This window comes from Acanthochromis polyacanthus, chromosome 11 (genome assembly GCF_021347895.1).
Source record: "Acanthochromis polyacanthus isolate Apoly-LR-REF ecotype Palm Island chromosome 11, KAUST_Apoly_ChrSc, whole genome shotgun sequence".
NCBI classification, from domain to species: Eukaryota; Metazoa; Chordata; class Actinopteri; family Pomacentridae; genus Acanthochromis; species Acanthochromis polyacanthus.
The window spans coordinates 13,507,598-13,623,511 of NC_067123.1; the positions used below are offsets into that span (position 1 = coordinate 13,507,598).

At 41.5% G+C, this 115,914-nt stretch overlaps 3 protein-coding genes across 7 annotated transcripts; all 3 read right to left on the reverse strand.

Moving 5' to 3' along the window:
* Positions 1 to 5,404: 5,404 nt before the first annotated feature.
* LOC110969254 (ATPase family AAA domain-containing protein 2-like) lies at positions 5,405 to 86,232 on the reverse strand. 5 transcript variants are annotated; one of them, XM_051955121.1, is made up of 24 exons: positions 85,978 to 86,232; positions 72,780 to 73,049; positions 72,307 to 72,598; positions 70,785 to 71,069; positions 66,965 to 67,066; positions 32,424 to 32,724; positions 31,520 to 31,592; positions 25,790 to 25,865; positions 25,571 to 25,696; positions 22,831 to 22,897; positions 21,871 to 21,936; positions 18,092 to 18,200; positions 17,887 to 18,002; positions 17,398 to 17,572; positions 16,299 to 16,387; positions 15,961 to 16,120; positions 15,442 to 15,532; positions 10,825 to 11,139; positions 10,618 to 10,735; positions 9,034 to 9,220; positions 7,857 to 8,090; positions 7,558 to 7,693; positions 6,733 to 6,929; positions 5,421 to 6,364 (listed from the first exon to the last, which is right to left on the reverse strand). In XM_051955121.1, exons 2-24 carry the CDS (start codon positions 72,786 to 72,788, stop codon positions 5,582 to 5,584), a joined length of 4,107 nt encoding a protein of 1,368 aa, XP_051811081.1. In that variant the 5' UTR covers positions 72,789 to 73,049; positions 85,978 to 86,232; the 3' UTR covers positions 5,421 to 5,581. The 5 variants fall into 5 exon arrangements, with proteins under 5 accessions (XP_051811082.1, XP_051811084.1, XP_051811083.1 ...); XM_051955122.1 differs by lacking the exons at positions 66,965 to 67,066; positions 70,785 to 71,069; positions 72,307 to 72,598; positions 72,780 to 73,049; positions 85,978 to 86,232 and adding exons at positions 37,817 to 37,845; positions 38,369 to 38,457; positions 56,575 to 57,048 and having other exon boundaries at positions 5,405 to 6,364; XM_051955124.1 differs by lacking the exons at positions 66,965 to 67,066; positions 70,785 to 71,069; positions 72,307 to 72,598; positions 72,780 to 73,049; positions 85,978 to 86,232 and adding exons at positions 37,817 to 37,845; positions 56,575 to 56,688 and having other exon boundaries at positions 5,406 to 6,364.
* LOC127536004 (zinc finger BED domain-containing protein 4-like) lies at positions 73,056 to 79,223 on the reverse strand. Its single transcript, XM_051955132.1, has 2 exons — positions 77,147 to 79,223; positions 73,056 to 76,820 (listed from the first exon to the last, which is right to left on the reverse strand). Exons 1-2 carry the CDS (start codon positions 78,733 to 78,735, stop codon positions 76,817 to 76,819), a joined length of 1,593 nt encoding a protein of 530 aa, XP_051811092.1. The 5' UTR covers positions 78,736 to 79,223; the 3' UTR covers positions 73,056 to 76,816.
* A 26,602-nt stretch (positions 86,233 to 112,834) lies between the features above and the next one.
* On the reverse strand, positions 112,835 to 114,865 carry qrfp (pyroglutamylated RFamide peptide). Its single transcript, XM_051955139.1, has 2 exons — positions 114,818 to 114,865; positions 112,835 to 113,681 (listed from the first exon to the last, which is right to left on the reverse strand). The coding sequence occupies exon 2, from the start codon at positions 113,679 to 113,681 to the stop codon at positions 113,247 to 113,249; it is 435 nt and encodes a 144-aa protein (XP_051811099.1). The 5' UTR covers positions 114,818 to 114,865; the 3' UTR covers positions 112,835 to 113,246.
* Between the last annotated feature and the right edge of the window lie 1,049 nt (positions 114,866 to 115,914).

Consider the following 115,914-nt stretch of genomic DNA (forward strand, 5'->3'; position numbering starts at 1 on the left):
ATAAACCGTAGGGTTCCAATAGGGTCCTACGGCACCGTTGGTGCCTTGGACAGCCGGTGTCCTTGCACCGCCTGTCCTCGGCACCTCGGTGCTCGGACCCTAATAATAATAAACCGTAGGGTTTCAATAGGGTCCTACGGCACCGTTGGTGCGTTGGACAGCCGGTGCCCTTGCACCGCCTGTCCTCGGCACCTCGGTGCTCGGACCCTAATAATAATAATAATAATAAACCGTAGGGTTTCAATAGGGTCCTACGGCACCGTTGGTGCCTTGGACAGCCGGTGCCCTTGCACCGCCTGTCCTCGGCACCTCGGTGCTCGGACCCTAATAATAATAATAATAAACCGTAGGGTTTCAATAGGGTCCTACGGCACCGTTGGTGCCTTGGACAGCCGGTGCCCTTGCACCGCCTGTCCTCGGCACCTCGGTGCTCGGACCCTAATAAACCGTAGGGTTTCAATAGGGTCCTACGGCACCGTTGGTGCGTTGGACAGCCGGTGCCCTTGCACCGCCTGTCCTCGGCACCTCGGTTCTCGGACCCTAATAAACCGTAGGGTTTCAATAGGGTCCTACGGCACCGTTGGTGCCTTGGACAGCCGGTGCCCTTGCACCGCCTGTCCTCGGCACCTCGGTGCTCGGACCCTAATAAACCGTAGGGTTTCAATAGGGTCCTACGGCACCGTTGGTGCGTTGGACAGCCGGTGCCCTTGCACCGCCTGTCCTCGGCACCTCGGTTCTCGGACCCTAATAAACCGTAGGGTTTCAATAGGGTCCTACGGCACTGTTGGTGCCTTGGACAGCCGGTGCCCTTGCACCGCCTGTCCTCGGCACCTCGGTGCTCGGACCCTAATAAACCGTAGGGTTTCAATAGGGTCCTACGGCACCGTTGGTGCGTTGGACAGCCGGTGCCCTTGCACCGCCTGTCCTCGGCACCTCGGTTCTCGGACCCTAATAAACCGTAGGGTTTCAATAGGGTCCTACGGCACTGTTGGTGCCTTGGACAGCCGGTGCCCTTGCACCGCCTGTCCTCGGCACCTCGGTGCTCGGACCCTAATAATAATAAGAAGAAGAAGAAACGAAGCAAATACAATAGGGTCTGGCCAGCTCCGCTGGCCAGCAGAGCTGGCCAGCTTCGCTAGCTCGGTCCCTAATAATAATAATAATAAGAAGAAGAAACCGAGCAAATACAATAGGGTCTCGCCAGCTCCGCTGGCCAGCTCCGCTGGCCTGCTTCGCTGGCTCAGTCCCTAATAATAAGAAACCGAGCAAATACAATAGGGTCTCGCCAGCTCCGCTGGCCAGCTCCGCTGGCCTGCTTCGCTGGCTCGGTCCCTTATTAAAGCTGCAAGCAGCATTGGGCGGGACCTCGCCCCGCCCCCCCACGCGGTCAGCAAGCAAGTGTTGTCACTGACCGATGATGAAACCCAGAGGAGTTCCTCTGCCGGAATATTGCACGGTTTCAGAGGAGATAATATTTAAAGGGTTTGCATATTTAAGGTTATAGCTCCCCCTAGATTGAAAATAACTCAAAGTCGTCGACAGGTTTCCGTAGAGCTCGAGTAGATGAATGCGTGAGTGGTGGTTGCATGTCTCTATGACATTCCTGTGCAAAGAGCTGAGGCCATTTTTTATCGTTTCAGTATTTGTGTCCCTAGGTGGCGCTACAGAGTTTTTCAAGATATTTCTTGCAGGATATTGAAATTTTCAGGGGACTGCACCTGTGTCCCAAATTTCAGCAAAATCCATGAACGTTTAGGGGTTGAAATTGAAGCGAAACATGGTTTCAGGTGAAGACAAACTTTGACAGCTTATAAAGGAAAAACTAGACAAGTTAGCATTTTTCTTTTGATAACTTTTGTTTTGCTGGATATTCACTATAATCTGTCCAAATATGAAGCCAGAATATTGTACGGTTTCGGAGGAGATAATGTTTAAAGGGTTTTCATATTTTGGGTTATAGCGCCCCCTAGATTGAAGATGGCTCAAATCGGGCAGACAGTTTTTCATAGAGTTCGAGCCGACGAACGCGTGAGTGGTGGTTGTGTGTCTCTACGACATTCCTGTGCTGAGAGCTGAGGTTATTTGTGATTTTTGAAATTTTCGTGTCCCGAGGTGGCGCTATAGAGTTTTTTCAGAATTTGTTTTCAGAATATTGAAATTTTCGCATGACCCGACGTGTGTGCCAAATTTCATAAAAAGTTATGCACGTTTAGGGGGTCAAATTAAGGGAAACGTGCGGGGAAGAATAATAAGAAGAAGAAGAAACGAAGCAAATACAACAGGGTCTCGCCAGCTCCGCTGGCCAGCTTCGCTGGCCTGCTTCGCTGGCTCGGTCCCTAATAATAATAATAAGAAACCGAGCAAATACAATAGGGTCTGGCCTGCTGGCCTGCTCTGCTGGCCTGCTCCGCTGGCCTGCTCCGCTGGCTCCGTCCCTAATAATAATAATAAGAAACCGAGCAAATACAACAGGGTCTCTAGCTCCGCTGGGTCAGTCCCTAAGTAAAGCTGCAAGCAGCGTTGAACGGGTCCTCGCATCCTTGCTGGTCAGCGACCCCAAGCATTTCCACCAGGCAATGCTGTGACTGAGAGTGTATTTAGGCCCATGAATGTGACAAAAGCTGGATTCTGAGCACACAGGTCAAATTTCAGGCAGATTTGAGCATGTACAGGCTATTTATGCAGCACTTTCTGTCCATCCACCAGATGGCACTATCTCTGTGACTGTATATTGGTCTACGAAACTCATCAGGACCAGTCTCTGATCAAACATGTAAAGTTTGAGGCAGATTGCAGCATGTACAGGGGATTTACATAAGACGTCCTGCTTTATGGCGTAACATTAAAGTTCAATTGGTCGCCATGGCCACGCCCTTTGAGTTTTGTGAACAATTTTCACAAATATCCAACCTGAAGGCGTGTTTTATATATTGTCCCAAATTCACGTGTTTTGGAGTTATTGCCTGTGAGAAATGAATTGTTGAAAGTGACCAAAACTACCAAAAATCTGACATTTAATTCAATATGGCGGACTTCCTGTTGGTTTTAGAGAATGATTCCAAGAGACTTTTTTGTTTGTACTGACGTGCTACATATGCATGCCAAATTTCATAGTCATAGGTGAAAGTCTGTGTGGAGGCTATTTTTTAAATGCTTTAGGGGGCGCTATGGTACATGCTTTGAATGTATTTTGGCCTACAAATGTGATCAGGACAGGACTGTGTTTAATCATGTGTGGTCTGAGGTAGATTGGAGCATGCAGATGATAGTTAGGTAGCACTTATGTTTCATGGCGAACCATGAAAATTCGGGACACACTCTTTGACTCTGGAAGAATCTTTTAGTAACTTTTGATCAGGAGATCGTGTTGTATACCCTGGTCAAATTTGAGGTCTCTCGAAGTTAACCCCTAGGAGGAGTTCGCTCTCAAAAATTAAAAAATTAGAGAAATTTTTTTGACTTAATTCAAAATGGCGGACGTCCTGTGGGTTTTAGGGGATGGCTCCAGGAGGCTTTTTTGTGTGTCCTGGTGTGGTCTATATGCCTTTCAAATTTGGTGGATGTAGGTGAAATGTGCTGCGGGGGCTGCTTATTAAAAATACTGTAGGGGGCGCTCTAGCACATGCAGTGCTGAGAAGCATACAGTGTCCTTCCTTGGGCCGACTGTGATGTGTGTGTAAATTTTGGTGAGCTGTTGAACATTCTAAGCCTGTCAAAAAGTACTTTGTCACAACAACAACACGTTGCCACGGCAACAGCATTTTATCAAATGCTAAAATCTTCACACTTTGGCATTGTCAGGGGGTGAAGACTGAGCTGACCAGTTTCCAGAAGGATATGACAAAGTTTGGAGCAACAATGCACGCAAATGTAATTTCTAAACTGCTTGTTACCAATAGGTGGCGCTATGACTTTTTCTAAATTTTTCAGTGTGAATGTCCTCAGAGTGGGCCTGGTGTCCAGCACATGAAGTTTGGGGCAGATAGGATCCTTTGCAGCTGAGATATGAACACTTCAATTTTCATGGCGAAACATCAAACTTTGCCGTCCCGCCACAGACATGCCTTTTTATCACACGTCACCATTTTTTCTGGGATTCATCATCAATGTGTTCAGGCTCATGTCACCACATCTGAGGTGAATCTGAGCAACAGGCTAAGAATAGTACATGAAAGTGTAAAAAATGTCAAATTCTTGATACCACAAGGTGGCGCTGTGACTGTTAATGAATGTTGCTATATGGATGTCTACGACTTACCCCCTAGGAGGAGTTCATCATAGATTTTGTACAGTTAACGCATGATGGCGCACTTCCTGTTGGGTTTAGAGCATGATCGTGATTGACTTTTTTGTGTTTCCTAATGTGCTGCATGTGCCTCCGTAGTTTTGTAGCTCGAGACCAAATGTCCTCTGAGTTGGCCTAATACCACTTTTTAAATTTTTGTAGGGGTCGCTATGGAGCCATTTTGTCAGACACCTCCATATGCCCTAAAAAATATGAAATTTTTCGCCAGTTCTGATGTGTGTGCAAGTTTTCATGACTTTTCGAGCATGTTCAGGCCCTGAAAAATGCAGTTGTAATGGCGGAATAATAATAAAGAAAAAAAAACCCTAAGGTTCCAATAGGGTCCTTCGGCACCGTTGGTGCCTTGGACAGTCGGTACCCTTGCACCGCCTGTCCTCGGCACCTTGGTGCTCGGACCATAACAAACCGTAGGGTTTCAATAGGGTCCTTCGGCACCTCGGTGCTTGGACCATAACAAACCGTAGGGTTTCAATAGGGTCCTTCGGCACAGCTGGTGCCTTGGACAGTCGGTGCCCTTGCACCGCCTGTCCTTGGCACCCTTGGTGCTTGGACCCTAATAAAGCAAAAAAAGCAACAAAACTGAGAAGCCATGAACAACTTCAGTTACATAACAAAACAGGTATAAAACAAAAATTCAGCGAGTTTTTGGGTTAACTGCATGCTGTGGTATACAGAGCAGAAAAGAGACAAAAACAGATACTGAGAGGAAAATAAAAACTATGATAAGAGCAAAAAATGCTCAGAGTTTGAAAAGATAGGGGATTTCTGTAATACAGCCCCAGGTTCCTCCCTCTGTAGATCTGTACGACTCTCTGTAATGAAATCCCCAAAATTCTGAACTATATCACTGAACTGTTGGCCTTTTAGATTACATTAGACAGATACATTTTGGTGCATATCAACGACAGATAGAAATATAAACAGTGCACCCTTTGGACGGGTGGCAACTTTTCACCCATCCAAGATTTGCATGGTCATTTACTTCCAGAACTTTTAGTTGTTAATGCGCAGTTCTGTGCGTTATCTAGAATAGAATAGAATAGAATAGAATAGAATAGAATAGAATAGAATAGAATAGAACAGAAGAACTTTATTGATCCCCGAAGTGAAATTCAATTGTCTGGTCTCATCTTTTTGCTTTTGAATTAAACAGTCTGATTGCTGATGGCAAGAAAGATTTCCTGAATCTTTCAGTCCTGCAGCGCAGGGATAGGAGCCATCCACCGATGTTTTGTTGTTCACTGAGGCAGATGTGAAGTGGATGATCCATGTTCGTCAGAATGGCCTCCATCTTTCTAAGTGCCTCTCTCTCTCCACCTCATCCTCCAATGTGGTCAATCTGATTCCAAACACAGAGCCAGCTTTTTTAATCAGTTTGTTCAGATGGCTTGCATCCTTGTTCTTTATACTGCCTCCCCAGCAGACTGCAGCATAAAACAGGACACTTGCTACCACAGATTGATAAAACATCTGCAGCATCTTACTGCAGATGTCTAAAGATCGAAGTCTTCTGAGGCAAAAAAGTCGGCTCTGGCCCTTTTTGTAGATGAAATCTACATTTTTAGACCAGTCTAATTTATTGTCAAGATGGACACCTAAATATTTATATGATGTCACCACCTCGATGTCCTCACCACAAGTGTTCACCGGCTGAAGAGGGGTTTTGGATCTGTGGAAATCTATGATCATTTCCTTTGTCTTTGAGGTGTTGAGTAGCAGGCAGTTTTTGTGACTCCAGTCACTGAAGGCACTTATCAGATCCCTGTATTCAGCTTCATGTCCATTTCTGATACATGCCATGATAGCAGTGTCAGAGTATTTCTGGATGTGGCAGGACTCAGTGCTGTATTTGAAGTCAGATGTATGTGAACAGGAAGGATCCACTCCCATCTCTGTGAGCTTGTCTTTGAGGATGGTGGGTTGGATGGAGTTGAATGCGTTTGAAAAATCAAAGAACATGATTCTTACATAAACTCCAGGTTCCTCCAGATGAGACGGGACACGGTGAAGCATGAAGAGGATGGCATCATCCACTCCAATGTGTTCTTTGTATGCAAACTGCAGGGAATCGAGTTTATCTTTGACCTCAAGCCTCAGTAGACGAAAAACCAGCCTCTCCAGATTTTTCTGATGTATTTCCTAAATCAAAGACTATGAATCTGTGCAAGATCAGGTTTTAGCTCAGTTTCAGGTGTTTACCAAGATGTACAAAGCAAACTGTTTTAGATTTGTAGATGTGTAAATGTGTCTGAGCACTTAGCATCCATGAAAATGAAAAGCAAATTCTTGACCTCATGAATAGCTAAAAGTAAATCATCATCAGTTTGCTCAGTGGTCATGGGATTATATAGCCTTCTGTGTTTTAACTACTTTACAGACGCCACACACACCACTCTGTTTAAGTTCACTAAATTTAATCCACTCACCTCCTCGATGTCGACTGGTTTGGTGAAGGCCTTGAAGCGACGGTCCAGACTCAGGCGCTCGGTGATGTTACGCAGAAAGAGGCGGAGCTCTCGCAGCACGTCTTCTTCCTGCTGCTCCACACGGAAACGCTCTTGCACTGACAGCTCACGGGAGGTAGGCAGCGGAGCAACAGGAAGGATCTCCATGTCCTGAGTCACTGACAGAAGAGGAGCAAAATATAATTGCTTAACTATTTGAGTTAGGGGCCTTCTGCTCCACCATCTCTAATTTGTTTGAAATCATTTCTGTGACTAAATATTTCATAATAAAAGTATTGTATATGTTTTGTTTTGTATTATTGTGATATGCAGCTACATGTGGTTCAGAAAATATCCATGGCTGACTTCAGCAATTTTTTTTGTTAATGTGTGCCCAAAGGTGGGACTTTTTAGGACGGCTTAAATTTTTTTCATATATCATCTCACCCATAGACAAATCAACTTTGAATCACTGTCATTATGAGAAAAAAACTGAAAACTTTAGGTGTTTATCTTTAATAGTTCGTGAGATTCTCAAATTTAGTGCAAAATCGTGCTGAAAATGTGTTGATGGGCAATGTTTAAATAAAAAAGATCTCAAACAGTATTTGATGTATGAAGATAAAATTAACAAATATCTGAAGACAAATCAGATCTGGTCAAGCAGAAAATGTCCGAAAAATGTGATAATTTGAGATGAAACAATCTCAAATTCAGATCAATCCATAAAATTTGCTGTTGCATTGCGCTCCACAGCTAACAAAAACACCCTGAACCGAAGCATCTGAACAACCCAGAATCACATACATGCGTTTTTCTTGGAGGGTGGAGCTTCGACCGCCTGATTAAGAATAAGGTCCTGGAAGAAGTTGACCCTCTCCTGCTTAGTGGGAGTACTGATAGTGTAAACCTCCCCGTACTCCTCCCGAAACAGACACTGGATCTGATGTTGGAACATGAAAGACATCAGAGTACTTGTTAAATGGTAAGGGGCTAAAAATTGCTGAACTATTTGGCCTATTGTGGAGAAACACAGCGAAAACATGGCAGTAAATTTATTTCAAATACATTCTGTATTTCTGACTCTGGATAACTTTGTGCCTCACCTCCGGGTCGAGCTCCTGATGAGGGACACTGCAGGTGGCGAGGAGGAGGATGGGGGAAAAGGAGGGGATGCTGCCCAGCAGACTGAGGAAAGAGGCTCTGAGTGCCTGCCCTGCTGTGTCCCACCACTGTTGGATGTGGGGGATGTAGAGGATACTGGGAGACGTCCGTTTGGCCTCACAGAACACCTGATCAGAGAAGAGATCGACGTTGTCCTGTACAGACAAGCTGTTTTTCTGCATTTAAAGGCAGTAAAATACTGTTTTAACATAAAACAAATCCCATCATGTGTGTCGTAGATGCCTGTCATCACCACCAGATGACACTGAAGGACTGCTCTTGTTTCAAGTATGTCCACATGTTCAAGAAAGCAAAGTCAATCCTCTCTGCTCATAAATGCAATTTTACTTTCATTTCAATAAGACAGCAAGACAGGAAGCCACAACAACTTCACCACAAGTGTTCTTAAACTTTACAAAACTTTCTGCAGATTTTCATTTCATTATTTGTCTGAGAACAATTCTTCCACTCACCACAGCTGGAAAAAATAACTGAAAAAAAAATGCGGGTCCCTACTGTCTCCTGTTTGAAAGGTCAGTTTCATTATTTCTCAATTATACCAACTGATTGTTTAAGCCATTGCTTGGGCAAAAATGAAAAAAAAAATCTAGTTCCCAAATTAGGATTTTTGCTTTTCTGCAGATTGTGAATATGCTTCCTTGGGCTTCAGAAAATAAACATAAGAATATTCCTCTTTATCGGTTAGCAACTCACTGTACCCCAAAATCACCTGGTAAGTTTGAAAGGCATCTTCTCTTTAAAAAAAAAAAATCTGAAACTGAAATATTAAATTGAATTTAAAATTGAAGTCACACCATTTGCTAGTCAGAAAATGTAAAAAGGTACACAATTGAACAGATTTTGAACTTTCCAGCAGTCCGTGAACTACTCATCAGTGACATGCCGTTCAAGACAGAATCAAAATGTAACTACTCTAAATGTAAAATTGTGGTATTTTATTCTACATGTATCTTCTGAAAGTTTGCCAACAGCTTTACTGTTGATAAAACACATAAGAAATGCAATAAATCAGCTTAGTATAAACTACAACAATTATAAGGTGGATTTTAAAGACTAGTTCAGTCCACATGCTGGATGCAGTGTTTGCTGAGGAGTCACCTGTGCACAAGCCTCCTCCGGGGAGGTGCTGCTGACTCCAAACAGCACAGCAGAGTCCAGACTGTGAACGGTGAACAGCTCCATAGCATGTAGAACAGCAGGAGCCATGTGGGAGGTCTGACCGGCACAGGGGCGACCTGCCAGGAGCATTCTGGGCCGATATGAGGTTGGTTGTTTGACGGCACTCCTGTAAGAGGCATCAGAGAAAAGAGCAGTAAGAAAAGAGTAAATCTGCAATTTGTTACCACAGACATATGAAATAATTTGTGACAAACATTCATTATGTATCTGAAATTAAACAGATCAAGTTTAATCAGGAAAAAAAACACTTTTCACTTAGTAGTGCTAATTAAGTGACATTTCATTTAATTCTCCTTACTTTGCACTTCTAACTAGTATGTAAATAATGTTTTAAATGTAAGGTTTTTAATCATTTGTTAATGTATTTTAGTTAAGTTGTAATTCTTCATCTAAAATTTAGTTTGAATGAGGGCTGTGAGACATTTGCTCATGTGTAAAAGCTGTTGAAATCTAAACTACTACTGTAAAGATTTGTTTATATGTTCACTCAAACAAAAATCTGCTATTTTATATTCAAATTTCAGTCTATGTTTATACTGCAGTCAAGTATGCTCCATGTGAAGATGCTATAATTAATGTCAAATACATTAATAGAATCTTGTCCTTATATTTGCTTACTACAACATTATGTTTTGTTTGAACCTCTTAACCCTCCTGTTGTCTTTATTTATGGGCACTGAAAAATATTGTTTCCTTGTTTGAAAAGAGGTCCCAAAAATCAGCAAAAAAATCACCCAAATTTCAGAAAATTTGCAACAAGTTCAGAAAGAGAATTGAAATAATTCCTTGAAAGTTTCCCTTAAAAGTTTTGTTTTTAAAAAAACTCCCCTGAATTTGGCAAGAAATTCTTGTAAATATTTTTAAAATGAGAAATTTTTTTACCAAAAATATCTAAAGTGACTACATATAAATCAGTAAAACATCTGATATTTTCTTTAAGAACATCCATCCATTCTCTATACACCGCTTTATCCTCACTAGGGTCGCGGGGAGTGCTGGAGCCTATCTCAGCTGACTCGGGCGAAAGCAGGGGACACCCTGGACAGGTCACCAGTCTGTCACAGGGCTACATATACAGACAAACAATCATACTCCCATTCACGCCTACAGGCAATTTAGAGTCATCAATTAACCTCAGCATATTTTTGGACTGTGGGAGGAAGCCGGAGTACCCGGAGAAAACCCACGCATGCACAGGGAGAACATGCAAACTCCATGCAGAAAGATCCTAGGCCCAAAAAAATTTAAAAAATTTCCCAAAGAATTTTAGAAATGTGGAAGTTTTCACTGTGAAAATATATATTTCTTCCCCATATTTTCAAACTTTAAAACGTGTCAATTTGACCCGCAGGACGACACGAGGGTTAAATCAAGTGTTAATGTTCTGCTTGTACATGATAAATGCAGAGTTAAAATAAAGTGATACCTCACAGGTATCTTTATGTTCCATTACTGATATAAAGAAACCCCTGTAGATCTAAGTGAGCTTTTGATCAGACTCACCTGGCAAAGTGTAGGAAGTTTTTGTCCTTGGAGGCAGAGGATGCTGAGATGCTTGGTGTCATGGAGCCTTCGTCTCCATCAGACATCAGACCATCGTCAAGGATACCAGAAGTCAGATCTGACATGCACAGAACAGATTTGTAAGGAGGATGTTGTGGTTTATCAGGACTGCAGCAGGAGTGCTTCCACCTTTCAGTTGCTACTCACTTGGCTCCATCTTCCTCTTCATTCCCTGTTCAGCATGAGGAAACAGCCTCTGCAGAGCCTCCAGGATGTCGCGCAGGGCAGCGCCCAGCAGCGGGTGAACCACAGGTGACAGAGGTTTGGCAGGAGAGGTGGCGGAGCGGTGTGAAGCCGGCGACATCTTCCTCATGGCTGCCACAAAGTCGCAGCTGCTGACGGCGATGGAGGACACGTCCAGCAGGAGCTTCTGGGAGGTTCCGTAGATCTGCGGGTAGCGACGCCGCAGAGCACACAGCGCCGCCTCAGTGCATACCGCCCTGATGTCAGCACCACAGTAACCTGAGAGAGACAGAGGTTCAAAAATTCTCCAGAAATTGCACTAATAGAAGAGAAAAAAACCACTGCAGTACTCCATACTTAATCCATGTTTGTGGTATTGAGTGTTGCCATATTGTAAAGAGTTTAACTCACTGGAAGCTTCTTAGCACATAAGACCAAGTCTCAGAGACATTATTTCATTCAAAATGCGAAAGATTTCTGATTGTATAAAACCATCAGCAAGGCCAATCTCAAAGGTAAATTAGCAAACAAACTGGATACTCAAGATGTGGTATTCAAACTGTTCTAAAGAAATATGAAGAATGCAGAGAGATAAAGGACTAAAAAAAAGAACCAAAGCTCAAGAAAATGGTCTGCTGAGAAGTTTCTTTTTTGAAATTGGAAGAAGTTCAGCAAAGAATGTGCTCAGCATCCGGCAGCAAGAGTTCTGAGGAGCGATGAGTCAAAGTTTGAAATGATCAGGTTCAATCGGAAACAATATATGAGAATAAGAGTTGAACAGAGCTACAACAATGATTGCCCACAGCTTTTAGTTAAACATGGTGGAGCTCTGTCATTGTATGAGACTGCATTTCTGCCTCATTATAAACTTGCCACAACAAGTGTGTATATGACACTTTTCAAACCCAACAGTGACATCTGGAGTTAGTTCATTAATGTAGTATGAAACAAGACTGTTAAAGACCTTATAGACACAAAGCAGGATTTGAAATTGGACTCTTGAACTGTAAATATAATTGAAAGCCAATGTAGTGTCATCAAAGCTGAAGTTATATGAGAGCTAGATTTAGTTTTATTGAGTCATCTTGCTGCAGGGCTGTGGTAACAGACTCACAACTCAGACAGGAATGAAGAGCATCACAGTAGTGTGGAGTGCGACCACTCCACTGAGACTGCACTCCTATCAGTCACAGAATCTCTGCGGCTGGCGAGAGCTGCTGGTCAGTCCTCTGTCCTACTGCTGCTGGACTTGTCTGCTGCCTTTGACACCGTGAACCATCAAATCCTCCTCTCCACACTCTCTGAGCTCGGCATCTCAGGTTCTGTCCTGTTGTGGTTCAAGTCCTACCTCACAGGCAGATCCTTCAGAGTAACATGGCGAGGGGAGGTGTCAAGGTCACACGACCTATCAACTGGGGTTCCTCAGGGGTCAGTGTTTGGTCCCTTACTCTTCTCTCTGTACACCACCTCACTTGGTGCAGTGATCCGCTCCCATGGCTTCTCCTACCACTGTTATGCTGATGACACTCAGCTTTTCCTCTCTTTTCCACCTGACGACACAACAGTTTCAGCTCGGATATCAGCATGTCTGGCTGATATCTCCACATGAATGAAGGAACGGCACCTTCAGCTGAATCTGTCTAAGACTGAACTCATGGTCTTTCCAGCTTCTCCATCTGTTCCGCCTCAGATCAGTGTCCAACTTCACTTGAGCCTACTTGTGCCCACAAACTCAGCCAGAAACCTGGGTGTCATGATTGATGACCAGCTGACCTTTAAAGTTCACGTGGCCTCAGTTTCTCGATCTTGTCGTTATGCCCTCTACAACATCAGGAATATCAGACCCTTCCTGACCCAACAGGCCACACAGCTTCTGGTTCAGGCTCTTGTGATGTCACGCATTGACTACTGCAACTCTCTTCTGGCAGGTCTCCCTGCATGTACAGTCAAACCTCTACAGATGATCCAGAATGCAGCAGCACGTCTGGTCTTCAACCAGCCCAAAAGAGCTCATGTCACTCCCCTGTTCATCTCCCTTCACTGGCTTCCAGTTGCAGCCAGAATCAAATTCAAAACTCTCCTCCTGGCTTACAAAACATTTACAAGAACGGCCCCAGCCTACCTGGATTCCCTGATCCAGGTCTACTCCCCTTCACGCCCACTTCGCTCTGCATGTGAGAGATGCCTGGTGCTTCCAGCCCAGCACGGCTCGATATCTCTAGCCAGACTCTTTTCCTCTGTTGTTCCCAAATGGTGGAACAATCTACCAAACTCTGTGCGTTCTGCTGAGTCCCTTTCTTACGGTGGCCGAGACCCGCCACCGCTGCAAATAAAACAAACGCTGCAAATAAAAAGAAACACCGCTGCAAATAAAAAAGAAACGCTGCAAATAAAAAGAAACGCCGCTGCAAATAAAAGAAACACTGCAAACAAAAAGAAACGCCGCTGCAAATAAAAAGAAACGCTGCAAATAAAAAGCCACAACGGAAGTGGATTACTGGGGATTATTTTTGCCGATACACCGGTGTGAGAAGAAGAAGAAGTAGAAACAAGAACAGGAGTACGACTCGGAAAACGAACGAGAAAGTAAGTGAAAATGTTAGTGTTTAATGTCACTACGTCTAATTTTTAATGTGTTATCTGGTTAGGCCATGTAGCCCCAGGTTTGAAGGTTTGAAGTTGAACTGGAGGATGCCGGTGTGTTGTTAGCCGTCAGTTGTTTCCACCCGGATGTGTTTTCGTTCCGGACTCATTCATTCTGTCCGCTCGGGCGGACGGGCGCCGGCGGCAAAGGATGGTTCGCCCGGGGCGCAAATCTAGCCATGACCGAATCTGTGTGTTTTTCTGGGGTAGACACTGCTTTGGAGTGAGAGCGTGCAGTGGAACATGTTACTGTGTTTTGCTGCATATTGGAGTAAAGTTACCAAACTCGATTGTCCTCTCGTTAGCCGAAGCTAACAACACACCGGCATCCTCCAGTTCAACTTCAAACCTGGGGCTACATGGCCTAACCAGATAACACATTAAAAACTAGAAAAGCACTCGGAGAGCGCATACCTCCGCCAGGCCATCTGTCTGTCTGTCTGTTTACAGCATAACTCAAAAAGTTATGGATGGATTTTCACCAATTTTTTACAGAATGCCCGGAAGAGCAAAAGTAACAATCGATTAGATTTTGGAGGTGATCCGGATCACCGTCTGGATCCAGAAAAAAATCCTGGATGCAGGATCCTGGATCCAGATGTTTTTTTTTCAAAAAAATCCTGGATCCAGACGTGTGGAGGTGTGGATCCAGGTGTGTTGTTAGCTTCGGCTAACGAGAGGACAATCGAGTTTGGTAACTTTACTCCAATATGCAGCAAAACACAGTAACATGTTCCACTGCACGCTCTCACTCCAGAACAGTGTCTACCCCAGAAAAACACACAGATTCGGTCATGGCTAGATTTGCGCCCCGGGCGAACCATCCTTTGCCGCCGGCGCCCGTCCGCCCGAGCGGACAGAATGAATGAGTCCGGAACGAAAACACATCCGGGTGGAAACAACTGACGGCTAACAACACACCGGCATCCTCCAGTTCAACTTCAAACCTTCAAACCTGGGGCTACATGGCCTAACCAGATAACACATTAAAATTAGACGTAGTGACATTAAACACTAACATTTTCACTTACTTTCTCGTTCGTTTTCCAAGTCGTACTCCTGTTCTTGTTTCTACTTCTTCGTCTTCTTCTTCTCACACCGGTGTATCGGCAAAAATAATCCCCAGTAATCCACTTTCGTTGTGGCTTTTTTATTTGCAGCGTTTCTTTTTTATTTGCAGCGGCGTTTCTTTTTGTTTGCAGTGTTTCTTTTATTTGCAGCGTTTCTTTTTATTTGCAGCGTTTCTTTTTTATTTGCAGCGGTGTTTCTTTTTTATTTGCAGCGGTGTTTCTTTTTATTTGCAGCGTTTGTTTTATTTGCAGCGATGGCGGGTCTCGGCCACCGTACCTTTCTACTTTTAAGAGACAATTGAAGACTCAATTGTTCAGAGAACACCTCGGCACTTAATCTGACTCCACCTTAGGGGTAGAAAAAGTCAGGTGGTCCAAAACCCAGCACTTATTTAGCACTGACAAAGTATAAAAAAGGGGGGGGGGGGCTGGCAATTTCTTCTGCAGCTTGATGGCAACACCTTTGACCAATCACACTTGAAGCACTTTTTGCACTTACTACAGGTTTTTCCTTATGTCTGAATTCTTGCTTGTGTTGTACGTCGCTTTGGACAAAAGCGTCTGCTAAATGAAATTGTAGAATTGTAGAATTGTAGTGTAACAGAATGACACAAAAGTATGAAGAACAATTTTCAGCTGCTGAAAATATAACAGAAGGTGTATTTTTTGAATATTCTCCATGTGAAAGTAGCAGGACTGAATGACTGACTCGGGTTTCTGGATGAAGATTTCCTACTTGCTGCTAATGTTTTCGAGGTTTTGGAAGATGTTACTAGAGACCTGCTGGGTGGTAAATTGTCATAATTTCAGTTTTACTTTAATGTCTTTGAAGAAAATGATAAGAAATCTAGTGACTAATCTATCGTACCGACACATTTTTCAGCCAGTTCTTCCAGAAAGTCTTCACTAGGAGGAGGCTTCCACTGCCAGGTGTGGACTTTCAGGATCTCTTTACGAGACTGAAAAACACAGACGGATGAGCTTAATTAAAGCTTAGTCATAAATCAACAAATAGAACAGAGAGTAATCTGCATTATTGTTGATAACAATGATAACAAAACTCAAAACTTCCATTGTGGCCACACTGATCCTTTGGAGTAAAAGCTGCACCATCACCATTTTAAAAAATCTCCAACCAGACATACAGAATTATTACAGTGACTCTGTGATCACCAGCTCATACAATAGTAGTAATCCGCTGCATCATATTTGAACTTGGACGTGATAAAGAATTCTAAATAAACTGTATGACCACAAAGAGTAAGAAAAATGTTGTGGACTGCAGCAAAAAAATTCAAAAAGCTTCCAAATATGAAACAATAAATTTTCAGTACAAAACAAAAGGTTAAAAAGTGGAAAAAATACATTTAGTTAAATAAAATGTCACCTCTTTGTCAGGCAGGCCGAAGAGGAACTCCCTGTCGAAACGTCCAGGGCGCCGCAGCGCCGGGTCGATGGAGTCCAACCGGTTTGTGGCTCCAATCACCACAACTTCACCTCGACTGTCCAGTCCGTCCATCAGAGCAAGGAGTGTCGACACAATGGAGCTGCAAGGATTTAAAACTATCAGTGATCGTTTGTGGTACAGTTTTTGCTCAGGAACCAGAGTGATTTGGCACAATGACACTCACTAGTAAAGTGTGTTGAGACACCATAACTGTGAAAGAAAGCATTGTGCCTCAACAGCTGTTGTTATAAAGCTAAATTTAACTAACAGTGACAGACCTGTGTATCTGATCCTGTCGGCTGGATCGGACTGGAGCCAGACCATCGATCTCATCAAAGAAGATGATGGACGGACGCATCTGATACGCCTGAGGACAACACACACCAAAACACACTCAACCTCTGCACCATAAAGAACAAGCTCAAGAAAACTGACATTTGTGTTTGTCCTAACGAACATTGCTGATTGCAGGATTAATATTTAAAACAATTAAAAACCACAGAGTGAAAGTCCATACCTCCTGTTATATATAGTGGTCAAAATATTAATGCATTGTAGCAGATAAAGTATTAATGCAATACAATTTATAAGTTGTCTTTTTCAGTGGGTATATCAGTAATTGCTTAAGATATTGGTAATAAAATTAATGTGATAAACATCAGAAAATGGATTCCAGAAATCAAGGCAAAAAGGATTAGATAGTTCTTTTCCAGCATTTGTTAACCCTGTATTCACTTGGAAAACTTTTGTACATGTAAAATAAATTAAACTTTCACTTTTGTGTTTGTCCTAACGAACATTGCTGATTGCAGGATTAATATTCAAAACAATTAAAAACCACAGAGTGAAAGTCCATACCTCCTGTTATATATAGTGGTCAAAATATTAATGCATTGTAGCAGATAAAGTATTAATGCAATACAATTTATAAGTTGTCTTTTTCAGTGGGTATATCAGTAATTGCTTAAGATATTGGTAATAAAATTAATGTGATAAACATCAGAAAATGGATTCCAGAAATCAAGGCAAAAAGGATTAGATAGTTCTTTTCCAGCATTTGTTAACCCTGTATTCACTTGGAAAACTTTTTTACATGTAAAATAAATTAAACTTTCACTTTTGTCTTATTTTTTAACGTTTATGACATTACAACTTTGTTATATTGCAAAGAAGATCATTTTTAACCCTCCCTCATTCCTTATAGTTGTGCTGTTTCCAAAGTGGTGCAAGACTTTGTACTGCAATAAAAATGAGCAGTCAGAAAAAATTTGACAGGAGCAATAAACTTCCAGAAACTGCTTGGAGTTGAGTTAAGATGGAGTGTGATCTACAGTTATTCCAGCAGGTGGCAGCACTAGGACATCAGGTGAGCAGTACCTGTTCAAACAGCAGCCGCAGCTGCCGCTCTGACTCTCCCACCCACTTGCTGAGGCAGTCGGCTCCCTTCCTCATGAAGAAGGTGACCTTCCTGTTGCCATGGCTACACTCGTTGGCCAACGCCCGGGCAACCAGAGTTTTTCCCGTCCCAGGAGGGCCATAGAACAAACAACCTCTGGAGGAGACACAGACAGACAGAGTATGTTCAAACATTTAAATGATTTAAAGCTCTGCTGAAGCCTGCTTGATACACTGTTTTCAGTCTGGTTGTGGTGTCAAAGTATCTTTGAAAAGTAAGCTACTGTATCTTCTGTTGTAACTACAGATATCTGCAACATCATTTCACAGAGTCAAATCTCAAATTCAAGGGATCTGTAATTACATCATGACAAGTCTGAATTCCAGTTTGAGATTTCTACAATGCGATTTTGATCACTTGTATATAAACCCTGTATATATGTGAATCCCTTATATGTGTGTGTGTTCTACCTGGGAGGCTGGATCTTGAAGTTGTCGAAAACCTCAGGGTAGAGAAATGGGAATACAACCATCTCCTTCAGAGCTGAGATGTGACCCGACAGACCTCCAATGCTGTCAAAACCCACCTGAGGATGAAAGGAAAGGAAAGTGAGGAGGTACAGAAGATGTAAGAGATAGGTCACTGAATTTTATGTTTTTATGTGTCTTAACTCACGGATTGATCAATGGCCATTGGATCAATGTCTGCAAGACCTGCTCCTGAGGCCATCTTGTCTCTGCGAGTCCCCAGAAGATCCTCTGAATGCAGGCCAAGAGGGTGACAACTGGCATGAAGAACATCAGGAAAATTAAGAATAAAACTGACATCCAATACAGAGGACCTTTACAAGCATGCACTGACTAATAATTTTTATAAATTTGGACCTGAGGTATATTTGCCATTAAAAATGGTAAACAAGAGGTAAATTATAAACAGTTTATGTTTGACATATGTTGAATTAAAAAATTACTTTTCAGCATTTATCTTCAGTGTTGTTAGGCTATTGATACTGATAATACAATCTATTTGTATTTTTTTAAAAAGGCATGTCGTGAAGTGATTTTGCAAAGATGATTTGAAGGTTCGATTTGGTTCATTTCATTCAAAGAATGAGAAGACAAACATGATTAGTTCAAGGACTGCTAGAAAGCTTTGTTTTTACAGTTTCTCATTTATAAATAATGCAATTTGGGAGACTTTTATATGTAACATGCCTTTAGATTCAGAGGGTTACTACATCCATTTTTTCTACACAGAGTCTTCATTTTCTTTGTAAGGGAACGTGAGGGAGAGTGGTAAGAGAAAGGGTGGGGGCCTCGCAATGTATGTGAATGAGAGATGGTGTAATGCTGGGCACATCAGCGTTAAAAGAGTGGTAGAATTACTGGCGGTCAGTCTGTGTCCAACCTATCTGCCCAGGTAGTATTCATATGTAATAGCTATTACTGTGTACATCCCTCCCTCAGCTGATGCGGCTGCAGCCTGTGAACTCATCCACAGTGAGGTGTCCCAGCTGCAAACATCACACCCTCAGTCTCTTATTATCATCTCAGGAAACTTTAATCATACATTGCTCTCTGTCACTCTCCCTACATTCACCCAGTATGTGACCTGCCATACTAGAGACAGTAAAACCTTGGACCTGCTGTATGCAAACATCAAGGATACATAATAGCTCCTCCCCCTACCCTCGCTGGGCTGCGCAGATCCCAACCTGGTGAGACTCCCGCCATTTACATACCTATGGTAAAGAAACAACCCCCCACCATAAGGTATGTGAAGAAGTGGTCTGACAAGGCCACTGAGGACCTTCAGGACTGCTTTGAGACCACAGACTGGGATGTGCTGCTGTGTGGTCCACACGGGGAGAACATTGATACACTGACGGACACTACTACGGACTACATTAACTTCTATGCAGAGAACACCATACCGACCAGGAAAGTACGGTGTTTCTCTAACAACAAACCCTGGCTAAACGCAGAACTGAAGGCCATGCTGAAGGAGAAGAGGAGGGTTTTTGGATCTGGGGACAAAGAGGAGCTGAGGAGGGTGCAGAAGGAGATAAAGAAGATCAGGGAGGACAAGGCCAGCTATCGGACCAAGATGGAATCTCACCTGCAGGAAAATACCACAAGGGAGGTCCAGAGAGACCTGAGATCCATCTCTGGTTACAGCAGAGGCCAAGAGAGGTGAGCTGCAGCAGGATATCGAGAGTGGGCCTATAAGCTGAATCTGTTCTTTAACAGATTTGACTCTCCTCCACTCCTCCCCCCTCTCATCAAAGCACCCACCAGCCAGCTCCTTCACACCTCAGCTCTCTACCACCAAAACCACCAACAGCACCTTTCCTCCTCTCCCCATCCTCCACCACCTTCGGACTCCACATACAGCCCCATAACTCCTCCTCATCTCACTCCCCACCACCACCCCTCCTCCTGCCACCCTCCTCCACCACCCCCGGCCTGTCCGTAACAGCTGATCAGGTGAGAAATGAGCTTAAAAAGATCAAGACCAGAAAGGCCGGAGGTCCTGATGGAATCAGCTCCAGATTCCTGAGAAAGTGTGCATACCTGCTCTGTCAGGTGCTGCTGCACCTCTTTTAACCTGAGCCTGAATCTGGAGAGGGTTCCTGTATTATGGAAGACTTCCTGCCTGGTTCCTGTCTCAAAGACCAGGAATCCCAGGGAGCCTAACCACTTCAGACCTGTGGCCCTCACTTCTCATCTGATGAAGACCATGGAGAGGATCATCCTTAGGAACCTCCACATCTGGATCCACTGGAGTTTGCTTACCAACCAAACATTGGAGTGGATGATGCAGTCGTCTATCTGCTGCACAGATTGCTAAGTCACCTGGAGAACACTGGCAGCACTGTTGGGTCATGTTCTTTGACTTCTCCAGTGCTTTCAGCACAATCCAGCCTTCTCTGCTCAGGGTGAAGCTTGAAGGAGCAGGAGTAGACTGTCACCTGGCTGCTTGGACCATTGACTACCTCACCAACAGACCACAGTACGTGAGGCTTCAGGACTGTGTGTCTGGTGTGGTAGTCAGCAGCATGGGAGCCCCACAGCGGACAGTATTCTTCACCTTTCTCTTCACCCTGTACACATCAGACTTCCACTACAACTCTGGGAGTTGTCACCTCCAGAAGTTCTCCGATGATACAGCCATTGTCGGGTGTGTATCTGAGGGGGACGAGCAGGAGTACAGGACGATCATCTCGGACTTTGTTGACTGGTGTTAGCGCAACCATCTGCAGCTCAACGCCAGTAAGATGAAGGAGATGACCATCGACTTCCAGAGGAGGAGGACACCTCAGACTGCACCGGTGAACATCCAGGGTTTGGACATTGAGATGGTGGACACATACAAACACCTGGGTGTTCACCTCAACAACAAACTGGACTGGTCACATAACACAGAGGTCCTGTACAAAAAGGGCCAAAGTCGTCTCCACCTGCTGAGGAAACTGAGGTCCTTTGGCATGTGCAGGACTCTGCTCCGGACATTTTCTGAGTCTGTGGTAGCATCTATTATTTTCTATGCAGTGGTCTGCTGGGGAGTGGGGAGCACTGAAAGGGACAGAAAGAGACTGAACAGACTGGTCAGGAGGGCTGGTTCTGTCCTGGACTGTTCCCTGGACTCCATAGAGGACATCATGGGCAATTCCTCACTCACTGCACGGCACTGTGAGGTCTTTAAGCAGCTCCTTCAGCAGCAGACTGAGACACCCACTATGCAAGAAGGAGCGCTATCGCAGGCCATTCATTCCATCTGTTGTAAGACTGTAAAACATCAGCATCACTGGCTGATGTTAACATAAACTGGGCTATATCATATCATCTTAAACCATGGTAAAATCTGCACAACAATTCCTTGCACTGCTGGCATTTTCTGCACTTTTACAGTTACATTCCACAAGCCACTTTATGCTAATGTCACTTCTAGTGTAGTAATACTGTATTAATATGTTTTTCATTCTTCATTCTTGTATATATTATATATATTATTTTTATTAAAATTACTATCTTTACTGTACATACGGTTAGTGCTGCTCTGAAAGATTTTTGCTGCTGTAACACTGGAAATTTCCCCTGATGTGGGGAGTAATAAAGGATTCTTATCTTTGTCAAAACACAGCATACATATTTATAGACATACATCTCCAATGCTAAAATGTTTAATAAATGTCTATAAATATAAGCATGTCAACCAGAGAGTCTTTTTTCACTTCCTAAGAAAATTAATGTGACTCTGTCTGGGGAAAAAATGATCAATTTCACCAAAAGATGAGTGCATTAGAAAAACATGTTGGTCGGTTGCTTGAACAGATGAATCCGTTTATCACATTTTTTGTTTGAAAGGTGTTAGTGTCATTTATATCTATAGGAATATGCAGGAACTGTTCATGTCATTGTGTTTCAGTGAAGCGCTTTGTTCTACATACTAACCTGTTCAATGATTTTTCGTCTTCGTCATCCTCGTCAGACTGACTGGACCAAGCACTCTTAGTGGGTCTGGAAGAAGGAACAAAACAAAAAGACAGTTGCAGACTGAGGCAAAGGCAATGCACTTGGTCCGGAGATTATGTGATAATAAACATAAAAACTTGTAGTTGCACAGACAAGCAACTGCCATCGCTGGAAAGGTCTCATCATGCAGTTTGACTTGATATTTAATACATTTTGCTGCAATGATGCTTCAAGAGCAAATGAAACAAGAAAAAAAGATGTAAATCTGGATACAAAGTGTGTCTGTCAGGGATTCTACGGATTCATACTAAACTGGTAGAAACTAATATTAAGTTCTGAAATTTTGATATTTCGTTAGAGAGCCCTCATTAGACCAAACTGTCATTGTAGACCAGGCTCTGATTTCACAAAAAAACTTGCTGAGATCAAGCAAACAATCAAGTTGTACCAAATTGTGACTGACTGAACAACTCCATCAAACTGCTGATCTCTTTTTGTTCCAGCAGAGAACTTTAGAATAATTAAACAATTACAAGCAATACTTTACCAGGAAAATACAGTAAAAAATGCTGATTTTGAAAACATTTGCAACCACAGACATTTTCCAACAGATTACTGCTGTTTTGAAAACCTCTTTCTAGTCTCATTGCTCTACAATACTATCAAGAAACCACAAAGAATATCTTTGTCAGTTGGTGCCTCTGAGTGTTACCATGGAAACACAGGTTTTAATTCAAAGTTAACCTGGTTATTAGCCTGGCATCTAATGTTTTAGCTTGCCTGTATGTGTCTAATCTTAAACAAGCCGGTTTAACAGGTATTTCTCGATAGCACAGCTGAAATCACAACATCATTCGTGTTTGCCACAAATGTTCTGGCTGCAGCATTTGAGCTTTACTGTATTTAGACAGACTAGAAAAGTTGTGTCCACAGTCTCACCTGAAGGCTCCTCTGCGGCTCGTGTTTGGTCCTGAAGCACTGATCTGGAAGGTTCCTTTCAGAAGCTCTTAATCAAGAGAAAACACAAACTTTCAAAGTGTAAGAAATATGTTACACACGTGGACAAAATTGTTGGTACCCCTCAGTTAAAGAAGGAAAAACCCACAATTCTCACTGAAATCACTTGAAACTCACAAAAGTAACGATAAATAAAAATTTATTGAAAATTAAATAATCAAAATCAGCCATCACTTTTGAATTGTTGATTAACATAATTATTTAAAAAAACAAACTAATGAAACAGGCCTGGACAAAAATGATGGTACCCATAACTTAATATTTTGTTGCACAACCTTTTGAGGCAATCACTGCAATTAAACGATTTCTGTATTTGTCAATGAGCGTTCTGCAGCTGTCAACAGGTATTTTGGCCCACTCCTCATGAGCAAACAGCTCCAGTTGTCTCAGGTTTGATGGGTGTCTTCTCCAAATGGCATGTTTCAGCTCCTTCCACATATGTTCAATGGGATTCAGATCTGGGCTCATAGAAGGCCACTTTAGAATAGTCCAACGCTTTTCTCTCAGCCATTCTTGGGTGTTTTTGGCTGTGTGTTTTGGATCGTTGTCCTGTTGGAAGACCCATGACCTGCGACTGAGACCACGCTTTCTGACACTAGGCAGCACATTTCTCTCCAGAATGCCTTGATAGTCTTCAGATTTCATCGTACCTTGCACACTTTCAAGACACCCTGTGCTAGATGCAGCAAAGCAGCCCCAAAACATTACTGAGCCTCCTCCATGTTTCACCGTCGGGACAGTGTTCTTTTCTTCGTATGCTTGGTTTTTGAGTCTATGAACATAGAGTTGATGTGCCTTACCAAAAAGCTCCAGTTTGGTCTCATCTGTCCAAAGGACATTCTCCCAGAAGCTTTGTGGCTTGTCAACATGCATTTTTGCAAATTCCAGTCTCGCTTTTTTATGAGTTTTTTTCAGCAGTGGTGTCCTCCTTGGTCGTCTCCCATGAAGTCCACTTTGGCTCAAACAACGACGAATGGTGCGATCTGACACTGATGTACCTTGGCCTTGGAGTTCACCTTTAATTTCTTTGGAGGTTGCTCTGGGCTCTTTGGATGCAATTCGAACGATCCGTCTCTTCAATTTGTCATCAATTTTCCTCTTGCGGCCACGTCCAGGGAGGTTGGCTACTGTCCCGTGGGTCTTGAACTTCTGAATAATATGAGCCACTGTTGTCACAGGAACTTCAAGCTGTTTAGAGATGGTCTTATAGCCTTTACCTTTAAGATGTTTGTCTATAATTTTTTTTCGGATGTCCTGGGACAATTCTCTCCTTCGCTTTCTGTTGTCCATGTTCAGTGTGGTACACACCTTTTCACCAAACAGCAGGGTGACTACTTGTCTCCCTTTAAATAGGCAGACTGACTGATTATGAGTTTGGAAACACCTGTGATGTCAATTAAATGACACACCTGAGTTAATCATGTCACTCTGGTCAAATAGTTTTCAATCTTTTATAGAGGTACCATCATTTTTGTCCAGGCCTGTTTCATTAGTTTGTTTTTTTAAATAATTATGTTAATCAACAATTCAAAAGTAATGGCTGTTTTTGATTATTTAATTTTCAATAAATTTTAATTTATTGTTACTTTTGTGAGTTTCAAGTGATTTCAGTGAGAATTGTGGGTTTTTCCTTCTTTAACTGAGGGGTACCAACAATTTTGTCCACGTGTGTAGATGTTTATTTTTCCACAGCAATTTTTTTCTAAAATCCTGTTCGCTATTTACTGTACCTGCTTATTATTCTTTTCCTAACATGACATAACAAAGAAAAACTGTCAGACTACTGTACTGACATATATTATGATATTCTGCTGTCTCTTCCAAAATACAAATGAAGTACTGCATTGTTTGTTTTATGAATGGTGTAGATTAAACATGACAAACATACATCCATTACGAATGCACATTGCATTTAATCATTAAATTATTCTAACTTGAATGCTTTTGAATCATTTCCATATCAAACTCTGAAAATATTGCACCTCATCTAAAAAATTAAATGCTTTAAAGAATTTTTTGTTCCTCTACAAATGGATATATGTTTTACTTTAAACATCTCAAAACATTTTCATAACTAATGAAACACAATTTCTACATTCGCATTTACTACTTAAAGTAGCAATACTGGCAAATACTACAAGTCAGCTCTGTGTCTACAACAACATGTGATATGTTGGTTCTGTTGCTGCTGTTTCTGGAAATTCAAAGGCCAACAAGAGAACTTTGACCTTGTAGCGCAAGAGAAATAAAATGTTCATCTGTCATTTAGAAGGTAAATAAAAAGGAATACAACCTCAGTCATTCATAAATCACCATTAAAAACAAAAAACAAATATTAGTTAAGTCACCTGAGAGGAGTAACTTAACTTTATGTACAGCATCATGAATAAAAGTTTCATTTTAAAACTGTCATATTTTAGAATAGAATAGAATAGAATAGAATAGAATAGAATAGAATAGAATAGAATAGAATAGAATAGAATCACTTTATTCACCCCCGAAGGGAAATTCAGTTGATGCAATCAAAATGTAATCGGGTAACCCTTCATAATGTAGCTATAATCTAGTTACACACTCTTCCAGTTCTATCTGGGCTAATTACAATTGTCTATTTTTTGTGATTTGAGAAGTTTTGCACACATCTCCATTAAAAGCTACTGACCGCTTCTGGATCCCTGGTAGAGCGACGAGGCTCGGCTCACTTTAGCATCAAAGCTCTGGTTTGCGTTGCAGTTACTGTCTTCATCTGCAGTCACTGCCTGCCTGCTGTCCTCATCCATTGTCATACCTGGAAATATCAGAGAAGAAAAAAGTTTTTAGAGCACCTCAACTTCCTCTCTTCTCTTATAATCACCTCCTTTTCTTATTGTATTGTACAAACCATTGCCATCCTTGCTGTCAGTGAACTCTCTCTGTGGTACCGGAGTTCTTGTCCTCTGGGCTTTAGAGTAGATCTTCTAAAAATTCATCACACAAACACTGTAAGCAACTTATCTGATTTTCAACACCAAAATTAAAGATGAGTCTTTCATCAGGGACTTCTTCTGCCAATTTAGTCTCCATATCTTTGGCTTGTATTGTTTAACCCCTGAACTCCATAACCGGCTGGTGGGTTTACAAGTCATGTTATCTTTTTAAAAACATACTAAAATTACACAATTTATCAGCCAGAAATTGCAAAAACAGAAAGAATTGTCGCATTACTCAACTCTCAATGGTCTTTAAACATGATATTCATGCGTCATTCAATCAGGAAAAGTATCTAAATCTGTGCTTAAAATTACGATATTAAAATTACTTTATTCTCCATTCTCAGTCTCATTTAAATTTTTACAGAAAACAAAACATTTGCTTCAAATCCTATAAAAAATTAAAAGTTCTGCACTCATAAGTGTAACTGTAAAGCCATTAGACACTCCACTGAGACCAACAATCACATAACCAAAATTAAGGGGCTTTTCAGCAGTTAATGCAGGCTGTCTTTAACCAGAGCAGAGAGGAGACAAATGTGGACAGAAATTATAAATATAAATATTAAAATATCTATATAGTGTCACCCTTTGTTCCCAGTATTGGTAACAGCTGTGGATATTTGAAAAAATGTTGTATGTTTTGATTGCAGATTTTTATATTTTTGTAGAACTAATAATACAAATAAAAACACACAAAAACAAACAATCAAATAATTCAACTTTAATTTTGACCATTTTGTATGGTTATGAAAATGGTGTGGTGGATCTCCATGCACTCTGGCATCAAGTCCTCAGATGCCGGGACTGTGTCATACATTCACAGACAAAACTATTGTCATCGCTGGAATTTTTTCAGAAAATACACCATTTCTCCAGAAATTGTTGCAATTACAAATGTTTTTAGTATACACGCATTTGTTTCCTTGATGTGCATTGGAAAAACACAAAAAAGCAGAAGCTGTGGCTCAGGTGGTAGAGCGGGTCGTCCAATGATCGAAAGGTCAGCGGTTCGATTCCCACTCTGTCCTAGTCATGTGCTGTTGTGTCCTTGGGCAAGACCCGCATTGCCTCCAGTGTCTCCTGCTCTCACACTGGTGTGTGAATGTTGGTGGTGGTCGGAGGGGTTGGAGGGGTTTGGAGGGGCCGTAGGCGCGGATTGGCAGCCATGCTTCCTTCAGTCTGCCCCAGGGCAGTTGTGGCTAGGTATGTAGTTTACCACCACCAGAGTGAGAATGTGTGAGTGAATGAATAATGGATCCATTGTGAGGCGCTTTGAGTGCCTAGAAAAGTGCTATATAAATCTAATCCATTATTATTATTATTATTATTATAAAAAAGCTGAAATTGACATAATTTTACACAAAACTCAGAAAATAGCCAGGACAAAATTGTTGGTACCCTCAACTCAATATTTGGTTGCCCACCCTGAGAAATAACTGAAACCAATCGCCGCTTCCTATAACCATCAACAAGTTTCTTACACCTCTTAAGTTGAATTTTGGACGACTCTTCTTTTGCAAACTGCTCCAGGTCTCTCAGATTTGAAGGGTGCCTTTTTGCAACAGCAATTCTGAGATCTCTCCATAGGTGTTCAATGGGATTTAGATCCAGACTCACTGCTGGCCACTTCAGAACTCTGCAGCACTTTGTCTCCAACCATTTCTTGGTGCTATTTGAGGTAAGTTTCGGGTCATTGTCCTGCTGGGACACCCATGACTTCTGATGCAGATCCAGCTTTCTGACACTAGGCCCTACATTGTGGCTCAAAATATTTTGACAGTCTCCAGATTTCATGATTCCTTGCACACCATCAAGGTACCCATTGCCAGAGGCAGCAAAACAACTCCAAAACATCTTTGAACCTCCACCATATTACCACCATATTTGACTGTAGATTCTGTGTTCTTTTCTTTGTAGACCTCATTCCATTTTCTGTAAAAAGTAGAATGATGTGCTTTTCCAAAAAGATGTACCTTAGTCTCATCTGTCCACAAAACATTCTCCCAGAAGGATTGAGGCTTACTCAGGTACATTTTTGCAAATTCCAATCTGGCTTTTTTATGTCTGTTTGTCAGCAGTGGGGTTCTCCTTGGTCTCCTGCCACAGCGCTTCTCCTCATTCAGATGATGATGTATGGTCCGAGCTGACATTTTTGCACCCTGTCTCTGCAGGACAGCCTGAATTTATATGGAAGTTGACTGACGATGTTTATCCACCATTCTAACTATCCCGCGTTGCATTCTTTTGTCATTTTTTCTCTTCCGTCCCCATCCAGGGAGATTAGCCACAGTTCCATGGGTTACAATTTTCTTGATATATTACATATAGTGGACAAAGGAACTTCAAGATCTCTGGAGATGGTCTTGTAACCTTGAGATTGTTCATATTTTTCTACAATTTTGCTTCTTAAGTCTTCAGACTTCTCTTCTTTCTCTTCTCCATGCTTGGTGTGACACACATAGGCACACAACACATAGGTTGAGTCAACTTTTATACATTCTAACTGGCTTCTGGTGTGATTTCTATATTGCCAGCACCTGTTAAATAAAGTTATTATATTGTATTGTATTGTTACTTGCCACAGGTGAGTTTAAACGAGCATCACATGCTAAAACAATAAAATGATTTCCCCGCAGTTTTGAAAGGGTGCCAACAATTTTGTCTGACCCATTTTTTGAGTTTTGTGGAAACTTATGTCAATTTTGGATTTTCTTCTGCTTTTCTGTGTTTTTCAAAAGCACATCGAGAAAAGATAAAAGTGTATACCAAAAACATTTGTAATTGCAACAATTTCTGGGAGAACTGGTTAATTTTCTGGAAAAATTCCAGCAATGCCAATAATTTTGTTCATGACTGTAGGTGGAGGTGGTTAGTGGGGACAGGGTTGGGAATGTTTTTAGACTATGATGTCCATTTTGCAAAGGCAATCACCAGTATTCACCGGCTGCAGCCACTACACTCAGGCTGCTGTGGAGAGACTTGCATAGATGTCAATGGGAGATGGATGGCGAGTGAGTGTCCTCCATTATAAAGGGTTATGACCAGCTGTTTGCAAGCCAGGGAAGGGAGCATGCTTGGAGTTTATTCATGCAAAATAACTTTTTGTTTTGCATGGAGGGAGCACGCTTGGCATTTATTCATGCAAAAGAACTTTTTTTTTGTGCTTTCATGGAAGTTTGTATCTAAATACCTATTGAACATTTTCTTTTTGCTACTGACAAAGTGTCAATCATCAATACATATTACTCTTATTTTATCTCTCAGGCTGAATCAGAACCCAACCTTTGTCAAGGGGTTCTATTTCTGCATCTTTCCACTAGTGCACTAAAAACACAGGAGCAACTAGCTGCCATATAGCCAAACCAGAGTAGACAATCAGACTGATATTTTATTCTTTAGAGCCTTTGTAGTAGAGATGCAAGTATTTGTTAATTAGTCAGTCAGTCAACAGTAATTGATTGTCTCTGTAGTAAAATAATAATTTTGTAAAGTTAATATTCTAGCACAGGTTGAGTTAGGTTGTCAGAAGGGAATGTTTTAAGGGTTTCTTTGGTGTTGGTTGGACAAAACTGTCAAGGCCTCCTCCTCCCCCTGTCCTTCCTGACATCCAAATCCCTTTTCCCTATATAGAAAGAGGGAGACCTCTTTCTCTCTCTCTCTCGCTCCCTCTTCTCTCTCTCCTCCGTTGTACCAGGTGGAGCGCAGCCTCACGGCTGCCTCCACTTGGTGATTATCGTCTCTGTCCAGGATTCGGGCAGCTGGGGCTCATCACCTGATTTCACCTCGATCCATAAAAGACTAGTCCCTGCACCCACACGCCGCGAGATCGTTGACTCTGCTACGCAAGCACTCCGCTGCCTGGATCCTCTCCCGACCCGCCTGCCTCCCTCGGGCCCTTTCCGGATTCCCTCCTCGGGTCCCTTCCTGCATCGCGTCCCTCCTCGGATTCCCTCCTAGGCACCCTTCCTGCATCGCGTCCCTCCTCAGATTCCCTCCTCGGCTCCCTTCCTGCATCGTGCCCCTCCTCGGATTCCCTCTTCGGCTCTCTTCCTGCATCGTGTCCCTCCTCGGATCCTCTCCTCAGCGCCCGCCCTGCATCGTGTCGGGCTCCCTCCTTGGCTCCCCTCCTGCATCCCCTGATTCCCCAGCTGCCTCCTCGCCCTCGGACCACCCGTGCCTGGCTCCCCACTAACCCCCCACCTGTCCTAAATAAACCTTCCTTTAGCCTGCTCTTGCCTTGGTCGTGTGGTTCTCTGTTTGGGTTCGCCACCCGGGTCCATGATAAAAACAAGCCATTAGAAGATGTTACCCTAACAGGAATTTCAGACTATCCTTTTTTTTTTTTTTTTTTTTTTTTTTTTACATTTTGCTGACAAAATGTTTAATTGGTGAGCCTTGAAAATAGTCATCTGATAAAGAGCATAATAATCATATTACTCAATAAGGAAAAATGTCTTAGTTGCACCCCTACTTAATAGCGTGACATACCTTAGCCTACATCTCAAGTTCTTGTCTTGTAAGAGGAACAAAATTTACAGTTGTGGCTTTTTGGAAGATCAAGATTAAATCTTTGAGATCAAGCATCAGTCATATACATCCTCTGATTTGGTTTGACTGGAGGCCAGCCATGTCAACACAAATGTCAACACATAAACTTCATGTGACGCACACACAAAAACAAGGGCTGGTGCCTCTCAGACTTTCAGCTGACTTCCAATATGGTGGCAGCTGATAGAGATGTCACCCCCTCCCCATGAGCAACGAGCAGACGGGTGGACCACCTTCACGACAGCCTGATAAGAGAGGCAGCGCCCACTGAGACGGACTGAGTGTGTGAACATGGTCTGGGCTGTGGGTTTTAAACTACCATAGGATGTAAACAAAGTTTAAAGAGAGGGTCAAAACAGCAACAGCTTCAACAGTTCTGGTCAAACTGAGATGTGTTCAGAAGCAGAAAACATACATCTGTGTTCAAACAAACACAAGAAATGTAGTTATATCTATTTATTTGATAGAACTTAGAAGTTTGGAGGAGGCATTTAATTTCCTACATCTTTGGTCTACATTAACAAAATAGAACAATTAACACTGCTATTAGCAACCTAATCTGGTTAACTTCAATTTATATTAAAATGTTACAGATGAAAACAAGAAATCGCTTCTATTAAAACAATTTTCTGTGGATTACTGGTGCAACAGTTGAATTTTTCAGTGTTCATCTTTCTCAGTGTTGTCGGCAACACATACAAAATTCCATTCACTTTCACTGTGTTGAAGTCAAGGAAAAAAATCTCAAAAGCTGTACTAAAAATTGAAACTACAGTGTCTACATGGACAAACAGCAGCTGAGTTCCTGTAATGTTGTGGGCATAAATGTGTACAAGTCAAACTGGTCAAAGCTTCAACCTGAATCAGCAAAACTGCTTCAAGTAATGAATGTAAGCTGACATGCAGTCAACCTAACCAGGTAACGACAAGTGCAGAAATGCAAATTTAACCACACAGTGACTTCTGAAGACGTACAAAACACTTAACTTATGCAGAGATTACAGCTTCTTCAGAAAATGTGAATGAACTTAAGCATACAGGACAGGCTAAACAAGATATTTAGGACTGTCATATTACTCAGTATTACTCACTCCTTCCTTGTTGCTACTGAGGTGCCTCTTCTTCTTCATGTTTTCCATCTCCTTCAGAACTGAGCTGCCAGTGCTACAGAGAGAACAAAGTAGAAATAAATAATATTAAATATGCTATATTATCTCATAACATAGAATTTATTTCCCTAATGTGGGAGAAAGTCCTAAGGAAAAAGGCTAAACATAACTAACGCACAGTACATACAGTAAAATAGTCAACAAGTTTTCTGCAGAATTCACTAGGTTAGATGCAGCTACTGATTATTTCCATTGTCGGTTAATCTGTCGTAGATTTTCTTGATCAGCTCTCTAACTTTGTCAATGTTCCTGTCACATTTTTTTTCTCACTGTGGCCTCATTTTTCTCTGTAATACATAGTCCTGCACCTTTATGGAAACAACAGAATGACGAGAGACAGAGAGAACTAAACATTTTGCAGCAAAACACAGCTAGAATACAGTAAGTCATAAAGAAGAAAAGCTGAATTTCTGAATTATTCATTTTACAAAAATGTAAAAAAAAAAAAAAAAAAAAAACTGGAATCAAGAGGTACAATAATTTACCAAGAAAAAAAAGGGATCCTCAGAGTACTACAACTGAATGTGGTGGCTGATTTTTTTTAAATGCTGTGCATCAGAATGGAGCCACAAAACTTATATATAGACAACTTAAAATCTGGAATCAAAACCTTCTGCAAGGAAACTAAATCTCTGAGTCAAGTCTGAAAAAAAGAATAACATGACGTAATGTGGAAGACGAAGCAAAGGTGTTAAAAAGCGGAAACTGTGTGGCATGTACCTGAATAAATAAAACCTAAATTTTGTGCCCTATTCAGTCTATGGTAAATTTTGCAGAAACTCGTATCATTCAGTGTTACAGCCCAAACTGATTCATGCCGTCTTACTTGGTGCTGATGCCGTTGAACATGTTGGGGGCCTGGTATCTGCTGGTCAGTTTGGTTGGCCTGGTGCTTCTTCTGAGCCCACTCCTCCTCTGCCCACTCTTCCTTTGCCCACTTATCCTCTGCCCACTCTTCCTTTTCCCACTTGTCCTCTGTCCACTTTTTCTCTGTCTACTCTTTCTCTGATCACTCTTCCTCAGCCCACTCTTTCTCTGCATACTCTTCCTCTCCCCACTCTTCCTTGGCCCACTCTTCTTCTCCACATTCTTTCTCTGGACACTTCGCCTGCCACTTCGCCTGCCACCTAGAAATAAACATACACATTCATTAATGCTGTCACAAACAATGTCACACAAAAGTTTGTACACTAAGTTCTGTTACAGAGGTTTTTTTTTTCGTGCCCATGCCCCCTCTGCTTGTTCAACATTTAATAACACCACAGCCGGCAGCATCACAGCTGTGTAACTAAATCCATTCTTCCCTCTACTAGTGAAATCTTCCCTGCATCAGCTGCAACACAAACCCAAAACACGATGAATCCACTCCTGTGCTGAACTAGCCTAGCCGTGCTAGACAACCCACGGCAACGAATTTAATTCTCTGCCAGGGTGGGTCGACTTACCCTCCATAAGGCTCGAGGTTGGATGCTCCTAAAACCGGCCGGACGAATCACCATGAAGTGTAGAGTCAGAAGGCGGGCGTAACTAAGTGATGACAGAGGCGCGACGATTCTGACAGAAACAACCGGAAACAACTAGCCTAGCCTAGAGAACATACATCGGGTGTGAGGTCCATCACCAAGATGGCAACCAAGATGGCGCTGTAGAGACGGCAGCCTTCCAGTCGCTCTAATAGCACTGTGTTCTTTTTCTTTTTCTCTTTTCTTTTCTTCATATATCTATATATCCTATGGATATGTTCAGTTTTTTCAGACCCAAACCATCACCAGGAGCCGGTCACCTTGTTTATTCAAGGGAGGAACTACTGGACTTGAAGGAAATGGCTAGAGTTGGTGTACGGCACCATGTAACGGCAGAACTGAGGAGGAGATACAGAGGCTGTAAGGCCGGCGCTAAGCTAAAGGCTAAGCTATGGATAACCGGAGGCGTTTTAAACCATCGATCCCCACTATCATAATGGGGAACGTCAACTCTCTATCGAACGAGATCGACGAGCTACATGCACTCAACAATCAGCGGATTTACCGAAAGAGCAGCTTGTACATTTTCACAGAGACGTGGCTAACTCATCTGATACCGGATGCTAACGTGGACCTGCCGGGGTTCACTGTAGTGCGAGCCGACAGGAATGCCAGCACTTGTGGGAAACGGTGGCAAAGGTGGGGGACTCATCATATATGCTAATAATCGCTGGTGTAGCCCAGGTCATGTTTCTGTGAAAAAGGTCTTGTGTTGTAAAGATTTGGAACTGCTAGCTGTTAGCCTACGGCCTTACTATTTACCGAGGGAATTTGGTCACGTGATCGCCCTCTGTGTTTACATTTCCCCGAACGCCGAGGCAGCCATTGCTTGTGAGAAGATCCACACGGTGACTGCAAGGCTGCAGACACAGCACCCGGAGGCGTTCATTATTATCTCTGGGGACTTCAACCATGTTACTCTGGACTCCACCTTGGCTGTGGACTGTCCCACGAGGAATAATGTTACAATAGATCTCCTGTACACCAACGTCAGGGATGCATACAGAGCCACTCCTCCTGTTGGGAAGTCTGATCATAACCTGGTCCACCTACAGCCACAGTACACCCCACTGGTTCGAAGACAGCCTACTTCAAATAGACTTGTCAGGAAGTGGTCACCTGAAGTGGAGGATACCCTGAGAGACTGCTTTGAAGCTACTGATTGGGATGTGCTGTTGAAAACACATGGTGAGGACATTGAGGGGCAGGCTCATTGTCTGACGGATTATCTTAATTTTTGTTTGGACGTGGTTGCCCCTGCTAAAAATGTACGCTGCTACCCAAATAATAAACCTTGGGTGATTCATGAGGTCAAAGCCATTCTGAACAGGAAGAAAGAGGCTTTCAGGAGTAATGACAGGGAGGCAATAAAAGCTGCTCAACGGGAGGCGAAACTATGCCTGAAAGAGGCAAAGGAAGTATACAAGAGGAAGGTGGAGCTGAAGCTGAGTAGGGGACGAATGAGGGAGGTCTGGGATGGTGTAAATGTCATCACGGGCCACAAGCCAAAGCCTCCATCTATGGAAAGAGGGACGGTGGAGGAGGCAAATAGATTAAACAACTTCTTTAACCGGTTCGACCGGCTCGTGGTCCCCGTGCCCCCTCTGCGGCTTCTGCCCCCGGTGCTTTCCTCCCCCACCCCCCATCACAATGCCTCCCATGTGTCTGCAACCATGATCTCCTCGCCTCCTCTGCCCCTCCCACATACTTCCCTCCTCTCCTCCCCCCTTCCCCCCTCTCAGCTCCCTCCCTGTATAACATCAGATCAGGTCAGGAGAGAATTGAGGAAGCTTCGACACGGGAAAGCAGCAGGCCCAGATAAGGTGCCCTCTCGGTTGCTGAAGACCTGCACTGCTGAACTGAGTGAGCCTCTCCAACACGTCTTCAACCTTAGCCTCCAGCTAGGGAAAGTGCCCACCTTATGGAAAACATCATGTATCATCCCGGTTCCAAAAAAGAACCAGCCTGGCGACCTGAATGACTATAGACCGGTGGCACTTACATCACAGCTGATGAAGACATTGGAGCGGCTATTTCTCAACCTCCTCAGGCCCCAGGTGCAGCAGGCCCATGATCCTCTACAGTTTGCATACCGGGCAGAGGTTGGCGTGGAGGATGCCATCATCTATCTTCTGCATCGTACCTACTTCCATCTGAATAAGGGAAAAGGCTCTGTGAGGATCCTTTTTCTGGATTTCTCAAGCGCCTTTAATACCATCCAACCCCTTATCCTTCAGGACAAACTGTTGAGCATGCAGGTGGACCCTTGCTTGGTATCCTGGATCACCAACTATCTTACTGACAGACCACAGTATGTTAGGCTGCGCGACGCTACATCTGACATTGTGGTCAGCAACACTGGAGCACCACAGGGGACAGTGCTGGCCCCCCTTCTCTTCACCCTGTATACCTCAGACTTTTGCTGCAGCTCAGAGATGTGTCATATCCAGAAGTTTGCTGATGACACAGCCATCATGGGTTGTATTAGCGATGACAGAGAGGATGAGTATAGGAGTCTGGTAAATGACTTTGTTGCCTGGAGTGAAAGAAATCATCTCCAGCTCAATACCTCAAAGACTAAGGAGCTGGTTATAGACTTTGGGAAGTCCAGACCGCGTCCACGCCCAGTATTGATCAGGGATGATGTGGTCGAGATCGTAGGCAGCTACAAGTACCTCGGTGAGTGGCTGGACAAAGAGCTGGACTGGGCATGCAATACAGACTACCTGTACAAGAGGAGCCAGAGTAAGCTGTACTTCCTGAGGAGGCTGCGATCATTCAACATCTGCAAGAAACTCCTGTGGATGTTTTACCAGACTGTGGTTGCCAGCACTTGGTCTGGGGGGGCAGTACATCAAAGAAGAACATAAATAGGTTGGAGAAGCTGATCAGGCGAGCTGGCTCTGTTGTTGGCATGAAGCTGGATTCCCTGGTGACAGTGGCAGAGAGGAGAACTTTGAACAAACTACTTGCCATCATGGATGATGCTTGCCACCCTCTGCATACGGTCATCAGGGCACAGAGAAGCTTGATCAGTGACAGGCTGCTCCTCCCCAGTTGCAGGACCAACCGTTTTAAGGACTCTTTTATCCCCCGAGCCATCAAACTGTACAACTCTGCACTCAGTGGGAGGGTGAGGGGTACAGGGAGAAGAGGGGATGGGAGATGCTGACACTGTTGGTTTAGTGCATTATAATGCCCAGCAGGACAGCAGGAATGGCAAGGGAGAGTGCAATTAACACATTCCGCTAACTTTTTAATTTGTACTTTTTAACATCGTTCCAATTTATATATTGACTTTGATTGTTTTTATCTTGCACTAAATTTTAATTTTATTTCGGGTGTTCTTTTCTTTTGTGTTTTATCCTGTACTGTTAGTGCTATGTTGTCACTGGAACTACAATTTCCCTGAGGAACTCTCCAAAGGGATCAATAAAGTTATATCTATCTATCTATCTATCTATCTATCTATCTAGCCGCGCTAGACAACCCACAGCAACGAATTTAATTCTCTGCCAGGATCGACAACAAAAACGACAACAGTCGTTGAGCTCCATTAGCACCGACTCTGAATAATCTTTCTGTTAACATGTCTGTAATATATTTGAGCTTCACCCATTGACTGTATAAATAAGGCTTCACCGAACTACCGCATCCTCTGATTTCCGGCGCTCTAGGAGCCTATTCGTTGCGCTGATTGGTTGTATACCTACCCAATTGCTGCAGAGTGATTTGATAGACAACCTTTTAGCCCGCCTCCCTCCCTGTCGAGTGTGCCTAGACCCTTTTGTCTTCAGAGCATGGGTCTAGCACGGCTAGGCTAGTGCTGAACAGTTGGAAGTGTGTACTCTTTAAGTTTTGCACCTTTTTCCCCAAACACTGCTCCTGGCAGCCAGAACGTTCGGCTTTAACTTCATCAGTCCACAATTTCTTTCCAAAATACATCACGCTTATTCAGATGTTCAAATGTCTGACACTTAATTTTGTGGTAAGGATGCAGGAAAGGTTTCTTCTGATCAAATTTCTAAATTTCTTGAAACAATTTGCAGTAAAACAAGGGTTAGACAGGCATTTTAAGAAAAAAATCCTACTAGCTGTTTTCTCTGAAAATTTCCTGACCTGACCTCAGCAGTTTTTGTTCACTGCTATTCCTTCATTACACTAGAAACTAAGGAAACAGCTCCCTGAAAACACTTTACCATTAGCTTATAGGTTCTCCTGCTTTGTATATATCAATTATTTTAATGTTTAGAGCACTGGGCAGATGCTTGGAGAATGGCTGCAGATTGTTGGGAAAGGAGATACAGTATTTACAAAGCTCTAAATTTTCTTGATGACTTATGATCTAATTAAGTCCCCAATACTTAGCTTCTTTCATTCTGAAATTATACAAAAAATAGAAAATAAAATACTGGTCTGTGTTTAAAACCACGTTTCTTCTTCAGCGAGAGGAGTTCATCTTCTACTCACTTCAGTATAAACACAAACAGAAATTTTAACCACCGTATGCATTGATATCAATTACTAATTTGTTGCCACAAAATGCAAATGTAAGCACTATACATCTGAACAAAAGCGACAAATGAGCTTCTGCTGTCTTACTTTTATAGAGAGAGTTTAACAGATTTAAGAAATTTCTCTCTCAAAACTCAGATACTTAGATCTGAGTGGTTCTTGTTAATATTTATTTTCTTACCTGGATATTTCTGAATCTTTGAAGACTTCCTATAAACACAAACAACACTCTGTGTGAGAAAAAATGAAGACACATGCCACAGAATTATTACTTTATACACTGACTCAAGTGCTGCACTTCAGTCCAGTTTGAAAGTGCTTGTGTTTAACTTGAGTATTTCACATCATCTGTTCTCCTCTATCTTGTTCTTCTTCACCTCATTTCAGTGAGAAATATTTTTCTCCACTATACCTGACTACCAAATACAGTTACTTTTTGATTTTTGATTAAAACTATACATAAATGCATATATTATGAGAATTTTTAAGACAATTCATCGTGCCAGAATTAAACCAGTTGATCCTAACCATTTTGGCTTGTGGTCCCTTACATAGAGAATCCAGTTGAGACTGTTTAATAAATAATGCTACTTAAACTTAAGCAAAGGATTGCTGCATCTGTTTGGCGTACATATACACATATACATACTTCACAGAGTCAGAAGTACTTTTCTAAATGACACAAAAAAAACTTGGTTATAAAAACAATATTTATTAATAATTTTGGTCCAACCTCTTAACGGTCCTCACTGATTTGGCACCTCTATCCCGGCGTGTTCCTGACCCAATGCGATTCTGTCCTTTACGCTTGGTAATTAGCCCCTGAAGGACGTTTCACATCAAGAAGTCAGCATCATACTCACACCACCAATTAAGACCAGAATTACATCCACACAGGCAGCGTTGCACATATTTCTTATGTTTACAGAGTTTACTTTCAAGGAGCAAATTACTATTTATTTCTAAATCCATGACAGCTGGACTGCTTTGAAATGTGCTGTGAGTTTTTCACCTTTTATATAAATATGAGGCAACTAATTACAGAGCTATACAACTGCACAAGAGCAAGCTGCATGATGTAACTTTAAGCCTGAAGGTTCTTTACTGACCTTGGAAATAGTAGTAAAATAAAATTACCTATTTCTTAATATTCACACAATTTTTAAATCATGTTTTTTGAGTGTAGAGTGAAAGCAGTATGCAGAACATACATTTACATAAAAACGCTTGTTATTATTTTACCTATTATAAAATGAAATTCAAAGCCTGACTATAACTTCTAATTGCAGTGAGGTCATTTATAATCATTTAAATAGCTTCCTAATAAAGTGATTTCTGTACATGTGTCAAGTCATTCTTCCATCTCTATTTATTCCCGATTATGTATTTTTCATTGGTTGTTTTTAGCTTCCCCTTACAAATTATGGAAACACTAATGATTGCAGCATTATCAGCTGTAGCACAATTGTCAAATGTTACACTCAATATTACATTCCTACGAAAGTTAGCATCAATACTTGCTTATTATAAATATTGATTTTTAATGTAGCATATATTAAGAAACTTTGCATACACAATACAGCATAAACACCTATCTATCCACACCATCCACCTGGCATAAAAAATAAAAATAAATATGGAATGTCACCTATACAATGTTGTAGTTCATTAATAAAAAGCTGACAAAAGTACAATTAAATGATTGAGAAAAATTGTAAAACAAAAAATGAATCATTAACCAAACTACAACTAAGTTTATATATATATATACATATACATATATCAATACTGCAACGTTGAAAAAATGCAGGTTAGGGGGCGCTAGCGAGCAGCAGTATGTAAGGACATGTTTATACAGTGCTCCCAACCGGGGCAAACCTTTTTTTAAAAATAACGTTTTCTAAAATAACTTCAGACGGACCGTGTCTGTCCCTGACAACTGCATAACACCAGGGTATCCTACTGATTGCTCCCCTTTCTCGCAATATACAACTAAACGACAAAATGCCGACGGGAAAACGCCTCAAGAAGGAGGCCTTGAGTAAAGCCTCGGACTCAGTCGAAACTGCGACCGCGAACGAGGAATCTTCAGAGGAGGAGGCTACAGACCTAACGGCTGTCATGACTGCCATTGCAAGCAGTGAAAGTAGAATTTTGGCACGGATAGACTCAAGTACAGCTGAGTTGAACACTAAGATAGACGCGCTCCGGGAAGACGTGACGAAACAAGAGACCCGCTTGACCGAGCTGGAATCCGGTCTGAATACGTACTCAGACAGGGCGGCTACTATGGAAAATGGCGTCGCCGTGTTAAAAGCGGAAGTCACCTCTATCCGCCAGAAAATGGAAGAAATTGACGGGAGACAACGCCGATTCTGCACATGCCTGGTCGGGATAAAAGAAGGTCTTGAATCGTGTGAGGGACAGCGGCCCATTGCGAGCATCGCTAAACTACTGCAGGAGCTGTTGAGCCTTAAGTTCACCCCGACCCTGGATGCAGCATACCGCGGCGCCCGGCGCGCTAAGGAAGGGGAGCCTCCCAGAGTCATCTTGCTCAGATTCCACTATCTATGGGAACGAGAGGAAGTCTTCCGTACAGCGGCTCGCTTGGCACCGCTGACCCTGCACAACGAGAGAGTGAGTATATTTCCAGACTATACGGTGACGGTGGCGAAGAAGAGAGCTGCATTTGCCGAAGGTAAACGTTTACTCCGGAGCTGCCGAAATGTCAAGTTTGGTGTCCGGTTCCCAGTGGTGCTCCGCATCAACGACTCATCTGGTCAGGAGAAGCGGTTTGAAGACCCAGCGGCGGCGGTGGAATACATTAAAAAGAACTTGAAGCCCGATTTAGCCAATTGGAAGATGGGGACTAAAGGTTAACAACGAACTGGTAAGCCCAAGTGTGAAAGGTGTTTTCATGACAGTTGTTTATTCACCATTCTTTTTCATAATGCCTGCAACAGTGAGGCTCCCAGGCCAGCCCGATCTCACGAGGATTCGTGAAACTGTCACGTAAGTTTTAGTTTCGGTTTCGTGCGCACCAACACGATTTCGTCATGTTTTTCGTGCCGCTCACCACGAAATGCGCACCAATGTATTTTAAACGGCGGACTTTTCGTGCCACTCAGAACATATTTCAAAAGAATGTGTATATTATATTTTTAATGTAAAACCGTGGCGAATCCAACGCTATATTTTGCATGACATCGTCCCTAAACATAACCCTAACCATAACCCTAACCATAACCTAACCATAACCTAACCATAAGCCGGTGGTACACTTACCAATTTGCATAGGAATTTCAAGAATGTCCGGCGGCCGGCGGCCGCAAACGCAATCACACAAGCAGTATACGCCGATGGACAGCTTAGATCGTCATGAATCCGCCGGTATAAACCACTTTCAGATGTGATTACCACAGCGAAAAACATTTCGTGGTGAGCGGCACGAAAAACATGACGAAATCGTGTTGGTGCGCACGAAACCGAAACTAAAACTTACGTGACAGTTTCACGAATCCCCGTGAGACCGGGTTGCCCAGGCAACAGTGGCATCTTATATTTTATGATCGTTTAGCGCCTGGTGTTTAAGTTACGGTGTACAGACTTTATTCCCCTCTCCTATTTTCTTTTCTTACGGTTTATGTATGTAACCCACGTGGATATGTATGTAAATATGCATAACATTTGAATATGGTGCCCTCTTGAGTAAAATGTGAACGCCATAATAATTATTGATATCAGGACTAGCACCTCACAGATAAGCCTTTTAAATTTCATTAGACATGCAGATACAGGAGAGTGGAGGGTCACACAGAGATACCTTGTTTTGTTTTTGTTTTTGTTTTTTTTCTGTTGTTGACTATATATAAACAATCTCTATTCTAATTTGAATTCAGCTTACATTTACTAATGGTTCGCCCCGCTTGGGGCTAGTTAGGAGGATAGGTTAGTTGAGTATCTGCACCAGAATGCTAGAAGGGGGATGTGCGATCTCGACAGGTTCAGTAGATCAGCATAGGGATTTAAGGCTCAGCTTTAGTTTCAGTTTTGCAGTTAGACAGGGACTTATTCTTGCTTTCTTACTTTTCTCAGTTACTCTAGAAACACAATGTTTGATATGTAAATGGCAAGTCATATTCGTTTCCTGAGTTGGAACATAAAGGGAATCCATAACCCAGTGAAGCGAAGCAGGGTGTTTGCACATATGTAAGCACTAAAAAGTGATATCAGATTTCTACAGGAGACTCACCTACGATCCAGTGAATATACAAAACTGAAGAAAGCTTGGATAGGGCAATTATTCTGTTCAAAAAACGATGACTGGGCACGTGGCACAGCAATTCTGATTAAAAAAGGCATCCCATTCATCCCAACACAGACTGCGTGTGATTCCAGGGGTAGATATGTCATAGTGAGTGGCAAGCTGTACAGTGCTCAAGTAACATTAACTAAAGTATATGGACCCAACTGGGACGATCCACTATTCTTCACTAACTTCATAGCAACATTACTGGATCTTAATAACAACCAATTGATACTAGGAGGTGATTTTAACTGTGTTTTACACCCTAAACTAGACAGATCAAATCCCAGACCTAACAGTAAGATCTCAAACTCTGGTGCAGCTATCCAGTCATTTATAGACACATACACACTTTTTGACCCCTGGCAGAGAGATAACCCAACCACTAGGCAATATTCCTTCTTTTCCCCAGTCCACCATTCCTTTTCCAGAATCGACTTTTTCCTTGTAGACAGCAAAACTCTACCTTTGGTCAAGGATTGCCGGTATAAGGGTATTGTAATTTCTGACCATGGCCCAGTACAACTGGATATGTTTCCCAGAATGCATCAGACCATGCAGTACATGGCGGTTTGATCCTCTGTTGTTATCCTGGGAGTCTTTCAAGAAATTAATCTCCCAACAAATTGATAGTTTTTTGGAATTCAATCTGACACCAGATATGCCACTAACCACAGTATGGGAGGCCCTTAAGGCCTATCTCAGGGGCCAGATAATATCTTATACAGCCTATGAGAGAAAAAACGCAAACAGCGCCTGAGCGACCTGTCTCACAGCATAGCAGAGGTGGACCGTAAATATGCTGATGCCCCAACGCCTGATCTCTACAGAGAAAAATTACTGTTAAAAACTGAATTTGATAACCTCTCCATTAAACAAATTGAAGTTGTTTTTTTTTTAATCAAAACAAACATTTTACGAACATGGGGAGAAGGCTGGAAAGCTTTTAGTTCACCAAATCAGACAGTCTGCAGCGGTGAGCACTATTCCTGAAATCCGAACAGAGCAGGGGGAGATAACCACCAACCCGGACACGATAAACAATGACTTTAAGTAATTCTATATGAAACTCTACAAATCGGAACCACCAGATGACCTGTCAGACATTACTAGATTCTTGGAAGGACTGGCCATCCCAACAATCAACCCAGAGGATTGTTTGCAGATAGACAGACGGATTACAACAGACGAAGTTATGCAGGCAATTACTGTAAATCAATGCAGAGCAATAAGGCTGGGGGGCCTGATGGGTTTCCAATTGAGATATACAAGGAATTTGCTGATAAACTAGTGTGACGGCTGGGAAAAGAGCTTAAAATAGGTAAAGTTAATAAAACTTGGCACCCCCCAAATCTTTTAAAATATCACAGACTATGAGTAATGAGTACTTTGCAGTCTCTACTTTCAGGTGATTTTTCAATGTTTTATTTCTGACAGTAGGTGTCACTGTTGTGCCAGAAGCAGTGGGGAAGGCGCAGTTCAAGCCATCTCTGTTCGACGTCAGAGTAAACATGGCGCTGATCTGACCGCATGCTAACGTGTCCTTTTTGTCACTGCTGCACAGGTAAATAAGCGTGAAAACCACGTTAAAGTGATAAGAATATCACTGGTATTTTTCCTGGTTAACCACTCGACCAGCATTGTGTCCGTAGCTGTTGGTAACCGAGTGAATGTGGTTTTGTTGTGTGTGTGTAAAGTATGTTTGCATATTCGTAGCTCGTAGCCTTGCGTTGCCGGGAGCGACTACAAGGCACTGTAATACTTACAATGCTGAGTAGATGGGAATGAGAACGTGTGAAGATGTGTGTAATATATTGTATGATATGAATTAAGTACTTGCACACTCTTGTGATGCTGTAGTTCTAAGACAGCTCGTTGTGTTTGCTCATGTCTGAAGTAGTAAGTTAGTGTTCTAAGTTTATCATGCATTAGACATTACATTTCAACTTTGCTAAAACTGACTTGGTTATGCATGTGTTGCATTTATTGAAGTTGTGTGTGTATGTATGTGAATACAGGCACCGTAAATAGCTGGTGTTTTGGTGATGTGATGTTGAATTGAATATGGAATGTTGAATTGATCAAATGTACATGATCTGGGTTTAGGAAGATGCAGACAACTTATTAAATTGTATTTGTTCATTCTATATTTATTAGTGCAACTATGTTCTGCATATTGTCTGTAATCTTCTGGATCTCTGTTCGATACGTCAGAGTAAACATGGCGCTGATCTGACCGCATGCTAACGTGTCCTTTTTCTCTCTGCTGCACAGCCATTCAAGACCGTGTAGCAACCTATGCTACTGGCCCAGGTACCCCTAGGCTTGAGGCTGGTAATAATTGGGGGCTCGTCTCGGGATCGCATCAGCTGTCTGAAGACGCCAATGCTACTGTGACCTGCTGTTTGGAGAGCTTCAGGGAAGGCTGCCCGCCATAGCGTCATCCAGAGAGCTACAGCATCAGGAAATCTAGCGATGATAGCTACTTCAGAACGTCAGTTGCTGATCTGGAAGCTGCAGAAGAAATTGCCAGATTTAAGTTTTGACCAGCTGCAGACCGTTGCCCACGAGATCAGTCTTGTCCAGAAGGAGACTCCAGATACATCTGCACAGACTGAACCTGAACTGTTTGATGGGATTGTCGATTTCATCAGGAGCCAGAAGCTTAAGGAACTGAAAGATGAAGGCATGTCATGTCTGCTGCTTCTTCAGGAACTTGTTGACCGGCACACCTCCAGCTCCCACCATGTTGGAAGATGAAAGATCCTCACCGCTTCAAACACAGACTGGCAGCGTCGTGGTAGATGTGGCTCGGTCAACAACTGAAGGTGATGCTCCAGTCAAGTCCATAACTCCCACCAGAGAGTCTGTGAAAGGTATTAGAGTCAGCACATCTTCATCATGTGTTCCTGAACAGGTAGTGAGACTTACTGAGGTTGCAAGTTTGTTACCACGTCGAGAGTTTAAGATTCATGGTGGTCAACTCTCTGATACAGGATCTGAAATTCCTTTTAACAGTATTTGCAAACAAATAGATGAAGGTCTTAAGGAAGGTTTCAGTGAAGCTGAGATTATTAGGACAGTAGTCAAGATCACTAAACCAGTAAATTTTAGAGATATGCTCACCAACAAAGCTGATCTCACAGTAGATGAGTTGAAACGGTTTCTCAGATCTCACATCAGAGAGAAAAGTAGCACAGAACTTTTTCATGAGTTGAGTAATGCGAAGCAACAAGACAAAGAGACCCCGCAGCAATTCATGTATAGAATAATGGGTCTTAAGCAACGCGTTCTGTCCGCCTCACAACAAAGTGATGTTGAGTTCAGCTATGACAAGAGGCTGGTACAAGGTAAATTTCTCCATACACTGTATCAAGGTTTAAATGAGAAGCATAGCTTCATCAGGAGTGATCTTATCTTAGGGACTTCCAGGTGACCGATGACTTATTGTTAGAAGAAATCACTAAATCAGCTTGTGAAGAGGCAGACAGACTCAAACGTCTTGGTGCTCTGACTAAATCGAAATCTGCAAGTGTTAGCTCAGCTCAGCAGGGTGACAGCCAGCTCATTGACCATACCAAGCTGACTGAAGTAAACCGTGATATTCAGGCTAATCAGACCGCTATCATGCAGTTGACTGCCCAGGTTTCTGCACTGACAAAACACTTGACTAAACTGACAACAAAAACAGACAACAGTGAAAATTTCAGAAATCCTCAACAGCCAGAGACAAGCACTCATACTGGAAGGACCAGTACCAAAGGTCGCTGTCCTCAGTGTGTGCAACAGGGAAATGTGTCCTGCTCTCATTGCTTTCACTGTGGCCAGGCAGGACATAGAGCTGTTGGCTGTCTCAAGAAACCATGGTCGGGAAACGGAGTCCAGTCACTGGAGAGGGGCAACCAGTGACTGAGCCAACCCCAGTGCCCTTGAAAACCAACTCCGTCCAAACAGAGAAACCGGCTACACCGAATGCTCAGCGAACCACTAGAAAAAAACGTGTTGCACAACTTGTTGGAAAAAAATGCATGGTCTCCTGTGCAATAAACGGGTCTCCGTTGCAGATGCTGTTTGACTCGGGAGCTCAGGTAACAATAGTGGGGAGAGACTGGGTAGAAAAGGAGTTAACTCATGTCCAGATCCAACCCCTTGAGACTTTGCTCACCGACAGTCCACTAAAAGTCGCTGCAGCTAATGGTACGGATGTGCCGTTTGATGGCTGGGTAGATGTAACCCTAGAGATAGTGAGTGTAAACCATGGAACTGTAGCAGTCCAGGTTCCTGTGTTAGTAGGTCAGAGCTGTCTTAATGGTCCTCTGCTAGGCTCAAATGTCATTGCAGAGGTGATTAAAGAGTATGACCAGGCCAATGACGTAAACATTAGTTCATTGCTTAAAGAAGCTTTGAACGTGAATGAAGACACAATCGATGCCATCGTGTCTATTCTCAGTGCAAGTGTATCAGATGAAGACACACCTCAGTTCGACATTAGGGGAGCAAAGAAAGGTCTTACTGTCTCTGCTGGTCAAATAGGTGAGGTGAAGTGTAGAGTGAGGGCCTGGCCAGAAGGGGGCGCATTGTTGTTTGAGCCAGCTATAGAAAACAACTGTCCAGACAGCCCGGTCTCACGGGGATTCGTGAAACTGTCACGTAAGTTTTAGTTTCGGTTTCGTGCGCACCAACACGATTTCGTCATGTTTTTCGTGCCGCTCACCACGAAATGTTTTTCGCTGTGGTAATCACATCTGAAAGTGGTTTATACCGGCGGATTCATGACGATCTAAGCTGTCCATCGGCGTATACTGCTTGTGTGATCGCGTTTGCGGCCGCCGGACATTCTTGAAATTCCTATGCAAATTGGTAAGTGTACCACCGGCTTATGGTTAGGTTATGGTTAGGATTATGGTTAGGGTTATGTTTAGGGACGATGTCATGCAAAATATAGCGTTGGATTCGCCACGGTTTTACATTAAAAATATAATATACACATTCTTTTGAAATACGTTCTGAGTGGCATGAAAAGTCCGCCGTTTAAAATACATTGGTGTGCATTTCGTGGTGAGCGGCACGAAAAACATGACAAAATCGTGTTGGTGCGCACGAAGCCGAAACAAAAATTTACGTGACAGTTTCACGAATCCTCGTGAGATCGGGCTGGTCCAGAAGGTCTAGAGTTGTTCCCTGCTTATGTGAATGTTCCCAGTGGTTCGTCGAAAATTGTCAAGATTCCCATTCAAAATGTCACCAAACATGACATATTCCTCCCTGGCAGAACAGTACTTGGCACCCTTCAAGAAGTAATTGATGTGAAACCAGTTGCCTGCCCTCTGCACAAGGTCAAACCAGCCACTGAAGCTGAAACTTGCTCTGCTCAACTAAACACCGAAAAGCCAACCACTCAGCAGGTAAATGAAAAACACAAGCTTTCTAGGAAGGAAAAATGGCATCCGCCTGTCGATTTGTCACACCTAGAGGAACATGAACAGGAAATTGTAAGAAACATGTTATTTGAAGAATCAGATGTTTTTGCTAAAGATGATGGTGATATCGGCTGCATCGACAAACTGAAACTAAAGATCAGTTTAAAGGATGACATCCCTGTACAAAAGTGTTACAATGCTATCCCAAAACCATTGTACAACGAAGTGAAGAACTATGTACAGAATCTGCTGCATCGAGAGTGGGTGAAGAAGTCCAAGTCACCTTACTCGTCTCCTGTAGTCATTGTGCGAAAAAAGACGGAAGTCTACGGCTTTGTGTTGACTTTAGAGAACTTAACCGAAAAACTATTCCTGACAGGCACCCATTGCCACGTATTCAACATCTGCTGGATAACCTGGGGGGTTACACCTGGTTTTCAATATTAGACCAGGGCAGCGCATACCACCAGGGTTTTGTAGATGAGAGTTCCCGACATGTCACTGCGTTCAATACCCCATGGGGTCTATATGAGTGGGTGCGTCTCCCATTCGGCCTCATGAATGCCCCCGCAGCATTTCAAAGATGTATGGAGGAGGTTTTGGAAGGCTTGAGGGATGAGTGTTGTTCCCCTTATTTAGATGACGTGTTGTGCTACTCCACGACTTTTGACAACCACATACAAGCATTACGACAGGTATTTGCTCGGATGAGAGAACATGGTATCAAATTGCGTCCAAAAAAGTGTGAACTTTTTAAACAGCAGGTGAGATACATTGGGCGTGTAGTGTCAAGGGAGGGAGTCCAAATAGACCCCAAGGACTTGGAGGCAGTTGTACAGCTAAAAGAACGAGAGCCCAAAACAGTGGGCGAGGTTAGAGCATTATTAGGCTTTTTAAGCTACTGTCGTTCTTTTATTCAAGATTTTGCCAGAATAGCCAGACCACTTTTTGCGCTTGTGCAGGGTGAGAGAGAGACCAGTCAGGGGGGTCGAGCCAAGGCTTCTAAGAGTAGGGCCCGGAACACAAACAGTGGTCAGTTACCATCTAAGACACCTGTTCAATGGACTTCAGAGCACAGTACCATTGTCTCCAGGTTCGTAGACATGTTAACCGGTTCGCCTATATTAGGCTACCCTGATTGTGACTTACCATTCATTCTCCACACAGATGCCTCAAATGAGGGTCTTGGGGCCGTGCTGTACCAACAGCAGGGAGGTAGGCTGCGTGTGATTGGATATGGCTCCAGAGCACTCACCCCAGCGGAGAAAAACTACCATTTACATTCAGGTAAACTGGAGTTTCTCGCGCTGAAGTGGGCCATTTGCGAAAAATTTCGAGACTACCTTTATTATGCTCCTACTTTTACTGTATATACGGATAACAATCCGTTAACATACGTATTGAGTACTGCAAAACTTAATGCTGTGGGCCACCGATGGGTTGGCGAGTTGGCAGATTTTCATTTTGATATAAAATACAGGCCAGGTAGGATGAATACTGACGCTGACACACTGTCGCGTTATCCCATCAAGTTTCAAGAGTGCATTGGCGAGTACACAGAGACCGTGTCTACTGATGTAGTGGCAGCTGTTTGGCAAGGAGACTAAGTTGTGGAAAAAGAGGACGTGCCGTGGGCTGCAGCATTGATCCTCGCTTCTGCCTCTGATGGCTCATCACCCCGTACTGCACCTGTTTTTACGACAGAGGACATCCAAACAGCACAAAAGAATGACACTTCAGTCCACGAGGTCATAATGCTAAAAAAACAAGGATGGATCCCAAATGACAAGGACAAACGACACATGTCACGTGACACAAGAAGACTTGTGCATGAATGGAACAAATTAAAACTTGATAATGGAATTCTGTACAGGCATGCTGGTCAGAGGAAACAACTGGTTCTCCCGGTAGAGCTGAAACCAATGGTGTTCAAGAACTTACACAACGACATGGGACATGTTGGTGCTGACAAAGTAGTCCAACTAGCAAGAGAGAGATTTTTCTGGCCTTTCATGCAGAGAGAAATAGAGGATTATGTAATCTGGAAGTGTGCCTGTGTGAAGCAGAAACGGCCTGGTGTCCCTCAAAAGGCACCTATGAGTTCCATAACATCCAGTGCTCCATTTGAGTTTGTTGCAGTTGATTATCTCCACCTTGAGATGAGCAAAGGGGGTTATGAATACATGTTCTGGTAGATCATTTCACCCGCTTCGCTCAAGCCTACCCTACCAGAAATAAGTCAGGAAAGACAGCAGCAGAGAAAATATTCCAGGATTTCATCCCTCGGTTTGGTTACCCTGAAAAGTTACATCACGACCAGGGGCGAGAATTTGAGAATGCGTTGTTTCAGAGACTTCAACAGTTGGCTGGCATATCTCATTCTCGCACTACCCCATATCACCCACAGGGGAATCCTGTTGAGAGACTGAACAGAACATTGCTCCAGATGCTTCGAACTCTGCAAGAAGACCAAAAGTCTAATTGGAAAAGTCATCTCCCTCACATTGTTCATGCATATAATTGCACAACACATGAGGCCACGGGATACTCACCATTCTTTCTTCTATATGGCAGAAATCCCCGCTTACCCATCGACTTGCTCTTTGATCTAAAACCGGAAAAAGACATTACGGACAGACAAATGTTTGCAGAAAAATGGGCTAGTAGGATGCGAGAGGCCTACAAAATTTCTGCTGAAAACAGTCAAAAATCTTCAGCAAAAGGAAAAAAACAATATGACAAAGGTATTAAAGGTGCCACGCTCCAACCTGGTGACAGAGTGCTCGTGCGGAACCTCTCTGAAAGAGGCGGCCCCGGCAAACTCCGCCCCTATTGGGAGGAAAGAGTCCACCGCGTGATTGAGAGAATCGGTGAGGGGCCTGTGTACAAAGTACAAGCTGAGAGCGGCAACAAAGCCATCCGAGTCCTCCACCGAAATCTCTTGCTTCCTGTTAATGCTTTGCCCTTGGAATGGACTGAAAAACCTGAAACTGAAAAAAAGAGACAAATGAAGGACAGAACAAAATTGGACATTAGTATATCAGAGCAGGATTCTGGTGAGTCAGAATCAGACGAAGGAGACTCATTTGGCCCTCGACCCATACCAGTCTATAAGATGACACCTGTTAGATCTCGTGCCACCCGCTCAGAGCCACAGTACTCACTGAATCCATCTGCTCCTGATTTCCAGCCAGTGAAAACTGTATCAGCATACAGAGAGCCAGTTGCAGAGAAAAACCAAGCTCACATACCGGCACAGGATCAAGCAGGAACAATTTCACAAAGTGTGGGTGATGGTGAAACATGTCAGGACCTAAATGATAGTGTCCAAACTGGGCATGGCAATGTAGAGGAAGAGACTGCACCAGAGCCATGGGATGAACAAAGTGTCAGGAGGTCCTCACGTGCACCACGACGCAGAGAAATGTTCACTTATAACCATTTGGGTCAACCTTCCTACCAACCTTTGATGCCAGGTGTCAACTCTGTGTTCCAGTGTGTGCCCTACCCTATGATGTATACTGAACAGACAAACACAGTCTTTCCACACACTAACTATATGCCAAGACCGGTGGTCTGGACGTATTCGACACCTCAGACTGATGTCTGGTGACTAAGACAAACAAGACTTCTGACATGATTTCTCTTTAGTTTAATCCATGTAGCTTGTTACTTGTTACTGTAGTTTTAGATGTCAGGAGACATCTTTTAAAGGAGGGGAGAGTGTGACGGCTGGGAAAAGAGCTTAAAATAGGTAAAGTTAATAAAACTTGGCACCCCCCAAATCTTTTAAAATATCACAGACTATGAGTAATGAGTACTTTGCAGTCTCTACTTTCAGTTGATTTTTCAATGTTTTATTTCTGACAGTAGGTGTCACTGTTGTGCCAGAAGCAGTGGGGAAGGCGCAGTTCAAGCCATCTCTGTTCGATACGTCAGAGTAAACATGGCGCTGATCTGACCGCATGCTAACGTGTCCTTTTTCTCACTGCTGCACAGGTAAATAAGCGTGAAAACCACGTTAAAGTGATAAGAATATCACTGGTATTTTTCCTGGTTAACCACTCGACCAGCATTGTGTCCGTAGCTGTTGGTAACCGAGTGAATGTGGTTTTGTTGTGTGTGTGTAAAGTATGTTTGCATATTCGTAGCTCGTAGCCTCGCGTTGCCGGGAGCGACTACAAGGCACTGTAATACTTACAATGCTGAGTAGATGGGAATGAGAACGTGTGAAGATGTGTGTAATATATTGTATGATATGAATTAAGTACTTGCACACTCTTGTGATGCTGTAGTTCTAAGACAGCTCGTTGTGTTTGCTCATGTCTGAAGTAGTAAGTTAGTGTTCTAAGTTTATCATGCATTAGACATTACATTTCAACTTTGCTAAAACTGACTTGGTTATGCATGTGTTGCATTTATTGAAGTTGTGTGTGTATGTATGTGAATACAGGCACCGTAAATAGCTGGTGTTTTGGTGATGTGATGTTGAATTGAATATGGAATGTTGAATTGATCAAATGTACATGATCTGGGTTTAGGAAGATGCAGACAACTTATTAAATTGTATTTGTTCATTCTATATTTATTAGTGCAACTATGTTCTGCATATTGTCTGTAATCTTCTGGATCTCTGTTCGATACGTCAGAGTAAACATGGCGCTGATCTGACCGCATGCTAACGTGTCCTTTTTCTCTCTGCTGCACAGCCATTCAAGACCGTGTAGCAACCTATGCTACTGGCCCAGGTACCCCTAGGCTTGAGGCCGGTAATACTAGCACCGATACTCAGCCAGTTATACCAGGACATCTTTAAACAACAGAAATTGACTGAAACTATGACCCAGGCCATAATTTCTGTACTGCTTAAAAAAGACAAAGATCCTTTATTATGCAGTTCGTATAAGCCTTTTGAACTGTGACTACAAAATCCTCACCAAAATACTAGCCACCCACATAGACAGTGTGATTCCAGTGGTCGTTAATCCAGACCAGACAGGCTTCATCCCGGATAGACAGTCATTTTATAATATGCGTAGATTACTCAATATCCTGTACACCCCGCACTCGGCATCTGAGGAGACCACAGAGGTGGTGGTCTCTTTGGATGTCGAAAAAGCGTTTGATCGCATTGAATGGCAATACTTGTTTACTGTCTTGGAAAGATTTGGCTTTGGATCATCATTTTTGACATGGATTAAAATAATATATGACGCACCTACTGCGGCTGTATGAACCAATAAGAATATTTCTGATTATTTCCCCCTTCACAGGTCTTGCAGGCAGGGCTGTGGCCTTTCCCCATATTTGTTTGAACTAGCAGTGGAACCAATTGCTAAAGTCCTTAGGGCAGAAGAGGGTATCACTGGTATATCCCGTGGCAGTAAGGTCCATAAGGTGGCGCTATACGCAGATGACCTGCTCTTGTATATATCCAACCCAACAGTATCGATCCCAAAATTAGTGTCATTGCTAGAAAAGTTCAGACGCCTCTCAGGCTACAAATTGAACTATTCAAAGAGCCTGCTTTTTCCAATTAACCACCCAGACGATGATTATTCCAAATTTCCATTCAAAACAAAACGCAGCATGTTCACATATTTAAGAATCAAAGTTACCTGTAGGATAGAGAATTTGGAGAAACACAACTTTAAGTCATTATTAGAACAAACAAAGATTTTGGTAATTGGTCAATTTTACCAATTTCGTTAGCTGGTCGCAATAATATAGTCAAAATGACAGTCTTACCTAGATTTCTTTATGTGTTCCAGATGATCCCCATATTTATCCCTATGAAAACATTTAAACAGCTAGATAGACTAATTTCTTCATTTATATGGAACAACTCCAACCCTAGGATGAAAACGATATACTTGGAGGTCCCTAAAAATGCTGGAGGATTGGGATTGCCTAATTTTCTTTGGTATTATTGGGCTGCTGACATTGCAAAATTAATTTATTGGATCCACGTATATGGGAATAAGCAGGGTCCAGACTGGGTTCATATGGAATTATCATCCAGCCCTCTACCAACACTCACAACATCGTTGCCACATAGGTGTAGTACACAACTCACAAACCCGTTTGTCAAAGCTTCACTCAGGATATGGTTACAGTTCAGGAGACATTTTGATTTAAAACAGTATAGCAGGTATTTCCCAGTAGCAGCTAACCATTTCTTTCCCCCATCTGGGTCCAACAGTGCATTTCAGTATTGGCATAGAAATGGTTTGTTATTCTTTGGTGATTTGTATCCCGATAACGTGTTTATTTCATTTGCGACACTCGTAAATGATCACAGTATACCGAGATCACATTATTTTACATATTTCCAGATACGCAGCTTTACCAGAAAAGAGTTCCCTTCATTTCCTTTCCCACCACCTAAGAATCATTTAGATGCAATTCTACAGCTGGATCCTTATGAGAAGAAGAGTGTATCTGTGATCTACAATATGATAGGAGACTTGAAACCAATATCATGGGATAAAACAAAAATGGCATGGGAGAGGGATTTGGGGGTTGAGCTTTCTGAAGATATGTGACAATGCAGTCTAAAACGTGTTCATGCTTCATCTTTGTGTATTCGCCATGGTTTAATTCAATTTAAAGTACTCCATCACCTGCACTATTCAAGGGGTCATTCCAGGTGAAATGACCAGATATTCTTTGGGGGTGTTGCTGCACCATTTTCAAATTAGTCCTAAATTTGCATGCCATTAGATAGTCACAAAAGTACTTTCTATGCAAAATTGTAGGCCTGTAGCTGAAATAGTTTCTGAGTTGTGGGGGTCTGAAATTTTCAGAATTTGGGCTATAAAAAGCCTCGCCAGTGTTTTTTGCATCTTTAAGTGGTTATTTCTCAGCCTCTAGACATACGAGAGAGCGGTGAGTTGGTAAACAAGGCCTCTGCATGTAGCTAGTGCCCCACAAACATCCCCAGGTGTTTCCCTACACTCTGCAGGCCATGGGGGCTTGCTAAAAATGCTACAAATTAAGAGATACTCACAAGTGGGGTTTGGGACCTTAAAAGTACTAGAAATACTGCACACCCCTGGGTTCCATTCTACAAAAACTTGTGTGATAACTTAGCAAACTGGAGCTTTCTAGGTACCTCAGTTTGGAAAATATGAGCTCCCAAAGTTGGACGAGATTTTTAATTGGCTATTTTTGGTTGCAAAAATCTCAGTGTGGGACAGGTACCAGAGACCCCAAATTTTTCGACAAGACAGTTCCATCTGTCTTCTATCACTGTGCAAAAAAACAGCAGGGTTATATTTGTAGTTCCTGAGATATTCTTACTCAAAATGGCATGGGTAATGTCAAAATCGTTTTTTGCTTTTCAGTACTTTAAATTGGGATACAAGAATTAGTAGTCATTCCAATGGTAGTATTATGTATGTTTTGTTCTTTTTGAAATGTTAGTTTTTAAAGGTGACTACCTTCAAAAGTGTAATGGTATAACTTAGGCATACCCAAGTTATAACTTAGGTATAGGTTATTTTGCTTGTAACATGACATTGTACAATTAAATTTAACATGTTTAATCCCACTGCACTGATACTGTAAAATTCAACATTATTGTTGTTATTTTTAAATTAATCAACCATAAACTACTACAGAGCTCCCTGAATTCAAGTTACTACTTGTAATTTGTATGTGTATGTTATAATTATATGTATGCATTGGGGCAAATGGGTGTCAACATGTCATTGCACTTTTTGAAGGTAGTCACCTTTAACAACTAACATTTCAAAAAGAACAAAACATACATAACACTACCACTGGAATGACTACTAATACTTGTATCCCAATTTAAAGTACTGAAAAGCAAAAAAGTGTAATGCCCTTTTTGTGTCACAAGGTATACTTTAGAGCCATACCTGTAGATATCATGACATGTTGACACCCATTTGCAATCTGCTAAAATGACTTTGTATCATATCCAAAGCATTAACCAGCACAATATATGATGAGAAGTCCCTGCCTGTCTATTTTTTTTTTTTTTTTTTTTTTGGGGGGGGGCACTTTTCCATTTTTTTAAATTTCTCTTTGTTATCTGTCTGTCAATGTAATGATGTAAAACCGCAAAATAAAGTTTAAAAAAAATGCAGGTTAGAACAAACTTCATTTAACTTATTTCGAAATAAAACAAATGTGTTACTGTTTACACAGAGTTTTAATGTTGTGTTTGCTGGATGTTTAATGTATAATGAACAACTGTCTATATTTCTGGATAGTTTAATCTGTAAGAGTGTCAGATTATATAAATTGATGGTGTTTTGAGTACAAAATCTTAATCCATCCAGTAAAAAAATTTAAAAGTGGAACTAAAGGTAGAATATTTACATGATTTGACATGAAGTAGAAGTGTAAAGGAGCATAGATCAGAAATATCCCAGCAAACACCTCAAAACTGTACTTAAGTAAACAACTTCAGCAAATTTGCTAAGCCACATTTGACCAGAGATGATGACATTTTAAAAGTATGATTTGATATTATTTATAAAATACCTTCAATCTTTATCTAAACTTGGAGCACATTAAGGTATAGAAGTCTTTTTACAAAAAAGCCAAGTAAGAAATCAAAGATTTAGAAATGCAAATAGGAAACATGTGTAACAATAACGCTAAAAATATGAAAATGTAAAGTTAGTGTAGTAACAAAAACATTAGAGCATTTAACTTTTAAAAAAAACATGAAATCAACTAAATCAAGATCAGCTAGGAGTAAAATATTTTTTTAAAAATAGACACGTATACGCTACAAAACAGACTGCTGAGTAAAAGACTTTTTTTAATCAATGAAATGTGAGATATTTCAATTTAATGTGCATATCTCATTATTGTGTGTGACAGTATTTATTATCTCAGAATCGTTGCAGTATTGTTTGCTTTCTGTTCTATAGCTTTATGATTGCATATTTATTTTATTTTCAGTAATATACAGTTCTGAGAAATATCTGGCAAAAGAACTTTCATCGGGATTAAAAAAAGTTTCTTAAAGTCAATAATTTATGACAAATTCCATTCTATCATTCACCAGCAGTGACAAAACTAAATCTGGCTTATTTTAGATACATTAGATTTGTGATTTTGACAAGTTACTCGGTTTTCAAAGCTTGAATCTTTGGTTCTGACAGATTGACTAGAGATGATGCACTGAGGCCCCCGTAGAGAGGCTAACTTTGATAAACACATAGATACACTCACTTTGGACGGTCCAGACTTCTTCGGCCGGGTTACCTTGCTCTTTTTTCGGTTCCCCGGTCGAACCCGGGTCTTTACCAGTTTGTACTTTCGTCGCAGCTGTCCGCTTCTCCGTTTGGCGTCCCCCCTTCCCTTGCCGTTGCCGCCAGCCGTCACCATGGTAACGACGCACGAACAACGCACGGAAACAATTTGAGTTAGCTTACCCGCAAGTCAAGGACAAAAGTGTAAAAAAAAAAAAAAAGGAGAACAAATATCAGAGAAAAAACACGTCCGGGTGTCGTGTCACTGAGATGTAACGCGGTGTGCTCCGTGTGCGGAGACACAGCGGGAAGAGAAATACGCCCAGACACAGGCTTGATAAGTAGACGAACCCCGGTCAAACCGCTGGCGATTCAAAATGACTTCTGCCCACAGACTGTATATATATATATATAGTCCTTCTGTTGGCCGCCTAGTGACGTCATGCCGCAACGTGCGTATGGCGTACACATAAACTACAAAAATAATAAATTTTAATTATTTTAATTTATTATTTTATTGAAATTATTACAATTAAAATATTATTTCATCTTTTTATTTCCATGTGTGTTGAGTTAAATTAACATTTGAACAAATCTCTTGCCATTTAATTTCAACTGTCTGTTGAAATTGTAGTTTTAATCTCATTTCGCTATTGGAAAGAACTTTGGATCAATTGCTGTTGTCTTAAGCCCTGTGTGTATAATAGCAATAAGAACTAGCTTTTGAAGAAATATACAGATCTTATTTTTTGAGTACACAAAAGTACAGTGAAAATTCACCAGAATGTCCCATTTCAGACGAATGTGTCGTTTACTATCAGACTGCATATTCTAATACATAAAAACATGCATTATTGTGACAGTCGCTAGTTATTTTTTAGCTTTATATACCGGTGCTTAATTAGCTCCAACAGATCTGTATGTTATCTTCAATGATTACATTTTGCATCTGAATCTGTAATTTAGGGCTGCACAGTGGTATAGTGGTTAGCACTTTCAGCTTGCAACAAGAGGATCCCAGGTTCAAATCCTGGGCTGAGATCTTTCTGTATGGAGTTTGCTTGTTCTCCCTGTGCATGTGTGGGTTGTCTCCAGGTACTCTGGCTTCCTCTCACAGTCCAAAAATATGCTGAGGTTAATTGTTTATTCTAAATTGCCCGTAAGTGTGAATGTGAGTGTGATTGTTTGTCTGTATATGTAGCAATGCGATAGACTGGCGACCTGTCCAGGGTGTCCCCTGCCTTCGCCAGAGTCAGCTGGGATAAGCTGCAGCACCTCCCGCGACCCTCGTAGGATAAAGCGGTGTATAGAGAATGGATGGATGGACTTATTACAGCTGAATTTAAGTCTAATAGATCAAGATGGAATAAAAGAAAAGCAATGCAACACCCACAAGAGAGAAGTCGTCTTTTTTTATTAAGGAAAACCCCTTCTCACTTTCTCCAATATGTGAATACTTAAGCTGATTCTAGCCGAATGAAAGTAGCCCACTCATAAAAACAGAAAAGCATTACAAACAGTTCAAATAATAACATCTTTCTTTTTAAGAAATAAGGCAGAAGAAAGTGTCTTTCCTATGTCACTCAACAGTAGGAATAATTTACATTTAAAGGCAGAAGCAGCAAATATTGAATAAATGTCAGCACTATCTCATCATATCCTCAAAGTCACCAGGAATTTTCACAATCCCCGAAAAGATTTCTGACAAAGACAGGCTTGTCAATGCAATCACACAAGCACATTCATCCTGAGGAGTTCACTTGATAATGTGATTGTTCTTCATGCTATTTTAACAGTAAATTTCATCACATCGATCAATTAATCTGAAGAACTGACAAAAAGCTCAAAAACACAGGAGTAAAAATATAAAATCCAGACAATATAACATTTGCACAAGGCAATCATATGTTTCGTGATGACTTTAAAAGGCTAAAGGTCTGTAGGTTGCTAACACATCAGAAAATGTGTATTTAGTATCAATTGTACTGACATTTCTACAATGGTAACTGACTTAAAAAGCTAAAAATAAATAAAACTACACAACAGAGTATTAAATGCATGAAAGCAGTAAAAGTTTTTCTACTTCTTTTGTAATCAGATTGAAATCATTTTACCTGCTATTTAAAAAAAATAAAAAATCACTTTCAGCCTATTAAAATGATACCCGTGTATTCAAAATGGTTGCAGGTACACTGTGCCACATTTGTAAAAACTTCTTTCCAGCTGTTTCACTGATCCACAATTTGTATGGATTAAGAAAAATTGCACTTAAACCTTAATTTCTTTGCTGCCAGTCCCTCTTCTTGTGTGCACTTTTATATTGTTTTGTACATTTTTTCTTCAGTTCATTAAGATTCCGTGAAGAATACAAAATTGTCCCATTCTTTTATACATTCACATTGCCTAATTCTCTTATTACAAAGCTCCTGCTGGGACATAATCAACCTGATGGTTTTTAGTCTAATTTGGTATCAAATTAGTTATAAACAACTTTACCACGAGTTTATTTCCATCTTTCTCCTGTATTCTCCTCTATTCTCTTGCACAGACCTGGTTTTAACGGTCTGGCTCACAGTTACGACTCATTTTCAGATTTAAGTTCTGAACTTCTGAATTCCCATTGAACCTCTTCCCTGTGAAGAAACTCACCTGTCCAATGACCGAAATCATTCAAAATACACTATAACTTTGAGGTTCAGCTTTAACAGGAATGGAAACGTGATTTCCTTTGCTTTTGTTTTTAAAAACCTTTTCAGCAGCTCAGTAGAACCTCATTTTCCAGCTGATCCATCTGTTTTGTAAGATGTTGGACTTTTTAAATTCCCCTTTTAGTTATTATCAATTACCCAGTGATTGAAATATTTCTTGAACTGGTAAATCTGGTTCCTGTGAGTCTTTTTGTTACTCTGAAGGACATGCTGGTACTTGCAGAATCTTCAGCCTGATTCTGTGTTATGCAGGAGGCTCGCAGCCTCAGGAGTCTGGCTTTCCCGGCCACTTGCTGCAGGGACAAATAGCAGTATTGTTTTTCAATGTAAAGTAATATTTTTAAAAACCACAAAGGCCTATCAGCTCTTGCATTGTCATATAGGCTATCATCTGAAGTAAACATGCATTTATCTTCTTCTGAAAACTCTGGCTGGTTCAGAGAGATTATGAAAGTGCTAAGTACGTCTTTCAAATTAGTGACCAAAAACACTTACAAGAGACACCAGAGTCGCTGCTGTTCAGAGATCCTTCAGACCCTGTAAATGAAAGAAAATGTATTGAGGTACACCATGTGCTTATAAAGCATACTATATACACTAGGGATTGATAGACGTGTATTTTTAAGAATGATGCTGATTGATTTGTTTTCAAAAACAACTGATAACCAATATTTGGAACAAATTATATTTATAAGGCACCTAGTAGCATTGAACCTGTCATTCATAACTAAGCTTCTGCGTTTACAGGGACTACTGGACACGTATGCTAGCATTAAGACTGATGCATCACAGGATGTTCGTACGCTCTGCTGTCATCAGTCTCTTGCAGCTGCTGCTCTTCTTTGTTTGGTCAATCTTTCAATATTCTGTCACTTTAATTCCCTACTCTGGTCCGTATCTTAAAGCATTACAGTATTAATTGTTGTCCTCCATACACTGTTTCAGGCTAGGGCGTGGATGCCAACTAACTTAGCCACGAGCTGTTAGCATAGCCTTAGCCACTGTAAAAGTAACCAAATTCTCAGTTTGCGGCAACGGCTTGTGTTTCTTGTTCAGTTTTTTTGCCGGTTGTGTTTCTGCTGAAGAGACATCAGTCGGTCTGAAAATAGTTCGGTCCCCATTACATACGGGCTATCTGTAACATTGACTTCTTTTATTCATGCATCCCTACACAACGCTAAACTATGAAATCCAGCTCAGTGCAACATATTTACAGAAACAAATCACTCACCCTTGCCATCCTTCAAGTCATCGCTGCTACCTACACATAGGCACACACAAAAAGGGAAATTTTTAAGTCCATCTGCTACATTTGGTTTCCTTTCATACATTTATATCTTTGGAGAGGAAAACATTTACCAGAGGAGGAAGAGCCTTGGCCTTCATCATCTCACACACACATGTTTGTTTTTCTATACCGGTGGGGACTTACCATTGTCTCCTATTCATATCTAACTCCTAACCCATACCCTAACCATCACCAAATCAATGCCTAACCCTAAACAAACGTTTTTGCACTTTTACATTTTTTTTATTAACAACAATATGGCCAAGAAAACGGTGTTGCCACCCGTGGGGACCTCATTTTAGGTCCCCACCTTTATAGCAAATACACACACACACACACACACACACACACACACTAGGGTGACCATATTCTGTTTCTCTGGAAAGAGGACACACTTCTAGCTCGCGTGCGAAAAATTTTCAGTCGTCTCCCCCCCCCCATTTTTAGGGGTTTTTCGGGGGTCAGGGGGCTTTCTGTGCTTCAAACTCAAACAGATATTCTGATTTCCCCAGAAAAGAACACTTTACCTGGATATACAGAAAAATAGCCCAAAAAACTCACAGTTGCTTTATAAATAATATATTTATTAAATTAAAGCAATTCTCCTAAACAATATAATCAGTCACATACAAATATGGCATGCTCTAGTCTTTAATAGTTATTGACTCAAGTTGTGTAGGAACACATGTATTCAGATGTTTAACAAAATAAGAAATAATCATCTCTCTTAAGTCTGACACTTACACCTTAGTTAGGAAAAGTGAGGTAGAGTACCATTCTTCAAAATAACCTCCCAATTATCAATTATGTAAAAACAGAAATAATGCCTCAAAATATTAAAGAAAAAGAAAAAAGAGAGGTAGCCTATTTTTCAATGTTCAGTTAGGCCATTCTTCAAAATAATGTGTCTAATGGCAAATGAAAAAAATATAGAAATAATGCCTCAAGTCAACAGTTCTTTTTTTCCTTCTTTTTCCTTTTCTTATTAGCTACAGAGACATAAGTCCCAGCTTTGCAGACTGTACATTCTGCCTCCCATTTGGCACGACCCGGACGAAAACAGGGGTACTTTTTCGCATTTCATCAGTGAAATGACATTTGCGTTTCGGCATTTTCTTTCGGTTCGAGTGCTCTCTCGCAGTGTGCCTACCTGCCTGTCAGCCTGCGAGGAAGCGAATCTCCCAACCCGGTCTCACGGGGATTCGTGAAACTGTCACGTAAGTTTTAGTTTCGGTTTCGTGCGCACCAACACGATTTCGTCATGTTTTTCGTGCCGCTCACCACGAAATGTTTTTCGCTGTGGTAATCACATCTGAAAGTGGTTTATACCGGCGGATTCATGACGATCTAAGCTGTCCATCGGCGTATACTGCTTGTGTGATCGCGTTTGCGGCCGCCGGCCGCCGGACATTCTTGAAATTCCTATGCAAATTGGTAAGTGTACCACCGGCTTATGGTTAGGTTATGGTTAGGGTTATGGTTAGGGTTATGTTTAGGGACGATGTCATGCAAAATATAGCGTTGGATTCGCCACGGTTTTACATTAAAAATATAATATACACATTCTTTTGAAATATGTTCTGAGTGGCACGAAAAGTCCGCCGTTTAAAATACATTGGTGCGCATTTTGTGGTGAGCGGCACGAAAAACATGACGAAATCGTGTTGGTGCACACGAAACCGAAACTAAAACTTACGTGACAGTTTCACGAATCCCCGTGAGATCGGGCTGAATCTCCAGTGCCGTGGCGCGCGCCGGTGCTTCAGAGACGCGGCGCTGGCGCTCCGCAGCGTGTGCAGTGGAAATTGTCTGATAGAAGAGAATGGGTTCTAAGCACTGCGCAGTATGATTCAAGAGCGCGGCGCGGTGCGGCGGTTTCGCGTTATGTGGAATTTAGGGGATCAAAAACCCAGACATTTGAAGGACTTTATAAACGCCGGCCAGACAGCCTCTCAAAAGAGGACATGTCCGGGCAAAAGAGGACGTATGGTCACCCTAACACAGAGCAAATATTAAGGTCTAACTATGATGCAAATAGGAAGCAATGACTGACTCAGCCGCGACCAACAATGAGGTGAACTGCAGACAGTGTTAAGACAGACCAGAGAGGAAAATAAAACATATTGGATTAAAAAAATAAATGCAGCATGGCTCAAAAACAATACAGAGAGGAGCAAATTGATTGCAAGTTGCTGGAAGATACATTCAACACAGTGAAACAACTTTCTAGTGTTGATGCAGCATAGTGTAAAAGACCCTGTAACAATGTAAAAATGTGAAAATGTAAGGAGTAAAACATCTACATAACTGACTAGCACATGCTGAAAACAACCCGAAGCAAAATTTTAAAGCTGATAGTCAAGTAAGAGTCGTTTAGTAATTGTGCGATTCATGATCCAAATAGCCACATTTGTTTCAATAATTAGTAGATTAGAGTACTGCAGCTCCACCACATACTACAACCTGTTCTTGCAGCAGTGTTTGTTTACATCTTTACAGAGGAAAGCACTTACGGTTGAGCGGTGCATGCAAGTCGTTAGTCGGATTGCCTACAGACACAGACAAAGAATTATTTAAGCTCATCTGCCACAATCTGTACGTTTCTGTATGTGCATTTATATGTTTGCAGAGGAAAATATTTACTATTGGCAGGAGATGCATCCAACACGGTAATCACAATGACTGCAGAGACAAAAAACATTAGGACCCAAATGTTGCAATCTGTTATCATACGTTTACCATTTTACACTCCTTTGGTATGTGACATTTTTTGACCCTGGTAGGTTCCCATATCAAACTTTTTTTAAAATGAATGAGGATACATTTTTAGAGGAATAAGATGAATAATCCACTACTTCTGAAAATTTTGAAAAAAAAAAAAGTTAAATATTTTCTGTTTCTAATTTTTGAATGTAATGAATTGATTATGGGCTGCAAAAATATGTTGAAGTTAACTGATAACTCTATAATGCCCATAGGTGTGAATGTGTGTGATTGCTTCTCTGTATATGTAGCCCTGTGACAGACTAGCGACCTGTCCAGGGTGTCCCGTCTTCGACCCAAGTCAGCTGGGTTAGGCTCCAGTCCCCCCGCGACCCTAATGAGGATTAGGGGTGTATAGCTAATAGATGGATTTGATTATTTAGTTTGCTGCACAATATTTCAAATATCTTTGGGTTTGTTCGGCTTTTCAGGCAAAACAACACGACTGAAAAAGTCACTTCCAACTCTATGGGGGGATTACAACAGCAACACTTACTTGGCATATCGCTGACAGGCAAAGGAGGTCTACCTCACAACACAAAGCTAAAATATGCTCTGAGAAACTAAACCATTTTAATCTGGCCTTTAGTCTGAGTGAGGTTAGAATTCAGTTATTCTTTTTGTCCAATTTCTCCCCCCAAAATCAGAGGGTAGAAATCAGTTTACACTGTGTAAAAGGACACAACTTGTTGGGCATAAAGAGAATGTATTCCCATTTTTGGTCACTCACAAACCAAGCAAAACGCTGCCATAAAGGAGAGCACTGGTTGGGTTGAGTTTAGCTGGTATCAGTCTATACAATATGCCTGGACTGAGTCGGAGCGTCAGACTGACACATTTTTAGTTCGAGTCTTTCAGTGGGATTTGATGGTAGCAAGACAAACACTGATTAACAGCAGTCAAATGCTTTTTAATCAGTCCTGCACAGCTCCCAGCCTTCGAACTTCATAGGAGCAGGAAAAGCAAATAAGTAGTTACCATTGCTGTCCCTGGCTCCACCTCTGGCACCTCCTGTTAATACAGTTAACACAGATGACATAATTGAATATGGATATAATCACAGCATGCTCTGAATCTGCGTTTGAATACAATCTGATGTCTGCCTGATCGAGGGCAAGCACAGTCAGAGACTTCTTAGAAATCTAAGCTTCAAATATACTTTTTCTGGTCTGCCTTGTGTGATATTTTCTGGACCTATTGGTTTAGTTTATAGGTTTTTTCCATTTCTAATTTTACTGTAGGTGTTTTACATGTTCTGCTTCATAAGACCTTTATTTGCACTGTTCAGGAAAGTCCTACATAAACACAGAAAATTTATCACATATCTAACCCTGTACATCATAACACCTGTGGACAGTTTTGAAAAGCATGTTTACTATATATTAATACCAAAATTACTCCATTAGTTACTAGATACAAAGAAAGAATCTCTATATATAGATTTTGGGGTTTTCAACTTTCCATTAGGCCTGGAACTAATTGTGTTCAGTCATGGAAATTTTACAAATGTAAGTTTAAAATCAAAATTCACGTTCCACAGGTGGTAGACACTATTGTGGTAGAACCTGAAACAGCAAGAAACTGATCTTATTCCATTTTTAGTTCAGACAATAAAAAACACCCTCTGTCAGATAACGATTGACAAGACTGCTGGTCCCTGTGACCTTTAAGCGCCTTGTGAAGCCCACAATAATAACAGACCTTTGCACCTGATAACCAAGGAGGATACAGACACGCACAATCTGGTTTGTAATCTGGGTGCAATTATACTACATAAAAGTTGCATTACAGTTTTGATACGACATTCTATATCAATGATTCGATCCATGTGGCTAAAACGTGGGTGTGAGATGTACATAACAGTACAGCACTGTACTGCCCTGTTAGTAAGGTACTATTTCATGTCTTTTACTTGATATAAAAAAAACTGTAAAAAATACATTTCACTTAACTGTCGTTAAATACAAGGATTCAATTCAATTCAATTCAATATACTTTATTGTCCCACTTGGGGAAATTTGTGTTGGACTTAAAGCTGTGCTACCAGTCTTGCACAAAAAACACATAAAAACAATATTGTGCATAAAAACACATAAAAGCAGTATTGCACATAAAACACAATATTAAAACAAAACAAAACAAAAAAAAAAAACAGTATTGCACATGTCCCAAGGTCACACGACACAAACATACACTATAGAAAATTAAAAATAAATGCACAATCTTCGGCCTAAGCAGCATTGTTTAGGAGTTTGATGGAGGTGGGAACAAATGAGTTCTTAAAACGGTTGAGTCTGCAGTTGGGGACTCTGTACCGTCTGCCTGAGGGAAGGAGCTTGTATTCTGAGTGAAGGATATGTGACGGTTCAGTCACTATCCTCTGAGCTTGCCTGAGAACCGTTCGCTCATAAATGGACTGCAAGGATTGGTAGTCATTTTTCCCCATCAGCTTCATGGCCGTGTGCACCAAACGAGCCAGTTTGCTTCTCATCTTTACAGTCAGGTTTCCATACCAGGCTGACATCCCATAGCGGATTAAACTCTCCAGTACTGCTTGATAAAATAAAAACATAATATTTTTGTTCACACCATACAGTCTTAGCCTGCGCAAGAAGTACAGTCTCTGCTGTAAACGGGAACACAGGCTTTCCACATGGACAATCCAACTAAAAGAGCTGTCTAAATGAACTCCAAGATACTTGTATGAGCTGACCTGCTCAATGGGTGAGTCATGTATAACAACAGGACTGTGGTCCCCTACTGATCTCGGGTCTAAGATCATCTCTTTAGTTTTCTGAATGTTAAGGGTGAGATGGTGGGCATCACACCACTGCACAAAGTGCTCTATTTCAGAGAAATAGGCTGAAAGGTTTGAATCTCTGTGCAGTAGGCTGAGGATGGCGGTGTCATCAGAAAATTTAAAAACAAGGTTCCCAGGGAGACTGTTTGTGCATTCATTTGTATAAAGTGTGAAAAGCACTGGGGAGCTGACACAACCCTGTGGGGCACCTGTACTGATTGATTTGCATTCTGAAAGGGTGTTATTGACTCTCACCTGCTGACTTCGACCTGTTAAAAACGAAAGATACCATTTAATTAAAAAAGGGTTAACACTCATCTGTCTCATTTTTAGGATGAGAAGATGGGGTTGGAGTGTGTTAAAAGCTGAACTAAAATCAATAAATAAAATTCTTGCATATGCTTTTGGGCATTCCAGGTGCTTGACAGTCAAGTGGGTGATGCTGTTGATGGCATCATCAGTGCCTCTCCCCTGCCTATAGGCAAACTGGTATGGATCAAGTGCCAAATGAACCTCTGCTTTAAGTATGGACAACATGTACTTCTCAAAGCATTTCATTACGATTGAAGTCAGGGCCACAGGTCTAAAATCATTGTTTTCAGCAGGACATTGTTTCTTAGCTACAGGAACTATTGTAGATTTTTTCCAAAGGGCAGGAACAGTGTGCGTATCCACAGACCGCTGGAAGATGGAGCACCAAACTGGAGTGAGCTCCTCTGCACATGCCTTTAAAAGCAGTGCAGAAATGCCATCAGGACCAGTGGATTTTTTAGTACACACGTTTAAAGATTATAGAGCATGGTCCACCTACCGATTTTGCCTGTTATCTTCGAGACGACCAGCACCAGTACACCAACAAGAACCAAGGCTGCTATCACTGCACCAATGATGATAGCCGTGTTAGAACCTCCAGCTTCATCAGGGGGAGGAGAAACACAGAAAACATTCACGTTAGTTTCATTCACGTGAGGTTCACCTCACCATAATTTCCATGTTGCTGTGCTGAAATGTAGATGCAAAGACAATTTAATGACATGAAACAACATGGAATTGACTTTGAGCAAGTGAGAGAAACAAACTCATGTTTCTCTTTGTTAAACCTGGAGTGTGGAACATTTGTCACCCACTTTTTGGCAAGGAGAGAAAAAGGTGTCTGGACCATAATTTTTCTTCTGAATTTTCTTTTCTATTTGGAGCCTCTGAGACTTTCCTTGGATGCTTCTAAGGTTTTCTTCATCCATAGCCTTAACTATCATCTTAGTTATTGGAGCCTACTCCATCTCTATTATTCTGGTTACCTCCATCTGCAGGTCTGGTAAACCGATCATCACTGCATCCGGTGCACCAACACCGCAATGTTGCCACAGACACCAGATTTTAAACTTTGGTATACTGTGAAATACAGTTCTTTCCTTCACATTTGTTCATACATAAATATAAACCCACACATAGATGGCACGGGGGAAAGCTTTCCAAACTGACTCAGAATTCAAACATGGTTTTCAAGAACTAATGAAAATTAAAGCTGCAAGCAGCGATGGACGGGTCCTCGCATCCACGCTGGCCGGCGAATCCACGCATGTCCACCAGGTGGCGCTGTGACTGAGAGTGTATGTCGGCCTCTGATTCGCATCTGGACCAGAGTCTGATCATACATGTAAAATTTCAGCCAGATTGGAGCATGTTCAGAGCAGTTATAGAGCATTTCCTGTCCATCCACCAGGTGGCGCTGCAACTCACAGTGTATTTCAAACAGTGGATGTGATGAGGGTTGAACTCTGATCAGTCATGTAAAGTTTCAGGCCGATTGGAACATGTACAGGCTACTTATAAAGCATTTACTGACCATCCAACAGGTGGCACTGCCACTGAGAGTGTATGTTGGCCTGTAAATGTGATCAGGATTGGAGTGTGATTATACATGTGAAGTTTCAGGCAGATCAGAGCATACTGAGAAGAATTAGACATCACTTCCTGTTTCATGGCGAAGGATCAGTATTTTGAGGGGCCGCCATGGCCGAGTTTTTGATAACTTTTCATCAGGAAGGTCTGGTGCATGTACTGTCCAAATTTCAGGTCTCTCAGACTTACCCCCTAGGAGCTATTCATTTTGACAAATTTACAGCAAATTCAAGATGACCGACTTCCTGTTGGGTTTAGGGCGTGGCTGTGATTGACTTTTTGGTGTGTCCCGATGTGGTGCATATGCCCACCAAATATTGTAGCTGTAAATGAAACATTGTGGAAGTTGGCCTAATGACCACTTTTTCAATTTTGCAGGTGGCGCTATAGAGCCATTTTGCCACACACATGCGCAACTCCCATAAAATATCAAATTTTTCGCCAGTCCTGATGTGCACGCCAAATTTCACGCGTTTTGGTTTATGATAAGGCCCCCAAAAAGTCAATTCATTTGCCGGGAGAAATTAATTTTGACAAATTTACAGCAAATTCAAGATGACAGACTTCCTGTTGGGTTTAGGGCGTGGCTGTGATTGACTTTTTGGTGTGTCCTGATGTTCTGCATATACCCACCAAATATTGTAGCTGTAAATGAAACATTGTGGAAGTTGGCCTAATGACCACTTTTCAATTTTGCAGGTGGCGCAACACAGCCATTTTGCCACACACATGCGCAACTCCCATAAAATATCAAATTTTTCGGCAGTCCTGATGTGCACGCCAAATTTCACGCGTTTTGGAATATGATAAGGCCGCCAAAAAGACAATTCTTTTCCCGAGGAGCGATTAAGTTTGAAAAATTTACAGCAAATTCAAAATGGCCAACTTCCTGTTGGGTTTAGGGCGTGGCTGTAATTGACTTTTTGGTGTGTCCTGATGTTCTGCATATGCCCACCAAATATTGTAGCTGTACATGAAACATTGTGGCAGTTGGCCTAATGACTACTTTTTCAAGTTTGCAGGTGGCGCAAAAGGGCCATTTTGCCACGCACATGCGCAACTCCCATAAAATATCAAATTTTTCGCCAGTCCTGATGTGCATGCCAAATTTCACGCGTTTTGGAGTATGATAAGGCCGCCAAAAAGCCAATTTACTTTACGGGAGAAAAAAAAATAATAATAATAATAATAAAATAATAATAAACCCTAGGGTTTCAATAGGGTCCTTGGCACCGCTGGTGCCTTGGACAGTCGGTGCCCCGGCACCGCCTGTCCTCGGCACCCTCGGTGCTCGGACCCTAATAATGATAATAATAATAATAATAAACCCTAGGGTTTCAATAGGGTCCTTGGCACCGCTGGTGCCTTGGACAGTCGGTGCCCTTGCACCGCCTGTCCTTCGCACCCTCGGTGCTCGGACCCTAATAATGATAATAATAATAATAATAATAAACCCTAGGGTTTCAATAGGGTCCTTGGCACCGCTGGTGCCTTGGACAGTCGGTGCCCTTGCACCGCCTGTCCTTCGCACCCTCGGTGCTCGGACCCTAATAATAATAATAATAATAAACCTTAGGGTTTCAATAGGGTCCTAGGCACCGCTGGTGCCTTGGATAGTCGGTGCCCTTGCACCGCCTGTCCTTCGCACCCTCGGTGCTCGGACCCTAATAATAAACCCTAGGGATTTAATAGGGTCCTAGGCACCGCTGGTGCCTTGGACAGTCGGTGCCCTTGCACCGTCTGTCCTTCGCACCCTCGGTGCTCGGACCCTAATAATAAACCCTAGGGTTTCAATAGGGTCCGAGGCACCGCTGGTGCCTTGGACATGCGCAACTCCCATAAAATATCAAATTTTTCGCCAGTCCTGATGTGCATGCCAAATTTCACGCGTTTTGGAGTATGATAAGGCCGCCAAAAAGCCAATTTACTTTACGGGAGAAAAAAAAAAAATAATAATAATAATAAAAATAATAATAAACCCTAGGGTTTCAATAGGGTCCTTGGCACCGCTGGTGCCTTGGACAGTCGGTGCCCTGGCACCGCCTGTCCTCGGCACCCTCGGTGCTCGGACCCTAATAATGATAATAATAATAATAATAAACCCTAGGGTTTCAATAGGGTCCTTGGCACCGCTGGTGCCTTGGACAGTCGGTGCCCTTGCACCGCCTGTCCTTCGCACCCTCGGTGCTCGGACCCTAATAATGATAATAATAATAATAATAAACCTTAGGGTTTCAATAGGGTCCTAGGCACCGCTGGTGCCTTGGATAGTCGGTGCCCTTGCACCGCCTGTCCTTCGCACCCTCGGTGCTCGGACCCTAATAATAAACCCTAGGGTTTCAATAGGGTCCGAGGCACCGCTGGTGCCTTGGACAGTCGGTGCCCTTGCACCGCCTGTCCTCGGCACTCTCGGTGCTCGGACCCTAATAAACCCTAGGGTTTCAATAGGGTCCTAGGCACCACTGGTGCCTTGGACAGTCGGTGCCCTTGCACCGTCTGCACCGTTTATAATAATAATAATAATAATAAACCCTAGGGTTTCAATAGGGTCCAAGGCACCAGCGGTGCCCTTGCACCGCCTGTCCTCGGCACCCTCGGTGCTTGAACCCTCATTAAATTTACACTTCAGGACTGAGATCTGTTGGGTGAATTGCATACAAAGCACACATTTCTCATCTAAAAGACATAAAATTGGGACAAATTAGACAAAACAACAGAAAGATACTTACCCCAAACCTTCTCAATGTCTATTTCAGACGTTTTATGAATGATCTGACAACTGTACGTCGACACATCAGACTTCAAAATCTTCACATGGTCTCTCCTCTGAAAGGTGTCGTCCTCATTTGGACGAACGTCAGAGGTCTCCAATCCATCCAGCTTACTCAAGACATGGTCATTCTGTTTGATCTGCACGATGATGTCTTTTGGGTAGAAGCTGGTGGGCAGGCAATTCAGAACCACATTGGACTTCACTTTGGATTTTGTTGTATACAAGAAGACCTCAGGTTTAGCTGGAAAGAGAAATTATAAAGTGATGTTTGCAGGATGCTAAACTAAACACACACAACAACGGTTTGTACCATTGACGTCCCCATAATAATCTGATTCAGAGCACTACAACTACTAGCCCTGGATGATTAAAGGACAATGTTGTATAACAGTGATAGACACTATAACTCCCTTCATGTCTGAAGGGAGGAAGCAGATTGACAGCAATGAGAAGGTGGTTCAACAGAATATTCAACAGTTTCAATTAAAAATATCAGGTGCAAAATGCCACAAAAGCGCATAACAAATGCATAGTTGCTGCTGAACCACACCAGAGCACACTCGCTATGGGGATCAAAGACAGCCAATCATGTCCCTTGAAAATGAAACACCATCACCCAGAGCTGCTCTTTCCAAGACACACTAGTCCAAAAACACCCATGACTATGTTCTCCACCACCTCTACCTAAGTGAAGTAGTCCCAGGAGCTTCAAGGGCTGACTGCCTGGGTGACTGCTGTAACACCAATTCAAGACCAGAACTGGTTCAAAGTTTATTAATTAAAATTAGGACGTAAATCTAATTCAGTATTTTTACTGTTGATTAACCTGCCAGTTATTTTATTAATTAAACAATTAGTTGTTTGGTCGATAAACTGCCACAAAATGGTGAAAAATTTCAATTGGTTTATCCCCAAACCAAATATGACAAACGTCTTGTTTTGCTCACAACCTAAAGATAACCTTTGTTAACTGTCATAGAGGAGGAAAGAAACCAGAAGATATTCACATTTAAGAAGCCGGAATCTGAGAATTAACAATTGTGTTCATTTAAAAAATTACTCAAAATGACTAATCATTCATCAGAGTAGTTGGTGCTTAATTTTATAGTTGACGATTAATCGATTGATCAGCAGCTGTATTTCACTGCTTATATGGTGCCAGGTTCCAGTTGTTCTGCTGACATTGTCAGGTAACCACAAGGTTTCTTGTTTATATGTTTTACTTCCAGGTGTGTAAATTCACCTATATCTGAGAGAAAAAAATACTCTTACATTATTTCTGAAGAGGTAAAGCAGAGCCCTCTCTATCACTCGTGGTCATACATTATAAGAGCATAGTGAAAGCACTGATCAACAACTGGTTTCGGTTTGACCAGTTTATCTCATGTTTCAAACATGCAGTTGTTACTACAGCTACGTCTAGAATATCCATTAATGTCTAATACAATAACACAGAGCTTATTTTATGCCGTACTTACAGACTTCTTTCAGATGCTTTTGCCCATAATCCAAAAATTCCGTCAGCCACTTAATGCACTCATTCTCCAGGTAGCCCTTGGTGTACTCCTTCAGCACCAGGACACCATCCCACTTCCTCTTGGTTGTGACCACAGGCTCAACCGAGGCCACCCAGACGCCATTCCCATCATCAAACAAGAGGAAGTCCCTTCCATCGTAGTTGTACATGTCCATGCCACGGTTAAATTTGATCGAGCCGTCATCCTGCACGTTGCCCAAGAGAGCCGTGCATCCACTAGAGAACATGGATGTCTGAAGGGAAGAAGCAGATATATCAGTCCCAAGACAGGATGGTGAGAAATATTAAACACAGCATTTAAATCCTTGTGCTTTATACACACACATATATATATATATATATATATATATATATATATATATATACACACACACACTCACTAATAACTCCCTGTTCGTGTTTTGACGATCTTACCTGTGTCATTCTGCCTCATTCCCTTCATCAAGATGTCAATGTTCACCTTGAACCACTGCTGCTTGCTTCAGCAGGACTGAGTTCCTTTCTTCCAGTAATCCTGCTGTAGTCGCTCCTTCATCCAGCTTTGTTTGGGAACTTTAACCTGGTTCTCGCTGTCGTGGTAGTCGATCTTGTCGTCGAGCAGGCCCATGGCAGTGAACTCATGGATGCCTGGGTAACCCATAGGTTTGGAGATGGCCGTGTAGATGTAAGTGAGGGAATGCTTCTCTGAAAAATCACAGAGAGCGAGTTTTCAGCTGAGATACATCAGTTTTGAGCTTCTACGTATCTTATCATCTATAAATATCCATCCAAATATTCAGACACAGCATGAGTCACAAAATTGGGACCATTATTAGTTCAGTCACCACTATACACCAACTAAAAAAACAAGCTATAAGCTCAATATTATCAGACTTTAAATTATTTTCTCTTCTAGCTTCTTTTCCATTGACAAGAGTTAAAGAAATATGAGTGCCACCAAACTTGACATGTAACTAGCAACAAAACGGGAATTGTTTATTTTTTAAAGTGTACATCTATAGTAAAATACCACCACTTCCATGCTGCCTTTTAACATCGAGACTAAACTTTTAACAGGTCTTACAGAAACTTCGATTTCTTTTGGAATTACATGACTAACTTAAAAAAATGAATTCTCTTTTCTAAAATATTTATTACGTTAGAGTTTCTAGTATAACAGTTTTGTACTCTTGTTTACATTTCATACAGTGCTGCATGACATACAGTTTTTCAAATTCTCCATACAGGCGGACATAAACCTCCACTGCTCTGTACAAGCCCAGTGACTTGTATTTGTTGTTTGTCCAGTCAGAATCAAGGTGGTAAATCAAACATCGCAGTTAAAACAGAAAGGCTGAAAGGGCAGATTAGATCAGCACCTGACAGTACAAACATACCTTCTGTCATAAAATTAATTAATACCAGAAGTAAACACTGCAGAGATGGCACTGTAATTCTGTTTATCCTGTGCTACTTTGGTTCTTCTTTGTGTTTTGTCTTTTTTCTTCTTATTTGTGGTAATGTTTCCCTATCGAGACAACTCAAAAAAAGAAAAAAGGATTGACAGAGTTTTTAAACTCTCATTTATCCGTCAGAAAGAAAATCAAATCTTTACAATCAGACTTTGCTCTGGAGCCAATTCTGACTTTTCATGTCATAAGTATCTCGACCAGGGGTCAGCAACCTGTGGCTCAGGAGCCACATTGCGGCTCTTTCATCCTTCTGTTGCGGCTCCCTCTAGCTTTGAAAAATAATCAGCAGGCTATTTAATTAATTTTATTAATTAGTAAAAATCAACAAGGGCATAGAGGTAAAAAGTGATATATGCAGTGTTGTCTTCATTTTAAATACCAAAAGGATTTTGCAGCTCCCGGTGTTTTCTGTGGGAAACGGGTCAAAATGGCTCTTTGAGTGTTAAAGGTTCCAGACCCCTGATCTAGACTTTAGCTGTGTTTCCATTACCCTTAGATAGGGCTGGGCGATAAATCGAATTAATTCGATTAATTCGCATTTTTAAAACCTGATGATTTGAAAATTTGCGAAATCGTAAAATCGAGGCGAGCTTAAATATATAACAATACAGATTCTTCTTCTGCCTTTCATGACTTGTGCACTGGCGTTTGCTTCCGCCTCTCATCTCCTTCCGCCAAAACACTCACACCCCCACCCCCGTCATGGCGGACAGAACAGCAGACGAAGAGTTGGTGGCGAGAAAAGGGCCTCATGTTACATCGATTATATGGAAGTGGTTCGGCTTTGACAAGACTGACACAGAGCAAACTACAGTCATGTGCAAGGTTTGCAAAAGTACTGTCAAAAGGAAGAGTAGCAGCACAACTAACCTCTTTCAGCACCTCCGGCAGAGGCATCCTAAAGAATGGGAAAAGAGCACGCAGCTACAGGAGTGCGGCATAGGGTTGCCACCCGTTCCTTAAAATACAGAATCGTCCTTTGTTTGACAATTAATTGTAGTATCCCGTATTGATTCAATACGGGACGCTAATTGTTCCGTATTTTCATAAATGTCCCATACACGTCTGTCACACATGCATCAAAACTGCATAATAAACAAAATAAAACACAGGAAATATTAAGGGCAGCCAGTTTCATCTTCCTTAGACCTATGTAACGAGGACCCCATCCGAGGTCCAGCAGGTCCATTTGCCGGTTCTGCCGCGGGTTTCCTGGTTACAGACACTGCTGCTCCCGCGTGTTTAAAAATGTCTACACTCGAAACTCCACCACGACCAAAGAAGCAAAACTGTTTTCAAAAGCACAGGCGTGAGTGGGAAGACTGGAACCCTGGCAATAGGAACAGGGCAAACTGTGTTGCTCATAGACTAGCCGAAGTAAGGCAGCATCAGGAGACCAACATGTAAGAAACACGAAAACAGAGAGAACCCAACCAGCAGGTCACAGTTTATCATCATATAATCATCTCCTAAAGTCCCTTTGGTAAGGGACATCAGTACATGGTTGTGAATTTACCAGAGGATGATTATAGTCAGACTAATGTGACCGTAGACTCTACAGTATTTTAGTGACTCAATAAATGCCTAAGTTGTTTAATAGTATTTTAAATGCTTTTGTTTTTTTAAATATTTATTTAATAGCCTATATGTGATCAATAAATGGCCTTTGCCTATCTAAAGAAAAACTAACTCACTAAATAAATAAGTAAATACATTCACACACGTAAATAATAGGGATGCACGATATTGGATTTTTGCCGATATCCGATATGCCGATATATCGAAATGCCTTTTGGCCGATACCGATACCAATAATCACACGTTTGGGTTTTTTTCCACTGTAAAGAAAGCTAAGTCTCTCCTGTACTGGAATTTACATGTTACTCTTATTGTGACAGTCTATTTGTTTAAGAAACACATGCAAAACAAGACAAAAAACATTTGATTTTAACATAAATAAGAAATGTATTATTTTTCAAACTCATGACATTCAGTATTGAAATACAGAAAAATAATTTCTTTGAATCACATGAACTGTAAAATGTACAATGCATTTTTAAACAAAAACCAAGCTGCATTTGACTATTTTAGAGCTACTGTAACAACCTGGTGACAGACAGAAAGAGAGCTCTGGAGTGCAAATAAATAAAGTGCTACATTTTATTTAAGGAGCTTATTTTTTCAGATGGAAAAATAATAATAATCCTAACTGAACAACTGACTTGCAGGGTGCTTCCCTGGAATAATACTAAAAGTGCTTGAACAAAAAACAAAAGTGCAAAAATTTAAATTAGCTAGCTCAGACCTAAAACGTCAGTCCATTTCAGTATAAGAAATGAGGATAAAGAACAAAAACCATTTCAGTTAGTGCTGATCTATTAGTTCTGACTGAAAGAAGACAAATTGAAAACAATATCAAGCATTTTCTGTTAACAGCACTATAAAGAGCAGGTGACATAGTGATCTTTAGAGCACAAAATAAAAGCAGTAGTTTCCTGACCTAAAACATCAGTCCTTCAGTATCAGGACACAAAGAGAAATGAATGATTATGGAAAAAAAAATCCAACACATAAATCTGACGGAAAAAGAAATAATCCATCAGTTTTTATTAAAAATACGTTTACAACCTTGGGATTGAGAAATTGACCCCCTTAAGAATTTAATTCACAACTTGAACTTAAGTCTTTACCTTTTCAAGGCAAATTAGAGATGACTTCAGCTGACAGATAAGCTTGTCTTTATCTAACTATTTAGGAGCAAGGGAAGGTTTTTCTTCACAAAAATTAGCATCTCTGCTTTCCCACAATCTAGACGATTCCTCATTTCATCTATCACATCAGAGGCAACACTAAATAGCCGCTCGCTGTCAACACTTGTGCTGGGCGCACACAGGTACTTGCGTGCTGCACGAGCGAGTGCAGGGAAACGGGACTGGTTGGTTTTCCAGTAGTCCAGTGGACTGTTGCTCCTGGAGATTGGGGCCTCAGACAGGTATGCATTTATCTACAAAGTAAAAGAACACAGAAATGTTATATTTTAGGTTTTTAAACCCTTCTCTCTAAGGCAATGACAGTACAATTACTGTTTTTTTTAATCCATTCTCTATGGTGGTTCAGTATGGAACTTAAAGCTACGGTGAGAAACACTACAGGCTTTTCCCCAGACATTCCCAGACAGTTTTAAAGAAGGCAACAGCTGACAATGTGGAATAATAATCTGTACAGTCACATTACACATTTGTTTAATTTCTGCAGTTCAAAAATATTAAATACAAAATGAAAGTCTCTCATGAACTATGCTTTACAGTACGATTTTCTTTTTTGGCTTACCTGTGATGCTGTTTCGGTATTTGCCAACTCTCCATGTGTGCCACTCTCCTCCAGAATTTCTTCATACATGTCCAGCAGTGATCTTGTTCGGGTCTTCTTTTCAGGGGGGCCTCTGTGCTGGTGTGTGCGCTTCCCGTGCCATCATCCATTTTATCCAACACTGTCAGCAACAGGTCACGGGCACTCCTCTTTTGATCCACGTCAAAGTACCGGTCTTTGTAACGGGCATCAAGCATTGTAGCTATGGAAAAAAGGGGCTCACTTTGCACACCATGGAAGCGGTCATTCACAGCTTTCAGGAGGGTCGCTTTTGCAGTCTGCACACCTCTGTCGGTGTCAGTAGGTCTGCTCAGCAGGCGCCTCAGTGCCACTACCGCAGGGATCACATCAGCAGCAGAGGCTTCTGCGGAACTTATCTCTCTAGTCAGTTGCTCAAAAGGTGCCAGAAGTGTGATCATATTTTCTAAAATCGCCCACTGATTTGCCGTCACAGTGGCCGGCAGCTCATAATCAGCAGCATATGCTCCTAATGCCCTCTTCTGCTCAACCAGACTTTGCATCATATAAAAGGTGGAATTCCATCTTGTTGCAACATCCTGTTGAAGCCGTTTTACCTGCATCCCGAGCTCCTTTTGTACACCTTGCAGGCGGCTGCTTGCAACTTGAGAATGTTTAAAATGTCCGACAATTTTCCTCCCGACGGCAACAACATCCGCAACGCTGCGCTGGGCCAGAACGCCTTCATGTACCGCGAGCTGCAGTGTGTGCACCATGCACGGTAAACTTGGCACTCCGAACTCCAACATAGCTTTTGCCATGTTACGCGCATTGTCACGTAGCACTACATGCACCATCTCCTTGGATATATTCCATTTTTTAAACATGCTGTCAAAGGCAGAAGCAATGGAAGCCGCTGTGTGAGAACCGGAGCACTCCTGCGAATGAAGAACGGCTTTTTTAAGAGTAAAATCCTCGTCTATCCACTGTGCTGTGAGACTCAACATGCTGACAGGACTTACACTCGATGTCCAAATATCCGAAGTGAAGCTAATGTGAGCAGCATTAGCGAGGAGCTTCTCTACGTGATTGGAGACGGAGCATTGCAGTTCAGGTAAGGCTACATCTGAGAAGAAACGCCGGCTAGGCATGGCGTAGCGGGGCTCCAGATGCATCATTAGCCTGCGAAAGCCCGCATCTTCAACCACGCTGAATGGCTGGTTATCAAGAGCAATGAATTCGATTATTTTCTTGTTGATCTCCTTTACCTTGGGGTGATCACTGTTAAATGCCTTAGCTTTGTTGAATGATCGAAGGAGAGGCTGCATCGAGGTTTTCGCTGGTGCTGGCGCTTTTTCCTCCTTGCTTTTAAGAAACTCCCGGTGCAGTTCAGGGTGACGGCTCTTGAGATGCACAATTAAATTGGTAGTGTTAAAGGAGTGTTGCTTTTCTACTCCTCGCATCACTTGAGCTTTACAATCATTGCAAATCGCTAATTTCTTGTCTGTTCCTGAGATACTAAAATACCTCCACACAGCCGACATGTTGAGACTTGCTCTTGGCGCACTATGGATGTCACCGCGCGCGCCCATTTACTACGTCACCTTATCGGCTGTGCCTATCGGCAGAAATTTTCATATCTGCAGATACCGATAAACGGGTTTATCTGCAGATACCGATATTGTTCCGATAATATTGTGCATCCCTAGTAAATAATGCATTCATTGTGATAAGAAAAGATTTAGATGAGAAAAAATATCTGTAGAGAATTTCTTTGTCCAGTATGCTGCATTCAGTTTTTGCAGAATCCAGTATTACACACTGGTTGGCCATTACATTTTATTAGTATGGTTTCACTGTTTAAAATGATGCCACATCTTTTTAGACAGAACCTGTGATCATAAAACAATACAAAACTTAGTTTTGTGTTAATAAAGCACTTAAAGCTTGAAGTATGACTAAATGCATTTTTTCAAAATTAAATATACCACTCCTTGGGTGGTTGTGGCTTGGTAAAGTTGGAAAGATATTCACAGATTCAGACTTCCAGCATCAATAACTCATTAGATATAGGTTGTCAAAACATAAACGATGCCTCGTTCCCATCGTTGTAAGGCAGATGTTGTGTTACAAGCCCAGTTTTATCAAAAGCAGCTGTCTTTCAAGTTGCAGAAATAACATTGGTGTCGATGAGCAGCCGGCTGTGAACAGGGACCGCCTGCAAATTGCAAAACTGCTGCAACAGCGAAGAGAGACAAATATTCAATAACCTCCCTCTGATACACTGTAGTGTCAACAGGATCACTGCAGCCTTCAACTGGCTCCAGTTGACACCAGTGTTATTCCTGCAGCTTGATAGACAGCTACTTTGATAAAACTGGGCTTGTAGCACATTGTCTGCCTTACAACGATGGGAAAGAGGCATTGTTTATGTTTTAACTATGTATGTCTAATGAGTTATTGATGCCGGAAGTCTGAATCTGTGAATGTCTTTTCAATTGAACTGTGGCCCCGAGGAGTCGTGGTGGGTGTCCTTTATTTTCGTTTCTGAAAGGTGGCAACCCTAGGCATGGTTAGAACTAGCCATAGCAAACAGACCGCAAAGAAACAACAAAAATTGATTAAAATCGTAATAGTCCAAGATGACTTTAAAAAATTTAATAAATAAATAAACAAAAATAGAGATTTTATTTTTTGGCCTACCCTTAGATATGCGCAAAATGGAAATAGCGCAATAATGGAAACACCTGAATTTCGAAAAAGGACTAAAATATCACAAATAAGTTTTTACGCTCTCATGAGGCAGTTTTTCAGACATTTTGATACTGAAAAATATCGCAAAAGTGCAATGGAAACACTTTTTCCGCAATTCTACGTCACATGATGTGATGTACCTGGTCACATGACCAGTTCTCTGAGTAAACATGGCGCAGTAGGTGTGGACAGAAGAGGAGACCGAGACTTTTCTTGCCATTACTCTTGAGAAAAACATCACTGTCATACTAGACAGCAAACAGCAGAGGAATGCAGAGTGTTATAAGGAGATAGAAACAGGTTTTGGACGTCCATCATCCTGCAGTGAAATCTCGCGGGATGATATTTTACGAAAGTTACGATGCTTCTGCCCAGAACAACCTTCAATGGAAACACGTTCAAAGCGTAAATATACTATGTCAAAATTTTAGAAATATCGCTTTTATTTTGCGAAAAACTGTATCGGAAACCCAGCTAATGTCATCTGTCCACATACTCAAACACGCGACTGCTCCATCTTCATCAGAACATGACTTCATAACTTACATTTTATTTCATGTGGAGAAATTACTACTAGTAACTGACGACATTTAAATCTATAAATATTTTTTAAGAGTTCACCAAAAGTTAAATGTGTAGTTTACAGGTATGTCTTTTTTCTCACTGGTGTCACTAAAACAGCAACTACATCAGCTGAGATCTGCTTTTTTGAAAACTACATGCTGTTGATCCGTACACTGCTGTTGTAACCTGGTCATGAATAGGAGACTATTACACTAAACTTTCTTTAGAGCTCATCGATGAGGATCTGCTCTTTCCTTTAGTCTTTTACATGAAAGGTTTTCAGCAATTTCAGACATCATTTTTGACTCTACAAACCCTTTAACAATAACATAAGCATTTGTTCAACCATTACTATGTTCTCTTACTCTAAATTAAATGTTTTTCCCTCACTTGGAGCTGTGGTAAAACATCTCTCCAAATAAAGTTAAGAATTTAAAAGATAGTAATGAAAAGGTGCAATTTTGTCAAAATTAACAAGACAAGGGGTAAACAGTAAACAACAAAAGGTCAGAATCTGGATGTAGGAAGTCAGATTAACTGCATGATATACAGTTAAAAAATGGCCCAAACCATGTCTAAATTAGTAGATAAAAGCTAAATAAGGAGATTAAACAGTGGACATTTGGATCTAATAAGTGAAAATAAAAGACAAGATGTAAAGTCAGGACTTCTGTCTCATCCAAGCAATTGCTTTAAACAATACATAATTTCCTTCTTTTATCAAGTCAAAACGGGAGTTAAAAAAACATAAACTTCGAGTAATATTTTTATTTCTCATTTTGCACATTATTGAGAGGGGTCCAGCTGCAGACCTCCCGTGTGAGGCTGCTTCCGGTGCAGGCTCCCCTCTCAGGTTGCGTCACCAGTGTCAGGTCCGGAATAAACAACTTTTTTGTGTGTCTGTAAAAGGACTCTGGACAGAAACCAATGAGGTTACACACTCGGTACAGTAGGTGGCGGTATGCATCTTTATGCATACCGTCTGCGATCCGCCATTTAATCCAGAGAAGAAGAGGAAGCGCAAGACTCCGGACTTTAACAGCTGCAACGTGTTACTTTTTCGAGTAACACAACTCCGTGTAGTACATTTACGGTAAGTGAAATTTATGTATCCCAAAAATCGAATCCACAGGTTGCATGTTTGACGTTTCACTTGTCTTTTGCTACTTTCTATGTGCTGTAATTTGTACATTAATAACTTATGGCACTGTTTGTACAGCAGTTTTGCTATAGGAAGACTAATCGTTTTCTTTCTGTCTTTTCCATAGGACAAAGACGAGGCCAGGGTAATCTCAGAATGTAGACAAGCAGCAGCTTGGGTTTTAGAAAACCAGCACTTGTTTGCAGACAAGGTGGAGTTGCCCTGTGCCCTCACAATGGCAGAAGAGGAACTGGCAGAGGCTGTGCGGCAGTACCAGAGACTTTGGTCTGAGGATGAAGGCTCCATTATTGATGACCAGGAGAAGGAAGAAATCTTGGAGCCATTTAAATTCACTTTCTATAAAGTGGAGGACTTATGGATCTTCTGCGAACAAATTGCAGACCGACGGAATTTTTTGATATATGCCGAATGCAAAATTCAGGAATAATTCAATAATCTGTTCAATTAAAGGCAGAAAAAAACAATAAAAATGTTTCTTTTCATATTTGATATTCTTAGATCATGCACATATAATAATTTATGTTCCTTATATCATGAACAACACAGATAAGTTAGTGCATTTTAAGAAAATCAATACAGTTGTAAGTAGCCCTATGCTGACGTTTTTAAATTTCAGTGTTTCCCCTGGGTTGAAATGGCTGCGAGGTGGTGGGTTGCGCCGGAGGCATGAAGCAACTAGAGGGGTCCGGGGGCATGCCCCCCTGGAAAAATTTTGAAAATCAACATGCAAAATGGGGCATTCTGGCACAATTTGGAGCACATTTTGTTGTATTTGTAGCCATTTCCAAAAATTAAATTAAATAAAATTTTCATGTTTCTTTTCTAAAAATTAGTGATAGGGAGAAAATATGTCAAATATAAACCCACTTGTCCTTGCGATCAAAACATGTCAACTAGTCAAGTCTATTATATTCTGGTCAGATTTCCACAAGCCATTCCAAAATGCCACATCAGTTCTTATTACAAATTTGAAAAAGAGTACAAAGGACTTGAATCTGGAAACTAGTGGTGACTTTTACTTTTTTTTCTAAAAACAACTACATGTTAGGTACCAAATTCCCATTTCATTTTTATTTATAATAAAAAGGTTATGTCATGACCTTCATTTTACTTAAAAATGTGAAAGAAAACTTCAACTCTGGGTTAACCTCTTAAGCCCTGGCCATATTTTCAGAAAAAAACGCCGGGATTTCTTCGGCCCACCCGTGGGCCGACCGGGCTTAAGAGGTTAACAACTGGTTTTCTGAAGGAGTTCTGTTTTCAAAACTGTTACCTTTTCAAACACAGAACTAGAATTTGAACACAGAATTTGTTTTGCCATTGAATGATATAATTTCGGGCACTCTATAAATCATTTTATCAAAAGAAACTAGGAACTTTATATTCCGTTGAAATCAGTTGTCTCGTTTGTGAGAACGGGTTTTGTCGTGCCTAAATGTTTTAACTGGAGCCACTGTCAATTCCTATCGCCGCGGACAACAAAATAGTAAGCAAACTCAGTAAAGGAAGCGAGATCGATGCCTACACTGCGTTGCTCACTTTATTTTGATGACATGCGATAGTTTTGATACTTAATTTGACATATGTCTGTGATACACACCTGCTTTTAGCCCCGAAACACGAAACAATGGAGCACTGCCGCTTCTTGTCCGCCATGCTTGTTGTTCGCCAATCGGAACGACCAACATTTGAAACATGAACTCGCGGGATGTCATACGAGAACTGAGTGTTACCGACCAACGGGGATGTGCCTTGCTGTCTTCACCCACGGCGAGAAAAGGCTGCCATTCTGACTTGATTTCAGTGGCGAATATAACGGACTTATGTGTCAATGCTTTCTAATATTTAGCATTACTTTTTTTTTTTTTTTTTGGTGTGGACCAGTGAGGCGGCAATGTCGGCAAAATTGTAATGAGGCGGTGGCCTATACCAGTGAGGCGGCCCGCCTCGTCGGTCATATAGGAGGGGAAACACTGAATTTAATAAAATCTGATTGGCTTCTATGTCTTCTATCTTCAGGTGTAAAGTATGGTATACAAGACATAGCTGGAATCATTTAATGTGATAGTAGACAAAATAATATAGTGTGTATAATATATATTAATATGTCATACATTATATACATGAGATGTTGAGGCTATGAAGAAAAGCTTGATTCATTATGTTGATGATTTGATTTAACTACACTTCAAAAGAGCATTAGGTTCACAGTGTAAACAGATGCATCAGCACATTTAGTTCAAATCTTTACAATAAAACAAACTATTCAATTACAAATTAATTATAAATGGCAGGCGTCCAATCAACAAGTGTTGTTTTTCTGTATGAAATAGGCACAAGCTATATTGACGGAGTTGTAGTGCAGATGTAGGCTCATGCAATAATGTTGCTGGCAAACGTCTAACCATGCTAAATGCTATGTATACAGAATAGGCTACATCAACATGTATTCTACATTTAATAAACATGCTTCTCACGTTACACTGTTGAGTCATAAAATATAAATCCATGACAAAAATCGCTTCCTTCGAAATTGTCAACACGATCTTATTTTGAAGTTCCTGCCGTGCACTTCCTGTCCTGAGCGACCTGACGCTGGAGGCCATAGATATACTCGATGCCTCGCCGGCCAGTGAGCGATGCGTCAGTGCGCCGCCATCTTGGAACGGGAGCAAGCGGGAGTAAACAAACCAGCGATAAGCGTGTTTATCACACACCGATTGCCAAAAAGAATCAGAGAATTTATTGTCATTGCACACTTTAGTATACAACGAAATTACATTTGAGCTGCCCTGCCAATGGCAGCTCCGGCTGCTGCGCTGTAAGCGCGCCACCTGTGTATGTAGGAAATGAGAGAAAAGAAAAACGAAAAGAAGAGACATTTGGTGAGGGTGGCCGAGGGTAAAATGAAAAAAGCTCAAAATGCCACAGTCTTGTGCGGCCTGGGGCTGCACAATGCAACGCAACCCAAACACAAGGGCACAAGGAATCACATTCCACAAGTGAGTATGCCCTTTCCATTGAACTTTTCACAGATTTCACCAGATATTGTAGCAGAAACCCATGGTATGATACCAAGACGTTGTCAGTCTGTGGCTATATCTTTGGAGAAGTGCACACAGAGATGGCAAATTGGGTTTCAGAAATAAACTCATACTGAACTTAGAAAAGGATATATTGTTTTTGATGAGCAGTTAATGAAATCAATATTATATCTAGCTTTTTTTTCATGCAGGCATGGAACACAAGTAAATTGAAGAATTTAGGCATGGTTCCAACTTTGTGCTAGCTATGTGCTGTTATTGTTGTTCCCTTTTTTCTCAGAGTGAGGAAAATCTATGCTTGTGAGTACTGAATTACTTACCGTTTGTGTTATTGAATTGAGCAAGTACGATGCTGTTGAGTTTGATCTTGTACTATTTTCCGCGACCGCAATGCTAACCGTTAGCATGTCAATGGGTTTTCCCATAGGAATTAGCATCAAGCTAGCGGACTTTGTTTATACGCGTATAATTGTTCAAAGATGTTAATCCCATATGGAAATGCGGCACAAAAAAAGGAATAATCAGTAGACTAAATAAATAAAACTTAGAAGCTGCTTATCATGGTGATCAGAGAAACCTGACATCACAACAGGTCAACACAACAAACAGTTGCAGGAAAAGGGTCCCTAAAACTTGTTGTGCTGATTGACACCATCTGTTTGGGAGCGTAACCAAAAGACGACCTCGTAAGCTTTCAAATGAGCCATACCATGTCGAAATCTATGCATTACAAGGAAAGTTATGAGCGGAAAACTGTGTCTGTGTAATGGTCTGGCATATACCACACGTTGGTTGTTTACAACTTCACTCCCGTTCTAAGATGGCGGCACACTGACGCATCGCCAGCCTATGCTGGACAGTGGCGTGAGGCATCTAGTATATCTATGCTGGAGGCGACCTGAGCAAGGAGGATGCAGTAGCGTTCTCAGGCGGGAGGTCTGCAGCCAGACTCTCTTGCATTTATTTGTTAAAGTGACACCTTTTTCACCTGTACCTTAAGCGATATTTAACAGTCAGTGTTAATTTCAGCGTAAATACATGGCATGGTTACGTGTTTGAATCTGAGCAACAAGCTAAGCCGATGGCCAATGTTAGCTAATGAGTTCAGTCGACGATATTCAGCAGTAAGTTGGTTTTCTTCTGCCTATTTTTCAGCACCACGTCTGTCAAATAGCTGTACGTTACTAAAACTTAAGAAGAATAACAAGACAAGAATAACATCTTGAAATGTTTTTTTAAAGACGTCACAACTGGTTTTAATTTCACTTTTAACGGGACAAACGGTATCGTGTCAGGAAACAACAACTTACCGCCATGAACAGTCAGTTGAGTCCCCAGGAGGGCCAAAACTGCGATTAGCAGCATTTTGAGCACAGACCACAGTGTCTTCTTGTTGGTAAATTCGTCTTCATCGAACGGATTGGCCGACTTTTCTGCCCATGTCAGGCCAACACCGACCGCTGCTGCTGGGTTGCTTCTTCCTCCTCCTGCTCGCTCTGTGTGGTGCGTTGACGACTGCTCGGTAATTACGCAGGCACTCAAGTCGCGCCCACTTTGTCACTGACTGGTTTTCACTTATGTTGCCTCTCTGACTTCGCAGACAGGAGGCAGCAGGTGATTGCTAAGGATTCATAGGAGTGCCACAATAAAATATAAATCTGATTTTTTTTTTTAAAAAATAAGGAAATAAATGTGTAAATATACAGAGGCATAAATAAATAAATAAATCTGTTAAAAATAAGGAAACGTGTAAATATAAAGAGGAATAAAAAAGAATAAATAAATACAGAAATACATAACTAAATAAATAATTGCTTTTCTATTTTTTTCCTTTAATTTTTCCATTTTGTCATTGTCCTTTCCGTTTGGCATTTGCGTTTTCAGCTTTGTATTTGCGCCATGGTGACATTGCTTCACTTTAGACATGCTAGGAGCTGGTGTCAGGCAGGAATCCATCCATCCTCTAGACATTGCTTTATCCTCACTAGGGTCACGGGGGGTGCTGGAGCCTATCCCAGTTGACTCGGGTGAAGGCAGGGGACACCCTGGACAGGTCGCCAGTCTGTTGCAGGGCCACATATTCAGACAAACACACATTCACACCTACGCTCAATTTAGAGTATCCAATTAACCTCAGCATTAGCTTGGAAAATCCAAACTGAATCTCCATGTCATCTCCTATCTCCATGTTAGGAGATACAGGAGAGTCAGTTTGGCATTGGGCGAATTGAATCGTGTTTCCCTCCCGGTACAGTTTGGTACGACCAATCATAGCACGGGAGGCGGGAGTTAATGCTGCGTCATCTTCAGCGCCTCGAAGATGATGCCGGAGGAGGAGGAGGGGGGCCAAAGCGAATCTTTTTGTTGTCTCTTGGCGTTTTGGATGGTGTTAGTCGTTGCCTCTTTTCACTTGACGTTTCCGACAATGAGGAGGCAGTGGATAGCTCGTTACTTTCGGCTTCTTGCCATTGTTTGTACAGAGGAAAATCCCATTCCAAACGTGTGAGTAAATTTAAGCAACTTTTACACATACCAAAAGACTTGGTTTGGCTCCAATTTAAAATTATTCCTAACCCCGCTAATCATTCGGAAAGAGTCTTTTGTTGCGTAGCCTTTTCAAAAATAAGTGTTGTACTTGAGAGTACCCCATGTATTTGCAGATTTTTGTGACAAAAACGGCAGTAATCATTCACCACGACTCTTTCTCGGCTGCATGCCATTGTTGTTTGGACTACATGGACTTCAAGGTTGATTTGTTTGTGCATCACATCCGTGTTACGCTGATGAGTTCTTTCTTGTTCAAGCTGCATTCGTTAGCCCCTCCTTTTTGAAATCGTCTCGTATCATCACAATGCCAGACTGCCTTTATTTGTATTTATATTAATACATAAATAAAGTCAGTCTGGATTTTCCAGGCAACCTCAGCATATTTTTGGACTGTGGGAGGAAGCTGGAGTGCCCGGAGAAACATGCCAGAACAGGGGAACATGCAAACTCCATGCAGAAAGATCTCAGGCCCACCCTGGGATTTGAACCGGGGATCTTCTTGCTGCAAGGCGAAAGTGCTAACCACTACACTACTGTGTAGCCCAGGCAGGAATCCTGTGATCATATATGACGACTCACCCTGGACAGAAAGCCCCCCCCAGGGCCATTTGATTGACAGCTCAGTCCATCAAGCAAAAGCAAATGCAGAACGGAAAAGCAATGACGAAATGAAACAGCAAATGCAAAACGGAAAAAGCAAATGAGTTTATTTGCAAAACATAGATAACTCCGTTTTGATAAATTTTCCAAAAACTTTTTCTGTTATTGTTTACTTGAGATAATACCATCAAACTGAAGTTGAGAGGATTTGAATCAGTAGAAAGATACATGACAAAGTAGAGAAAAAATAATTATTAATGTTGTTATTATCTCAAGTAAACAATAAAAAATAAAGTTTTAAGTTTTTCCAAGGCTACATATATAGACAAAAAATCACACTCGCATTCACACCTACGGACAATTTAGAGTAACCAATTAACCTCAGCATATTTTTGGACTGTGGGAGGAAGCCGGAGTACCCGGAGATAACCCATGCATGCACAGGGAGAACATGCAAACTCCATGCAGAAAGATCCCAGGCCCTGGAGGGGTTTTGAACCGGGGATCTTCTTGCAGCAAGGCGAAAGTGCTAACCATTACGCACTGTGCAGCCCCAAAACGGAAAAAGGAAATACAAAGGTGAAAAAGCAAATGCAAAATGGATAAGACAATGACAAAATGGAAAAATTAAAGGAAAAAAATAGAAAAGGGAAAAGCAAAGAGAAAATTTTCCTTATTTATTTATTTAGTTAGTTAGTTAGTTAGTTAGTTAGTTATCTATCCATCCCTCTATTCTCTATACACCGTTTTATCCTCACTAGGGTCGCGGGGGGTGCTGGAGCCTATCTCAGCTGACTCGGGCAAAGGCAGGGGACACCCTGGACGGGTCGCCAGTCTGTCACATGGCTACATATACAGACAAACAATCACACTCACGTTCACATCTACGAGCAATTTAGAGTGATCACTTAACCTCAGCATATTTTTGGACTGTGGGAGGAAGCCGGAGTACCCGGAGAAAACACATGCACAGGGAGAACATGCAAACTCCATGCAGAAAGATCCCAGGCCTTATTTAAGTTATGTGTTTCTGTATTTGTTTATTCTTTTTCATTCCTCTTTATATTTACACATTTATTTCCTTATTTTTAACAGATTTATTATTTATTTATTTATGTATTCATTTATTTATTTATTTATGTCTCTGTATATTTACACATTTATTTCCTTTTTTTATTGTGGCATTCCTATGACTCCACAGCAGTAAACAGATAAAAAATAATCAAACAAATGCATACATTAAAACGGATCTACAAATTGCAAATATTCCTTTGTAACAGAATAGGTTGCTAAAATGCTTCATTATTATTAATAGTAGTGGCAGGCCCGGAGTGGCTAATCGGAAAGACCGGGACAATTCCTGGTGGGCTGGTCTGATGTTTGCGCCGCAAGGGCCGGTGTTCATTTTTCGTTCTGTTTTGTTTTTTGGGGCCAGTGTTCAGTCATGGCACTGGGCTGATCACGTATGCTGCTACAGTGTCCCTGGGCCTCCTCCACTGGCAGCTCTATTTTCTATTTTTTTTTTGCAGGCGCACTCTGACGTAACACATCCGTGCACACGGTCAGAGGTGTTTGAAAGATGGAAAATAGAATGAGCAAAGGTGTCACGGAGAAGGCAAGAATTAATAAAAAGAAGAAAGCTCTGGAAACACATGGAACCAAATTTGCTGAAATTGTAGACTTTTTCACTAAAACATGCTTGCGGTTTGAAACGACAAATGAGGGCGATGAAACGGGTATGGCCAGATGTTGAACTTTGCTTTCAAACCACCATACAAATTAATTATCAAGTCAATGAATTGTGTGGCGTAAAACGTAACATTATATAATTGAAATAATAGTATGATGTGACGCTGCATCACTGGGAAACTTTGTCTTATAGCCTCTCAGAGTCAGAAGAAAGATCCAGCACCAAGCACCAGCCTTGAGCCCACAAGTCCAGAGTGGGCAGGTAGGATTGTTCATTGAATATTATTAGAATGAATATAATGAAGAGTATGGTATAGATCTGGTCTATATGAAAAGTGCCCTGAGATGTTAGATCATTCAGCACAACATTAATGACACTGACCTGAACTGATCAGAAGGTTTTGTAAAAAGGGGAGATTTATGCTGAGAATATGAGCATTTTTAAAATGTGATTTAGTGTCAGAAGCAGAGCCAGGAGCCAGTAGTGATGATGGGATTGCTCCTGTCAGTAAAGGAACAGGTGAGCTGTTGTAACAGAGTGAACTAGCAAGCATTACTTCCAATATAACCACTTTCTTTGCCCAAACGATAGTAGTGACCTGCTTTATTTTTTAATCATTAAAAGTAAGATAGTAGATACACAAAGCCCACATTTGAAAGAGAATAGAATGAAAGTAAGATGAACTAAGCCTGCATACTTTGCCATTGAAAATATCTTAATTGGTTAAGTCAGAATGTGTGTACAGATTTTTTATTTTTTTTCAATTCAATTCAATTTTATTTATATAACGTCAATTACAAATTGTCTCAAGACGTTTTACAGAACCCATATGCCTGACCCCCAGAGCAAGCCCAAAGGCGACAGTGGCAAGGAAAACACCCTTTTAACAGGGAAGAAACCTCGAGCAGAACCTGGCTCTATATAGGGGGGACCCATCTGCCTGCTGGCCGGGCGGGTTGAGAAGGACAGAGGATGGCAAGGGGAAGGGATGGGAGAAGAGGGAGGGGTGGGAAAGCAAGGAAAGCACAACACACATTTGGATACATGTATGACAGGATATGTGACACAAACAAAGTATAAGCTAACATTGAAAACTGACTCATAGTTTACTCTTATGATGTATGGCTCTGACATTAAACATACTCCATATATAGCTAGCAGTAAAATTCAAACAGTATGTAAGTTAGCATAACAAGTATAGTGAAGGCGATGCAGAGTTGACTGGTGGAAAAGGGGAGTTGGAAGCGGAGGGCTGGAGGAAGGTCAGCAGCATCCCACAGTGGACATGATGGAGACTAGACCAGTTGGTGGAAAATCAACCGCAGATCTGAAGCATCCAGCTCTGGGACCAGGGACACTCGGATAAATAGCACAGGGGGAAACAGAGTGAATGTACTGCAATAATGGTATACATATTAAATGTAAAGGTAGATAGAGAAGGGCTCAGTGCGTCAAGAGAAGTCCCCCAGCTAGCCTAGGCCTATAGCAGCATGACGAGGGGCAGAACGAAGGGACGTCCAAGAGGGAGTCAGCTGTGCAAATGAAGACACAAGCCGAACCCCTGTGGGTCACCCAGTCAGCCCTAACTGTAAGATTTGTCAAAAAGGAACGTTTTAAGCCTGGTCTTAAAAATAGAGAAGGTATCTGCCTCCCGAACCCAAACTGGGAGCAGGTTCCACAAGAGAGGCGCCTGATAACTGAAGGCTCTGCCTCCCATTCTAATTTTAGAAATTCTAGGAACAACAAGTAAGCCTGAAGTTTGAGAGCAAAGAGTTCTACTAGGATAATATGGTACTAACAGATCTTTAAGATATAATGGAGATTAGTTATTAAGAGCTTTATATGTCAGAAGAAGGATTTTAAATTCAATTCTGGATTTAACAGGAAGCCAGTGAAGAGAAGCAAGTATAGGGGAAATATGATCTCTTTTGCTAACTCCTGTCAGTACTCTCACAGCAGCATTTTGGATCAACTGTAGATGTTTAAGAGAGCTATTTGGACAACCCGATAATAAGGAATTGCAATAGTCAAGCCTGGAAGTAACAAAAGCATGAACTAATTTTTCTGCATCACTCTGAGACAGGATGTTCCTGATTTTTACAATATTTCGCAGGTGAAAAAAAGGAAGTCCTACAGACTTGCTTTATGTGTGAGTTAAAGGACATGTCCTGGTCAAAAATAACTCCAAGATTCCTCACAGTAGTACTGGAAGCCAATGTGATGCCATCCAGAGTAACAACTTGCTTTGAAAGCGAGTTTCTAAGATGTTTGGGGCCAAATACAATGACTTCAGTTTTGTCTGAATTTAGCAGTAGGAAGTTAAAAGTCATCCAGGTTTTAATGTCCTTAAGACAATCTTGCAGTCTAGCTAACTCATCAGTTTCGTCTGGCTTCATAGATAAATACAATTGTGTGTCATCTACATAACAATGGAAGTTAATACAATGCTTCCTAATAATATTGCCTAAAGGAAGCATGTACACACGTGGACAAAATTGTTGGTACCCCTCAGCTAAAGAAGGAAAAACCCACAATTCTCACTGAAATCACTTGAAACTCACAAAAGTAACAATAAATAAAAATTTATTGAAAATTAAATAATCAAAATCAGCCATCACTTTTGAATTGTTGATTAACATAATTATTTAAAAAAACAAACTAATGAAACAGGCCTGGACAAAAATGATGGTACCTCTATAAAAGATTGAAAACTATTTGACCAGAGTGACATGATTAACTCAGGTGTGTCATTTAATTGACATCACAGGTGTTTCCAAACTCATAATCAGTCAGTCTGCCTATTTAAAGGGAGACAAGTAGTCACCCTGCTGTTTGGTGAAAAGGTGTGTACCACACTGAACATGGACAACAGAAAGCGAAGGAGAGAATTGTCCCAGGACATCCGAAAAAAAACTATAGACAAACATCTTAAAGGTAAAGGCTATAAGACCATCTCTAAACAGCTTGAAGTTCCTGTGACAACAGTGGCTCATATTATTCAGAAGTTCAAGACCCACGGGACGGTAGCCAACCTCCCTGGACGTGGCCGCAAGAGGAAAATTGATGACAAATTGAAGAGACGGATCGTTGGAATTGTATCCAAAGAGCCCAGAGCAACCTCCAAAGAAATTAAAGGTGAACTCCAAGGCCAAGGTACATCAGTGTCAGATCGCACCATTCGTCGTTGTTTGAGCCAAAGTGGACTTCATGGGAGACGACCAAGGAGGACACCACTGCTGAAAAAAACTCATAAAAAAGCGAGACTGGAATTTGCAAAAATGCATGTTGACAAGCCACAAAGCTTCTGGGAGAATGTCCTTTGGACAGATGAGACCAAACTGGAGCTTTTTGGTAAGGCACATCAACTCTATGTTCATAGACTCAAAAACCAAGCATACGAAGAAAAGAACGCTGTCCCTACGGTGAAACATGGAGGAGGCTCAGTAATGTTTTGGGGCTGCTTTGCTGCATCTGGCACAGGGTGTCTTGAAAGTGTGCAAGGTACGATGAAATCTGAAGACTATCAAGGCATTCTGGAGAGAAATGTGCTGCCCCGTGTCAGAAAGCTTGGTCTCAGTCGCAGGTCATGGGTCTTCCAACAGGACAACGATCCAAAACACACAGCCAAAAACACCCAAGAATGGCTGAGAGAAAAGCGTTGGACTATTCTAAAGTGGCCTTCTATGAGCCCAGATCTGAATCCCATTGAACATATGTGGAAGGAGCTGAAACATGCCATTTGGAGAAGACACCCATCAAACCTGAGACAACTGGAGCTGTTTGCTCATGAGGAGTGGGCCAAAATACCTGTTGACAGCTGCAGAACGCTCATTGACAAATACAGAAATCGTTTAATTGCAGTGATTGCCTCAAAAGGTTGTGCAACAAAATATTAAGTTATGGGTACCATCATTTTTGTCCCGCCCTATTTCATTAGTTTGTTTTTTTAATAATTATGTTAATCAACAATTCAAAAGTGATGGCTGATTTTGATTATTTAATTTTCAATAAATTTTTATTTATTGTTACTTTTGTGAGTTTCAAGTGATTTCAGTGAGAATTGTGGGTTTTTCCTTCTTTAACTGAAGGGTACCAACAATTTTGTCCATGTGTGTATAAAGTGAAAAGTATCGGTCCTAAGACAGAACCCTGAGGAACTCCATGATTAACTTTAGTATGCTCAGAAGAGTTATTGTTGACATGCACAAACTGGAACCTATCTGATAAGTAGGATTTAAATCAGTCCAGTGCTGTCCCTTTAATGCCAATTGAATGTTCTCGACGCTGTAATAAAATTTTGTGGTCGATTGTGTCAAACGCTGCACTAAGATCTAACAAAACAAGTATAGAGACTAGTCCATTATCTGATGCTATAAGAAAGTCATTAGTAACTTTCACCAGAGCTGTTTCTGTGCTATGATGCACTCTGAAACTTGACTGAAACACTTCAAACAAATTATTCCTTTGTAAGTGTTCACATAATTGATTTGCAACTATTCTTTCCAGAATTTTAGAGAGAAATGGTAGGTTGGATATTGGTCTATAGTTAGCTAACACATCTGGATCTAAAGTGGGATTTTTAAGCAAGGGTTTGATGACAGCAACCTTAAAAGCCTGTGGCACATAGCCTGTTACTAGAGAGAGATTAATCAGATCTAACATTGAAGAATTAATTAAAGGTACAATCTCCTTAAAGAGTCTAGTTGGGATAGGATCTAAAAGACATGTTGATGATTTGGATGTTGAAACTGTTGAAATTAGTTCAGAGAGACATATAGGAGTGAAGAATTCTAAAGATTCATCAGGTCTAACAGCCAATTCAAAAGCATCTGTGACATTTGTAGGAAGGGCCAGATTAATTTTGTCTCTAATCATAACTATTTTATGTGTAAAGGAGCTCATGAAGTCGTTACTGGTTAAAGCTAAAGGAATACAAGGTTCAACAGAGCTCTGACTCTTTGTCAGCCTGGCTACAGTGCTAAAGAGAAACCTAAGGTTGTTCTTGTTCTCCTCTATTAAAGATGAATAATAAGTTGTCCTGGCATTACGAAGAGCTTTTTTATAGATTATTAGACTATTTTTCCAAGCCACACACACTTCCTCTGAATTAGTGGAATACCACTTTCTTTCCAGCTTTTGGGATGCCTGCTTTAAAATCCGCAGCTGGGAATTATACCAAGGAGCAAGTCTTCTCTGAGATATAACTTTCTTTTTTACAGGTGCAACACTATCAAGAGTTGTACGCAGTGAGGCTGAAGTATTATTAACAGGGGAGTTGATTCGTTTAGGCTAACAAATTCTTCCTGCTGCAACCAGGTTTCAGTCAAACAGAACAAATCAATCTGGTGATCAGTTATCAACTCATTTACTAGCAGAGCTTTAGACGAGAGAGATCTAATATTTAACAGACCACATTTAATTGTCCTGTTTCTTTGCTCTGTTGAAATAGAGGTATTAACTTTTATTAAATTTTTATGGTTACTATTTCTTTTGTATATTTTTGATTTGTTTAATTTATTGAATTTTGGTGGTCGGGGGACAGACACAGTCTTAATAAAGCTAACTGAATTACTGGAGGGTGACAGCTGTGAGGAAAGTGCAGAGAGGTGTGTAAAACTACAGCTCTGCATCCTGGTCTTAACTCTGGGTTGTCATGCATTAGGAGTACTAATAAAATCAGCCATATTCCTAGAAATGAGAGCTGCACCAGCCAAAGTGGGATGGATGCCGTCTCTCCTAATCAGACCAGGTTTTCCCCAAAAAGAGCTCCAATTATCTATAAAGCCCACGTCGTTTGATGGACACCACATAGACAACCAGCGGCGAAACGACGACATGCGGCTAAACATGTCATCGTTGGTCAGATCAGGCAAGGGTCCAGAGAAAACTACGGAGTCCGACGTGGTTTTGGCGAAAGTACACATCGATGCCATGCTAATTTTGGTGACCTCCGATTGGCGTAACCGGGTGTCGTTACCGCCGACGTGTATAACAATCTTGCTATATTTACGATTATCTTTAGCCAGCAATTTCAAATTTGCTTCTATGTCTCCCGCTCTGGCCCCTGGGAGGCATTTAACTATGGTCGCTGGTGTCGCTAGCTTCACGTTTCTGACTATGGAGCTGCCAATGATCAGAGTTGGTTTCTCAGCGGTTGTGTCGCTGAGCGGGGAAAAACGATTAGAAACATGAAGCGGTTTGTGGTGGGCCGGGATAGCAGGCTTGAGCTTAGGACTGTGTTTCCTACGAAATGTCACCCAGCCACCCGGCTGCTCGGGAGCTGCTAAGGGACGGCTAACAGATGCAACACTAGCAGCTAAGCTATTGCGGTCCGCACCGGCTAAGGGGGCCTGGCTAGCTGCCAGCGGGTTATTTTCCATGGTGCGGAGCCGCGATTCCAATTCAGAGAGCCTCGCCTCCAGAGCTACAAAAAGGCTGCACTTATTACACATATCGTTATCACTAAAGGAGGCAGAGGAATAACTAAACATGTGTCACACTGAACAGGAGAGAGAGGGAGAGGAAGAGGCAGAAGCCATGCTAACAACACGACACAGCGCTGAAACAGGAAATGATGCAATACGCTCACCGTAACGTCAGACGTCATTGAAGACCAGGAAATGGTCTTCGACATTTCCTGGTCTTTTTTGTGTGTCATACGGGTGCAGGCGAGTCTAGGGAAACTGAAGGAAGTTTGAAAGGGAGAGCAGAGTCTACTCAGGAACCAGAGGTGGGTAGAGTAGCCAAAAACTGTACTTAAGTAAGAGTAACGTTACTTCAAAATAATATCACTTAAGTAGAAGTAAAAAGTAGTCAGCCAAAAAATTAAAAAAGTATTTGGTGAAAAGACTACTCAAGTACTGAAAGTACTGAGTTTGATTGTAATGTCCAATTTATTTTTTTAGAAATGATGAGATCAGACGGACAAAAATGTAAAATAATGTTCTGGTATTTCCAAATAATAAAATTAAAAAATAGCAAAAATAAACAACATCTTTACAAAATGACAAGTTAAGGCACAAAAAACACAAATTTCCAAATCTCAGTTTTTCACAACATAAAGCTTTTGAAACAAATACCTATCGTAAGGTAACGTTTGTATGTTTAAACTGTGCAAACCACTTCCAGTGACAAGATATATTGCATGTTAGAGTATATGACATAGACTGTATGTGAATGCTGTATCCCCCCGTATCAAGCGGACCTATCAAGTCTGACATCACTCTTCACTTCGTCCGTGTTAGTAAACAGAAGACAAAAGACTGAAATATTCAGGCTAATGCTATTCTAGTGTTTTTGGACTCCAAACCAAGATCAAATTTCTCGAAAATGCTTCAGTTTTTTCATGCCCTGTCTGCTACGTGTGAAGAGTTTGTGCCAATATGCCGCTAATGTGACCGCAGGGCGACGTCTGGTGAAACAGAGTCACGTGATTATTGTTGCTACGTCTGATTGGTGAAACACGGTCATGTGGTAGATCCACTGGGGCATCTCTCCGGCAAAAGAAAGCATATCTAATGTGGTAAATTAAAACAAAGGAACGAATGGCGTGTAGCCCAGTGGAACGGAGTAAGAGCAGCGTTTCTTCATAAATCTACTCAAGTAAAAGTAAAAAAGTATGGCAGAGAAAAAATAGTCTCAGAAGTACATTTTTTTCCAAAAGTTACTTCGGTAAATGTAATGGAGTAAATGTAAATCATTACTACCCACCTCTGTCAGGGACTGATTACTGAGGCAACAGCTCAGCAGCAGAACCCTGAATCATAAGTTAGGAATGAGATGAAGATGAGTTGGTTGACAGTTTTGATTACTTTGCTCGCCCTCTGTCACAGGATGTACATATATACATTCCAACATTGTAAAGATTAGCGTTGAAGATTTGCCCTTTAACCGATGTTCTCATATTTGTGCAACTTAAGTTGTGATGGTACTGTTTCCTTTCGCCTTGCTGCAAGAAGATCCCCGGTTCAAATCCCAGGGTGGGCCTGGGATCTTTCTGCATGGAGTTTGCATGTTCTCCCTGTGCATGCGTGGGTTTTCTCCGGGTACTCCGGCTTCCTCCCACAGTCCAAAAATATTCTGAGGTTAATTGGATACTCTAAATTGCCCGTAGGTGTGAATGCGAGTGTGATTGTTTGTCTATATATGTAGCAATGCGACAGACTGGCGACCTGTCCAGGGTGTCCCCTGCCTTCGCCCCAGTCAGCTGAGATAGGCTCCAGCGCCCCCGCGACCCTAGTGAGGATAAAGCGGTGTATAGAGAATGGATGGATGGATGGATGGATGGATGGTACTGTTTCCTTGCAAAGGAAAAGGAGATGATAGTGTTATTAGAAAGTACAAGACTTTTTATTTTATTTTTTAAATTTAATATTTTTATGTTTTCTTTTATTTCATTTTTAAGGTTTGGATATCTGTGAACACTTATTTGAACAGAATATTGATTCTGATATTGTTGTAAGGAATAATGTTGGAGATGTGCACTCTTGTTGAAACAGTTCCACATTGTGAAGCAACTCTTACCTGCACTGAATTGGAAATATTTTAGAAAAATACACTGAATTACAAGGCTTTACAGAACAGTGCGCTATTGTAGACTTAACATGTAAGGTTATAATTACATGATTTTAATAATAAGAGGTCATGATCTAAAGTGGCCCGTTCCGAGGCATGAAACTCCAGGGCTGAAAATGAGTCCCACTCTGGCCCTAAGTAGTAGTCCATTTGTCGAGATAAAGCTAAAATTATTAAATACAGTTCTAGATATGAGGCTATATGACCTGAAATTATGATACTAAGTATCTATGTGTTTTCTGTCAGTCTGTAAATGTGAAAGCAAAATCACAAAGTAAAGAATTAATATTTTGTCAACAATTAACAATAGAAGGTGGTTCACCCAGAGCGAGGCTCAACCATTGCATTCTGGTTATGCTAACACCTTGTGAACTCCCCAAATGTGGAAATCTCGACTGCCTAATTTCAAATGGTGGCGCGAAGTTCTGGACTACTGATCCCAGTGGCGTGCACAGGTAGACACCAGGTGGTGCTAGAGCACCTGCCCCTTGCCCTCAGTATCAAGCAGGTGCCCTCCGCGTCTCAAGTTTTAAAAAAAAATTTAAACATTAAACACACTGACATGCACACAAACACACATACAACCCGTGCTGTGCCGCGACTCACCCCGTCCCATCTTGTCAATCAATCAATCTTTATTAATAAAGCACTTTTCATACATTAGATATGCAGCACAAAGTGCTTTACATAGAATAAAACGCACAGAGAATAAAACACACACACACACACACACACACACACACACACACACACACACACACACACACACACACACACACATGCTTACCCGAAGAGCCCACCCCCATTCCCACCCCTCCATCCACCCGCCTAGATAAAATACAAACATAGCAGCATGGGTTGGCTGAGCACAGAGGAACCAGGTCGAGGAAACACCATCTTTGAGAGCCGTCTGCACCCGAGGCAGCAGACGCCGACAACCCAAACACCAGCCAAGGGTGCTCCACGGCAGGGGCAGAGGGAAAGGCAGAAGCCTCCCCGCCTCCCAAAACGTCAGAGTGGACCCCAAGCTGGTGTCACCGGACAGAGGGCCAACCACAGCCCCAGATGCAGACGGCCCCAAACTGAGGAAACATAGGAATGTAGAATAAAATAAAGTAACTAAACACATTAAGAATATAATTAAAACTGTGTAAAACAGGATGTTAAAACAAGGTCCTCAGGTCCTCTGGCAAGGTGTTTCACAGATGAGGGGCATAGTACTGGAAAGCTGCCTCGCCGTGGGTTGTTGTATTAACCTTGGGAATCATTAAAAGGCCGGTGCCAGAGGACCTCACGGTCCGCGAGGGCTCATAGGGTAAAATTAGATCTGAGAGGCAAGATGGCACAAGACCGTGAAGACATTTAAAATCCATTAAAAGAACCTTAAAATCAATCCTAAAGCACACAGGCAGCCAATGCAGTGATTTTAAAACCGGTGTAATGTGAGCCTGCCTTCTGGTCTTCGTCAGAACTCGTGCAGCTGAGTTCTGGAGTAATTGGAGATAGGAAATAGTTTTTTTTTGGGAAGACCAGAAAGCAGGGCATTACAGTAGTCCATTCTACTGGAGATAAAAGCATGCATCGGAATCTCTGTGTTTGCTCGAGAGAGAAACGGGCAGACTCTGGCTGTGTTCTTTAAATGGTAAAAACCTGTTTTTGTTACTTGTGTTACGGATTGGGGGTGTGTGAACCCAAGCAGCAGGCAAACAGGCAGAAGGGTGAATGGGAAAGAGGATTTAATGAATTAGTGTGTAAAATTAAATGAACCAACAGTACTCAAATGGAAGACACAGGAAAGATAACAGAATGGAAAAAAGAAAAAAAACTAAATCAACTAGGGTGACCATACGTCCTCTTTTGCCTGGACATGTCCTCTTTTGAGAGGCTGTCTGGCCTGTCTGTCCAGCGTTTATAAAGTCCTTCAAATGTCCGTTTTTTTTTTTTTATCTTGCCTAGCTTGAGGCGTCACAGACCAGTATATTTATCATTCACGTTGAATGGTTCCTTTGGAAACACGCTCTGAGAGGCGGAGTTTGAGCCGAACCCCGGAACGTGTATTAATTATTCACAAAGCAGTACAGAGGCGCTCCACACTCACTCACTCCTCGCAGGCTGACAGGCAGGTAGGCACACTGCGAGAGAACACTCGAACCGAAAGAAAATGCCGAAACGCAAATGTCATTTCACTGATGAAATGCGAAAAAAGAGCATGCCATATTTGTATGTGACTGATTATATTGTTTAGGAGAATTGCTTTAAATTAATAAATATATTATTTATAAAGCAACTGTTTGCAAGTGTTTTGGGCAATTTTTCTGTATATCCAGGTAAAGTGTTCTTTTCTGGGGAATTCAGAATATCTGTTTAACTGAGTTTGAAGCACAGAAAGCCCCCTGACCCACGGAAAACCCCTAAAAATGGGGGGTGAGGGGGGGACTGAAAATTTTTCGCGCGCAAGCTGGAAGTGTGTCCTCTTTTCAGAGAAACAGAATATGGTCACCCTAAATTAACTAACTAAGGGTGGGCCATACGGCCAAGGTAGAAACTATAAGTAAAACAGAACTGAATTAACAAAAGACGAGCCAGATGGCCGAGGTGAAAACTAGGCATGAACAGACTAAAGGGGAGGGTGGCTTACTGAGTTCAATGTCTGAGCCGAGGGAGGGAATGTGGCGATGGCAGGAAAACCGGCAAAGTAGTCCAACAGGGGAGCCAGAGTCCGAGAAGCGGCATGCAGGAGATGGTGAATGGAGTGCAGAATATGGCGGAGTGCCTCGTGGGCAGGGTAGGTGGTCCAATGATGCAGCATTGGAGTGGCGGCAAGAGCCAGGCTTTATACGCCGCGCTGATTAGAATCCACAGCCGCTTGTCATTAGGCTGATGAGCCCAGTCACAGGAGCGGGAGGCGTGACAACTTGTTTAATGTGGGAAGTAAAATGGAGCTCAGAGTCAAAAGTAACGCCCAGATTTTTTACGTAGTCAGCTGGTTTAAATGACAGTGAAAGCAATTTTGATAAAAGTATCTCTCTCTTAGCTTTAGGACCGACAACTAAAACCTCAGTTTTGTCCTGGTTGAGTTGCAAGAAATTCCCTGCCATCCATGATTTGATGTCTGACACACAGTTAAAAAGAGCATCAATAGGCCCTGTGTCATCAGAAGACATGGCGATGTACAATTGAGTATCATCAGCATAGCTGTGAAAGCTGATGCCATGTCTCCTGATGACCTTCCCAAGTGGCAGTATATATAAGTTAAAAAGCATTGGGCCTAAAATTGAGCCTTGGGGAACTCCATACTTCATTTTGTGGATGCTTGATGAGCAAGTATCCGAACTTACCATAAATTTTCTATCAGAGGGATACAAATCAAACCAGTTTAAAACAGTTCCAGAGAGGCCAACCAGGTGTTTGAGTCGGGATAGAAGTATTGGGTGGTCTACTGTGTCAAAGGCTGCACTCAGGTCCAGTAGCACCAAAACTGAAAATCTATGGGAATCTAAATTGCATCTGAGATCATTGACGATTTTCAGTAAAGCAGTCTCTGTACTGTGGTTTGTCCTAAAACCTGACTGAAATGTTTCAAACGTGTTGTGTTTGATTAAAAAGCTGTTCAGCTGAATAAAAACAATTTTCTCTAAAATTTTGCTTAAAAATGGTAAGCTAGATACTGGTCTGTAATTGTTTAAAACATCAGGGTCCAAATTACTCTTCTTCAGTAGGGGCCTCACCACTGCTGTTTTAAAAGCAGTAGGGAAGACCCCTGCCAGAAGAGAACAGTTAATAATGTTTAAAAGCTCATCTTTGAAGGATTCATAAAGTGTTTTAAAAAATGGTGTAGGGATTAGGTCTAAGATGCATGTTGTAGGGTTCGCTTAAGAGAAAACTTTATCAAGAATCCTTGCATCAACCAGGTCAAAACTGTCCATTGTTTCCTCAGTTAAAAACAAACCCTCAGAAGCAGCATAGTTACAAGTAGTCTTTTGGTTTGATAAAATACTGGATCTGATTGAGTCTGTCTTCCTTCCGAAGTGGTCTGCAAATTCTTCGCACCATGAATTTGTTAACATACAGTTGTGTTTATCAAAATTTGGATTGAGTAGTTTGTCAATTGTTGAAAAAAGAAATTTAGAGTTATTTTTATGGTTTTCGATGAGTTTTGAGAAGTGGTTGTTCCTTGCCTGTTTGACAACAGCATTGTAAATTTTAAGTTGTTCGCGGAGAATGTTGTAATTTATGGTTAATTTATTTTTTCTCCATTTTCTTTCAGCTGCCCTGCAGGTCTTCTTTAGTTTTTTGATGTCCTTGTTCCTCCACGGGGGCACTGGCTTTATGTTTACCCTTTTTGTTACTAGTGGAGCTGCTGAGTCCAGGCTTGCTTTAAGTTTACTGCTAAAATCATTGACAATAAAATCACACGGTGCAGGTAAAATAACTGGAGGACTTTTTTCTAAAAATTGTAAAAAAAAAAAATTGAAGCCACTTCGGAAGTCAGATAGCGCTTCCTCACAGTTCGTACAGGGGCCTCCTGTTGGATAAAACCAGTGACTCTAAGAAACACACAATAGTGGTCAGACACAGCCAAGTCAACAACAGAGGACACACTGATGGACAGCTGACCATAGCTTATGACAAGGTCCAGAGTGTGTCCCCTGTTGTGAGTTGGCTGCGTGACATGTCTAAAATCCATGCAGTTAAGAAAATTTATAAAATCTTTGGACATAGTGTCTGACAGTTTGTCTAGGTGCAAGTTAAAATCACCGGTTATAATTATTTTGTTGTAGGTGCTGTAAATTACTGATAAAAACTCAGAGAACTGATCAATAAAAGCAGCACATTGTTTAGGTGGTCTGTAAACTGTGACACATAGAATTGGGGGGTTATTAAAAGTAAAGGCATGATACTCAAAGGTGGTGTACTGATCGAATAAGATTTGTTTAACAGTAAATGAATTTGATGTAATTGATGCAGTACCACCACCCCTCCTCCCATTCCGATGTGCAAATAAAAAGTTGAAATTTGGTGGAGAGGCCTCTGTGAGAACCGCTGATCCATCTGTGCCCAACCAAGTTTCGGTTAAAAAGAGACAATCAATCTTGTTGTCTAAAATCAGGTCTTTAATAATAAAAGTTTTGTTGGACAAAAAGCGCGTATTTAAAAGTGCCATGTTTACAGATGCTTCTGTCTTGTGATCTGTGATGGTTTGTGGTATGTGAGATTGGTTACAGCTCTGAAGCTGCAATATTGATATGATTTCTGGAGTCTATTTGAGATGATGACTGGGATTTGTGAACATATGGTGTAATCGGGTTGACTGCAGGGGGAGTTAGTGTTGTTGTGGGTCGGAGTAGTGACAGTACCTGGGTTGTGTGGGGCTGGTAGTCAGGCACGTGAAGGAGAGGTTGATGATGACGATCCAAGCTGACCAGGTGCACGCTGCTTGTCCATGTGTGTCTGGAGAGTGAAGTTTATGTTGGATGAAAGCAGCCATGAACCTCTGGCGTTTAAATGGAGACCATCCTGTTTAAAAGCATCCCTGCGTTCCCAGAAAAGATTGAAGTTGTCAATAAAACCAACGCCATGATCCAGGCAGGCGGAGGACAGCCAGGTGTGGAGGCTCAGCAGCCTGGAGAAGCGTCCCATCCCATGTCCGAGGGTCGGCAGAGGCCCGGAAAAAAAGATGCCACGTTAGTCCATTTTAAAATGTGGAAAAGTCGAATAAAATCTTGTTTTAAAATTTCCGACTGCTGTTTCCTGGTGTCGTTGGTGCCAACGTGAATCACCACCATGGTCACTGAGGGGTGAGCATCCAGTACTCCACGGACCTGTGAAGTGATGTCGCTGACTGTGGCCCTGGGAAACACCGTGTCGTGGAGAAGCGAGCGCCGTTGTGGTTTTCAGCCGGCGATGTGGACCCGGGGTGCTGTGGGTAGGTCGTGATCCTCCGTTTGAAGCAGCCGCTGCGTCCAGGCGGGTGGTCATTCCGTTATCCAGAGGTGTACGGGGGCCCGAGCCCAGGTGACCAGATGAGCCCGCTGCAAGAGGATGTGGCCGTGTCAAACATGTGGCCCGCGGACCAAAAGCAATCGCCAGATGATCCATTTTGGCCCGCAGTGCGACTCTGCAAAGAGAAAAAAAAATGACAGAGAATAACAGAGAAGGCATTAAATTTGTAAATCTGTAAATTTTAAATTATTTCTTGACTTTGACAAGTTGTTTTGATCACAAAATAAAACACTAGATTGTTTAGTTCCAGATAGCTGACTGAATATTTTGTGTCTTTGTCAACACTCTGTGACCTGTCAGTTGTAATGTGGAAATGATAAACTGAGGAATAATACTTTTGAAACTGAGCTAGTTTTCTTAAGAAATTTCAATGTGTTTATAATGTTTTGTAAAAAGATAATTCATTAATACTTACATATATATATATATATATATATATATATACACATATAATGCGATTTGGTAGAATTGGAGTTTCTACGAGTAGAGATTGCGATTGAAGTCTCTACCAGTAGAGTTTGCGATTGTAATCTCTACCAGTAGAGATGGAACTTTAAATCTGACTCCTGACCCTAACCTTAACTAACCCTGACCTTTAAATCTGACCCCTGCCCTGACCCCTGACCCTAACCTTAACTGACCCTGACCTTCTAATCTAACCCCTGCCCTGACCCCTGACCCTAACCTTAAAAGCTTAACCTTAGCCCTGACAAATCTCTACTGGTAGAGACTCCAATCACAATCTCTACTGGTAGAAACTCCAATTCTACCAAATCGCAGTCTCTACCATGATATATATATATATATATATATATATATATATATATATATATATATATATATATATATATATATGTTAGTGGTGGGACACAATTTAAAAAAATAATTTAATTAATTACAGACTTAGTAATAGATTAACCACAATTAATCACACTGTCAAATAGTGGTATTTGACACAATAAATGATGTTTTTCAAGTCAAATAAAATTGTGGGTGACAGTTGAATCTACGGTGCCTTGCGAAAGTATTCGGCCCCCTTGAACTTTTCAACCTTTCACCACATTTCAGGCTTCAAACATAAAGATATAAAATTTTAATTTTTTGTCAAGAATCAACAACAATTGGGACACAGTCGTGAAGTGGAATGAAATTTATTGGATATTTTATACTTTTTTAACAAATAAAAAACTGAAAAGTGGGGTGTGCAATATTATTCAGCTCCTTTGCTCGGGGCAGCAACTCACTCCAGAAGTTCAGTGAGGATCTCTGAATGATCCAATGTTGTCCTAAATGACTGATGATGATAAACAGAATCCACCTGTGTGTAATCAAGTCTCCGTATAAATGCACCTGCTCTGTGATAGTCTCAGGGTTCTGTTTAAAGTGCAGAGAGCATCATGAAGACCAAGGAACACACCAGGCAGGTCCGAGATACTGTTGTGGAGAAGTTTAAAGCCGGATTTGGATACAAAAAGATTTCCCAAGCTTTAAACATCTCAAGGAGCACTGTGCAAGCAATCATATTGAAATGGAAGGAGTATCAGACCACTGCAAATCTACCAAGACCCGGCCGTCCCTCTAAACTTTCACCTCCAACAAGGAGAAGACTGATCAGAGATGCAGCCAAGAGGCCCATGATCACTCTGGATGAACTGCAGAGATCTACAGCTGAGGTGGGAGAGTCTGTCCATAGGACAACAATCAGTCGTACACTGCACAAATCTGACCTTTATGGAAGAGTGGCAAGAAGAAAGCCATTTCTCAAAGATATCCATAAAAAGTCTCCTTTAAAGTTTGCCACAAGCCACCTGGGAGACACACCAAACATGTGGAAGAAGGTGCTCTGGTCAGATGAAACCAAAATCGAACTGTTTGGCCACAATGCAAAACGATATGTTTGGCGTAAAAGCAACACAGCTCATCACCCTGAACACACCATCCCCACTGTCAAACATGGTGATGGCAGCCTCATGGTTTGGGCCTGCTTTTCTTCAGCAGGGACAGGGAAGATGGTTCAAATTGATGGGAAGATGAATGGAGCCAAATACAGGAGCATTCTGGAAGAAAACCTGTTGGAGTCTGCAAAAGACCTGAGACTGGGACGGAGATTTATCTTCCAACAGGACAATGATCCAAAACATAAAGCCAAATCTACAATGGAATGGTTCACAAATAAAAGTATCCAGGTGTTAGAATGGCCAAGTCAAAGTCCAGACCTGAATCCAATTGAGAATCTGTGGGCAGAGCTGAAGACTGCTGTTCACAAATGCTCTCCATCCAACCTCACTGAGCTCGAGCTGTTTTGGAAGGAAGAATGGGCAAGTATTTGAGTCTCTCGATGTGCAAAACTGATAGAGACATACCCCAAGCGACTTGCAGCTGTAATTGCAGCAAAAGGTGGCGCTACAAAGTATTAATGCAAGCGAGCCGAATAATATTACACGCCCCACTTTTCAGGTTTTTATTTGTTAAAAAAGTTTAAAATATCCAATAAATTTCGTTCCACTTCACGATTGTGTCCCACTTGTTGTTGAGTCTTGACAAAAAATTAAATTTTATATCTTTATGTTTGAAGCCTGAAATATGGCGAAAGGTCAGTTCAAGGGGGCCGAATACTTTCACAAGGCACTGTATGAATAGATTCAACCCAAAAATGTAGTTCGGGTGAACTCGGAACGTCTGGCGGAGGACCCTGGGGTGTTCAACTCCCACCTCCGGAAGAGTTTTTCCTGCATCCCGGGGGAAGTTGGGGACATAGAGTCTGAGTGGTCCATTTCCAAAGCCTCCATTGCAGAAGCAGCTGTTAGGAGCTGTGGACTGAAGGTCACTGGTGCCTGTTGTGGCGGCAACCCAAAAACCCGCTCCCGAAACAGCTGACAGGTACCAGTTGGCCAAAAGGGCAGCACCTGCAGCAGTTGTGGAAGCTAAAACTCGGGTGTGGGAGGAGTTCAGGGAGGCGATGGAGAAGGACTTAAGATCGGCCTCAAGGAGGTTCTGGCAGACTGTTCAATCCCTCAGGAACAGGAGGTAAGGGCTTTGCTCAGACTGTGTACAGTCGGGGTGGAGAACTGGTAACCTGTACTGGGGACATTGTCGAGTGGTGGAAAGAGCATTTCGAGGAACTCATAAACCCGGTAAACACGTCCTCCGTGGAGGAGGCAGAGCCTGAAGACTCTGGGGGATCTTCGTCTATATCCGTGGCAGAGATCGCTGAGGTAGTTAAGAAGCTCCTCGGTGGCACCAGTTGTGGACGAGAGTCACCCTGAGATGCTGAAGGCATTGGACATTGTTGGACTGCCTTGGCTGACACATCTATACAACATCGCGTGTGCATCGGGTACGGTACCTGTGGAGTGGCAGACCACGGTTGTGAGTCCCATTTTCAAAAAGGGGGGCCAGAGAGTGTGTGTCAACTACCGGCGTATCACACTTCTCAACCTCTCCGGGAAGGTTTACTCTAGAGTGCTAGAAGGGAGGCTCTGACCGATTGTCGAACCTCGAATTCAGGAGGAGCAATGCGGATTCCCTCCCAGTTGTGGAACAGCGGACCAGCTCTTTACCCTTGTCGAGCTGCTAAGGGGATCATGGAAGTTCGATCTTCCAGTCTACATTTATTTAATGGATTTGGAGAAGGCCTATGACTGTGTCCCCCGAGTGGCTCTGTGGAGGGTACTGCAGGAGAGTATGGAGTTCCGGGCTCATTTGTCACAGTTGTTTTTTTGTAAGTGTGTGTATGGGTGTGTGACAATCTGTGCGGTCCAAAATAATACATAACACTAACAAACAAAAAAATAATAAATCAGGTCTACCCTCGGGCAGTCACATGATCCAGGTAGATGTCAGTAACTGCCCTGACGTGCCCCGACGTGCCCTGTAGCTCAGCGCTAGCCTGCTATTTTCAAAACGGAAGAGAGGGCTGGAGCACCTGCCCGTTTTGTCCCTGATGCCCAAAGTGCCCTTTTGTCACAGTTTTTTTTAAGTGTGTGTGTGTGTGTGTGTGTGTGTGTGTGTGTGTGTGTGTGTGTGTGTACCTGTGTATGTATACCGGTGGGGACTTGGTGGGGACTTTGACCTGACTCCACGCTATCTCGGTGGGGACTCGCGTCACGGTGGGGACCAAAAATGAGGTCCCCACGGGGGGAAACAGTGTCTTCTTGGCCATGTTGTTGTTACTGAAAAAAGTAAAAGTGCAAAATATGGAATAAATTTCCTATCATAATTCAAGAGCATTTTAAATTGATTTGAGGGCAGCATTTATCGATTTCATTCTCAGATTTCGTGATATTGTCTCTCAGAACTCTGCTCTCACACTCAAATTTGCTCTGCGCGTGCTAAAACTGTGTCCTCGCACTCAGTTACGATGCTGCTCGCGCAGATTTCCTGCGCTCAAACTCAAACTCTTCCTCTTGCTCTCATGGAACTTCTGCTCACGGATCTCTGCTCTGCTCTCGGATTTTTTTGTATCAACACTGTCAACCAATAGAAGGCCGGCGAGCTTTGACCAATCACATTATCTCTGTTTGTATACGGGTGCATTCACTGTTTTTCCGAGTAGCTTCGCATAAGGGCATGCACTCTTTCAACAGGTTTTATCCACTCCCTACCTCCGGGGCTGTAATAAATGTGATTTATTTTATTTTTTGACCACTGTTGGAATAAAATATCATTCAATACATACAACAGCATCCGAGCTTCTCATTAAAATGGCTATATTCTATAATAATAGCGGCATTGAACATTGCTCTTTGAGGTGTGCTGGTGGAGAAAACAATGTCACCATCCTGAAGCTAGCGGGACAGCAGCTGGCTTGCTAAAATGGACCGGTATTGTGCAGTTTTCACACTCCCGGAAAAATCTGACTCCCCCTTCGCATGAACGCGCCCGACTTACGTTTCACTCTATGGCCACTTGACGGGTTTTCTGTTGTACGTTTACTGTTTTTGCTGTTGTTTTCGAGTTAAATGTGATTAAGTACCGACCTGCAGACGTGTTTTCCTGTTCAATATGATTAGGTGACATGTTTCTCCTCCTCTTCTCATCCGTATGTGCGCACCCTAAATGGCATCGGGGGAGATCCTCCGCTACTCTCAGCTTCACTCCTATGAGCACATCAGGACAGGACAGGACAGGGTGTAATCGCCAAGTATTGTTCATATTCCATCAGTGTTCTACACGTGTCAATAAAATATTTGTTCACTGAGAAAACTTTATTTCTCCTTACTTAAAATCGGACTCCCCTAAGAATGCAAGATATGGCATCAAAATGTCTGGTATTTATGTATAAAGTCTTTAATATAGATACAGTTCTTAAGTATAAAGTTATTTGTTATTGTTATTTTTATTGGGCCAGTTAACAATATAATAGAATTGAATTTCTTTACTTATCCCACACCTGGGAAATTATTTGCTACAAGAGCTAAAACACCAAATTACAACAAGTTTTTTTTTTTAAAAAAACCTAGTAAATTACTGTCTGTAAGAACAGATTACAGTATGGCAGATTAAGAACAGACAGACTATTTCAAAACTAGGACTTTAACAGAAATATGCAGATTGAGTTAACTGTGCAGATTGTATGATATGAAATTAAATCTGGAGTCAGATTTTGTTGGGTCACTTAACAAAATCTGACTCCCCTACTATTTTGGGAATGCAAGAAGTGGCAACCTCCAAACTTTTTCAGCTACAACATCTGCACCTCTGCTGCTGCTGTGTGAAGTATCAAGTTTGTAGTCCCGCTAGCTTCAGGATGGTGACATTGTTTTCTCCACCAGCACACCTCAAAGAGCAGTGTTCGATGCCGCTATTATTATACAATATAGCCATTTTAATGAGAAGCTCGGATGCTGTTGTATGTATTGAATGATATTTTATTCCAACAGTGGAAAATAAATCACAAAAAAAAAAAAAAAAATCACATTTATTACAGCCCCGGAGGTAGGGAGTGGATAAAACCTGTTGAAAGAGTGCCTGCTCGTATGCGACACTCCTCGGAAAAACAGTGAATGCACCCGTATACAAACAGGGATAGTGTGATTGGTCAAAGCTAGCCGGCCTTCTATTGGTTGACAGCGTTGATACACAAAAAATCCGAGAGCAGAGCAGAGATCCGTGAGCAGAAGTTCCATGAGAGCAAGAGGAAGAGTTTGAGTTTGAGCACAAGAAATCTGCGCGAGCAGCATCGTAACCGAGTGCGAGGACACAGTTTGAGCATGCACAGAGCAAATTTGAGCGCGAGAGCAGAGTTCTGAGAGACAATATCACGAAATCTGAGAATGAAATCGATAAATGCTGCCCTCAAATCAATTTAAAATGCTCTTGAATTATGATAGGAAATTTATTCCAGGGTCATTCCAGGTGAAATGACCAGATATTCCTTAGGGGTGTTGCTGCACCATTTTCAAATTAGTCCTAAATTTGCATGCCATTAGATAGTCACAAAAGTGCTTTCTATGCAAAATTGTAGGCCTGTAGCTGAAATAGTTTCTGAGTTGTGGGGGTCTGAAATTTTCAGAATTTGGGCTATAAAAAGCCTCGCCAGCGTTTTTTTGCATCTTTAAGTGGTTATTTCTCAGCCTCTAGACATACCAGAGAGCTGTGAGTTGGTAAACAAGGCCTCTGCATGTAGCTAGTGCCCCACAAACATCCCCAGGTGTTTCCCTACACCCTGCAAGCCATGGGGGCTTGCTAAAAATGCTAAAAAATTAAGAGATACCTACTCACAAGTGGGGTTTGGGACCTTAAAAGTACTAGAAATACTGCACAGAAGTGTTCTAACACCCCTGGGTTCCATTCTACAAAAACTTGTGTGATAACTTAGCAAACTGGAGCTTTCTAGGTACCTCAGTTTGGAAAATATGAGCTCCCAAAGTTGGACGAGATTTTTAATTGGCTATTTTTGGTGGCAAAAATCTCAGTGTGGGACAGGTACTAGAGACCCCAAATTTTTCTACAAGACAGTTCCATCTGTCTTTTATCACTGTACAAAAAAGCAGCAGGGTTATATTTGTAGTTCCTGAGATATTCTTACTCAAAATGGCATGGGTAATGTCAAAATCGTTTTTTTTTTTTTGCTTTTCAGTACTTTAAATTGGGATACAAGTATTAGTAGTCATTCCAATGGTAGTATTATGTATGTTTTGTTATTTTTGAAATGTTAGTTGTTAAAGGTGACTACCTTCACTTAGGTATATTAAGTTATAACTTAGGTATAGGTTATTTTGCTTGTAACATGACATTGTACAATTAAATTTAATATGTTTAATCCCACTGCACTGATACTGTAAAATTCAACATTATTGTTGTTATTTTTAAATTAATCAACCATAAACTACTACAGAGCTCCCTGAATTCAAGTTACTACTTGTAATTTGCATGTGTATGTTATAATTACATGTATGCATTGCAAATGGGTGTCAACATGTCATTACACTTTTTTGAAGGTAGTCACCTTTAACAACTAACATTTCAAAAAGAACAAAACATACATAATACTACCATTGGAATGACCACTAATACTTGTATCCCAATTTAAAGTACTGAAAAGCAAAAAAGTGTAATGCCCTTTTTGTGTCACAAAAAGAGCCATACCTGTAGATATCATGACATGTTGACACCCATTTGCAATGCATACATGTAATTATAACATACACATACCACTGAACATGAATGCACGCAAATACCAAGGGAATTGTTTCATGATGTCTGCTGTTCCATTGCTTCGCGTTGTCAGCTGTGTCTGGACCAGAACGGACATCAGTTTGAGAACAGGCGGTGACAAAACAGTAGAATGGCGTTTGTAAATTCTTTTACATGTTGAAAATTAAACGAATTAAACTAGGTGCAAACACCTAGTTTACAATTATTTCAAGTATGTACACATTGTGTTGGGACACCCTGTATATATACACTACCAAGAAAAAGGTTGGACTCACCCCTAATTTTTCTGTGATTGGTTCATATTACCTAAATTATGAGCACAATTTAGCCATGTTTCATTTCTAATCACAGTAGAACTATAGATAAGAACACTGAAAACAAAATTGAAGCATTTAGCAAATAATACTGTTAATAAACTGTCTAAATCTGTGACTCATCAAAATAAACTCCTTTAGCTTTGATAACTGCTTGACAAATTCGAGGCATTCTTACAATCAGTGACATGAGATAATCACTTGAAATCTTTGTAAAGATATTTTAAGTGTTTTAACCAAACAAAAGATAGGGTAATGTTGCTACCTAAACCTTCTAGTAATGCTTTCAGCAATAAATGCTTAGAAATATCCCTACTTGAGTGCCATACTTGATTAAATTTTGTTCATAGCATACTCATGAATATTCTTGCAATAATTAGAAATTACAAATTGCTCTTAATTGGGCTGTTTTGACAAAAATACGGGAAAATTAGGGGCAGGTCCAAACTTTTGCCTGATAGTGTATGTATATATATATATATATATATATATAGATAGATAGATAGATAGATAGATAGATATAGATATAGATAGATAGATAGATGTAGATATATGTGTATATCGGTTAGCACCCATCTAGATTAAGTCAAAATTCTGACAAAATATATTTGTACACATTTCTAAAGCATGTGTTGAAATACTGAAAATTGGATAACTCATATTTATCTTAAAACTCCAAAATGAAACAAATGGAAAACCATTGGTTGATATTATTTGTTTGCTCTGACCCTTTAAATAAGTTCATATCTCAGAACGCCAGAGAAACAACATGCAGCCATGTGGTGAGAGTTTTGTTTTACAGACTGCAGCTCCAAACTGTTTATTCAGCGCTGATATCGAAGGCAACAAATGAACAAAGTGACTATACAAAGGCAAACGTCCAATTTTCTCTGTCCTTGTACAAACGTTATCACACTGTGAGATGTGACATTCAGGAGTTGAGTGATCACACTACGTCTTGTTCTATACATCCAGTTACTAAAAAATAAAACTGCTCTCTTTGAAATGTGGGAGTTAGAAAACAGCAAAAGAAAACCTTACATGCGTATACATTTTGAATCTTACATGGTTTATTTTGTGCCTTTTTCCCCACACCCTCTTTTGAAGGCAGCAACGCACTGAGCAACTTCTCCAGGTCCCTCCTGGCTAAAAAAGTTGAATGTGTCACTGCCTCACCCTCTTTTGCCATCCATCAGCCTTCTCTCTCATCGCCTCCTTGCGTCCTGCCCTCTCCTCCCTCCATCCCTTCATCCCTCCACCCCCTGTCAGTCCACCGTTTCCTGCCGAAGCGGAAACCGAACCCTCCTTTTTCGCGGCTGACGGCCTGAAGTCCTCCAGCAATGGAGGTCAGTGCTTCGTTCCTCTTCCAGTCATTCTCCCCATCTCCTTCTTCTCTCTGGGTCCTCAGCAGCGCCTCCTCCTCAGGCCAGGGGTCTTGATCCCACTCAGACCAATTGTACCTTTGCTCCGCCAGAGCAGCCTGGAGGTCCAGCAGGGCCGACTGCAGTTTGGGTCTGTCCATTGTGGGCAGGAGGGCAGTGGGGGAGACAGGGTGAGATGTGACGCTCCAGGGAAGGATGAGGGCGAGGGAAAGGAGGGAGACACCAAGATGGAAGGAAAGTCTCATCTGGAAACACAAACAAGCATTTAAGAGCAGACTGTTTCCACTGATTATTTTCTGGACTGGTTGTTTGGTCTGTAAACTGTCAGAAAATGGTGAAAAATGTTTTCCAAAGCCAAAAATTACAAACGTCTGGTTTTACCCACACCCCAAAGATACTCAGTTTGATGCAATAGAGAAGAAAGTGATCGAGGTTTGCTTCTAAAATACTTAATGCAGTACAATGGAATTCTTCAAATCAGCTCAAAAAACTGCAAATCAAAGCCAAGATGTTGCTATAATCAAATCTGCAAATGTAAGTTCATATTTATCAGTTCATATTATTTGTGCTGGAAGATTAGGATTGAGGACATACTGATGAATGTTACTGAGAGTTTATCTGATCTATGCAACAATAATAATAAACTTTATTCATATGACACTATTCTTAGAAAAACTCCAAAGTGCTAACAGAAAGAAATACACAAAAATAAAGACATCATAATGGAATCTGAGCGTTTGACAGAAAATGTCCAGAGTAACACAAAATAATCAAAAAGAGACAAAATGATTACATAGACACAAAATGGTCACAAAAAGACACAAAAGTACCTCAACATGTTTTTAAAGTGACACAAAATCACCAGAAATACACACAAATTTTACCAAAAAGAGACCCAAAATAACCTCAAAAACACACAAAATAACAACAAAGGCATAAAATAACCAAAATCACACACATAATGACTACAAAGAGACACAAAACAAATATAGACACAAAATAGTCACAAAGAGACCGAAAAGAACCTCTAAAAGATTTTTTTTTAAAAACCAAAGTGAGACAGAAAATGATCTCAAAGAGACACAACCAAGACAGTCAAAACTGGCTAAAAGATACACAAAAATATAAACAATTACGAGAAAAACAAAGTGGTTAGGAAGAGACCCAAAATGAGCTAAAAAAAAAAGAGACACAAAACAAGAAGAAAGACATAAAATTTTTTAAAAAAAGACACATAGAAGGACCAGAAAGTGACACAAATTGACCAGGATGACCACTCCGACTTTTACTTGAAGTTTCTGACTTCTGAACTCACCTCTGAGTGACTTTTCAGATGCTCTGGACACAAACAGGAAAACTTGCTGAATTTGACTTTTCTTACCTTGTGCAGTGTCAGACGTCTCGCTGTATGTTTTGTGACATTCAGGGACCCTGCCCTTTTAAAAACTGCCCATCTTCCCCCACCATCACACCATCACTCCCTCTGACGCATGCAGTCTTCAGCGTAATCTTCATTCTTTCAGCTGGGAAACGTCGGCCCACTTCAGCGTTGAGGCCCTAAAAGTTGTCATAATAATTGCTCCTTAATTGGGGAGGTGAAGTAGCAGCAGCAGCGTTCATTAAGATGCTTTAGAGAAGAGAGAGTCTCTGGGAGAGAGACAGGTTACTTTTCAGGTCTCTATTCTCAGTATCATTACGGTCGTCTCACTAGGAAATCGCAGACACACCTGAAAGAATGTCATTCAAGCTTTCAGAGGAATTATCTCTGTGACAGACCTCAGACCTCTCTCGCAATTAACACTAGATATCCCAGATTTTGCCATGTTTTTTTTTTTACTCCCAGAACTGTGCCAAATGGCTCTGGCTACTATCTATTCATTTTGAAATGAGGACCATTTCTGAGGAATGTGAGCATTGTCCCTGATAATGGCTGGTGATCAATACTTGAAATCCCAGGTTCAAGTGGTAATGTGCACACTAGTGTCTCGTTGTCATAACAAAAGTGTCTGTAAACCAGGGATTAGTGCCAAGTGGCTCTTCTCTGGGGTGCAGAGATATAGGTATGTGTCATAGGGCTCAGGGCTGGGATTTCAAGGCTCTGCAGGCCTCACTGTTTTGTGTGTGTGTCTGTGTGTGTGTGTGCTTTTCAGTCATTTAGAGACTGAACAAAAGAAATAAAAACACAAAACAATAAATTTTTTAACCTTCCACACCCCCCCCCCCCCCCAAAAAAAAATGCATCACAAGATTCCAAAATCAACAAGCTGTTTGTGAAGCCAAAAGATGGGGGGGGGGGGAAGCAGGAAATGCTCGATTCAGTTCACAACTAAAAGGCTAAATGTAGCAAAAACTGTGGCTTTTTTGCTTTCAAAGTTATTGTAGATTTATCAGAAACCCATGCCTAAAAAGAGACACAAGTTGACCACAAAGTGACCGCAAAGAGACACAGAATGACTGTGAGGAGATGCAAAATGACTA

Excerpts from the sequence above, each read along its gene's own strand:
- LOC110969254 (XM_051955121.1), bottom strand. Across the intron at positions 67,067-70,784 it reads AGACATTGAGAAGGTTTGGG|CTGGAGGTTCTAACACGGCT; the intron begins GTAAGTATCTTT and ends CCCCTGATGAAG. Across the intron at positions 16,121-16,298 it reads CGACAGGATCAGATACACAG|CTCCATTGTGTCGACACTCC; the intron begins GTCTGTCACTGT and ends AAATCCTTGCAG.
- qrfp (XM_051955139.1), bottom strand. The coding sequence starts at position 113,681 with ATGAGACTTTCCTTCCATCTTGGTGTCTCCCTCCTTTCCCTCGCCCTC.
- LOC127536004 (XM_051955132.1), bottom strand. The coding sequence starts at position 78,735 with ATGGGCGCGCGCGGTGACATCCATAGTGCGCCAAGAGCAAGTCTCAAC.